This window comes from Lissotriton vulgaris, chromosome 3_2 (genome assembly GCF_964263255.1).
Source record: "Lissotriton vulgaris chromosome 3_2, aLisVul1.2, whole genome shotgun sequence".
NCBI classification, from domain to species: domain Eukaryota; kingdom Metazoa; phylum Chordata; class Amphibia; order Caudata; family Salamandridae; genus Lissotriton; species Lissotriton vulgaris.
Window position 1 is genome coordinate 234,804,267 of NC_141690.1, and position 144,179 is coordinate 234,948,445.

At 47.7% G+C, this 144,179-nt stretch overlaps 1 protein-coding gene across 1 annotated transcript; it reads right to left on the reverse strand.

The window, feature by feature from the left end:
* Window positions 1–12,057: 12,057 nt before the first annotated feature.
* LOC147725583 (pantothenate kinase 3-like) lies at window positions 12,058–115,721 on the reverse strand. The gene is made up of 7 exons (XM_086964280.1): window positions 115,467–115,721; window positions 93,532–93,884; window positions 92,227–92,480; window positions 91,922–92,098; window positions 17,380–17,503; window positions 14,587–14,712; window positions 12,058–12,955 (listed from the first exon to the last, which is right to left on the reverse strand). The coding sequence occupies exons 1-7, from the start codon at window positions 115,609–115,611 to the stop codon at window positions 12,908–12,910; spliced, it is 1,227 nt and encodes a 408-aa protein (XP_086820406.1). The 5' UTR covers window positions 115,612–115,721; the 3' UTR covers window positions 12,058–12,907.
* Between the last annotated feature and the right edge of the window lie 28,458 nt (window positions 115,722–144,179).

Sequence of the window (144,179 nt, forward strand, 5' to 3'; positions counted from 1 at the left end):
CCCTGTAAGTCTCCAAGTCCTAGGGGGAGTTTAGAAGAGTACTCCTGTGGTGGATTGGGACTTCAGGAACGCCAGAAGGTAAAATCCTTGACTAGGACAAACCTGTTTGGTGTATCCAACCTGTGCTCCATCAAAGTTGTAAAATTGCACGCAGTTCCCAGTCTACTACAACCATTGACTCTCATTGGCATTTTGTGCTTCTAGGTGGTTTTCATACTTAAAGCCTTAAAAGTTCCAACTCGCTGGTTCCATTTATTGGATCTATCTCATTGTGTTTATTAAACTGCATTCTATTTTTCTAAATTGGTTTCATATTTTCATTATTTTCCATTTTGACTTTATTACTGTTAGGGTACCATACATATACTTTACATATTCCACTAAGTTAAGCCAGCCTTTGCTGCACCATAGATAACGGGGTTCCACTCAGGTTAATTTAGTGACTTTGAGGGATCACTCTGACGAGGGTTGTAATTATTTCTTGGGGTAGTCACCAATCCTAAATAATCACATTTCTTAAAATAATAAACAGGAGGATGTCACACCCCATCTTTAATTTACATAACATATACAAAGATCAAACTGTATCCAGTTGTGACATTCATAATGGTAATGGTGAGGTGTAGGAAAATTGGTTATTAGCTAGGGAGGATGTGAATTCAAATGCAGCAATAAGTCCCAAAATCCTGTCAGGTCAAACAGTTTCAATAAAGTAAACCTGGGCTAAGCTCCCACCCGGACGGTAGCTACGGCACAGTGCCAAAAGGCTTAACTTGGGAAAATGCACAAAGTTTATAACACTAAAACACTGAAAAATTCGAAACAATGCAATCAAATTCCACAACTAAATTTCTAAAAATTAAGACAAATGTAATAAAGGAAATTACACCAAGATATGAATTTTAGGTTTCAGATAAAAAGCCCTGAGAAAAACAGAAGAGCCAATCAGATATCACTCTTTGCAGTGGACCGGGAAATAGGCACAATATCAGACTAACCATATTGGAGCCGAGGCCAGACACATCAAGCAGGTTATCCGGACCAAAGTTTTTACCTTAGGCTATTTTCATGGAAATTGAAATTCTCTAGCCAGGCACTGTTGAAGGCGGTGTCTCTTGCTGATTTTGGGAGGGGGAGGTTAAAGTGGAGGGGGGGGGGGGCAGGGGGAAGCCTCTGGTCAGGCAGATACTTTTCAAACCGTTCCCGTAGTCAAGATGTCTACCTTCAGACTAGGTCCTGAATTTGAGTTCGGAATACGAATTGTACTCATTCAGGGAAGCAGAGAGCCAGTATGCAGAATTTAGAAAGGTCTGCCTGTCCAGCAGACCTCTCTGGTTACTGGCAGGCACCACCCTCATGTCGGTTCCTCTCAATGAGTTAAAAGTTTGATTGACAGACCCAACAAACATGACAACCACCAGTCAACCTTTGACCAGCTTTTTCTCACAAAATCTCAAAGGAATTTGTTTTTTGAGAAAACAAAAACAAATGCCCAGTTAATGCCCCTCCCGCCAAACTCCTTTAGTGTAGGGGTCATTTAAAAGTTTTTACCGACCCATACTACCATGTTTTTCATGGCGGTAAGGGATGGTTAAAACAGTCCCATTCAACCACCCAATGTAAGCCAGGCAGTCAAATTGCCAAACTTCAGATGATTCTCCATTGGGCAGTCAGAAGAGAACGTCAGCGACTGAGTCAGAGTAGGCTTTGTCGCTGGCATACTTAAGGACTACTCAATTGTAAAACAGCTACATGGACCTTCAGCTTGGTGAGGAGGGCATTCCGACGCCTTTACGACAATCTTCTACGCCAAAATCTTTATCAGCCTTTTGGTCTTTCTTGGAGCTGAAAATCTTCCCGCAGGGCAAGCCTGAAACTGTATTCAATTTAGTCCTTCAGAAATCAAACACCTTCGCCATGAGGGCCCACTGAAGCTCTGGAGGTCTTGGAAGTCCAAAAATATTCAGAACTTTGTGGCAGTTCCTCTTTGCTGCAACAGCCGATAGGGGCAAGCATGTTGACAGACGCCACAAGCTGACTGAGTTGCATCTAGTATCTTCAACAAAATGGCCTCATTCAGCTTTTTATGTTGATGTAGCTAAAAAGGTCAGCCAATTGAACCTTGGAGTCCACTCTTTAGTCCTGTTAGGCCAGCTGAAGGTAAGCCAATGCGAATAAGCCTGCAGGGACTTTAGCCAGGGAAAATGTAAAGTTCATTTTGCCGTATTTTTATCACATATCCAACTTCACCAATGAATTGCATTTTAATACATATTAAAATAGTGGTTGAACAAGCTCTGTAACTTATTCTTAAGTCAACATCTAGACATATAGAATTAAAACTTTAACTTAAGCTTTTTCATTGTGGAGCCAGCTACAGGCCTAACAGTGACAATATATTGTGGGTGCTAGTTACTGTAGGAACATGCACATGTTAAATTCTTACATGCTCCATTTTAAATACCAGGCACCCTACCCTGTGGGCTTCTCCCCAGCCCACATCCATCACCACTCCCCGTGTCACTGTCACTAGGTTATTAAGTCAAATTCTGAATCACAAAACCTTCACCGGAAGGGTCATTTATTTGTGCTTACTTCACTGGCAGAGGTCACCTAGAACATGTCAATTAGTAGCCTAAAGGAAGAATTACTTTCATAAATGCTGTGGGCAGAACAGAAGCACTTATTGAAAGGAGATGTGCAGCTCTATGTCCATGTCTGAAAGATTATCACTGAAACTCCACAGGTAGGAGCTGACTGGTTGAAAGATTCTCTGAAATGGATGCATTGACCAAGGTAATATGGTCCCTCAATGAAACTGAAAGTAAGTTTAAGAAAGATGCCCTTAAACTTCGATGGATACCAAAAGCCAAGAGCTGTACTCTTCCGAGTGGCTTTTTGGGTCCCCAACTGCCACCCGGAGGGTCTAGGCTGGCCCTTTGAGCCAGGACTTGTGTTCACCTTAATTTCAATGGGATCTCTGTGCCCAGCTAAGAAGGACTAGTGAAGTAGGTTGTCTCAGCTAGGGATCAAGTCAATATTTGTAAGCCAGCAGGTCCTTGTCATCACCAGTTTATTTTAACCATCACTGGACACTATAAGCATGTATATTATTCATGTGGAATCATGCTGCATGCTTGTAGACATGAACAATCAATGGCCACGTTTTATAATGTGTCTCAATGACTTCTAACCTACTCCCCAGAAGTTTACACATTTTGAGCCTTATATCATTTTTGGGTTTTCTCAGGATAAATGGCAAGATTCACCTATAATTTAACCATAGTGGCCTTCACAATAAAAAGTGTAAATTATATACATTTAGGACATTAATATACTTAGCTGCATATTAAACACTAGATAATTAATGTACTTAAATTCATTAAGCACAGTCCTTTAAATGGGCAAATGGTAACGTAACAATGGTTTTGATTAGAACCTATTTAATGTCAAATATGAGTTGGTCAACTATGTCAATAATGATTCAATAGTCAGTAAAGTCAACAAAGTGTGGGGAAAAAAGAAGGGGAAGTGGAGGACTATCATAGCACTGTTTATAACTGACCTGTGGTATCATGGTCCAATAAATGACTGAAAATTCCTAAAAGCTAATCTCAAGCACAGATCCATAAAATCAAGAATATCAAGAGCAATTATTGACTAAAAAAGTGAGTAATGAGATGGACATGTGATATTAGGTTTTTTGTAGTGGAACTGTTGTGCCTAAACAGAGATTTTCTGCAACAGAGACAGGAATAATGACTGTCCTCCCAAGAGTATGGTGAGACATATACTGTGGAGAAGCATTCATTTCTGAATGACTGTAGGAGAGAAGGCAGGAGACAGCCTATTGTGCTGACAAATTGCCTTACTAGACTCAAACACCCGAGGACAGCTTCATGGAATGACTGCCCAAAGCATGGACTGGTGCAGGCTGGTCATACGTGCCAGTGCAAAGCCGGACCGAAGACCAGCTCTGAGAGCAGGCACTCATCTAGAGCTGATGTCTGGAAAGAGGGCAGATCTCAGAACTGACAAGATACCCTTTCTCTCTCCTCAGGTTACTCCTTGCTAACCAAGATGGAGGGTGGAGGGATACCTCCCATGGGGTACCTGAAGGCCCTTTCCCAACAGTGATGGTCACACCACACCAAATACCTTGAAACTATCTTGCTCAAGAACAGAGCAACATCCACAGAATACTCCTCGAAGGAGAAGAACCATGGAGTTCAGAACCAGAGCGAGCACTAACCCTCGAATTGTGATTTCTCGGATTACTGCTTGCCCGTAATCAAGCCCACTGACCACAAGCGTCATGAGCTTAATGTGCTTCTAAGGGGTACATCTGAAGCACAGGTGGCTACCAAACACTTGAGTGCACTGCAGCGAGTCCGCCACCTAAACAGTAAAACCTAAAATTATGAATTGTACATTTTTCTAGTTCTACCTGAAGTGTCAGCTTGTATATATGTATAGCTTGTGGCTGAGAAGGAACTTTAGTAGTCAAAAAGCAATTTAGCAATTGTTCTGAGACATTGGATATTCCTCAGGGCTGATGTGATTGACAGTTACCATTATGCTTCTAGATTCTTTCCACTGCCATTAGAATACAGGAGGGTTAATGCAAATGCTACTTACCAGTATGCATCTGTTCTTGGCATGTAGGGCTGCTGACATTCATATCTGTGCATAGATCGCCGCCTAGTGTTGGGTCCGGATGATTGCACATTGTTGTCCTGGAAGAGTCTTCGAAGTATCACGAGATAGGTGGCTCCTCCCCTGGACTACAGTGCGCATGGGCATCGCCTCCATCCCCAGATTGTTTTTAGCCATTGGCAGAGATGGAGTGAAGTACGTGAGTGATGCCTATGCTATGAGCATATGTATACATATATATGTATGAATACTGCAGCTGCTACAGGCGCCGGGGAGGAGGGTGGGCGATATGAATGTCAGCAGCCCTACATGCCAAGAACGGATGCATACTGGTAAGTAGCATTTGCAGTTCGAGGCATGTGGGCTGCTGAATTCATATCTGTGCATAGAATACATAGCAGTCCTCCCGTTATTGGCGGCCGCCCGTGCCAGCTGCAGCAGTCTGAAAAAGTGTCTTGAGAACAGCCTGACCAACAGCAGCCTGCTGTTTGGAGTGCACGTCTACACAGTAGTGTTTAGTGAAAGTATGTGTGGTAGACCATGTGGCTGCTCTACAAATATCTTCTAAGGGAATGTTACCTAGGAAAGCCATAGAGGCCCCCAACTTTCTGGTGGAGTGGGCTCTGGGCGGAATTGTGAGAGTGCGTTTAGCTTTAGCGTAACAGATCTGAATGCATTTCACAATCCACCTAGCGATCCCAGCTTTGGAGATAGCGTTTCCCTTGTGGTGTGAGGCAAATGCAACAAAAAATTGCTTGGTCTTACGAAAATCTTTTGTCCTGTCAACGTAGTACATTAAGGCCCTTTTAACATCAAGGGTGTGGAGCATCCGCTCCGCCAGCGATTCTGGGTTTTGAAAAAACACTGGCAACTCAATTGTCTGGTTCATATGGAATTGAGATACAACCTTGGGTAAGAATTTAGGGTTAGTGCGGAGCACCACCCTGTTAGCATGTACTTGGAAGAAAGGTTCTTGGATGGTGAGCGCCTGCAACTCGCTAACCCTCCGTAGCGATGTAATTGCTACTAAGAAAGCCACCTTCCAAGTCAGAAACTGAAGCTCACAAGAGTGCAGTGGCTCAAAGGGAGGACCCATCAGCCTTGTAAGAACCACATTGAGGTTCCATTCCGGAGCTGGTGGTGTCCGTGGTGGAATGACCCTTTTGAGTCCTTCCAGAAAAGCCTTGATAGCAGGGACCTTAAAGAGTGATAGGTGTTGCCTATTCTGGCGGTATGCTGCCATCGCAGACAAATGAATGCGGATGGAAGAATACGCCAAATTGCATTGGTACAGGTGGAACAGGTAGCAAATGATGTTTTGAATGGAAGCATCTAGCGGGTCAATGTCGTGGTTTACACAGTAAATGACAAAACGCTTCCATTTAGCCGCATAACAAGCTCTAGTAGTGGGCTTCCTTGCCTCCCGAATGATGTCCATGCAATCGGGGGGAAGGTTGAGGTAGCCAAACTCTAGGACTTCAGGAGCCAGATCGCCAGGTTGAGCTGTTGCGGATCTGGGTGCTGAATGTCGCCATGGCTCTGCGTCAGAAGGCTGGGGGTGAAATGAAGCCTTTGATGCGGTACCACGGAGAGTTCCAGAAACGTGGTGTACCATGGTTGGCAAGCCCACGTTGGAGCAACCAGGATGAGAGTCATCGAGTGCTCCCTGAGTTTGCGTGCCACCAGCGGTATCAGAGGTGCTGGGGGAAAAGCGTACGCAAATCTGCCTGACCAGTTCATCCACATCGCATTGCCCTGTGATTGCGGGTGTGGGAACCTGGCGGCGAAGCTTTGGCATTTTGCGTTCTCCTTTGTGGCGAACAGGTCTATCTCTGGATGACCCCTCCTTTGGAAGTACGGTTGGAGTACTGATGGATGTATCTCCCACTCGTGCATTTGATGGCTGTGCCTGCTGAGCAGGTCCGCCATCTGGTTGTCCTTGCCCGGGAGATGCTCTGCCATGAGGAAGATGCTCCTCTGAATGGCCCACTTCCACATGCTCTGAGCCAGATGAGACAGCTGCGGAGAGTGTGTGCCTCCCTGCTTCTGAATGTAGTACATGGCTGTCATGTTGTCCGTCCGGATCAACACGACCTTGTTGCACAGATGTACTTTGAACGCCTTCAAGGCCATGAAGATTGCCATCAGTTCCAACACATTGATGTGCATCTTCCTTTGCTGTAGTGTCCATAGTCCCTGCACCGTGTAGTGGAGTACATGAGCTCCCCATCCCTGGAGAGAAGCGTCCGTTGTCAGGATAATCTGTGGCACAGGCTCTTGGAATGGTCGGCCCTTGCAAAGGTTTTGTGGATTCCACCAATGCAGAGTTGTATGCCCGACCGCTCACCAACACTAGGTCTGTCAGTTGCCCATGAGCCTGAGTCCACTGACGTGCTAGGCACTCCTGAAGCGGACGCATATGTAGTCTCGCGTGCGGGACAATGGAGATGCAGGAGGCCATCATGCCTATCAACTGCATGAACACTTTCGCTGAAAGCGAGTGTTGAGGCCTGAATCGTTGGATCAGCGTTTGGATACTGGCGATTCTCACTGAATTTGGCTGCGCAGTGGCTGCCAGAGTGGTTATCGTCGCGCCCAGATACTGTCGTACATGGGCGGGCTGGAGATGGGATTTCGGGTAGTTCAGAGAGAATCCCAGATCGTGCAGGAGATGAATGGTGCGGGACACGTGGTCGGCGCACTGCTGTTCTGTTCTTGCCTGAATGAGCCAGTCGTCCAGATAAGGGTAGACGTGGACGTTCTGGCGTCGTAGATGCGCCGCCACAGTCGCCAGGCACTTTGTAAAGACCCTAGGCGCTGTGGTGACCCCGAACGGCAGAACCCTGAACTGGTAGTGCTGGTCTTGAATCGTGAATCTGAGATACTTCCTGTGGGAAGGATGCAGGGGGATATGAAAGTATGCATCTTTTAGATCCAGCGTAGCCAGGAAGTCCCCCTGCTGAAGCAGAGGGAGTACCTGCTGTAACGTGAGCATATGGAAGTGCTCCGAGAGAATGTACCAGTTGAGGGGCCTGAGGTCCAGGATGGGCCTGAGAGATCCGTCCTTTTTGGGGATTAGAAAATACAGAGAGTAAACCCCTGTTCCCCTTTCTTGTAGTGGAACGAGCTCTATTGCCCCTTTTTGCAGCATGACCTGAACTTCCTGCTGCAACAAGTGCAAGTGCTCGCCGGACATAGGACGGCTTCTTGGAGGTATGTTTGGTGAAGTGGAAGTAAGTTCCAGACAGTAACCATACTGGACAAGAGATTTGACCCACCTGTCCGTGGTGATGGATCTCCACACGGGGAGGAACTGCTGGAGTCTCCCCCCGACCGGTGTTGTGTGGTCGGGGGGCAGTGACAAGACGTCACTGCTTGTTGGCGGCGGTGGACCTGGAGCTGTTGTTTCCACGTCCCCTACCCTTGACGTTGTTGCCTCTGTATCCACCTCTACCCCTGTTGGTGTATGAGGTTTGGGTATTGCTCTTGTAGTACTGGGTGGATTGCGATGCCTGACCCCTTGAGGTCCCTCTGGTATTGGAGCGGCGAAAGGAACCACCCCGAAACTGCTGAGACTGGAGGGCCCCCATAGACTTAGCAGTGTCTGTGTCTTTTTTCATTTTTTCAAGCGTCACATCAACCTCGGGGCCAAACAAATGGTCAGGATTTACCGTTTGGTTCAGGATGGTTGTTTGTATATCAGGTTTAAAACCTGAAATCCTAAGCCATGCATGCCTTCTGAGCAACACACTAGTGTTGATCGCCCTGGAGGCTGTATCAGCCACATCTAGCGCACATTTGATGGAAGCGTTTGTGATGAGCTTTCCCTCTTGAATTAACATTTCCCCTGCCTCCTTGTACTGGTCAGGCAAGTGCTGCAGCAGTGCTTCTAGGGTGTCGTAATGAGCCCTATCGTAGCGTGCAAGTAGGGCCTGCGTGTTTGAGATGCGCCAAATGTTAGCTGCCTGTGCAGCAATCCGCTTCCCTGAGGCCTCAAATATCTTTGACTCTTTGTCTGGGGGAGGAGCGTCACCAGTTGTCTGTGAGTTCGCCCTCTTGCGAGCGTTGGATACAACCAAAGAGTCCAGTGGCAAGTGTCCCTTGATTTATGTTGGATCCGAGGGCGCTGCCTTATATTTCTTGTCAATGCGCGGATTGATGACACGTGCACGAGTGGGCTCCTTGAAGACCTCCTGCGCGTGCTTTAGCACCCCCTTGAGCATTGGCAATGTCTTGACTGACTTTTCAGCCACTGAGAAAGTGTCAAATAAAAAGTCCACATCCACAGGATCGGAGTGCAGCTCGACATCGTGGTTAGCTGCAGCTCTCTCGATCAAAGCGTTGAAGGCCGCAGAGTCCTCCGTCGGCGAAGTTTTCGCCGCAAAGAGCTGCGGTTCTTGACCCGACTGCGGGTCCTCAGGGTCGCCTCCGGCAGACCAAGGTTCATGCTCCTCCTCCGGATCCGAGTACGCCGGATAGTTGTACTCGACCTCCTCTTCGTCACCATCCCCCGCGTTGGAATGAGTTGGTGAACGCGCCAGGTCTCTTGGAGACGCCGGCGCCACAGGTGCTGAAGTACCCGCAGAGTCCTTTTTGTTTTTGAGAGGAATGCGAAAATGTTCCAACACCGGCTCCGTGGTGATTTTCCTCTTGAGGAGGGGCAGTTTCCCGGTATTGGCGTCGATGATGACCTCTTGACGCTCTTCCTCTGCAAGTGGCTGGAGCCGAGGCTTTGACACCGTCGATGACGCTTTGGGCGTCAGCACCTCCTTCGAGGGCACGCCTGCCCCATGCCTCGGAGCGAAAGCCTTTGGCGTCGACTTCGGTGGCAGGGTGAAGCGGATAGGCGTTTGCGCCTTCGTCGGCTTCAGCGTGTGCTTCGACACCCCCTCTTCCGGTTCGGGAAGCACAGCATCCTTCCGAATCCGTTGCAGGGATTCCTCGACCTTCTTCGTTAAGGCTGGAGAGGGCTTGACCGGCTCGAGCGATTTCCCCGACTTGGGAGTCGGGTCGGCGAGAGGCACCGTCTTCGGAGCCGACACAACGCCATCCTTGGCCCCGACGGCCGGAGCCGGCGTAGCCAGAGCTGTGGGATCGCCCTGACGCTTTTTCGAAGCTCTCTTCGGGTCATCGACCGCGACCACCTTCGGCGCCGACGCAGCCGCGTCGGACGACTTCGCCTTCGGCGCCGACCCAGAGGTCCTCGGGTCGGCCATCTTGGCGCGGCTCTCCAAGTCAGCCATTTTGAATTTTTTTAGACTTTGACGCCTCTAGAGCCTTCTGTGCAGCTTTCACTTTCGGTTTTGAAACCGGAGGTGTGGATCCCGATGGCTTCACTTTCGTTTTGGTAAACGTGAGTGGCGCATCCAAAATGTCCGTGGCCGGGCCTGGAGGCGGGGCTGCTGGACTAGTAACGAGGTCTTGGGTAAGGCCCGAAGGCGATCCCTCGACCTGGGCCGCAGGAAAGGGGTCAACCCCTGAGTCAGTTTGGGGATGCTCTTCCTCCGAGCTATCCCCCACGGTGGCAATGGCCCCATCGTCGTCCCCTACCTCGTCGCCGGCTTCGTCAAACTCCTCGTCTCCTGCGTCGTAGGCATCCCCCTCGGACGCAGGGCTAGAGTCCGAAACTTGTAGGACATTGTCGTCTCCAACTTCTTCTTCGAAGATGTTGTCCGGCGGGGGCACTGACATCTGGGCCTGGAGTCTCGCAGCCCGACGAATCTTGAGGGTCTTTTTACACCGAAACTTTGAGCAGGCCATACACCTGGCCTCGTCATGGTCCGGCGACAGACAAGTGTTGCACACTGGGTGCACGTCGAGGTGCGAATATTTCGAGTTGCACACCGGGCACCGTTTAAACGGAGTCCGTTCCATGTCTGGAGCGTCGTGTAGGCCCGTCCGCGCCGACAGCACGCGGAAGGGCAACAAGAGTTCGGAGCTGAAGAAACAGTAAACCCGAACGAAAACGATACCGGCGCCAAGCCTAAAGACCTTTTGGTCTCGAGTTAGGAAAGTTAAACAACTATCGGTTCCGACAGAGGGAACCGAAACACATCCGAACCCAATGGCGGAAAAAAACAATCTGGGGATGGAGGCGATGCCCATGCGCACTGTAGTCCAGGGGAGGAGCCACCTATCTCGTGATACTTCGAAGACTCTTCCAGGACAACAATGTGCAATCATCCGGACCCAACACTAGGCGGCGATCTATGCACAGATATGAATTCAGCAGCCCACATGCCTCGAACATTACATTTATAAAGTGCATCAAACTTATGTCCACATTCAATTATTTATTACATTCATTAATTCTATAAAGATTTTTTTTTAATGCTTTAGTACGTGTCAAGTGTGAACCTTGCATTAGGGCGGCCGGCCCAGAAACTGGTTTATTTTGGCTCTCCATTAACAACTCTTGCAAGTGCATCCACAGAGTACTCCACACTGCTACTGGGGCAATGCTTGAATGGAGGGTGCACCCAGCGGTGCCTCCACTAGGCAACTGAGGGATGCTGCTCACAAAGAATTTCCAGCTGCTCCACTCTAATGTCGAAGTCTACAGTTCCCTTCCATGCCCAGCAGTTCCTATACACGGTTGCCTGGTCACTACTCTGATGGTGCTGGTACCACCTCATTACCATAGTCTGCTGATCAGGACACTCTTATGTCTGACAGCCAAGCAGGAAAACAAATGAAGTAACTTGGAGAACTTCAGGTCATAGCTTAAAACCTTTAACAGAACTAGTATCTCTCAAAGTGATTTATTTAAAACAAGTAAGGTTTAAAATGTTAATATCTGTTTATATTCACAATGTTTCACTGTAAACTAAAACTCAAATTCACATATTAACATACCAGAGCTCTTGGCTTTGTCTAGGCTTCTTTGACTGCAACTATCATTTTACCTTTGGATAACGTATTTTTGTAAAGTGACTGGCAGAAAAAAATATTTACACCCATCAAGTGTAAACTTTCCTCAACTATCACCAAAAAAAGTCAAAGCCTAAGAAAGAGATTTTGGTAGTCGGAGTTGCCAGTAATATCTGTCTGAAGTTCTAGTGACAAGAGGCTATGCGTGTTACAAAGACTGCCCAGACGCCCCACAACTACTTAGTTCGTAAAGAACTGGTCTGATAATACTATGCCAAATTCTATCAAAAATTTAACAGTTGTGTGATACTCCGATGCAGCCATTTCTTAACTTTATACATAATGCAGTTAAAGGTAACTGTACAAATACACACATTCATATTCTCATTTGGTTACAAATTCTGCAATAATTTCAGTCACAACTGATATTTTACATAAAACTGGCCTGTACAATTAAACACAATGTGTTGAACAAGCAGTTCATGTCCACAGTGTACAATGTTAGTCAAGACCAGAAGAAATGAGAGATTGTTTAGATCTTTCTTCCAATTCTTTATTATTTCTTTGGAATAGCAAATATGAAAAACTATTTCATCCGTTATATAAAATATTTAAAAATCGAATTAGGGCAACGTAAATACCAATTTACAAAACTGACAAATTAAGTAACAGATTTTAAAATACTGAATGAATAAAAAAAGACACCACCTTAAACCAAAGTTCTCAAAAGCCAAGCATGCTAAGTACTGTTGAAATTACAGGTTTTTTTTTTACACCTGCAATTTTAACATGTTGCCTATGATAACATGCTAAAGCAATACACTGAAAAGTAGCTTTAGTAACAAATATGAAAATATAGCTAAAATTGTATGCATTCCCCTTTTCAACATGTTCTGATACAACAAATCACATTGCAACACATTCACACTAAAATTAAACTTAAAATGAAAATCAAAAAGCTGAAACTACAAACATAAATCATTGATGGGTACAAATCGTTATTTTCCAAGCTTTTTTGAGCTGTGGATAGAGGTTCGCTTAAATGGCATGGAAAAATAAGAAACTAACAGTGATGCAATGCTAGGTAACTGAAAGGAACATCATACTGTAACAGGACCATTAATTACAGCATGCCTTTCCCAATATAAAACTGGATAAAAAAAATTGCTGCTAAGTGTACATCATCACTTTGGAAGATAAAGAAATATACATTTAGGTACATGATGCTATATACAAAAAAAGGCCTCAGTGACTTTCAAGAATTCCTGAATATTTGTGTGCCATCTGTCTAAAGCCGTTTTGATATTTCTTGAAAATCCCAAATCGTGCTCTTTCACTTTATGTACTTCTTTGGCATCGAAACGATTTTGATCACTAGCCATCATGTATTCAACAGCTCCAGGAGAGCACCTACAGCTCCAAAGTAGCCCTAGGACAGAAGAAGCAATGCATTACATTAGATACACAAATTACACTGCTGAAAAAGAGCACTAAAGTTTTAAACATGAAACACAGTTAAATTATCGTCAAGGGCTTAAAGGAGAACCTAAAACATGCACGGTGTGGTATTTAAACCTGGTGCCCATCCACCACAACTAACATTTTGGATCTACAAATAGAAAACAAATGCAATATAATGCAGATTAGAGCTTCCAGACAAAAATGGATATTTTGAACAAAAAGTTTACGCACAATTCTGTGGGTATTTTATTTCAATGGTCTCCGGATGAAGCACTGCAGGTGCGCCAAAAGGTGAGCAGGTTATAGTTATCCTGACAAAGACCACAGACATGTCTGTACTGTGTGAGCCGCATCTTGTAAATGGCACTATGAACTTCATATAAGGATTTACCACGGTCTACATCTGTGGCCACTACAGCTTCTTAAGGGCGGGAAGAGTTGAAAATTAGGAAAAATACCTAAGTGGACAACTTTAAAGTAACAATCAGCCGCGAATAGGGTTGTTCTGAGACAAATCAGGTGGTCAGATATGGTCACACCAAGGGACAAAGCGGGGAATCGTGATCATACATAATGATCATACATATTGCTGTAAAAGGAGGATGCAGATGGTGTTTGCTCCTCACGTTAGCAAGGAGGTGAACTCTGTCCATCAGTCTCCAATTAGTTATCTCAGGCTTACACTTGGTAAATACAACAATCATGCTCATCCAGTGAAAATTCTCCCTTACCACAAAATAAGGAACAAATGTCAAACAGAGCTATTCTGGTGTGGAAAAGAGGTAAAAGTTTTGAAAAACTCCACCAGCCTGTCCTAGGACACCGAGTGAATTGATAAACATAATTCATGAAAGTGGATAGTCAAGTTAAGTGTTGCCTCTGGAGAAGATGCTCATTTGAGGATCGTAGCTCAATGTGCGAAACAAACAACCCAGCTCTGCAGGACGAATGGGGCAGGGCAGGAGCTGGAATTATTAAGTGTAAGCAACACTTCACTTTCACACTTATTATTATAGGAGTAGATTTGCCCTCTATTTGTCATTTTTTTGTCAAATGGTTTAAACTGCAAGAAAAAAAACTGCTTCGTATGGGCATGTTTTGATTAAATATTTTCTAATTTGAAAATCACTTAATGTATTTTGGAATCTCAGACTAAATTCCTCTATATAAATATCACATAGGATTCCATGATGGACATGTTTTTTAGATTATTGTTCAATTGCAGTCTTCTACCCTATTCCACTATGTGGAGGCATGCGATCAGGCTGGACAAGGGGCTTTTAGAACCAGAAGCACTAGACTTCTTGGGCCAATAAGTTGTACAAACCAAAGCAGTTACGCGTTGTAGCTTTAGACATCAATAACAATATTCAATAGTGTTTACAAAGGTGTCACAGTCCTTCAAACATTCACAGTACACTCTGACGCATAAACTGTACAAAGTAAATCTTAAGAGTGTGGTAAACTGGAAATCATTGGTTACATGAAAGCATAAATAAAGGTTAATTGTGGAGTACATCTGACTTAAGAAGTCCAATATCTAAAAGAACCCTTACTGCACACAGGTGCACACATAGGTAAACGCACAGAAAAACGTACCTCATGTTCCAGAAAAAGGGCTTTTAACTGTCCCTTCGACCAATAGTCCAAAGCATACGCCAGAAGCTTCATCGAGATGGTATTGATACGCAAGAAGTTACCAACAAACACCACCCGGCTTATGTTCTACATATTAGAAGAAAACGCAAGTCACAGTATTTTACCAAACTCTTTAAATAATGATAAAGTAGTAAGTCTTGCATTTCATCAGGGTTATTAATCGTGCATCAAGATATACGCCTGACAACAACTAAAATTATGATAAACACATGAACTATTCATATAAAAAACATTAAGGTAGAGTTTTCTGGTTCCGACGAGTAGTTGCTGCAATGATTTTATGAAAGAAAAAAGAAAAAAAACAAAAAGATCAGGCATCATTTCTAAGCTGTTGGTTGATTACGTAGGACGTACAACAGATAACACTTAAGAGTGGCGTTCACTATTCTACTTCTCGTACAATGCACACCGAAGGACTTGCACCGTTCTGTGTACCGGAATTTATTTTGCTCAACTCAAGGGTCTGAATGCACACTGCTATTAAACAGAGGCCATAAATAGTGTTACTTCAAAGTAGTATGAACTGCCCCAACTTTGGACAAACTTCTGGAAGAGTTCTAGGTTTCTTGTGAAGCACAAAAACATCATCCAGTCTGGATCAGATTAAAAGAGCAAGTGCACAAGGCTAAATCAGAAACCTCATACATACACCTAAGGATTGCAGATTTAAGCCGATCCTTTTTCACAGCCATTGATCTGCGCTCGTTACCGCCATTAACACAGCTTTGCTTGTACTAATGAAAAATTACTTTTAGAGAAAAAGACAGATGTAAGGCTAAACGTTCATGCAATTCTTCCATCTAATGACCTCTTGTTCTCAAAATCCTAGATGACCTGAGCATAATACTAATACTGATATAACTGTCAAACATTGCCATGCATCTGAATACTTGATATTTTGCCAATCAGGCATCTACTAAACCAGGATGGACCACCATAAGACAAAAGTGATACTAAAATGAATACATTATGTTGCAATATTAACTGGTCTACCTAGGCACTGTGCGCATTCAAAGTTAAAAGACAGACGTGCTTTTAACTCACGATTGATTAACAAAGCTCTTTAGCCACTATCACTTAGTTACTATCGACTCGAAAGGGTACCCGAGTCTGGTGAAGAGAAGCACAAACTAGCAATCTTTAACTATCTAACAGAGGGACAAGTTGACATGGTGTCCTTTTCATAGCATAATACCTTGTACTAGTTGGCAACCAACAGCTTGCAACAGTACCACCAATATGTGTCAAAAAGATTGGGGGATCAGCACATCTCAAAGGGAAAATAAAATACATGTGACTGAGTCGCATACAGCATAGAACACAACACTGTGTGCGTGTACCACAAGGTCAAATTAATATCAAAGCAAGGTGAGAATTGTATTCAGAATTGAAATCTTTCAGAGATTAATAATGTGTCATTTGCACATGGTCTAAAGAAAGTAACTTAAGGGAAAAACAATCAACACACATTATTAACATTCCACTTCTAAAATAAGTCCTGTGGGAGTCTTTCATCCTGAAAATGGAAAATAGTAACCGAATACACAAGTGCATATTCTTACAGTGAAATAAAAATTAGCATGAGCAACTGTGGTAGAACAGCATGTTGCATTATCCTATGCAAAACCAGCCAAAATAACCTAGTAACCTAAACGTGAAATATTAACATAAAACGCTCAAACAAAGTTAAAGTAGACAACCTTCTAACTAAGACCATAGCCGTAGCAGTAAGGGTTCTTGGTAAGAGCCAGCATTTAGTGCTGGAGGCTTTAGAAGCACACCACCAGCTCTTATTAATGAAGGTCAGCTCCGACTCTCTGCGGGGTGGACATAGCCTGAAGACTAAATGACGTGGAGGTGTCAGAAATTACTTCTAATTATCATCATTTTTAAATGTCGGAAATCTCCCCTCCACTTCTCACCAAGAACAGCAGTTGTTGCACCTCTATAACCAATGCATGGGTCTATTTTTAATCAATTTGTAATCTATGATGCTTACTGGGACAAGCAAATGGCTTAAGATTTGGAAAGGTGCTGGTCGCAGTCTAGTAAGCAACCCTAATGTTGGACAGTTTGGCATGCAATGTGCTACAGTCTGGTATGCAATGTTCTATGCCCTATGAAAGGAGCAGACGAGTGAGCAACCCTTCTTTCATAGCCCTGTACAATGCTGCTTGACATGAAACCTACAAGGCAGCACTGTAAAGAAGCTGAAAGCAAGGAGCGTGGATAGACCATCCCAGCCACAAGCATGGGGATGCACCAGAGTAGTAAAGAGTCCATTTAGAAAAAGATACTGTTAGCCAGACCAGCAATGTAGACCGTCAACACCCTAACTGTGGGCCTTTTTAGAGACTTGTCAGATTATTGTAATAATCCCAAAACATACAGAAATACAACCATGCTGGAAAGATTTAACGTGAACTAAACGCCACATCACTTTCCAACCCTCCCAGGAAGCTCCAAGACTGAAAAACGTCCAGCAAGGAACAATTTTCACATTTATTTAACAAGATTAAAAAACACAAGGCTCAGAGGGAGTGGGAAAACTTTGGTACATGCAATGCTGTTTCACCAAATCAAGTCTCTACTACACACTGCTTTTACTAACTTGAACTCACTGCAGATTAAAATTACATGCACATCTTGAAAGATAAGCGAATAAACATTTAGGGACTAGTACCAGAGCTGAAAAATAAATGAAGTTGTTAGGGTCATAAGGGTGATCCTCACCTCGTTGAGCGCACACATCCTTGCGATGGAGCCAATGTTGTTGGTGATGGTGATCAGAGTGGCTCTGGCGAGGTCCTCCTTACTCGCAGCATCTCTTTTCTCCTTGCTCATCATGTTTCCAAAGCTGAAGAAAAGAAACATGATCAGAATTAGAAATGAGTTTGTTTCAGAAAAAAGACTCCAAATGTTAGAAGCATACATGCTATTAAATAGATCAACAGACCGCTGCATTGGAAACCCACAGTTCAACCAAACTCTTGGTTTAGAAGAATTGGCAGGTATGAGTGGTAATAAGAAAGGAGGAGGTCCGTGTTGAAATCATCATAATAATATCTCGGGTTTTTCTTACAGATCTCATATAGTTTCGAATTAACTTGGCTCCTTCCCCTTTTTTATCCCATTAGATCTATTACCAGTTGTTCCTTTCCCTGTTAATACACCAGTGTTCTGTCCGGTCAGGAAGTTGGCGATCTCTCTAAGCGGAACTGAGGCATTGATGTTGTCAAGACTAAACCTCTCCTCACAACCCTTAATTGTGACTCGGCATTGTTACTTTATAATAGTCTTCAATTAAAGAGTCGAAAGACTGCAAAAGTGTTCCATTCTAGGGGGGCTGTGGAGAGGATCGACTGCTCCGAAAGAGAGAAAGATTTTAAGACAGACTAGGTGTTAAGACACAGAATGGTGGTCTTCGGATCAATCTGACAAAAGGAGAGTAGGATTGTCCCATCATTGTACCATGCTATTGATACTTAACCCAAATACACCTCTAACGCACAGTGGGCAAACACCAGCAGATAACATTGAGACAGTGGTGAAATACCAACCCAAAAATGCAGATGCCCACAATATTTGATCTATGCGATTAAAACTGGGGCAACCCGGAACAAGCTTAGAGATGCTGTGATGCCAACTGTGTCCCCCCACTCTGACAACTTGATGAAACCACAAACCGTGGCAGCAGAGATGACCAGCTAAACAGCAGGCTAGCTAAGGGGGCATTTCAAACGTTTCCCACTATAATTACCAAATATGAGTGATCTAGCCGAGAATAAAGTGAAGCAAGCCGAGGGGCTTACTTGATACAAGACATCTGTACATGTAGCTCCTGCATCTCTGGCCTTATGAAACGCTCTACTTTCAGACAAACCCAGCATCACACTTTCCAATGCCTTCACAACACTGATCTGTTGAGGCTGGGAAGTACTGAAAATCTATACAAATTCACAAACTTTTACTCCACCACAATGCAAGCTCAAGGAACAAGCAGAACTAGGTGTCAACGGGACAGAAAGACCTTGTCCGAGAGCACTCTAAGTGTACTAACTCATCTTCAACAACCCAAATGAAAACCAAACGGTATTGGAAAGTAAATGAAAAGTTCTACATGAAACAATTCCAAAGTAATTTAAAAAACAGATAAAAGCTATCGCAAGTACACGATCACCGGGTCAGAATGCAAACAGACAAACTTATGACAGGAATTTATAGAAAACCATTACATTAGTTCCTATTACAATGCAGCACTACATTAGAAAATCAAGCAGTTTTCTGGAGCAAAGGCACGGTGTATTTGCAGCCCAGTAAAAGCTTAGATCGAATTAATTCTGTGAAGTAGTTTTATGTGTTTATAAATGTCAACATATGCGATCGAGGAGTCCTCAAAGCGCACTAGGGATGGGTCTGGGTAAGGGAGGAGTCCGCGTAAATACTAATGACTGCGGATTTCCTGACAACCTGTACAGGCCACTAGGCTTCTGTAATAAAATACTTTACCTGTATTCATGCAGTCACCACTTTAAAATTTTCCAGAGCAGATGCCAGGCATGTGACCCATGCGAACGAGAACACGAACACACACACAACCCAACCCAATAAAGACTGCCAGCATTAATTCCACACTAGCACAGCCCACAAACTCATACCAGAAAGAATGCTTCAAACGTCGCCCAGCGCTCAGACAACACTGCTCCTTTTTAGGTTAAGCCTCGCCGAAGGCTGCGTTCTGCGCAGTTTTTTGGCGCAGGCGAAATCTAATGTTAGACCAGCGTGGGCTTGGGAATACGCCCTCTGTTCCATTGGCTAGCTCCATAAATGGAGGCTAGCCATTGGAACAGAGATCTGTCCGTCATGGCCGGACCCGATTCGTGGGCGTTCTCGCGATTTCTTTCCTCCTCAACGTCATCGTGGGCGGGGTTTATTTTTTTTGGGCGTCCAGGTTTGTTTTCGTCATTCCGCAACAGACTGCCGCCGGACGTCCAGGTGAGTGCCTTCCTTGCCGTTCCCTCCCCCCTCCCGCTGTCCGTTCCTTTCCCGCCCCCCCTCCCGCTGTCCGTTCCTTTCCCTCCCCCCTCCCGCTGTCCGTTCCTTTCCTGCCCCCCTCCCGCTGTCCGTGTGCTCGTAGGTGCTTGTGCTTGTTTTTAGAGGCTTGTTTCTTACTGGTGCTGTCCACAGTCCATGAGGGCCTCCCAGGATTTATCAGGGAGAGAAGTTTAAATGTACTTCCCATACACATCCTCTCAGCCTCTTTCTGAAACTGAAATCCTCTTCTATGTTAGTTTGGGTAGAGTCGGCTTTACATTGTTTGTGCTTTGCCTGACCTCTCCTTCGTCCTCTCTGCTGGAGTCCACCACTGACTGGGCAAAGTATGCTCCATAAGTAACCCTTTCAGCGACCAGCAAACACCACCAAAGGCTGCGTTGTTCCGGTAATCTGAGAGGGCACACAGAGGGCCTCGCTGCCAGTGTCCCATGCACTCCCACAAGAGTGTACGAATTATCTGCGCTCCTACCAGTACCAGAAAGCAACGCAGGGCCAGGGGACGGGTGAGAGTATTTGACGGGAACACTAAAATAAACACGGCTCTTTGCTTCTGCCTGACAGATCTGCCAGGAAAGCCCGGTGCCAAGTAGGCTGCAGGCAGCAGAAGGTGCGTGTTTCTGTTCCCGTCTGCGGGGGAGGGCTCGGTAGTAAACATTGCGGTGCTCTGGGTGGCACTGCCGTGGGAGCCACGGATGATAAATTCACAGGGGGCTGGCGCTGCCGGGCATTGGAGGGCGAGCAAGGAGGCCGTGCCCGCGTCTCGCCACGAGACAGTAGCGACATGGAAGGTTGTTTGCGTTTGTGCATGTTCCCAAGTAGCAAAACTACATCTCGCAGTTACGCTGTATTTTGAAGGTGTGCTCCAATTGTATTACGTCTGTCTTATTTATAAACCTGTCCGTCAGCATACAGCCAAGATGCCGCATGACACCAATCTACAAATTGTAATACTTCAAGAACATTATAGAATTAAAAATGTAAAAACACATCAAACATTTGTATAAACCTGTCCGTCAGCATACAGCCAAGATGCCGCATGACACCAATCTACAAATTGTAATACTTCAAGAACATTATAGAATTAAAAATGTAAAAACACATCAAACATTTGTATATATCATAGCGTTGTTTTCAAGAATGCGGTGCACAGTTCTAGAAGCAAATAGTTTGCATATTTCTAATAACTTTCAGAGGAAAGCAGATCCTCAGTCACACCACATTGCTGCTTGGCATTTTTTCAGTCGGGCCTGGCCTTGCATCTAGTGCATATGTATTCAAGACTCCAGAAGAATGACCTTTTTGGTGGAGTCCACTTCCACCTTACTTCTTCTTTGTCGCAGTCCTTACTTTATTGAAGTGTGTCCACCGCTTCCCAGGCGGACCCCAGTCCTGTTTTTTTTTTTAGTCTGGATTCCAGCAGACTACGTTGTGCTTCTGGCTGAATTTCCTCCTTCTCTAGCCCTTATCCTCATCATTATGCATGAGAGTGAGCGGAACTTGCTGGCAGAAGAAATGAGGGGTGAATTTTCCGCAAATTGCTTAACTGTGTTCCTGCTATATGCAACATGTTGTTTTCCAGCTCTTTGGACTCACTGTAAACCTCTCCCCTGTGCTTCCGAGATAGTTGCCATGGCAGGCTTTCTATTGTCCAGGTTTTCTTGTCTTACACTCCTGTATTTGGTCTTGGTATTGGGAATCGTTTGGGAGCAGCCCATTTTTTTTGTCCTACATTGGATGGTTCTGCCTGCTTTGTCGTGACAGGCAGGTGGCTTGGTGCTTATAGGCATGACCCGGATGAGGACTTGCGTTCGAGTGCAGCACATTACCCGTGCATTCCTTCACCTATTGTAAGGTAAGAGACCACATCCGCATACTCTGTTCGTACGATGGATACTTCCCTACATCACTCGTGGGATTCCTCTTTTTACTACACCGTCCGTGAGCTGGTTCTCTGGTCCGGTAGCTGCTTTAACTCTTCCTCTCCATTTTTGCAGCTCCACCTTTTGGACCTACACGTCCTGCCACGACCGGCTATTTCACCCAGAGCTTTATTATAATTTTAAAGATATCCTTCTCGGACCGTCTCTAGCTGTTACAGTTTGTCAAGGTACTCGACACCAGACTCACCAGTATTACATTCTTTAACCACCCGTCATTACATGTATGTGCATTTTAACAGTGCCGTTACGGTTTCCACACAATCTCTATTCCTTGCTCCGCTACTGTCTCCGTCATTCACGCTCCCTCTACCCTGGGTCATTCGTCATACTACACCGCTGCATGTTTCCCTATCCGCATTCCTACCATGTACTGTCTCTTTGCCATTTTCCAGATCGCACCCTACAGCCATGTGCCTTTTCTACGTGCCATTCGTTATACTGTACATGCATGATTATGTTTGTGCACACAGGAGTTTCCCCCTACCAGCGACTTTGTAGGAGTGAACGTACCCAGTGAGTGCCCAAGCCCTACGGCTCCGCATTATCTCCACAGTTGATAGGCGCCCATGAGCTCTTCAGCGCGCCATTTGCTATCACCTATACTAATTGTAGTGCACATTTGTACATGTGTTCACACACAACCTTTTCCTAATAAGCACCTTTGTTTTAGTTTGTGTGCACCCCATTCTGCCTAGTCCTCTCTACACCGCATCTTAACCATTGAAATTTCACTACACACTGTGTTTTTCGACTATACACGTTCATAGTAAAACAGTGATTTGTCTGCCTTCTGTTACTTTTGACCCTCGAATTTGGGTTTGTTACCACTTGAGTACCAGTGATGTTATAGACTTCTCTGGCATGTTTTGGTCTTCTCTTAGGAACGTACGGGGGGGGGGGGCGGGCTGTGTGTGTGTGTGTGTGTGGCTCTGTGTGCGTGTGGCTGTGTGTGTGGGTGGGTGCAAATGCAATAGGTCTCGCATTTGCGAAAGATTAAGCTATTGACATTGTAAATGACAATGCCATTTATTTACCGGTTTTCAAAACCAACACATAAATAAATAATTTGTCATTTACAATGCCAATAGCTCTAACTTTGTCAAAGGCGAAACCGTTGCATTGTGTGTGTGCTGCGAGAGCTGTGTGGGCTGCGAGAGCTGTGTGGGCTGCGAGAGCTGTGTGGGCTGAGAGAGCTGTGTGGCAATGTAAATAACAATGCCATTTATTTATAAGTTAAAAAAAAAAGAAATGTCATGAGCAATGCCAATAGCTCTAACTTTTCCAAAGGCGAAACCATTGCATTGTAAATGCTTGTTCATTCTTTTCTACACACAATTCCATGGAGCTCTGCTTCTTTATGTGAAGTCATCGCATCTCTACCCAAGCGGTCACTTCCCTCTCCAACACTCCAAATATTCCGACTCTCATCCCTTGCTTGACAAGACGCTGACAATCCCCCTCCCCACTCACACACCAGCAGTGGCTTGCATCACACAAATTACCAGGACACTTTTCTTCAGTTCCAAAGGAACATTGTTTACTCTACCAGAAGTGTGTACAGGCTACATGTCGACGCCAAGCACTACCACCTTGATCAATCCCCCTCAACACATTCACGGATGTAAAAGCCTCATGTCAAACTTCCTGTAGCTCTTAACATGCCCCTCACCCTTTTCAAAACATCACCCGCATCATCATGTCCTACTATTGTTCATTTGATACCCACGATAACTAGTACACGCCCAGCCTTGACACGCTTCCTTCGCTTCAAAAGCTCAATTGGACCAGCTCTGGTAACACTCTGTTGGCGATTTTTGGGACAAGTATGTCCTCTGTATAGTATACAGTTGTGAGCCCATGCCCCAAGTGATACTAGTACACAGACTTTAAGGCACAACTAACAAACTTTGTGTACAGGGAGGCCTCGGCTTGTCCATGGTAAAGCCAACCTCCAGGACTGGAGGGGACCACCAAGCATGTTCTTTCAACGACACAGGGCTAAGACCAGCTTTGCGGCTAGTGATGAACAGATTTTTTTAATTTCCTGTATCGGGCGGGAGGGGGAGAGATTGAAGAGGAGTGTGGCCTCAGTAGTCCAAGTGAGTCTAAGTAGGAGTGCTGGGACCAGTGGGATCAATTTTGGATTTCCCCATGGTTTAGCATGACACGATGCAGGGTGGATACAGTTTCACCAGACAGTGGAACAGTGGAAGTGTATTGCTTGGGCGCAAACCCAATGCTGAACCAAGTTGTGTGAGCCAAAATAAAAGAGTGCCATCCAGGACCTTCGCTGAATGCCTGAGAAACTGGGGTTGCCACTTCCTGATGTGTAGCTTATCCTGCAAGAGTAATCTTTGCTGCTGTAGAGGTGGACCTGCCTTGATTGATAAACACTATCATCCATCGACCAGTCCTGCTGCAATGCTCCTCCCAGCAGCCAATGCAATGCTGATGCACGCAGTACTATGATGCCAAAGATGATGCTGCAATCTGAACAAGTTCACCTCCAGCACCACACCAAACCACGTCTCTGTTGCGCAGATAAGGCCCAGAAATCAAAAGATAGACTTGTCTTGAATGCAAAGAGAAACCTTCTCGGAGGAGATGACATTTGCCAATGTGAAGTCTTTGGTTCAAGAACGGATTCAATTGTACTACGAATAACCTAATGTGGTAATATCTTAGCGATCTGGCATCCGTACGTATATATTGTGGAAGCAGCGTAGAATTGGCACAGGGTACTGTAGGTGGTATGGCGACTAGATGAACCAATACTGAACTGAGTAGTAATAGGTTTTGCTGTGTCATCAAAAAACTTTGTTAGGAACATTAACAGCGGAATAAAAAGTGATTAACCCCTACGATGCTTCTGTCGGCCAACGGCCATCGCAAGCACTGCCTCCGTAGTGCTGTGCACATCCGTTGGCTGACGCGGACCCACCCACTTTGCTAAACCGCCGCACCATGGCGGAATTGCCGCTGCGGTTAAGTTCTCAGACTCTGCGCTCAGTCTATCTTCTTAAGAAGCCTTTCACTGCTTGCCCCTGCTACTCAGTCACTTGCGGAAGGGGTGTACCTGTCAGTTAGCAAAGCAATAGTAGGATGGATCCCCAATCACCATGGCTGGGACCCTATGGCCCCTGTGATCTCTGCATTCTGAACAGAATCAGACTGCAAAACATTCTACCTCCAAATCATACTACGCCCTGCTTAGCATAACTACTTTTTTAGCACATATTTATTTATATGTTTATATCGCGCTAGAAATCGACCCCCGAAGGGGTATCTCTGCGCTTGGAGCAGACCGTGAAGGTGTGCAGTAAATCCAGCAGGATCAGCAAGCGCAGAACAGGGAGGTCTTAAGCAGCTTCCTGAATTGAAGATGCTCGACACGGTCTCAAAACTAAGGGGAGATCGTTCCAGAAGCTAGGGCCTAGATGGGAGAGAGCTCTTCCTCCTAATCTTGCCTTTCTTACTCGAGGTACCACCAAAAGGTGGTTAGCACTCGAGCGAAGGGATCTTGATGGTACATAGGGCAAGAATTTCTCAGAGCAGTAGGATGGGCCCAGGTTAAGCACTGTCTTGTGGATAGTGCAGCTCATTTTAAATTTAACCCGTTGGATGATAGGAAGCCAGTGAAGCTTTACAAGGAGAGGGCGGGATGGGATCCCGGTGGGTGGGGGAGGGACCAGCCGTGCCCCCGTGTTCTAAACTACCTGCAATCTGCTAAGTGATGTATCATTAGCCAAGACCAACAACTCGTTACAGTAGTCCAGGTGGCTTAATGCCAGTGCCTGGACTAAAGTTTTGCAGGTGGATTCAGTCAGCAAAGGGAAGACTCGGCGGAGCAGGCCTATTACATGAAAACATGAACCAGCTGTCTGGGCAACCTGCTCCTTCAGACTAAGGGCTTGATCTAGGCGGATACCCAGATTTTTGACTGTAAGCTTGGGAGCAGGATGGGGGGCCAGGTCAGTCGCCCACCAGTCTGACGTACAAAAGAGGGGGGCCTCTCCAAAAGAGCATTATCTCGGTCTTTCCCACATTACACTGGAGGAAGTTATTCTTCATCCAGTGTGATATGGCCCTCATCCAATTAGAGAAGGCCAGTCGCACTGCTGAGGTGAATCTATTGAATGGAAAGAGTAGCTGGGTATCGTACAATATGAGGATGAACCCAAGGGAGCGATATAAATGCTAAATAATGAGGGGCTCAAACATGAGCCCTGGAGTACTCCCTTGGTCAATTCCAAAAGGGGCGAACGATACTGGCCTAGGTTGAAAATCTGGGAGTGATAAGACAGGAAGCTCCTCATCCATTGTAAAGCTGATTTCCTTAACCCAGCCTCTTCCAATCTTTTGATCAAGATACTATGAGAAATTGTGTTAAACGCTGTGGATAGGTCCAACAGCACCAGAATCATAGAATGGCCCTTGTCTAGGGTCATCCTGATGTTATCTGTGACTACTAGTAGTGAGGATTTGATGCTGTATTTGGACCTAAAACCGGACTGGGAATAATCTAAACATCCAGTCAGTTCGACATAGTTGGAGAAGTGGGTATTAAAATGTTTTTCCATAAGCTTGGGACGTAGATTAGAAAGATCCGTCCACAGAGTATTAGTATTCTAACGAATTGGTCTGACCTGAGCAACTTTCCACTCCTGCGGTACATGGCCCTCTTAGGGAGAGGTTGATAAGGGATTGCACCAAAGGAGCCAGATGTGTAGCCAAAGATGGAATGACTTTAGCTGGGATATAGTCAGAGGGGGACCTAGACTTTATCCTGTGGATTAGTGATTTAAGCTCCACTAAAGTGATAGCGGGGAAATTCTCTAGCAACTGAGAGTTAGTCATGTTCTGTTGGTCCAAGGCCATAGGGGTCTGTTGCAGGTTGCCTGCTGCAGTCATTTTTCCATGGTAAGCTCTATCTTTTGAGCAAAGAATAGAGCAATATCATCACACAGCTGTTGGGAGGGAGCCTCGGAGCTTTCACATGCCTTTGGATTAATAAAAGACTGCAGGATTTGGTGCAGAGCTTTTGATGAATTACAGGTCTAGCCTAATTGAGATGTTATGTAGGTTTTCCGTGCTATTTTTATATATTTATGGTAGCTGGATAGGGTGGAATGAAACTGATCTCTGTCTGCCTCATTATGGGAGGCAAACCAAATTCTCTCCAACTTGCTACAGAGTTGTTTTTGAACTCTAAGGTGAGTTAAGAACCAGACTGCCTGAGGGCGGTTGGGATGACAAAGAAGATTTCAAAAGTGCTATGTGATCAATGGCAATTAAAACCGCTGAGTTATATTGAGACAGTGCTTCCTCGCTATTGTCTGACAGTGATACAGAGTATTGGGGTCCCAGTAAAACAGTTTGAAAATTTTACACAGAGACTTTCTGCCACTGCCTACGTGAATAGACTGTAGCTTGTTTAGAGACTTTAGGATCTGTGAGGTCCTGAATAAGAAATTCAACAACTGAGTGATCTAACCAGGTAAGTTGTTGTGGAGGTTTGCACTTAATCATGGGGGAATTCGAGAATATAATATCCAAAGTATGGCCAGCTATGTTAGTCGGACCTTCATTAAGCTGGGATAGGCCTAAAAGGGATAGGTCGGTCAAAAGAGTCTGCGCATTAGAGTTGGAAAGACATTCACTTGATAACTTTTGTTCATCATTACCGCAAATACGTGCACCTAGAAACTGCTAGAACTGGATCAACATTTCGAGGAACTTTATCATCTTACCAAGCGTAGCTGCTGGGGACTTTGAGAAATAAAACCAACAAATGCACTTATTTATCTGCCTTAACAACTTGAAGGGGTTGAGAGAGCGCAATTTGAATGAAAAATATGTCCGTACCATATTTACAAGCCTGTCACGTAAAGTTAGCACTTCTAGCGTAAAGTTAGCATATGTAACTTAAGTAATAAAATGTATCTGTATTTACTCTAGAATGTGCATTAGAATTAGAAAGGCCCGTATATAGGTTGGGCTAAATATAGAAATGTGTGAAAATGCTTAAGAACAGTAGAACGTGCTAAATAGAATTCATGTATGCAATAATTAAACGGAGAAAGAAGATGAAATGTAAATTGAAGAAATGTGCAGACTACATAGCACTGTGTAAGGACGAGAGTATAACGTTGCATTTTATGTAACATGGATTCGATTATAATCAATGATTTGCTAATTCGATTATATATATAGGTGTGTTAAAAGTCATACCGTCTAGAAGAGTTTGTAGGAATTTTAGAATGGTGTGTTCATATGTGATTTTAACCTAACGGACCAAGGGTTCGCAAGAGTGTAGTCTACTGCGTATAATTTAGTGGGCTCACAGGGATAGGGGAATAGCTTTGATCTGTACGTGCGAGCCAAGAGTCAAAGGCCTCGTTAAATTAAAGTGACAATGCTGGACGAAGTTTATGGCCTAAGTGAGATAAGGAACGCTTGGAATTTGGGGTCTTGTTTCGAAGTGACTGCTCTCAGGACCAAAAGGGGTTACAATCACAACTGTAATGAATAGAGCTCGGTTTGAGGTGATAGACTTTGGTCTGAAAGTGTCAACTGGAATGTCATGGGGGTTACCAGCACGATGACGAAGACGGCGCCTGAGAAGCAAGGTCAACTTAACAGACGACTCGAAGAGACGAACTATGGAAAAAAAACAGAAGCGGGACTACGTGAAATGTGTACGTGGTGGGCGTCTCAAAGGGGCGTTCCACCCATACTGTGATTTTGTATTTAGGGACAGCACCCCGGGGAGAAGGAGAGCAGATGACCTGAGCAAGGAGAGAGAGAGCAGTAGGCCGAGGACCCTTAGAGAGCGGATGGGTAGGCAGATAGGGTACTGCTTCTCGACATAGGTTTCCATCAGAGACTAAGAGAGTTTGAACTTCTTTGGAAGTCAAACTGCTGACACCTTTTTAGGTAAAGAACTTGCTGAGTAGGGATGTCATCTAGTATAGAGTAGGGAGAGTTTTAACTTGTTTATTCTTTTTCTGTAAATGACGCATCAGATTCATTTTGTGTCTATGCTATTCAATTTGTTGATTTTGGAATTGGTTTTGATCGTTTTCTTTTGTAGACTGAGATTCTTTAGGGAATTTATGTTTCTTTTAGTACCTGTATACTTATTGAACCTTATCTTGAGAGGATTGTATTTGCAATTAACGCTGGTTTTATATTAAACTTTTTAAACTTTACCAGTCGTAAGTGGTTCTTCAGAGTTGCGTCAGTCTATGGGGTTGATTTAACTTATGATGGGTTTGCCTTTTACTCAATGACAGTCAATAATCGATCCAAAAAGGATGAATGAGATAGGTATCTAAGTGATCAGATAAGATATCAAAATCTCATTCCCCGCAGTTGGTAGCAGAGAAAGATGGTTGGCTTCTTGAGGAAGGCAACCTAGGTTAGGTCTAGATAACCCCAAGGTCCCTAGTCATCGACGACCAGAAGAAGAGTCCCTGCCGAAGAAGGTGCTGACGGTGCGAGAAAGAAAAGCAGCAGAGTCGGTCGAGAGTGAATATAAGGGTCATGCGTTGCCAGATTGCGGTGTTTTGTGTTGTACCTGTGTTGTAATGTCAAGCGGAGTTGAATGCCTGTAGTGAGATTGTGAGAAGGTTGTGAGCGTGCGCAACCTGGTGAAAATCTTAAGTTCAGGGAAGAGCTTAAGTGGTTCGGGTGTATCGAACATCCAGAGTAATTGTCTACCGTTGAAAAGGGGGTCATGAGGTACCATTGATCGCCCGTAGGACCGAGATAGGGGGAACGTAAGAGTGAGTGTATGAGTAACGGACGCTGGTCGGACGTTTACTGTGTGTAAGTAACCTATCAGTTAAGGCGGGCGTCTGAAGTGAGAGGAAGACGTCTCGCCAGTTGAGGTGACAATTACAGTTAGACTGTGGACGTACAGTCAAGAAAAGTGATAGCTTGGTCGGAAGTAGTCATTTTTCGGTGTATGAATGAGACGCGTGCAAGACCGCGAGACGAGCTGAGAAAGGAGGGGAACTGCTGCAGAGGGGACGAGTGACGTCAGCATAGAGCAGCGCTGGGATTGGCCGGTTGGTGGAGAACCGCGCAGGGATTGGTGGTTCGCCATCGGGAAGTAAATAAGGAAGAGAATTAAGGGAAATCGTAGATCCTTGACAATGAAGTGTTTTAAACGTTTAAGGGCGATCTTTAAGAGAGATAGAGGGAACTCGTATGCAGGGGAAGAGGCCCCACCGGAGGGCACACCAGCTTATTATATGGCTGTGAATGTAGGGTTACACTCAATACTATGGATCTCCGAGTGGAGTAAGCTAACAGAAGGAAATGAGGAACGGACGTTCCCGAGATACGGGACGTTTAGATTAGAAGCATTGAATCAATTGAAAGCGGTAATGCTTGCAACGAGACCTCTACCGAGGCCAACACAGTTCGAAGCCCTCAAGGAATGGTTCAGGGCGGCACACGACAGGAGCTTGAATAGGCGCCAAGAAAGAGTGAGACGATCGGTAAGAGCAGTGCAGGATGCTAAATGGGATGACGAAGCTAAAAAGTGGAGGGTGCAAAGAATAGAAGCAGACAAACTGTATCCAATGCTAGAGGCTACGGGAGAAAAGAAACCTCTAGAAGAGGATGAGGACAGCGAGACGGATGATGGTCTGATAGATAGGCTATTATTAGACAGACCACCTCCGTACAACAGTGAAGCCGAAAGTCCCGAACTACAGCAGGGGGACGGGGCTAGGCAGGGAGAATATAAACCGCTCCCCATAACAGAGTGGGAACCCAAGAAAGGTGAGGAAGTACCTCAATCTAGTCCCATACAGAGAGTAGTAGGAAGATTTGTGGTACAGAAGGTGCCAGAAACGGAGTGTGCAAAGTCGTATCAACTGCCGGATGCTCTACAAGTACCTGTTACCATAGGTCCTATAGTGTCAATCTACAACCCGGAGAGAGCCCAGGAGGAGGAACAGGCACGGTGGGACAGGGAAAGTGCTGAGATGGAAAGTAGGAACAATACGATCAATTCCCAAAGGCAGTTGCTAGGACCAAGGAGTCGGAGTACCCCATTGGATCCAGTAACGGATCCCTGGACAGAACAGGGGGGGTCAGAGAGGACAGATGGATCTGAGGGGACCGAAACCGAAATCCTTTAAGGAGTTAAGAGAGTACTTGAAAGAATGGGATGCTGCCGTAGAGACTCAGAATAAAAGAATAGAAACAGAAACAGAATGGAGAGATCAAGAAAACAGGATCCTCTCTCACTGCGGAGCTGGCGAAAGCAGTCCGGAGTGGGAGGGAGGGAGTCAAGGAAGCAAAGGAGATACTTGCCATACCATCGGTGGCAATAGACAATTGTGTGAAGACAAGAGCACAGGATGTGGGGGGGTGCCTCGCCTCACCCTTAGTGAGGGAGAACGAAGGACACAGGAGTACCGAGATAGTTACAGGTGCACTCACCATACCCCGGACGAAAATGTGCGACATTGGAGTCACAAGAGTATGGGGAGTCGCGAAGGGTCTCGCCATGCATCCGGTGATCACGGACGGGATCGCGGGAACATGGAGGGCCGTGAGGGACCTTATCGTTTATTGAGCGACACCAGACAGCAAGGGAGTTGCAGTGATTTAGAACAGAACGGAGGATCCTATCTTGCATCTAGAGAGACCGAGCCGAAAAGACAGAAGGCAGTGATGGGAAATAGAACATTGTTCCACCATACTCCTAGGGAAGATGGAAAAGCTTGGGACCTAGAGAGGTGGGAACAAGGAGAAGCAAGGAGGACTCCTCATAACTCACCTGTGCCTAGACGTAGGACTCGTAGTGGGGGTGAGAGGGATGTAAACGGACCACCTAGAAGTGAGGTACTGAGAGCTGCGATAAAAGCAAAACGGCTCGATGTAACCAGTTTAAAATCAGATTTGGATGAAATAATAGATGGCACATTGCCAATGGAAAGGATCGATCTGTATGAACAGGACGAAATACTGTTTATGGCTAAGGATGTTACTCGGAAAGCGAGGTCAGTTCATGAAAAATTATCTGAGTTGGCAAACAGGTATATGATAGACTTATCACGAACTAAAGCTTTACAGGGTAACCATAGGCTAAATTGCACGGATCATGATCTAGATGAGCGTAGGACGATTGGGCTGAAAATACACATAAAGGAACTGATCCTGAGTATCAGATTGTGGAGGGATTTGGATAAATGGGAGGAAAGATGGTCCAAGAGGGGAACCGTCAGAAGGAGCACACTTGCGAGGTCCCCGGGAGAGTTAATGCGGATGGAAGCTTTTCCTTTGTGAGAAATCGCGAACGGAAACTACGTGCATGTGCCCTGGAGTAGGGGGGATCTAGCGGCATTTACCAATTCCTTTCCAAAGCTAAGGGAGAATCCCGTAGAATGGTACAAACAGGTAGAGAGGTTCGTGAAGATCTCTAAGGTGCTGTGGGTCGACTTGAACACCCTGTTTGACATTGTAGTACCCGGAGATTTGTGGACCGCATGTAAGCTTAGTGTTGAATGGCCCATTTGTGAACCAGAGAGATGCCCAGACGAATGGACCATCAGAGAAAGTCATGGAAAAGTACGAGAGGGTAATGGCATGGTTGAAAGAGAAGGTGCCGTTGCAGGACATAGACTGGGTTAAGATAGATCGAACCACTCAGGAACCTAAAGAGACCGTTCACGAGTACAATGAGAGATTGCTGAAAGCATTCAAACAGTACAGTGGATTGGACGTGATGGATCCTAAAGACATAGGACAGTTTGTGTCGAAGTTCGTCCTGGGATTGAGATCAGACATAAGCTTAATGATTCAACAGCATTTGATCTGTTGGCAAAACAAACCTTTAGATGAGATCCTGAGGTATGCAAGGTATTGCAGCGATGAAATAGATTCGAAAGCAAAGAAACTTAAGGAGAAGCTGATGTTGGTGCAGATGCAATCAGCTGGAAAGGGTGGACAGCGGCAACAGGGAACAGGAACCCTAGGGAAGAAACAGAATAATCAAAGCAGAGATGAGGAGGAAAAACCGCGACCTAGGGTAGATATCGCGACACTGAAAAAGACAACGAGGTGCCATCAGTGTAACGAAGTGGGACACTGGAGACGCGAGTGTCCCTATAATGTCGAGACGGGGGAATTAGAACAGGAGGAGGATGAGGTTCAGAACAGTTTGGTAAAAGGAACAGCGGTCTCGAAGGGAAAGTTTACCAAAGGGGGGACTCAGACTCCTCGAGCTCAGTTCCCTCAACCTCCTCGCATTGCAAATGGAGGGAAAACCTATAGACAACTGCCACTGTTCGTAGGAGGAGAGGAATGCTACTACGTTGATCCCCTTACGGGGCAACGAGTGAATAGGGAAGAAGACTGTACCCTAGGAGCAGCCCTGGAGGTAGATCAGAGGGGACCATACGTGGAGGCTGAGGTAGCTGGATGTCCACCAAAAAGGTCGTAGGATACGGGGGCCACTCGATCCACTTTGAGATCGGCGGTAGTCCCAGGTCTGCCAATGTCGGGAGAGACGATCCAGGTGGTAGGAGTCGCAAATAGGAGAATGACGAATCCTCTAACAGAACCAGTATCAGTGAAGATAGGGAAATACAGTGATGAACATCAGTTTGTGATTTGTGATTCCAGCCCTGTGTGTCTGCTAGGAAGAGATCTGTTGTGTAAACTAAACTGCACCATATATTGCACACCGGAAGGAGTAGAAGTGCAGACTAACGATGATGATGCCGACTTTAAGGTTGTAAACTCGCAGGGATGCGTGGAACTATACCCTACCCTAACGGTGGAGGAGCTTCCACAGGATTTGAAGGAGATGGTGTCAGCTGAGGTGTGGGATTTTACTGGACAAGAAATAGGACTGATCAAAGGGGTAGAACCGGTAAAGATCATGGTAAAACCCAATGCCGAGTATCCAAGAACACCACAATATAAGTTGCCACCAGAGACGATTGCAGGAATAAAGCCTGTGATCGAATCCATGATTAAACAGGGAATACTGAAGGAGATCGTGGGAAGTCCATGTAACTCCCCGATTATGGGTTTGCAGAAGCCTAGTGGGAAATACAGAATAGTGCAGGACCTTCTAAAGATTAATAATATCGTTGTTTCATGTTGTCCAGTGGTACCGAATCCATCAGTGATATTGTTTCAGATACCGTTCCAAGCTGAATGGTTCACGGTGATAGACCTGTGCCAGGCTTTCTTTTCAATCCCCTTAGATGAGGAAAGCCAATATCTTTTCGCTTTTAAGCTGGAAAATCGCGTTTTAACATGGTGTCGTATTCCCCAGGGGTATACAGAAAGCCCATCGATTTTTAACCAGCTGCTGAAGAAAAATCTTGAAAGTCTAGTACTGCCCATGAACTCGGTTCTGGTCCAGTACATAGACGACCTACTTGTAGCGTCAGAAACTGAGGAAGCTTGCAAGGTAGACACCATCACCTTACTAAATCACTTGGCCGAGAACGGACACAAGGTGTCTCCAAGTAAATTGCAGTATTGTCTGACAGAAGTGCAATACTTGGGCCACAGGATTGAAAAGGGAAAACGGAAGGTGTCTCTGGACAGAATAGAGGCGATCATGAAAATGAGCGCGCCCAAAACACAAAGAGAAGTCAGGATGTTTCTAGGCATGGTTGGTTATTGTCGGCAGTGGATAGCCAACTTTTCACTGAAGGCAAAACCGTTACAAAAACTGACGCACAAGGGGGTGAGTGATCCGGTACCATGGGACAAGGATTGTTTGATGGCGTTTTTGCAGCTGAGGGAGGACTTGTGTCGTGCCCCGGCTTTGGGAATGCCTGATTACGAGAAACCATTCTTGCTTTATTGCTGTGAGAGGGAAGGTTGTGCTTTGTCAGTTTTGGCCCAGATACACGGAAATGCTTGTAGACCAGTTGCATACTTTTCGGCTACCTTAGATCCAGTAGCCGCAGCGCTGCCCGGATGTCTCAAATCCGTTGCTGCAACGGGTGTCAGCATTGAAAGGTGTGAAAATGTGGTTATGGGACATCAGTTAGTGGTGTACGTACCGCATTCTGTGGAATTGTTAATGACTAGGACCAAGACTCAGCATCTGACGAATAGCAGGCTCACGCGCTATGAGCAAGTCATATTGGCTGCTGAGAATGTGACCCTAAAAAGATGCTCTGTCTTGAATCCTGCTACTTTGATGCCACTTCCTAATGATATTGATGATGAAGTTTGTACAGATCATGACTGCCTTGATGTGACTGAACTATGCACCAAACCAAGACCAGATATCGTAGATGAGCCATTGACCGACCCCGATGAAATTTTCTTTGTTGATGGTTCATGCGTAAGAGACGATATCGGTCAGCTGAGAGCAGCATATGCAGTTTGCACCATTACCGGAGTTGTGGAAGCCGCCTGCCTGGAAGGAGTACACTCCGCTCAGGTAGCTGAAATCATTGCTTTGACCCGTGCCTGTTTGGCAGGCAATAAAATTCGAGTCACCATATACACGGATAGCCAGTATGGTTTTGGGGTAGTTCATGACTATGGGCAGTTGTGGTCTCAAAGAGGTTACATGACCTCCTCGGGTTCTCCCATTAGGAATGGAGAATTCGTGAGATTATTGTTAGAAGCATTACAAGGTCCAGCAGCTATAGCGGTTGTTAAATGTGCCGCGCACACAAAAAATACAGATTTTGTGTCGCAAGGTAATCGGTATGCAGATGAAGTCGCACGTTATTGTGCGGAACAGGGGTATTCTCTCACCAAGCTAGAAGTGGGGGGAATACAGGAAAGGACTGATTTGACTATGTTGTTAGAAACTGTAGACACGTGGGATGAACTGAAATGTGTCCAGGAGAATGCACCTGATTTTGAGAAAAAGGCATGGGAAACAGCTGGTTGTACCAAAAGTGAGATGGATTTTTGGATCTCTGCAGATGGGAGAGCAGTTTTACCAAACAAACTTGTTAGTCCAATGGCAAGGAGATTGCATGGACCAGCACACATAGGCAGAGATGCCATGGTGAGAGTATTCAGACAAACGTGGTACAATCCGAAGTTTAGAGTAGCGGCAGAAGCAGTATGTCAGCGTTGTGTGATCTGTCAGCAACTAAACGTAGGAAAGAGAACACCAGTCACATTGAGTCACATAGGGAGGTCTGGGGGGCCTTTCAATAGAATGCAGCTGGATTTTATTGAAATGCCCAAGTGTAATCGCCTCAGATACGTCTTAGTGATTGTCTGTATATTTTCCAGATGGGTTGAGGCTTACCCTACACGTAGGTGCGACACTTACAGTAGCAAAATTGTTGCTTAGAGAGCTGATACCGAGGTTTGGGGTGCCAGCCTCTTTGGAATCGGACAGAGGAACTCATTTCAACAGCGAAATAGTGAAGATGCTATGTTCAGCTTTAAGTATAGACCAGAAGCTCCACTGTAGTTATCGACCAGAAGCTTCGGGGATTGTAGAGCAAATCAACAGCACCATTAAATCCAGACTCGCCAAAGTTTGTTCATCGACATCCCTGAGTTGGCCTGATGCACTTCCATTGGTCCTTATGAGCATACGTAGCACACCAGATAGAAGAACAGGTCTCTCTCCACACGAGGTGCTAATGGGGAGAGCTATGAGACTGCCATCGGTTCCGACTGCAGCCCTGTTGAACATCACAGACGATTTGATCTTGGACTACTGCAAGGGACTATCTGATGCCATTCATTCTGTGTCCCTCCAGGTCCAGGCTGCAGAGGTTCCATCAGCACAAGACCTGTGCCATGACCTGTGTCCGGGAGACTGGGTCCTGGTGAAGAAACATGTCAGGAAGAACTGTCTAGACGTGCGCTGGCGTGGACCATTCCAAGTCATACTAGTTACGAACACTGCAGTAAAGTGTGGAGGCTTGCCCAACTGGATACATGCCTCACACACCCGAAGAGTTCCAGCACCTCTGGAAGAAACAGCTCCTCTCTCGGATGAAAATCCAGCAGAAAGCGGAGAAGCCACAGAGAGGGAAAGCCAAGCTGTAGAGGTGATTGAAGAGGCTGAGCCTGTGTCGGAACAGGCCGATGATTATCAGTACACCAGTGAGACCGAAGCTCCCTCAGAAGAGGAAAGTAGCTGGGAGTTCGAGTCAGACACCGAACAAGCTGTAAGTGGTCAAGAGACGAGCCCAAGAACAAGGAGCAGGAGGACAAGGAATGGAGAAGCTAGTTGGCCAGAAAGAAGGAGAAGGTCAAGCTTGAGAGCAAATCCAGAGAGAACCCTTGTCCCGATCTCTGAAGATTCAGATCTAGACGAAGGAGCTACGGACTCATGCTCTGAGAGTCCGAGAAGATCAAGGAGGGTACGTGTGCCCTGCCGAAGATACGCCACCCCAGAATGGACTTATCTAGCAGATGTCCTGGAGACAGAGATCTGGGAGAGTGAGGGAAGTACAGGTAACCAATCTCGATCCAATTGTGACGGTGGAAGTATGGATGTTGACGCCTGGAATCGAGTCTGAGGGGTTACTGACCTTCACTAAATCATTGTAGATGCATAAAGACTTTTGTGATTAAGCTATAAAGAAGAAGATAACCTAGCGCCGAGTGGAAAGAAGAATAAAATTAGGGATTACATTTAGAGGACGGAGGAGGGTTAGGGTTGTCTGTCGTTGAAAGTAAAAAGACATTGTTGAGAAAGAGACTTTTTTGTTGCTTAAGAGCGCTTCACAGACTGAGAAATCAAATAAAGCAAATAAAGACCTGAAAAAGAAAACTTTCGTCGAAAAAGAAAGAGCCACGTTGTTTGATAACATGGAGACTGGCAACCCAAACCGAAAGGCCAGATGCATAACAGGTACACTAATAGCAGTAGTGATTTTTCTCATCATCACAGTAGTTACCATATCATACATAGTAGGACATGCAAGAGTAAAGGAGACAACAGATGTAAAGCCTGTAACGACTTTGAAACCTGCTCTTGTTGGGAAGAAAGAGGAGAGCAATGTGATCCGTGAAAAGGCGTTACTGGCAGATGAAGCTCGTAGGTTACACGTAGACGAGTCACAGGGAAATTTTAGATCAAACGCATATGCCAAGTTATTGTGCGAGTATATTGATGCCATGGAGGCCAAGGATTGTTATGTTTGCATGCAATTGCCGGCTTCCGTAGATGAAGGTATCAGATATCATCACCTCCCACTGACATATGGGATAACATGTAGTTTATTGCTCAGTATATTTTATGGTAGAGAAGGGTTTGAGTACTACTTTTCAAATTATGATTCGGTACTGCCTGAAGTCCCGAATTATAAACAAATGAATAAGTGGGACTATCACAAAAAGGAAGATAGATTAGCAAAATTCTTTCTTCCTTGGGATACACTAGATACTTCATATGCACGCCGAAATAATCTGACTTGCAAAGTGTCAGAGGTTGAGAAAAGATTCATTGGACAAGTAGATGACCGGTACAGGAGGCAGAAGATTCTAAAAATGTCAGGACAATGGAAAACAGATTGGACCGAAGAGGAAAAGGCACACAAAAGGAAGGGTAGTAATGGTCCAATAGCTTTGGATAGAACGCAGAAAGGAAAGTTACGTTTAACTCGAAGCAAGACATATTATGAGAGTGTATTTGTAGGTGAAGTTAGTTGCGAACATGCTTTTCGGTTAGAGTACTATACGAAAGATTTCATGAAAGGGATGCAAGCGATTCCCAATGTATATTTTGTATGTGGAAGAAATGCCTATGTAAAATTGCCTGACAATTGGTACGGTTCATGTTATTTGGCAATTGTCTTCCCCAAAATATATCATGCAAAGGATTTAGAGATCATAGAGGGAAAGGCTTCGACAAGAGGGAAAAGGGAAGTAGGAGATGCTGAGGTAGTTGGAGACATATTTGGAGCTATGTTTCCTCTTTTAGGTTTGATACTTAATGATGTTAAGATCAGGAGACTAGCTACAGTTGTGGATAGATTGTCTGCTAGTACTGCAAGGTCATTGATGCTAGTTGAAGGAGAGATGCAGTTGATTAGGGCAATGGTTCTTCAGAACCGTCTTGCTTTAGATGTTCCGCTAGCAAAAGAGGGCGGAGTCTGCAAGGCTTTGAAGGTCCAGGAATGTTGTACTTGTATTCCAGACAATTCAAAACCACTTGAGAAGGTTATACAGAACATTACTGAGATACATCAAGAAATCGAAGATTTAACAAAAGTAAATGTTTAGGAAAAAGTAGGTAATGGAATGGGAAAGGTTGGAGGTTGGTTTGCCAATCTCGGTAAAAGTGTTGTTTGGTACATCTTGAAACCTGTCTTAATAATATTGATTTGCATAATCATATTGTTGGGTTTAGTGAGACTGTACAAATGGTATAGGTCAAACCAGTTACAAAGGTCCATGAGAGAGCAAGAAAGGAGATTAGCTGCTTTACAAGATCAACAGTATAGAAGTTTGAGAGCTCTTGAAACGATAAAAAGAGGGAGCCTTGTAACTAGTTCTGTGTAAAGTGACATTCAAATTGAGGTGTTAGTGATGACCCCTAGAGGTCATCAAAGGGGGGAACTGAGAGAGCGCAATTTGAATGAAAAATATGTCCGTACCATATTTACAAGCCTGTCACGTAAAGTTAGCACTTGTAGCGTAAAGTTAGCATATGTAACTTAAGTAATAAGAAAATGTATCTGTATTTACTCTAGAATGTGCATTAGAATTAGAAAGGCCCGTATATAGGTTGGGCTAAATATAGAAATGTGTGAAAATGCTTAAGAACAGGAGAACGTGCTAAACAGAATTCATGTATGCAATAATTAAACGGAGAAAGAAGATGAAATGTAAATTGAAGAAATGTGCAGACTACATAGCACTGTGTAAGGACGAGAGTATAACGTTGCATTTTATGTAACATGGATTCGATTATAATCAATGATTTGCTAATTCGATTATATATATAGGTGTGTTAAGTCATACCGTCTAGAAGAGTTTGTAGGAATTTTAGAATGGTGTGTTCATATGTGATTTTAACCTAACGGACCAAGGGTTCGCAAGAGTGTAGTCTACTGCGTATAATTTAGTGGGCTCACAGGGATAGGGGAATAGCTTTGATCTGTACGTGCGAGCCAAGAGTCAAAGGCCTCGTTAAATTAAAGTGACAATGCTGGACGAAGTTTGTGGCCTAAGTGAGATAAGGGACGCTTGGAATTTGGGGTCTTGTTTCGAAGTGACTGTTCTCAGGACCAAAAGGGGTTACAATCACAACTGTAACGAATAGAGCTCTGTTTGAGGTGATAGACTTTGGTCTGAAAGTGTCAACTGGAATGTCATGGGGGTTACCAGCACGATGACGAAGACGGCGCCTGAGAAGCAAGGTCAACTTAACAGACGACTCGAAGAGACGAACTATGGAAAAAAAACAGAAGCGGGACTACGTGAAATGTGTACGTGGTGGGCGTCTCAAAGGGGCGTTCCACCCATACTGTGATTTTGTATTTAGGGACAGCACCCCGGGGAGAAGGAGAGCAGATGACCTGAGCAAGGAGAGAGAGAGCAGTAGGCCGAGGACCCTTAGAGAGCGGATGGGTAGGCAGATAGGGTACTGCTTCTCGACATAGGTTTCCATCAGAGACTAAGAGAGTTTGAACTTCTTTGGAAGTCAAACTGCTGACACCTTTTTAGGTAAAGAACTTGCTGAGTAGGGATGTCATCTAGTATAGAGTAGGGAGAGTTTTAACTTGTTTATTCTTTTTCTGTAAATGGCGCATCAGATTCATTTTGTGTCTATGCTATTCAATTTGTTGATTTTGGAATTGGTTTTGATCGTTTTCTTTTGTAGACTGAGATTCTTTAGGGAATTTATGTTTCTTTTAGTACCTGTATACTTATTGAACCTTATCTTGAGAGGATTGTATTTGCAATTAACGCTGGTTTTATATTAAACTTTTTAAACTTTACCAGTCGTAAGTGGTTCTTCAGAGTTGCGTCAGTCTATGGGGTTGATTTAACTTATGATGGGTTTGCCTTTTACTCAATGACAGTCAATAATCGATCCAAAAAGGATGAATGAGATAGGTATCTCAGTGATCAGATAAGATATCAAAATCTCATTCCCCGCAGGGTCAACCTGATCAAACCATTTGTTGTTGCACCCTCGGCCAAAGCTGCTCAACAGCTCCATTATTGTACCATATCCTCTTCTCAATTCCCCAAGCTTTCTTCTATGGAAGACATGACTACCACAGTCTTCCTTCTTGGGTATAGATGGAACTCTCAATTTGTAATCCTTTCAGGAGTAAAATACTTGCTATTAAATCAAAATATAAATAGGAATATAGTAGTTTGGCTCTTACTTCCAACACCAAGAAATGGTCAGGCAACTTTCTCCTCCTATACATTGGTGAACTGTTTCTCCTTCTGCAAAACTCAGGCCAGACTAATTAACCTCCCAGTTTTGGATTACTAGCACTGTATCTACAGGAAGCAGTAGAACATTAATCAGTATTCCTCTTAAACCCAAATTCTTCACCTAGTGGTCGCCAATGTAAGGGATTTCAGAAAAGACCGTCTTTATTTACAGCACAATCACTCAATGCCATTATTTCAACTGCTACCTTAAAAGTCTTTATAATGCCTGCTCATTCATAATTTAACAATCTGTAACCAGTTTCAAAAGAACATACAAGACCCCAAACCACAGCAAATCACCTGCTTACTCCCTTTCAAGCATGGAACATACTACTATAGACAGATCTTTGCTGAATGTCTAAAGGCTGCCAACAATCACAAGAGCCTACTAATCATGTTCCAAACCCATGTATCTCTAGGCGCTTCAGGCATCTAGTGCGTTTGTTTCTGTGCAGAATCGAATGGTTTGTGAAGAGTGGAAAGCTCTGTTGGGTGAGCCTCCCAACAACAAATGGGCAATCTCTACTTATAAATATCTACGATGCTATGTTTTGACCTAGTTGAGGAGTAATAAGCTATCGGATTAGAATCCGGTTTAATTTTTTCTTGATCTTTCCTGAACAGCTGTGTTTCTCGAAGGAGATCATATCAGAAGGTGAGGTCTTTAGGTTTCCGAGCTGATCCTTTTTACACTGGGACGTTAAGCACTCTAGTGTTAAATTGGATAATTCATTTTGATTGGATGTTGAGGTTCGAGTGGGTTCATTGAATCCTGAGAATGTGTAGAACATTCCAGTATGCCTTTTTGGGACCAGCTTTAGTCAGGGACCCTAACATGTCTTTCGCCTCCTCCAACGCCTGCAAAGTTAAGATCAGAAACACCAATGTACCACTTTCACAAACACCCCTTTGCAATTAAAAACTTAAAATGCTTTAACAAACAATTTCCATGAAAATCCAAGTTATCCCTCACATCCATAGTTAGCTCTGCCTGGAAGGGGATTCTGATTTAAAGGGACTGTAGGAGGCAGTATCTTTATATGATATATCAAAATGAGATATATCGTGGCAAAGGTCCATGCGTTCCCTTACCAGTGGAGAGGGGGGTTGCTATGGCAATACCAAGGTGCTAAGTTATGGGGGAGTGTGGTCAAGCAGCCTTCGACTTAACACAGAGGAGTGCAAGACACCTGAAAATATACACAACAGTCAATAAATATGAGACTACTCAAGGAGATCCACACTAATTTATAATAGCAAGTATCTTTATATAGGTTTAGGCATCAGAAGAAAATCGTTCAGGTAAGTAGGTTTTTAAATATGAATATTAATTAGTTTAAAAAGTCACAACATTAACCTGTGGGAGGATAAATCATATGCAGTTATCAGTTCTCATCAGCGACTTAAAGGTCCTTTAACCAGGAGTTAAAGGGGAGTGGTGGGCAAGGTCCAAGGCAGCACCAGAAGAACACCACCAGCAGGACAAGGGTGACCAGGTACAGAGGTGCAGAACTGTGCCTGGTGCCCAATGTTATCCAAAGGAGAATGGTACTGGTAGAAAGAAACTGCAAGAGGGGACCAGTCCAGTGAACCTAACTAGTGGTATTGGTTTTTGAGCTTTTGGGGACCTCTTTTCTCCACTGGATGGGGCATCCAGGCACAGAGGGCCTTTGGGGAGTCTGGTTTCTCCACCCGTCAACACTCACGGTTAAGGGAGCCTGCAAACAGAGGCTGCAGGAGACGTCGAGGGGTTCACAAGGAGTCACGCCACAGTGGGTTCGGTACATTGAGGGCTTAGTGACCACGCGGACACCGTTGGCTCCGAAGCATTAATTTATGTCACTCTCCCCTTCCATCTCTGGATCTCGCTGAAGGGACCATATAATTACCCCCTGGCAGGGTAGTTCTCTCTTTCTATTACACCGTTGGCCCACTTCGACACAGGCTGGGTGGTTTGGGTTCAGTGGTGCTTGGAGGTGGCGGGGTTTGGCGAGACCGGAGTCCTCTTCACCTTCTGCTGTCTGCAACAGTCCCTCATGCGGTCTTGGTTCCTGGGTGGAGGATGACAGGTCTCCTGGCCTTTGGGAACTCAGCAGCTGCGGGACAAGCTGCAGGACAAGTAGCTTTTGGTGCAATAGGCAAAGTCAACAGGCAGGCTGGCGTCAAGCCAGTTGCTGGGGCTTCTGTTCTTGCTGTGCGACTCTTCTTGTTAGTCTTCTTCCTTCAGGTCATCAGGATCTGCTCTTATGGTGCCTGGGTCTAGGGAAGTGTAGGGTAGTAGCCAATGGGCTTCTGACCCTTGGGTTCACTATTCTCCCTATATGACAACTTTCTGTGGGAAGTGTACATACCCCTGTCCCAGAATTCCTAGGTATTCCCTCACCAAGATGACTACTTCTGAAAAATCGTATCCACCTCAATTTAGCCCACTTTAGGGGTGGTACACGCCCGAGGGTGGCACGCCTACCTGACTAGCTAATTTTCCTGCCTGTCCAGGTACCAAAGGGGTTCTGGACAAAGGGGGTTGACTTCCTCTCCTGTGAGAGGGGCAATATTCGCAATTCAAAGGTGGCAGCTCTTTGAAGCTTGCCAGCCTAGGAAGGCTAATCAGCAGGTCATCCTTTGGGGATGGGACACACCGTTCCCAGACAGGCTTTTGTTCTGGGTCTCCCGACAGCAAAAGGCTCTCTCTCTTAGAGGTCAGAATAGTGTCTGGGCCAGCAATCAGGGAGCACACCAGAGGCTTGTAGGTTTTCAGAGGGCACCTCTAAGGTGCCCTCTGGGTGCATGTATTGGTAAATCTATCACTGGAATCCGTGTGGGTTTACCAATACGAAATGATTGATACAAAACATCTCTATATTCAATTAAGCCATCATGTAGCTGGGGAACTCGTTTTCACCAGTGTCCAGAACATGTTTTAAAATGGCTTCCCTGGTCACTTGCACTGGCAGTTCTAGGGTTTGTAAATTGAGACAGCTCATGCAGGTATGCCCTCGCATGTAGTCTTTAGCACCCAGCCTTAGGGCTGTCAGGGATACGGTAGGCGTGCTTACAAATATTACATGTAGTGGTAGGAGACTTGGCACACAGGGATTTGTGACATGTCGCGTTTTTCATGTTTGTCCGCACAAAGACAAGCAGCCTGCAACTGCAGCCTTTCATGTGCTTGGTGAGGGGTCCCTTACGGTGGCACAATTCGTGCTGCTGCCCTAGATGGTTATTTCCAAGGAACAGTCAGAGAGATTGGGGTGGGGGGAATCTGCACTGACTACGACCCTACAAAGGGTCCGAGCTATTTCTAGGGGTACAAAAGCCACAGGCCTAATAGTAAACTGCCCTGGGATAGTCCTCACTCTCCTAGTCTCACCTGAGATATACCGTTTTGACAGTACCAACTTGTCATACACAACAGTGTGACTGGGACACATATCTCTCCGGGCAGTGGCTGGGATTCCATTCAATAGTAGGTGGTGAAGTGCTTGTTTTCCATTAGAATCTCCAACTCACCTTTTGGTCCCACGTTCCAGTTAAAGGCTAGGAGGACCTCCTCATCTGAGGAATCATCCTCAAAAGCAACTCTAGCAACCCCTGGAGGTACACTAGTGGATTTGTTTTTGGGACAAGAACGGTGCTTGGCTAAGTGTCCTGTCTGATTACAGTTAAGGCACCAAGCATTCTAGATGTCCCAGTTCTTACCCTGGTACCAACCTTCGTGTTGTGAGGGGTCCCAGGCCCACTCTACTTGACAGGTGTTTGGGGGACTACAGAGGACTACTTTTCCTGGTAAAGAGACCCACCTTTTTCTATGAGGGTTCGGGGGTTAACAACCGCTTTCTTTTGGTCACCCCCTCTACGACTAGTTTTTGACTTTTTAACCCAATGATCAGACTTCTTCCCCAACTCTTGAGGCGAGACTGGCCCCAGGTCCACCAGGTATTGATGCAACTTTTCAGAAGTAGTTACTTAAGAGATGTTCTTTCATAATCAAATTGTAAAGCCCATCATATTCTTCCACCAGACTTCCCTTCAACCAACCACCTAGTGTTTCCACTGAAAAATCTACGAAATCAACCCAGGATTCCCTCTGGATTTTCTGAGTCTCCCGGTTCCTGTATTCCTCAGTGGTGATTCCAGAGCCCTCAATCAGGGTATCCTTCATGAGGTCATAGAACTCAGAATCAGCCTCATTCAGTGCCAGGAGCCTATCCCAACACCTTTCTGAGAACAGCTCCCATAGAAGATTACCCCAATACTTCTTACTGAGCTATCTCAATTCTCCGCTTCTACCTGCTGGGGGAACTGGATATGGAGTATTTTTAAAATATACAAAAAAATTAGGCAATTACATTTTGTATAAAGAAGCTTTCCCCAGCAGTGATGGGGGTAAAGTCCGCCAGTGCTGCACATCCTCTCAAAGGCAATGTAAGGGGGGCTCCAAGTTGCGCTCATGAAATGTCACCGGATTGGCAGTAATGTAGATACCCAAATATCGGAAGCCCTCTGTCACCACTCTTGCCATGCAGGACCTCGGAAGTCGTGTTTCCAGGCAGCAGAGAACCTATATTAACAACTTATAACAATTTCTCAGGATATACAATAAATTTGGATACAGGTGAAAATGTGAAATACCCTATGCAGGAAGGAATAGGGATTTGCCACATCGAGGAGGACACGGTCAGCATATAGGGAGATCTTATCCTCCCAGTTCTGGTCCATCTAAGTCCACTGATTAATGGGTCACCCCGTAACCACAAGGACAATAGCTCCAAAGCTAAGGCGAAGATCAGCGGGGAAAGGGGACATCCCTGCCTCGTGCCGCTCTGCAATTCAAACATCGTTGAGAGACATCAGTCTACTGTTTCTTGTGCGGAGGGGTCTGTATTTAACAGGTGTATCCACGTCATAAATTTAGGTCCGAACCCCATTCTCTCAAGGACTGCAAACAGGAACAAGCATTTGCAATGCAATAGGTCTCGCATTATTTAAGTTTGAGCTATTAGCATTGTAAATGGCAATTGTTTTTTGCTTTATGCTATAGTTTTTTTTTTACATAAAAAGCTTCATATAAAATATGTTTTATTAAAGTTATTTATGCAGTATCTAAATTTTGTTTGCATAAAACAGTATAATAATATCTTAGTAAAAAAGTCAATTTTAATGGAAATTCACCAAATGTTCATTTATGTGTTGGTTTTGAAAATAGCTAAATTAATAGCTTTGTCATTTACAATGCCAATAGTTATAACTTTCGCAAATGTGACACCTATAGCATTTGTAATGCAACATTTGTTTTTTACGTGACTTAGATGTATTGATATTACAAATAACAATGGCTTTTAATTTTTTTTAATACTTAATAAAAGTGATTGTAATTTATAATGGCAATAGCTTAAACTTTTGTAAATAACTTTTGTGAAGATTATGTTCAGTGTATTTTATTGTAACAAAATCCAAGAACAGAAGTGAAATATTAACATCTTTTTGTGACATTTGTAATAAAGCTTGAAACATTGAGAGAACATATTTGTGCTGTGGTGGTGCTGAGTGATGCTGTGGTGGTGCTGAATGGGGCTGTGGTGGTGCTGAGTGATGCTGTGGTGGTGCTGAATGGGGCTGTGGTGGTGCTGAGTGGTGCTATGGTGGTGCTGTGGTGGTGCTGAGTGATGCTGTGGTGGTTCTGAGTGATGCTGTGGTGGTTCTGACTGATAATGTGGTGGTGCTGAGTGACTGCACTCACTGTCACTCTGCACTCACTGTCACTCTGCACTCACTGTCACTCTGCACTCACTGTCACTCTGCACTCACTGTCACTCTGCACTCACTGTCACTCTGCACTCACTGTCACTCTGCACTCACTGTCACTCTGCACTCACTGTCACTCTGCACTCACTGTCACTCTGCACTCACTGTCACTCTGCACTCACTGTCACTCTGCACTCACTGTCACTCTGCACTCACTGTCACTCTGCACTCACAGTCACTCTGCACTCACAGTCACTCTGCACGCACAGTCACTCTGCACGCACAGTCACTCTGCACTCACAGTCACTCTGCACTCACAGTCACTCTGCACTCACAGTCACTCTGCACTCACAGTCACTCTGCACTCACAGTCACTCTGCACTCACAGTCACTCTGCACTCACAGTCACTCTGCACTCACAGTCACTCTGCACTCACAGTCACTCTGCACTCACAGTCACTCTGCACTCACAGTCACTCTGCACTCACAGTCACTCTGCACTCACAGTCACTCTGCACTCACAGTCACTCTGCACTCACAGTCACTCTGCACTCACAGTCACTCTGCACTCACAGTCACTCTGCACTCACAGTCACTCTGCACTCACAGTCACTCTGCACTCACAGTCACTCTGCACTCACAGTCACTCTGCACTCACAGTCACTCTGCACTCACAGTCACTCTGCACTCACAGTCACTCTGCACTCACAGTCACTCTGCACTCACTGTCACTCTGCACTCACAGTCACTCTGCACTCACTGTCACTCTGCACTCACTGTCACTCTGCACTCACTGTCACTCTGCACTCACTGTCACTCTGCACTCACTGTCACTCTGCACTCACTGTCACTCTGCACTCACTGTCACTCTGCACTCACTGTCACTCTGCACTCACTGTCACTCTGCACTCACTGTCACTCTGCACTCACTGTCACTCTGCACTCACTGTCACTCTGCACTCACTGTCACTCTGCACTCACTGTCACTCTGCACTCACTGTCACTCTGCACTCACTGTCACTCTGCACTCACTGTCACTCTGCACTCACTGTCACTCTGCACTCACTGTCACTCTGCACTCACTGTCACTCTGCACTCACTGTCACTCTGCACTCACTGTCACTCTGCACTCACTGTCACTCTGCACTCACTGTCACTCTGCACTCACTGTCACTCTGCACTCACTGTCACTCTGCACTCACTGTCACTCTGCACTCACTGTCACTCTGCACTCACTGTCACTCTGCACTCACTGTCACTCTGCACTCACTGTCACTCTGCACTCACTGTCACTCTGCACTCACTGTCACTCTGCACTCACTGTCACTCTGCACTCACTGTCACTCTGCACTCACTGTCACTCTGCACTCACTGTCACTCTGCACTCACTGTCACTCTGCACTCACTGTCACTCTGCACTCACTGTCACTCTGCACTCACTGTCACTCTGCACTCACTGTCACTCTGCACTCACTGTCACTCTGCACTCACTGTCACTCTGCACTCACTGTCACTCTGCACTCACTGTCACTCTGCACTCACTGTCACTCTGCACTCACTGTCACTCTGCACTCACTGTCACTCTGCACTCACTGTCACTCTGCACTCACTGTCACTCTGCACTCACTGTCACTCTGCACTCACTGTCACTCTGCACTCACTGTCACTCTGCACTCACTGTCACTCTGCACTCACTGTCACTCTGCACTCACTGTCACTCTGCACTCACTGTCACTCTGCACTCACTGTCACTCTGCACTCACTGTCACTCTGCACTCACTGTCACTCTGCACTCACTGTCACTCTGCACTCACTGTCACTCTGCACTCACTGTCACTCTGCACTCACTGTCACTCTGCACTCACTGTCACTCTGCACTCACTGTCACTCTGCACTCACTGTCACTCTGCACTCACTGTCACTCTGCACTCACTGTCACTCTGCACTCACTGTCACTCTGCACTCACTGTCACTCTGCACTCACTGTCACTCTGCACTCACTGTCACTCTGCACTCACTGTCACTCTGCACTCACTGTCACTCTGCACTCACTGTCACTCTGCACTCACTGTCACTCTGCACTCACTGTCACTCTGCACTCACTGTCACTCTGCACTCACTGTCACTCTGCACTCACTGTCACTCTGCACTCACTGTCACTCTGCACTCACTGTCACTCTGCACTCACTGTCACTCTGCACTCACTGTCACTCTGCACTCACTGTCACTCTGCACTCACTGTCACTCTGCACTCACTGTCACTCTGCACTCACTGTCACTCTGCACTCACTGTCACTCTGCACTCACTGTCACTCTGCACTCACTGTCACTCTGCACTCACTGTCACTCTGCACTCACTGTCACTCTGCACTCACTGTCACTCTGCACTCACTGTCACTCTGCACTCACTGTCACTCTGCACTCACTGTCACTCTGCACTCACTGTCACTCTGCACTCACTGTCACTCTGCACTCACTGTCACTCTGCACTCACTGTCACTCTGCACTCACTGTCACTCTGCACTCACTGTCACTCTGCACTCACTGTCACTCTGCACTCACTGTCACTCTGCACTCACTGTCACTCTGCACTCACTGTCACTCTGCACTCACTGTCACTCTGCACTCACTGTCACTCTGCACTCACTGTCACTCTGCACTCACTGTCACTCTGCACTCACTGTCACTCTGCACTCACTGTCACTCTGCACTCACTGTCACTCTGCACTCACTGTCACTCTGCACTCACTGTCACTCTGCACTCACTGTCACTCTGCACTCACTGTCACTCTGCACTCACTGTCACTCTGCACTCACTGTCACTCTGCACTCACTGTCACTCTGCACTCACTGTCACTCTGCACTCACTGTCACTCTGCACTCACTGTCACTCTGCACTCACTGTCACTCTGCACTCACTGTCACTCTGCACTCACTGTCACTCTGCACTCACTGTCACTCTGCACTCACTGTCACTCTGCACTCACTGTCACTCTGCACTCACTGTCACTCTGCACTCACTGTCACTCTGCACTCACTGTCACTCTGCACTCACTGTCACTCTGCACTCACTGTCACTCTGCACTCACTGTCACTCTGCACTCACTGTCACTCTGCACTCACTGTCACTCTGCACTCACTGTCACTCTGCACTCACTGTCACTCTGCACTCACTGTCACTCTGCACTCACTGTCACTCTGCACTCACTGTCACTCTGCACTCACTGTCACTCTGCACTCACTGTCACTCTGCACTCACTGTCACTCTGCACTCACTGTCACTCTGCACTCACTGTCACTCTGCACTCACTGTCACTCTGCACTCACTGTCACTCTGCACTCACTGTCACTCTGCACTCACTGTCACTCTGCACTCACTGTCACTCTGCACTCACTGTCACTCTGCACTCACTGTCACTCTGCACTCACTGTCACTCTGCACTCACTGTCACTCTGCACTCACTGTCACTCTGCACTCACTGTCACTCTGCACTCACTGTCACTCTGCACTCACTGTCACTCTGCACTCACTGTCACTCTGCACTCACTGTCACTCTGCACTCACTGTCACTCTGCACTCACTGTCACTCTGCACTCACTGTCACTCTGCACTCACTGTCACTCTGCACTCACTGTCACTCTGCACTCACTGTCACTCTGCACTCACTGTCACTCTGCACTCACTGTCACTCTGCACTCACTGTCACTCTGCACTCACTGTCACTCTGCACTCACTGTCACTCTGCACTCACTGTCACTCTGCACTCACTGTCACTCTGCACTCACTGTCACTCTGCACTCACTGTCACTCTGCACTCACTGTCACTCTGCACTCACTGTCACTCTGCACTCACTGTCACTCTGCACTCACTGTCACTCTGCACTCACTGTCACTCTGCACTCACTGTCACTCTGCACTCACTGTCACTCTGCACTCACTGTCACTCTGCACTCACTGTCACTCTGCACTCACTGTCACTCTGCACTCACTGTCACTCTGCACTCACTGTCACTCTGCACTCACTGTCACTCTGCACTCACTGTCACTCTGCACTCACTGTCACTCTGCACTCACTGTCACTCTGCACTCACTGTCACTCTGCACTCACTGTCACTCTGCACTCACTGTCACTCTGCACTCACTGTCACTCTGCACTCACTGTCACTCTGCACTCACTGTCACTCTGCACTCACTGTCACTCTGCACTCACTGTCACTCTGCACTCACTGTCACTCTGCACTCACTGTCACTCTGCACTCACTGTCACTCTGCACTCACTGTCACTCTGCACTCACTGTCACTCTGCACTCACTGTCACTCTGCACTCACTGTCACTCTGCACTCACTGTCACTCTGCACTCACTGTCACTCTGCACTCACTGTCACTCTGCACTCACTGTCACTCTGCACTCACTGTCACTCTGCACTCACTGTCACTCTGCACTCACTGTCACTCTGCACTCACTGTCACTCTGCACTCACTGTCACTCTGCACTCACTGTCACTCTGCACTCACTGTCACTCTGCACTCACTGTCACTCTGCACTCACTGTCACTCTGCACTCACTGTCACTCTGCACTCACTGTCACTCTGCACTCACTGTCACTCTGCACTCACTGTCACTCTGCACTCACTGTCACTCTGCACTCACTGTCACTCTGCACTCACTGTCACTCTGCACTCACTGTCACTCTGCACTCACTGTCACTCTGCACTCACTGTCACTCTGCACTCACTGTCACTCTGCACTCACTGTCACTCTGCACTCACTGTCACTCTGCACTCACTGTCACTCTGCACTCACTGTCACTCTGCACTCACTGTCACTCTGCACTCACTGTCACTCTGCACTCACTGTCACTCTGCACTCACTGTCACTCTGCACTCACTGTCACTCTGCACTCACTGTCACTCTGCACTCACTGTCACTCTGCACTCACTGTCACTCTGCACTCACTGTCACTCTGCACTCACTGTCACTCTGCACTCACTGTCACTCTGCACTCACTGTCACTCTGCACTCACTGTCACTCTGCACTCACTGTCACTCTGCACTCACTGTCACTCTGCACTCACTGTCACTCTGCACTCACTGTCACTCTGCACTCACTGTCACTCTGCACTCACTGTCACTCTGCACTCACTGTCACTCTGCACTCACTGTCACTCTGCACTCACTGTCACTCTGCACTCACTGTCACTCTGCACTCACTGTCACTCTGCACTCACTGTCACTCTGCACTCACTGTCACTCTGCACTCACTGTCACTCTGCACTCACTGTCACTCTGCACTCACTGTCACTCTGCACTCACTGTCACTCTGCACTCACTGTCACTCTGCACTCACTGTCACTCTGCACTCACTGTCACTCTGCACTCACTGTCACTCTGCACTCACTGTCACTCTGCACTCACTGTCACTCTGCACTCACTGTCACTCTGCACTCACTGTCACTCTGCACTCACTGTCACTCTGCACTCACTGTCACTCTGCACTCACTGTCACTCTGCACTCACTGTCACTCTGCACTCACTGTCACTCTGCACTCACTGTCACTCTGCACTCACTGTCACTCTGCACTCACTGTCACTCTGCACTCACTGTCACTCTGCACTCACTGTCACTCTGCACTCACTGTCACTCTGCACTCACTGTCACTCTGCACTCACTGTCACTCTGCACTCACTGTCACTCTGCACTCACTGTCACTCTGCACTCACTGTCACTCTGCACTCACTGTCACTCTGCACTCACTGTCACTCTGCACTCACTGTCACTCTGCACTCACTGTCACTCTGCACTCACTGTCACTCTGCACTCACTGTCACTCTGCACTCACTGTCACTCTGCACTCACTGTCACTCTGCACTCACTGTCACTCTGCACTCACTGTCACTCTGCACTCACTGTCACTCTGCACTCACTGTCACTCTGCACTCACTGTCACTCTGCACTCACTGTCACTCTGCACTCACTGTCACTCTGCACTCACTGTCACTCTGCACTCACTGTCACTCTGCACTCACTGTCACTCTGCACTCACTGTCACTCTGCACTCACTGTCACTCTGCACTCACTGTCACTCTGCACTCACTGTCACTCTGCACTCACTGTCACTCTGCACTCACTGTCACTCTGCACTCACTGTCACTCTGCACTCACTGTCACTCTGCACTCACTGTCACTCTGCACTCACTGTCACTCTGCACTCACTGTCACTCTGCACTCACTGTCACTCTGCACTCACTGTCACTCTGCACTCACTGTCACTCTGCACTCACTGTCACTCTGCACTCACTGTCACTCTGCACTCACTGTCACTCTGCACTCACTGTCACTCTGCACTCACTGTCACTCTGCACTCACTGTCACTCTGCACTCACTGTCACTCTGCACTCACTGTCACTCTGCACTCACTGTCACTCTGCACTCACTGTCACTCTGCACTCACTGTCACTCTGCACTCACTGTCACTCTGCACTCACTGTCACTCTGCACTCACTGTCACTCTGCACTCACTGTCACTCTGCACTCACTGTCACTCTGCACTCACTGTCACTCTGCACTCACTGTCACTCTGCACTCACTGTCACTCTGCACTCACTGTCACTCTGCACTCACTGTCACTCTGCACTCACTGTCACTCTGCACTCACTGTCACTCTCACTGCACTCACTGTCACTCTGCACTCACTGTCACTCTGCACTCACTGTCACTCTGCACTCACTGTCACTCTGCACTCACTGTCACTCTGCACTCACTGTCACTCTGCACTCACTGTCACTCTGCACTCACTGTCACTCTGCACTCACTGTCACTCTGCACTCACTGTCACTCTGCACTCACTGTCACTCTGCACTCACTGTCACTCTGCACTCACTGTCACTCTGCACTCACTGTCACTCTGCACTCACTGTCACTCTGCACTCACTGTCACTCTGCACTCACTGTCACTCTGCACTCACTGTCACTCTGCACTCACTGTCACTCTGCACTCACTGTCACTCTGCACTCACTGTCACTCTGCACTCACTGTCACTCTGCACTCACTGTCACTCTGCACTCACTGTCACTCTGCACTCACTCTGCACTCTGCACTCACTTGCACTCTGCACTCACTTGCACTCTGCACTCACTTGCACTCTGCACTCACTCTGCACTCTGCACTCACTCTGCACTCTGCACTCACTCTGCACTCTACAGTCACTCTGCACTCTACAGTCACTCTGCACTCTACAGTCACTCTGCACTCTACTGTCACTCTGCACTCTACTGTCACTCTGCACTCACTGTCACTCTGCACTCACTGTCACTCTGCACTCACTGTCACTCTGCACTCACTGTCACTCTGCACTCACTGTCACTCTGCACTCACTGTCACTCTGCACTCACTGTCACTCTGCACTCACTGTCACTCTGCACTCACTGTCACTCTGCACTCACTGTCACTCTGCACTCACTGTCACTCTGCACTCACTGTCACTCTGCACTCACTGTCACTCTGCACTCACTGTCACTCTGCACTCACTGTCACTCTGCACTCACTGTCACTCTGCACTCACTGTCACTCTGCACTCACTGTCACTCTGCACTCACTGTCACTCTGCACTCACTGTCACTCTGCACTCACTGTCACTCTGCACTCACTGTCACTCTGCACTCACTGTCACTCTGCACTCACTGTCACTCTGCACTCACTGTCACTCTGCACTCACTGTCACTCTGCACTCACTGTCACTCTGCACTCACTGTCACTCTGCACTCACTGTCACTCTGCACTCACTGTCACTCTGCACTCACTGTCACTCTGCACTCACTGTCACTCTGCACTCACTGTCACTCTGCACTCACTGTCACTCTGCACTCACTGTCACTCTGCACTCACTGTCACTCTGCACTCACTGTCACTCTGCACTCACTGTCACTCTGCACTCACTGTCACTCTGCACTCACTGTCACTCTGCACTCACTGTCACTCTGCACTCACTGTCACTCTGCACTCACTGTCACTCTGCACTCACTGTCACTCTGCACTCACTGTCACTCTGCACTCACTGTCACTCTGCACTCACTGTCACTCTGCACTCACTGTCACTCTGCACTCACTGTCACTCTGCACTCACTGTCACTCTGCACTCACTGTCACTCTGCACTCACTGTCACTCTGCACTCACTGTCACTCTGCACTCACTGTCACTCTGCACTCACTGTCACTCTGCACTCACTGTCACTCTGCACTCACTGTCACTCTGCACTCACTGTCACTCTGCACTCACTGTCACTCTGCACTCACTGTCACTCTGCACTCACTGTCACTCTGCACTCACTGTCACTCTGCACTCACTGTCACTCTGCACTCACTGTCACTCTGCACTCACTGTCACTCTGCACTCACTGTCACTCTGCACTCACTGTCACTCTGCACTCACTGTCACTCTGCACTCACTGTCACTCTGCACTCACTGTCACTCTGCACTCACTGTCACTCTGCACTCACTGTCACTCTGCACTCACTGTCACTCTGCACTCACTGTCACTCTGCACTCACTGTCACTCTGCACTCACTGTCACTCTGCACTCACTGTCACTCTGCACTCACTGTCACTCTGCACTCACTGTCACTCTGCACTCACTGTCACTCTGCACTCACTGTCACTCTGCACTCACTGTCACTCTGCACTCACTGTCACTCTGCACTCACTGTCACTCTGCACTCACTGTCACTCTGCACTCACTGTCACTCTGCACTCACTGTCACTCTGCACTCACTGTCACTCTGCACTCACTGTCACTCTGCACTCACTGTCACTCTGCACTCACTGTCACTCTGCACTCACTGTCACTCTGCACTCACTGTCACTCTGCACTCACTGTCACTCTGCACTCACTGTCACTCTGCACTCACTGTCACTCTGCACTCACTGTCACTCTGCACTCACTGTCACTCTGCACTCACTGTCACTCTGCACTCACTGTCACTCTGCACTCACTGTCACTCTGCACTCACTGTCACTCTGCACTCACTGTCACTCTGCACTCACTGTCACTCTGCACTCACTGTCACTCTGCACTCACTGTCACTCTGCACTCACTGTCACTCTGCACTCACTGTCACTCTGCACTCACTGTCACTCTGCACTCACTGTCACTCTGCACTCACTGTCACTCTGCACTCACTGTCACTCTGCACTCACTGTCACTCTGCACTCACTGTCACTCTGCACTCACTGTCACTCTGCACTCACTGTCACTCTGCACTCACTGTCACTCTGCACTCACTGTCACTCTGCACTCACTGTCACTCTGCACTCACTGTCACTCTGCACTCACTGTCACTCTGCACTCACTGTCACTCTGCACTCACTGTCACTCTGCACTCACTGTCACTCTGCACTCACTGTCACTCTGCACTCACTGTCACTCTGCACTCACTGTCACTCTGCACTCACTCTGCACTCACTCTCACTCTGCACTCACTCTCACTCTGCACGCACTCTGCACTCACTCTCACTCTGCACGCACTCTGCACTCACTCTCACTCTGCACGCACTCTGCACTCACTCTCACTCTGCACGCACTCTGCACTCACTCTCACTCTGCACGCACTCTGCACTCACTCTCACTCTGCACGCACTCTGCACTCACTCTCACTCTGCACGCACTCTGCACTCACTCTCACTCTGCACGCACTCTGCACTCACTCTCACTCTGCACGCACTCTGCACTCACTCTCACTCTGCACGCACTCTGCACTCACTCTCACTCTGCACGCACAGTCACTCTGCACTCACAGTCACTCTGCACTCACAGTCACTCTGCACTCACAGTCACTCTGCACTCACAGTCACTCTGCACTCACAGTCACTCTGCACTCACTGTCACTCTGCACTCACTGTCACTCTGCACTCACTGTCACTCTGCACTCACTGTCACTCTGCACTCACTGTCACTCTGCACTCACTGTCACTCTGCACTCACTGTCACTCTGCACTCACTGTCACTCTGCACTCACTGTCACTCTGCACTCACTGTCACTCTGCACTCACTGTCACTCTGCACTCACTCTCACTCTGCACTCACTCTCACTCTGCACTCACTCTCACTCTGCACTCACTGTCACTCTGCACTCACTGTCACTCTGCACTCACTCTCACTCTGCACTCACTCTCACTCTGCACTCACTCTCACTCTGCACTCACTCTCACTCTGCACTCACTCTCACTCTGCACTCACTCTCACTCTGCACGCACTCTGCACTCACTCTCACTCTGCACGCACTCTGCACTCACTCTCACTCTGCACGCACTCTGCACTCACTCTCACTCTGCACGCACTCTGCACTCACTCTCACTCTGCACGCACTCTGCACTCACTCTCACTCTGCACGCACTCTGCACTCACTCTCACTCTGCACGCACTCTGCACTCACTCTCACTCTGCACGCACTCTGCACTCACTCTCACTCTGCACGCACTCTGCACTCACTCTCACTCTGCACGCACTCTGCACTCACTCCCACTCTGCACGCACTCTGCACTCACTCTCACTCTGCACTCACAGTCACTCTGCACTCACAGTCACTCTGCACTCACAGTCACTCTGCACTCACAGTCACTCTGCACTCACAGTCACTCTGCACTCACTCTGCACTCACTCTGCACGCACAGTCACTCTGCACTTCTGCACTCACAGTCACTCTGCACTCACAGTCACTCTGCACTCACAGTCACTCTGCACTCACAGTCACTCTGCACTCACTCTGCACTCACTCTGCACGCACAGTCACTCTGCACTCACTGTCACTGTGCACTCACTGTCACTCTGCACTCACTGTCACTCTGCACTCACTGTCACTCTGCACTCACTCTGCACTCACTCTGCACGCACAGTCACTCTGCACTCACTGTCACTGTGCACTCACTGTCACTCTGCACTCACTGTCACTCTGCACTCACTGTCACTCTGCACTCACTCTCACTCTGCACGCACTCTGCACGCACTCTGCACGCACAGTCACTCTGCACGCACTGTCACTCTGCACGCACTGTCACTCTGCACTCACTGTCACTCTGCACTCACTGTCACTCTGCACTCACTGTCACTCTGCACTCACTGTCACTCTGCACTCACTGTCACTCTGCACTCACTGTGCACTCACTGTCACTCACTGTCACTCTGCACTCACTGTGCACTCACTGTCACTCACTGTCACTCTGCACTCACTGTCACTCTGCACTCACTGTCACTCTGCACTCACTGTCACTCTGCACTCACTGTCACTCTGCACTCACTCTGCACTCACTGTCACTCTGCACGCACTCTGCACGCACTCTCACTCTGCACGCACTCTGCACGCACTCTGCACGCACTCTGCACGCACTCTGCACGCACTCTGCACGCACTCTCACTCTGCACTCACTCTCACTCTGCACGCACTCTGCACGCACTCTGCACGCACTCTGCACGCACTCTGCACGCACTCTCACTCTGCACTCACTCTCACTCTGCACGCACTCTGCACGCACTCTGCACGCACAGTCACTCTGCACGCACTGTCACTCTGCACGCACTGTCACTCTGCACTCACTGTCACTCTGCACTCACTGTCACTCTGCACTCACTGTCACTCTGCACTCACTGTCACTCTGCACTCACTGTCACTCTGCACTCACTGTCACTCTGCACTCACTGTCACTCTGCACTCACTGTCACTCTGCACTCACTGTCACTCTGCACTCACTGTCACTCTGCACTCACTGTCACTCTGCACTCACTGTGCACTCACTGTCACTCACTGTCACTCTGCACTCACTGTCACTCTGCACTCACTGTCACTCTGCACTCACTGTCACTCTGCACTCACTGTCACTCTGCACTCACTCTGCACTCACTGTCACTCTGCACGCACTCTGCACGCACTCTCACTCTGCACGCACTCTGCACGCACTCTCACTCTGCACGCACTCTGCACGCACTCTCACTCTGCACGCACTCTGCACGCACTCTCACTCTGCACGCACTCTGCACGCACTCTGCACGCACTCTGCACGCACTCTGCACGCACTCTCACTCTGCACTCACTCTCACTCTGCACGCACTCTGCACGCACTCTGCACGCACTCTGCACGCACTCTCACTCTGCACTCACTCTCACTCTGCACTCACTCTCACTCTGCACTCACTCTCACTCTGCACTCACTCTCACTCTCACTCTGCACTCACTCTCACTCTCACTCTGCACTCACTCTCACTCTCACTCTGCACTCACTCTCACTCTCACTCTGCACTCACTCTCACTCTCACTCTCACTCTGCACGCACTCTCACTCTGCACGCACTCTCACTCTGCACGCACTCTCACTCTGCACGCACTCTCACTCTGCACGCACTCTCACTCTGCACGCACTCTCACTCTGCACGCACTCTCACTCTGCACGCACTCTCACTCTGCACGCACTCTCACTCTGCACGCACTCTCACTCTGCACGCACTCTCACTCTGCACGCACTCTCACTCTGCACGCACTCTCACTCTGCACGCACTCTCACTCTGCACGCACTCTCACTCTGCACGCACTCTCACTCTGCACGCACTCTCACTCTGCACGCACTCTCACTCTGCACGCACTCTCACTCTGCACGCACTCTCACTCTGCACGCACTCTCACTCTGCACGCACTCTCACTCTGCACGCACTCTGCACGCACTCTGCACGCACTCTGCACGCACTCTGCACGCACTCTGCACGCACTCTGCACGCACTCTGCACGCACTCTGCGCGCACTCTGCGCGCACTCTGCACGCACTCTGCACGCACTCTGCGCGCACTCTGCGCGCACTCTGCGCGCACTCTGCACGCACTCTGCGCGCACTCTGCACGCACTCTGCACGCACTCTGCACGCACTCTGCACGCACTCTGCACGCACTCTGCACGCACTCTCACTCTGCACGCACTCTCACTCTGCACGCACTCACTGTCACTCTGCACTCACTGTCACTCTGCACTCACTGTCACTCTGCACTCACTGTCACTCTGCACTCACTGTCACTCTGCACTCACTGTCACTCTGCACTCACTGTCACTCTGCACTCACTGTCACTCTGCACTCACTGTCACTCTGCACTCACTGTCACTCTGCACTCACTGTCACTCTGCACTCACTGTCACTCTGCACTCACTGTCACTCTGCACTCACTGTCACTCTGCACTCACTGTCACTCTGCACTCACTGTCACTCTGCACTCACTGTCACTCTGCACTCACTGTCACTCTGCACTCACTGTCACTCTGCACGCACTCTGCACTCACTCTCACTCTGCACGCACTCTGCACTCACTCTCACTCTGCACGCACTCTGCACTCACTCTCACTCTGCACGCACTCTGCACTCACTCTCACTCTGCACGCACTCTGCACTCACTCTCACTCTGCACGCACTCTGCACTCACTCGCACTCTGCACGCACTCTGCACTCACTCGCACTCTGCACGCACTCTGCACTCACTCGCACTCTGCACGCACTCTGCACTCACTCGCACTCTGCACGCACTCTGCACTCACTCGCACTCTGCACGCACTCTCACTCTGCACTCACTCTCACTCTGCACTCACTCTCACTCTGCACTCACTCTCACTCTGCACGCACTCTCACTCTGCACGCACTCTCACTCTGCACGCACTCTCACTCTGCACGCACTCTCACTCTGCACGCACTCTCACTCTGCACGCACTCTCACTCTGCACGCACTCTCACTCTGCACGCACAGTCACTCTGCACGCACAGTCACTCTGCACGCACTCTGCACGCACTCTGCACGCACTCTGCACGCACTCTGCACGCACTCTGCACGCACTCTGCACGCACTCTGCACGCACTCTGCACGCACTCTGCACGCACTCTGCACGCACTCTCACTCTGCACGCACTCTGCACGCACTCTCACTCTGCACGCACTCTGCACGCACTCTCACTCTGCACGCACTCTGCACGCACTCTCACTCTGCACGCACTCTCACTCTGCACGCACTCTCACTCTGCACGCACTCTCACTCTGCACGCACTCTCACTCTGCACGCACTCTCACTCTGCACGCACTCTCACTCTGCACGCACTCTCACTCTGCACGCACTCTCACTCTGCACGCACTCTCACTCTGCACGCACTCTGCACTCACTCTCACTCTGCACGCACTCTGCACTCACTCTCACTCTGCACGCACTCTGCACACTCTCACTCTGCACGCACTCTGCACTCACTCTGCACGCACTCTGCACGCACTCTGCACTCAGTCACTCTGCACGCACTCTGCACGCACAGTCACTCTGCACTCACAGTCACTCTGCACTCACAGTCACTCTGCACTCACTGTCACTCTGCACTCACTGTGCACTCACTGTCACTCTGCACGCACTCTGCACTCACTGTCACTCTGCACGCACTCTGCACTCACTGTCACTCTGCACTCACTGTCACTCTGCACGCACTCTGCACTCACTCTCACTCTGCACGCACTCTGCACGCACTCTCACTCTGCACGCACTCTGCACGCACTCTCACTCTGCACGCACTCTGCACGCACTCTCACTCTGCACGCACTCTCACTCTGCACGCACTCTCACTCTGCACGCACTCTCACTCTGCACGCACTCTCACTCTGCACGCACTCTCACTCTGCACGCACTCTCACTCTGCACGCACTCTCACTCTGCACGCACTCTCACTCTGCACGCACTCTCACTCTGCACGCACTCTGCACTCACTCTCACTCTGCACGCACTCTGCACTCACTCTCACTCTGCACGCACTCTGCACACTCTCACTCTGCACGCACTCTGCACTCACTCTGCACGCACTCTGCACGCACTCTGCACTCAGTCACTCTGCACGCACTCTGCACGCACAGTCACTCTGCACTCACTGTCACTCTGCACTCACTGTCACTCTGCACTCACTGTCACTCTGCACTCACTCTCACTCTGCACTCACTCTCACTCTGCACTCACTCTCACTCTGCACTCACTCTCACTCTGCACTCACTCTCACTCTGCACGCACTCTCACTCTGCACGCACTCTCACTCTGCACGCACTCTCACTCTGCACGCACTCTCACTCTGCACGCACTCTCACTCTGCACGCACTCTCACTCTGCACTCACTCTCACTCTGCACTCACTCTCACTCTGCACTCACTCTCACTCTGCACTCACTCTCACTCTGCACGCACTCTCACTCTGCACGCACTCTCACTCTGCACGCACTCTCACTCTGCACGCACTCTCACTCTGCACGCACTCTCACTCTGCACGCACTCTCACTCTGCACGCACTCTCACTCTGCACGCACTCTCACTCTGCACTCACTCTCACTCTGCACTCACTCTCACTCTGCACTCACTCTCACTCTGCACGCACTCTCACTCTGCACTCACAGTCACTCTGCACTCACAGTCACTCTGCACGCACTCTGCACGCACTCTGCACGCACTCTGCACGCACTCTGCACGCACTCTGCACGCACTCTGCACGCACTCTGCACGCACTCTGCACGCACTCTGCACGCACTCTGCACGCACTCTGCACGCACTCTGCACGCACTCTGCACGCACTCTCACTCTGCACGCACTCTGCACGCACTCTGCACGCACTCTCACTCTGCACGCACTCTCACTCTGCACGCACTCTCACTCTGCACGCACTCTCACTCTGCACGCACTCTCACTCTGCACGCACTCTCACTCTGCACGCACTCTCACTCTGCACGCACTCTCACTCTGCACGCACTCTCACTCTGCACGCACTCTCACTCTGCACGCACTCTCACTCTGCACGCACTCTCACTCTGCACGCACTCTCACTCTGCACGCACTCTCACTCTGCACGCACTCTCACTCTGCACGCACTCTGCACTCACTCTCACTCTGCACGCACTCTGCACTCACTCTCACTCTGCACGCACTCTGCACACTCTCACTCTGCACGCACTCTGCACACTCTCACTCTGCACGCACTCTGCACTCACTCTCACTCTGCACGCACTCTGCACGCACTCTGCACTCAGTCACTCTGCACTCACTGTCACTCTGCACTCACTGTCACTCTGCACTCACTGTCACTCTGCACTCACTGTCACTCTGCACTCACTGTCACTCTGCACTCACTGTCACTCTGCACTCACTGTCACTCTGCACTCACTGTCACTCTGCACTCACTGTCACTCTGCACTCACTGTCACTCTGCACTCACTGTCACTCTGCACTCACTGTCACTCTGCACTCACTGTCACTCTGCACTCACTGTCACTCTGCACTCACTGGCACTCTGCACTCACTGTCACTCTGCACTCACTGGCACTCTGCACTCACTGGCACTCTGCACTCACTGGCACTCTGCACTCACTGGCACTCTGCACTCACTGTCACTCTGCACTCACTGTCACTCTGCACTCACTGTCACTCTGCACTCACTGTCACTGTGCACTCACTGTCACTGTGCACTCACTGTCACTCTGCACTCACTGTCACTCTGCACTCACTCTCACTCTGCACGCACTCTCACTCTGCACGCACTCTCACTCTGCACGCACTCTCACTCTGCACGCACTCTCACTCTGCACGCACTCTCACTCTGCACGCACTCTCACTCTGCACGCACTCTCACTCTGCACGCACTCTCACTCTGCACGCACTCTCACTCTGCACGCACTCTCACTCTGCACGCACTCTCACTCTGCACGCACTCTCACTCTGCACGCACTCTCACTCTGCACGCACTCTCACTCTGCACGCACTCTCACTCTGCACGCACTCTCACTCTGCACGCACTCTCACTCTGCACGCACTCTCACTCTGCACGCACTCTCACTCTGCACGCACTCTCACTCTGCACGCACTCTCACTCTGCACGCACTCTCACTCTGCACGCACTCTCACTCTGCACGCACTCTCACTCTGCACGCACTCTCACTCTGCACGCACTCTCACTCTGCACGCACTCTCACTCTGCACGCACTCTCACTCTGCACGCACTCTCACTCTGCACGCACTCTCACTCTGCACGCACTCTCACTCTGCACGCACTCTCACTCTGCACGCACTCTCACTCTGCACGCACTCTCACTCTGCACGCACTCTCACTCTGCACGCACTCTCACTCTGCACGCACTCTCACTCTGCACGCACTCTCACTCTGCACGCACTCTCACTCTGCACGCACTCTCACTCTGCACGCACTCTCACTCTGCACGCACTCTCACTCTGCACGCACTCTCACTCTGCACGCACTCTCACTCTGCACGCACTCTCACTCTGCACGCACTCTCACTCTGCACGCACTCTCACTCTGCACGCACTCTCACTCTGCACTCACAGTCACTCTGCACTCACAGTCACTCTGCACTCACAGTCACTCTGCACTCACAGTCACTCTGCACTCACAGTCACTCTGCACTCACAGTCACTCTGCACTCACAGTCACTCTGCACTCACTGTCACTCTGCACTCACTGTGCACTCACTGTCACTCTGCACGCACTCTGCACTCACTGTCACTCTGCACGCACTCTGCACTCACTGTCACTCTGCACGCACTCTGCACTCACTCTCACTCTGCACGCACTCTGCACTCACTCTCACTCTGCACGCACTCTGCACTCACTGTCACTCTGCACGCACTCTGCACTCACTGTCACTCTGCACTCACTGTCACTCTGCACGCACTCTGCACTCACTCTCACTCTGCACGCACTCTGCACTCACTCTCACTCTGCACGCACTCTGCACTCACTCTCACTCTGCACGCACTCTGCACTCACACTCACTCTGCACTCACTGTCACTCTGCACTCACTCTGCACTCACTGTCACTCTGCACTCACTGTCACTCTGCACTCACTCTGCACTCACTGTCACTCTGCACTCACTGTCACTCTGCACTCACTCTGCACTCACTGTCACTCTGCACTCACTGTCACTCTGCACTCACTCTGACTCTGCACGCACTCTGCACTCACTGTTTCTGCACGCACTCTGCACTCACTGTCACTCTGCACTCACTGGCACTCTGCACTCACTGGCACTCTGCACTCACTGGCACTCTGCACTCACTGGCACTCTGCACTCACTGGCACTCTGCACTCACTGGCACTCTGCACTCACTGGCACTCTGCACTCACTGGCACTCTGCACTCACTGTCACTCTGCACTCACTGTCACTCTGCACTCACTGTCACTCTGCACTCACTGGCACTCTGCACTCACTGGCACTCTGCACTCACTGGCACTCTGCACTCACTGGCACTCTGCACTCACTGGCACTCTGCACTCACTGGCACTCTGCACTCACTGTCACTCTGCACTCACTGTCACTGTGCACTCACTGTCACTCTGCACTCACAGTCACTCTGCACTCACAGTCACTCTGCACTCACTGTCACTCTGCACTCACAGTCACTCTGCACTCACTGTCACTCTGCACTCACTGTGCACTCACTGTCACTCTGCACGCACTCTGCACTCACTGTCACTCTGCACGCACTCTGCACTCACTGTCACTCTGCACGCACTCTGCACTCACTGTCACTCTGCACTCACTGTCACTCTGCACTCACTGTCACTCTGCACTCACTGTCACTCTGCACTCACTGTCACTCTGCACTCACTGTCACTCTGCACTCACTGTCACTCTGCACTCACTGTCACTCTGCACTCACTGTCACTCTGCACTCACTGTCACTCTGCACTCACTGTCACTCTGCACTCACTCTGCACGCACTCTGCACTCACTCTCACTCTGCACGCACTCTGCACTCACTCTCACTCTGCACGCACTCTGCACTCACTCTCACTCTGCACGCACTCTGCACTCACTCTCACTCTGCACGCACTCTGCACTCACTCTCACTCTGCACTCACAGTCACTCTGCACTCACTGTCACTCTGCACTCACTGTGCACTCACTGTCACTCTGCACTCACTCTGCACTCACTGTCACTCTGCACGCACTCTGCACTCACTGTCACTCTGCACGCACTCTGCACTCACTGTCACTCTGCACGCACTCTGCACTCACTGTCACTCTGCACGCACTCTGCACTCACTGTCACTCTGCACTCACTGTCACTCTGCACTCACTGTCACTCTGCACTCACTGTCACTCTGCACTCACTCTGCACGCACTCTGCACTCACTCTCACTCTGCACGCACTCTGCACTCACTCTCACTCTGCACGCACTCTGCACTCACTGTCACTCTGCACTCACTCTGCACTCACTGTCACTCTGCACTCACTGTCACTCTGCACTCACTGTCACTCTGCACTCACTGTCACTCTGCACTCACTGTCACTCTGCACTCACTGTCACTCTGCACTCACTGTCACTCTGCACTCACTGTCACTCTGCACTCACTGTCACTCTGCACTCACTGTCACTCTGCACTCACTGTCACTCTGCACTCACTGTCACTCTGCACTCACTGTCACTCTGCACTCACTGTCACTCTGCACTCACTGTCACTCTGCACTCACTGTCACTCTGCACTCACTGTCACTCTGCACTCACTGTCACTCTACTCTCACTCTGCACGCACTCTCACTCTGCACGCACTCTCACTCTGCACGCACTCTCACTCTGCACGCACTCTCACTCTGCACGCACTCTCACTCTGCACGCACTCTCACTCTGCACGCACTCTCACTCTGCACGCACTCTCACTCTGCACGCACTCTCACTCTGCACGCACTCTCACTCTGCACGCACTCTCACTCTGCACGCACTCTCACTCTGCACGCACTCTCACTCTGCACGCACTCTCACTCTGCACGCACTCTCACTCTGCACGCACTCTCACTCTGCACGCACTCTCACTCTGCACGCACTCTCACTCTGCACGCACTCTCACTCTGCACGCACTCTCACTCTGCACGCACTCTCACTCTGCACGCACTCTCACTCTGCACGCACTCTCACTCTGCACGCACTCTCACTCTGCACGCACTCTGCACTCACTCTCACTCTGCACGCACTCTGCACTCACTCTGCACGCACTCTGCACGCACTCTGCACGCACTCTGCACGCACAGTCACTCTGCACTCTCACTCTGCACGCACTCTCACTCTGCACTCACTCTCACTCTGCACTCACTCTCACTCTGCACGCACTCTGCACTCACTCTCACTCTGCACGCACTCTGCACGCACTCTCACTCTGCACGCACTCTCACTCTGCACGCACTCTGCACTCACTCTCACTCTGCACGCACTCTGCACGCACTCTCACTCTGCACGCACTCTCACTCTGCACGCACTCTCACTCTGCACGCACTCTGCACGCACTCTCACTCTGCACGCACTCTGCACGCACTCTCACTCTGCACTCACTCTCACTCTGCACGCACTCTGCACGCACTCTGCACGCACTCTGCACGCACTCTGCACGCACTCTGCACGCACTCTGCACGCACAGTCACTCTGCACTCTCACTCTGCACTCACAGTCACTCTGCACTCACTGTCACTCTGCACTCACTGTGCACTCACTGTCACTCTGCACTCACTCTGCACTCACTGTCACTCTGCACGCACTCTGCACTCACTGTCACTCTGCACGCACTCTGCACTCACTGTCACTCTGCACGCACTCTGCACTCACTGTCACTCTGCACGCACTCTGCACTCACTGTCACTCTGCACTCACTGTCACTCTGCACTCACTGTCACTCTGCACTCACTGTCACTCTGCACTCACTCTGCACGCACTCTGCACTCACTCTCACTCTGCACGCACTCGCACTCTGCACGCACTCGCACTCTGCACTCACTCTCACTCTGCACGCACTGTCACTCTGCACGCACTCTGCACTCACTGTCACTCTGCACGCACTCTGCACTCACTGTCACTCTGCACGCACTCTGCACTCACTGTCACTCTGCACGCACTCTGCACTCACTGTCACTCTGCACGCACTCTGCACTCACTGTCACTCTGCACGCACTCTGCACTCACTGTCACTCTGCACGCACTCTGCACTCACTCTCACTCTGCACGCACTCTGCACTCACTCTCACTCTGCACTCACTCTCACTCTGCACGCACTCTGCACTCACTCTCACTCTGCACTCACTGTCACTCTGCACGCACTGTCACTCTGCACGCACTCTGCACTCACACTCACTCTGCACTCACTGTCACTGCACTCACTCTGCACTCACACTCACTCTGCACTCACACTCACTCTGCACTCACTGTCACTGCACTCACTCTGCACTCACACTCACTCTGCACTCACTGTCACTGCACTCACTCTGCACTCACTGTCACTCTGCACTCACTGTCACTCTGCACTCACTCTGACTCTGCACGCACTCTGCACTCACTCTGACTCTGCACGCACTCTGCACGCACTCTGCACGCACTCTGCACGCACTCTGCACGCACTGTCACTCTGCACTCACTGTCACTCTGCACTCACTGTCACTCTGCACTCACTGTCACTCTGCACTCACTGTGCACTCACTGTCACTCTGCACTCACTGTGCACTCACTGTCACTCTGCACTCACTGTGCACTCACTGTCACTCTGCACTCACTGTCACTCTGCACTCACTCTGCACTCACTGTCACTCTGCACTCACTGTCACTCTGCACTCACTGTCACTCTGCACGCAATGTCACTCTGCACGCAATGTCACTCTGCACGCAATGTCACTCTGCACGCAATGTCACTCTGCACGCACTGTCACTCTGCACGCACTGTCACTCTGCACTCACTGTCACTCTGCACTCACTGTCACTCTGCACTCACTGTCACTCTGCACGCAATGTCACTCTGCACGCACTGTCACTCTGCACGCAATGTCACTCTGCACGCACTGTCACTCTGCACGCACTGTCACTCTGCACGCACTGTCACTCTGCACGCACTGTCACTCTGCACGCACTGTCACTCTGCACGCACTGTCACTCTGCACGCACTGTCACTCTGCACGCACTGTCACTCTGCACGCACTGTCACTCTGCACGCACTGTCACTCTGCACGCACTGTCACTCTGCACGCACTCTGCACTCACAGTCACTCTGCACTCACTGTCACTGCACTCACTCTGCACTCACTGTCACTCTGCACTCACTGTTTCTGCACGCACTCTGCACTCACTGTCACTCTGCACTCACTGTTTCTGCACGCACTCTGCACTCACTGTCACTCTGCACTCACTGTCACTCTGCACTCACTGTCACTCTGCACTCACTGTCACTCTGCACTCACTGTCACTCTGCACTCACTGTCACTCTGCACTCACTGTCACTCTGCACTCACTGTCACTCTGCACTCACTGTCACTCTGCACTCACTGTCACTCTGCACTCACTGTCACTCTGCACTCACTGTCACTCTGCACTCACTGTCACTCTGCACTCACTGTCACTCTGCACTCACTGTCACTCTGCACTCACTGTCACTCTGCACTCACTGTCACTCTGCACTCACTGTCACTCTGCACTCACTGTCACTCTGCACTCACTGTCACTCTGCACTCACTGTCACTCTGCACTCACTCTGCACGCACTCTCCACGGCCCATTGCTTCACTTCACTTTTCCTTAGCCATCCCGTTTGAGAACACATTGAATTAATTCAATAGTGGATCTGTGCCTTACAAAAACTTCAGTTATAGAAGGTTAGCATAAATAAACGAATCTTGATTCATGTATAATAAGAATAATACAGGCTGCGTAAACAGAGAACATGGCAAACTGACACATTTTGAGCAACATGCGGCAATGTCACCAGGGCATGGGGTGATACTTGAATGCTTGAAGTTATAAATATTACTTTCAATAAATGCTGCTTAACTCAGTTATATAATAGTATGCACTTAATTGACACTGAAAAATGTTGAAAATATAAGGCTCGCAATTAAAAAAGAAAAAACACAAGACGCCGGTAACCGGAGCGCGGTCGCGGAAACTGAGAAGCAGCCTTTGTTATATCATGCGAAAGTCAAAAACAGTGATCTGCAACAGGCTGAGGACAGATAGATTGTCTCTGTTACTCATAGTGTGTGTGATTGTGTCAGGACAGTCATGCAGTCCATATTCTGATGGGCACTGCCCACTGTTAATTGCCCTTTGACCACATTAAACATCCTTGCTTTTTGTTCAGCTCAATTTTGAATTGAGTGATTAACAGCAGTCAACACCTTATTAAGAGGGTTAAACAATGATGCCCTCAATAGAGTGACCATAGATCCATTTTTTTTGCATGTGGGCCCTGAGCTCATGTCTCAAGTGTTGTGCTGTGCTGTACTGTATTGGCATTTACAGAACACTGTGGTTCTACTTGTGCTGGCTTGACACGATGTGTGCCCTTGTCCATTCTGATGCAAGCCGGGGCTTGCTTGCCTGTTATGGTGTCATGTGCATGAGCACCAAAGGGTAGCTCCAGTGGTGTCTTGGCAAACCGGGCATTGCTTGCAATTATTTATATCACAATGGAATGCAATTTCTTACTAATTTGTTTGTAAACAAGGGTGAGCATGAGAAACCAGTTTCAAATTCGAAAGATGTCACTGAGAGTTTAGATAGTTTACTTTTTGCAATTGGTTTGGAACTTGTCTGGGGGCATCAGTGCCCTATACATGAAAACACACATTATACATTTTTTGAGGTAGCCGAAGATTAAATGATTTGCCCAGTATCACAGGATTTTGTGCAGAGGCTGAGTTTCAAATCTGGTTAAACAGTTACAAAGTCAGCAGCTCTAACCATTAGGCCACATCCTCTCCCCAAGCTGGAGAAGTCTGAGTAAGGCATCTGGTGTCCAGCAATTTTCAAATGCAGTCCCTTAAGTAATCATTTCACCTCCACTCAGCAATGGCTCCTCCTTACTTAAGACCTGAAAGCAAAAACAAATGGATGACCCATAATTCCCTTCAACCTACAACAATCCCTGCCTGGAGACAATGGTATTTGCTGTTGAATAGAGGACACAGACCCAGTTTCAGTTTTAGCGAATTGTAGCCAATGCCTGGCACATATGGACATTGCCTTTAACACAGAGGTTTGTTGACTCTCAGAAGGTTAGCGTTTAAAATCGACTAATATTCCATTTTCTAGAGAACAAATTCACCAAATAATTTGCAGACAAGTTTACTCTAGGTTTTTTTTGTGTTTCGGTTTATTTTTTACTTGCTAAAACATGGACATACAGCCCCTTAGGAAACCTTTTTAGTATCCGTTTTTTATTATTACCAGTTCAGAGTACTGTCAGTACTCATCCAACTTAATTCCTGGGTGATTGACCGTTGGGGACTAGGGCTAAAGATTGTGTTTTAGCAGCATTCTTCAAACCTGTCTTGCCTCTTGTTGGCGGAGTGGCTTTCTGTATGGACTGCTTCATTATTTTTGGAATAATGGCCTGAATTTAAGATAGGATTGTCTTTATTGCCAAGGGGGAATACATCATTTTTACTTTTAGTACATTTAATAACTCAAGGGCTGTTGCTAATCTCATGAATTGTTACTTATAAATTACACTTTTTAAGTGGTCTAGAAGGGTTAAGTGTTGTAAATTCGTTTGCGAGATCACAAAAAATCAAGTCTTGTGCCCCACTATGTATAAAATCTTCTCTCTACATGCATGTAGAAGAGTGGACTATCGGGGAACTAAGACCAGGCTGGTATTTTGAGCAGTTGCTGGCTTGAACAGTTCTGAACCAGTTTTAATAATTCACATGGAGCAATCCGAGTTATTTGTTCCAATGTGATGACAGCTGCTGTCTGCTGGAGGGGACGCGCGCATTTTTTATGCAGTGTTTTGCGCCGGCCTGCGACCAGGAAGTCAGGCAGGCCGGGCGGGACAACCGGAAGTAGGAGGGCGGGAGCCTACCCCGCCTCCCACGGAAGAGCCACGATTGTTTGGCGCACCGGAGCAGGCAGGAGCCTACCCTGCGCCCCGGTGCCGAAGAAGGGAAGAAGAGTCTTGCTGCCGGTGGGAGCCGCTGCACTGAGGATGCCGGTGAGTGGGGCTTCGCCTTGTTGGGGGGGGGGGGGGGGGGGGGGGGGGGGGGGGGATCTGTGCGCGCGCGCGGCGGACTGTGTACGTGTGTGAGCGTGCATGTGTGTGTGTTAGACGGACCGGGAGGGTCGGCCGAGATTACGGGGAGAGGTCTCCAGGGAGAGCCGTCTCCAACGACTGTACAGGTAAGTAACTTCCCCCCCACAGACGGACACCACACAAGATTGAAGGTTAACGAGACTTTATATGCAATTCTTAGGTTACGTCGTTATGATACAAGGAGGTCTGGACTCAGGGGTCCCCTCGGTTCTGATCTCTGGTTGAGGAGAAAGGGTAGCGGGACAGTCTTAGTTACCAAGGAGTTAAATAGCTCTCAATCCTCGAGCTCGGCGTGGTTGCTGATCGGGCCGTGGAGGAGCCAAGCAGGTCCCGAGATGGATGAAGGATGGTCGACGGGCCGTGGAGAAGCCAAGCAGGTCCCGATGAAGATGATGGTTACAACGGTCCGCGGCCTCGCCAGCAGATCCGGACGACGGTGAAGAATGAAGGTTACGACGGCTGTGGCAGCGCCAACAGGCAGGACGATGGTGCACAGGACAGAGCTACGGCAGCGCCAGTAGTCCGTCCAGGATGAGTTCCTCTTACGTCTCTCGACTCCAAGATACAACTGACTTCCTGCTCTGGAGCTGCCCCAGTTATAGGGCTGGCGTGCTTTGATGTCCGGACCCTCGCACTTGGAGGTCGGGAGGTCCGGGATGAGGGAGTCCAGACACCCAGCAGGGGGGTGGAGCCAGCGCCCGGGGGGGCGATGGGCGAGCGGCACTGGGCGGGGGGAGAGCCATCGGCACCTCTTTCTCCCATTGACTTGCCAAGTAGCCCGCTCACCTCCTGGGTGGAGGGTGGTGCCGGATTGTCTGAGGCTGGGCTAGGCCCAGGGTTGAGGTCGATCGGGGGCCAGGCGGCCTCGTGGCGAGGTGTCCAAGATGGCGGCCCGGGCTGGGTGCATGGGCCGGCAGTGGATCGGACCCACGAGGTTATCATGTTCGAGGGCAGGGGTCCCTGAGGGGACGCAGGGCGTGCAATGGTGGTGTGTGGTGCTTGCGTGACTGGGCTCGGGCCTGGTCGAGCCGGGGGAGAGCGGCCCGTCATGTGGCCTGTCCAACATGCGTCCCCCCCAGCTGAAGGCGGGGAGAGTTACCCATCCTCTTGGGGACTCTCTTCGTCGAGGCGGAAAAACCGGGACAGGCCATCGGCGTTGGCGTGGTCGGACCCAGGCCGGTGTTCGACTGTGAAGTCCATACCTTGTAAGGAGATGGACCAGCGTAGCAATTTTGGGTTTTCCCCCCGCATATGCATCAACCACTGCAGGGGTCGGTGGTCAGTCTGCACCCGAAAGTGGGTGCCAAAAAGGTAGGGCCGGAGCTTCTTGAGGGCCCATACCACAGCGAAGGCTTCCCTCTCTATGGTGCTCCAGCGTTGTTCCCGGGGTAGGAGTCTCCGGCTGATGAAGGCCACCGGTTGATCGAGGCCTTCGGTGTTCACTTGGGACAGGACCGCCCCAATGCCCTGGTCGGAGGCGTCCGTCTGGACGACGAACTCCCGGCTGTAGTCTGGGGCCTGGAGCACAGGAGCGGAACACATGGCGGCCTTTAACTGTTCGAACGCCGCTTGACACTCTGGGGTCCAGTTCACCTTCTTGGGCTGATTTTTTGACGTGAGTTCGGTGAGAGGCCCCACGATGGTACCATAGTCTTTCACGAACCTTCGGTAGTAGCCCGTGAGGCCCAGGAAGGCTCGCACCTCAGTTTGAGTGATAGGGGGTTGCCAGTTCTGGATGGCGGCAATTTTCAGCTGTAGGGGGGCCACTAGGCCGCTTCCCACCTGGTGTCCGAGGTAGGTCACCGACCCTTGTCCAATTTGGCATTTGCTGGCCTTGATCGTGAGGCCAGCTCGCTGAAGGGCTTGCAGCACTGCTTGGAGGTGGTGGAGGTGCTCGGTCCAATGGTGGCTGTACACAGCGATGTCGTCCAGGTAGGCGGCGCTGAACTCTTCGAGCCCCGCCAGGACCTGATTGACGAGCCGTTGGAACGTCGCTGGGGCATTCTTCATGCCGAAGGGCATGACCGTAAAGTGATAGTGGCCATCGGGGGTGGAGAAGGCAGAGCGTTCTTGTGCTCGGGGTGTGAGGCCGATCTGCCAATAACCTGCCGTCAGGTCGAAGATGCTGAGGTAGCGGGCAGCGCCCATTCGGTCGACCAGTTCATCTGCCCGGGGGATGGGGTGTGCGTCCGTTCTGGTGACTTCATTCAGGCCCCGGTAGTCGACACAGAACCGGAGTTCTGGTGTGGTCCCGGGGGCGGCTGCTTTGGGGACCAGTACGACCGGGCTGGCCCATGGACTGTCTGAGGGCTCGATGACCCCGAGCGTGAGCATCTTAGCTACTTCCGCCTGGATGCAGGCCCGTACCCGATCAGGTACGCGGTAGGCCCGGTGGCGGATAGGAGGGCTGTCTCCGGTGTCCACATCGTGCACACACCAGGAAGTGACACCCGGGGTGAGGGAGAACAGACTGGCGAACCGTGATAGGAGGGCTTGGCACTCTTGCCGTTGTTCTCTGGTGAGGGTCTCCGAGAGTCGGACCCCATCCACGGAGCCGTCTTGCTCCTGGGTCCGCAAGAGGTCAGGGAGAGGCTCGGAGTCGTCTTCAACCCCATTGTCTGTGGCCATCAAGAGGCTGAGTTCTGTTCGTGCAAAGTGGGGTTTCAGTCTGTTGGTGTGGAGGACTCGGAGCGGATTCCGGGCGGACTCCATATCGATCAGATAGGTGGCAGGACCCTTGCGCTCGATTACCTTGAAGGGTCCCGTCCATTTGTCTTGGAGAGCGCACGGTTCTGTGGGGGACATTACCCAGACCTGTTGCCCCGGCTCGAATTCAATGGATGAGGCGTTCTGGTCATACCATTTCTTCATGTCCTCTTGACTGGCCTCTAGGTTGGCTTTTGCTAGGTCTCTGAACCGCCGGGACTGGTTGCGGAGGGTGAGGAGGTACCGGAAGACATCTGGAGGACTCTTGGCCGGAGGCATCTCCCAGCCTTCTTTGATCAGGCTGAGTGGCCCCCGTACTGGGTGCCCATAGAGCAGCTCGAAGGGGCTGAAGCCTAGGGACTTCTGTGGGACCTCCCGGTAGGCGAAGAGGAGGCACGGCAGCAGCACGTCCCACTGGCGACGGAGGGGCTCTTCCAATCCCCCGATCATCCCTTTTAGCGTGCGATTGAACCGCTCAACAAGTCCGTTTCCTTGGGGGTGATAGGGGGTCGTGAAGCGGTAGGTGACCCCACACTGTTGCCAGAGGGACTTCATATATTTAGAAATAAAGTTCGTGCCTCTGTCACTGACGACTTCCCGGGGGAACCCCACACGGGAGAAGATCCCCATCAGGGCCCGGCCGACCACTGGGGCTGTCACGGTCCGGAGAGGAATAGCCTCAGGGTAGCGGGTGGCGTGGTCCACTAGTACCAGGATGAAGCGATGGCCTTGTCTTGTACGCGGGTCCAGGGGTCCCACAATGTCTATCCCGACCCTCTCAAATGGGGTTGTGACTACTGGAAAGGGTTGCAGGGGAGCCTTTAATTTGCGGCCGCTCTTCCCACTGGCTTGGCACGTGGGGCAAGATCGGCAATGCTGGTGCACATCGTTTCTCATTTTGGGCCAGAAGAAGTGGGTCACTAGGCGGCTGTAGGTTTTATCCTGTCCCAGGTGCCCTGCCAGGGGGGCATCGTGGGCCAGGTTTAGCAGGAAGTCTCTAAAGCGGAGGGGCACCACTAGTACTCGGTTGGCCCCCAGCTCGGCGATTCGTTGCTCGCTGTACAATAGATCATTGTCCCAGTAGACCCAATGAGTTCCGGAGGTATCCCCGGCGCTTTGGGCGAGCGCTTGTTGTCGGAGTCCCTCAAGGGAGGGGCAGGTCTTCTGTTCCTGACGAAATTGTTCTTGTGTGGGTCCCCCTTCTTGAGCCCACTGATCAAGATTAGCGAGGTCGGAAGGTTGAGCAAGTTCGAGGGGGATGCCATGGTCGGGGGTCTCGGCGGGGGCGACCGGAGGCGGTGGCGCCGGCCATTCGGGTTCTTCCGGGTGATGGTTGGCACGGGCGGCCATGGACCGGGTGGTGACGCACGCCCAGTCTGGGACGCCCAACATCCCCAAGTGTTCTTTTCGCTCCACGGCTGCCCACGGGGAGCTTTCCAGGTCATTTCCGAGGAGGCATTCCACGGGGGCGTCGTCTCGGACCGTTACCTTCAACATGCCGGAGACCCCTCCCCACTCAAAGGGGACGCAGGCCATCCGACACAGACTTTCCGAGTTGTCGGCTGATCGCACAGGGCAGAGAACGTTCGGTAGATATTGTTCTGGGGTCACCAGATGACAGCGGACGGCTGTCACACTGGCCCCGGTGTCTCGAAGGGCTTCGGCCCGTTGTCCATTGATGCTCACCCATTGGCTGTACTTCTGGGTGTTAGCGGGTAGGGGGACCCGCGGGACCATGTCTCTTCCCCCTAAGCACGCGAGAGTCATGGCGGCTGGCTCCCACTCTTGATACTCTTGCTCGCCTGTTTCTTGTTCCTCGGAGATCTGTTCTTCCCCTAGTGCCGCGGCGGCCACCTGGCGGGGTCTTGGACTCTGATACTGCGGGCAGCTTGGGTCGTTTGCATAGTGGCCGACTCGTTGGCATCGGTGACATGTAACATTGGCTCTGTATCCCGGTCGCGCCGGGGTGCTGCCCCGGTTGGCCGGGGGGGTGGTGCTGGTAGCGGGGGCGGCCGGAGTATTGTCTCTTCCTCGTCCTTGGCCCCCTCCTCCTCCTCTGGGTCGGTAGTGACCATTGTTGTTCCTGTTCTGCTCGTAGGACCCATTCCGGCCCACTCTGGTGATCTCCCACCGGTCAGCTTCGGCTGCGAGCTGCCGGGGATCGGTTAACTTGCTGTCGAGGAGGTGTTGGCGTAGTTCAATGAAGCAATTGTTGGACAGATGCTCCCATACCATCAGATTGAACAGCTGCTCGTAGGTCGTGACGTTGTTCCCTCTGATCCAGCCTTCGAAGGCTCGGCTAAAGTACGTTACATAGTCCACCCAAGTTGTACCTGGAATGCGTGTGCAGTCTCGGAACCTCTGACGGTACATCTCGGGCGTGAGGCCATAGCGGGTGAGGAGGGCCGCTTTCATATGGTCGTAGGAGGTCATCTGGTGGTCTGGGAGCTGTAACAGAGTATCGCGGCCCTCATTGAGGAATTTGCCCCATAGGCCGGCTCCCCAGTCGGCTCTATCGATCCGGTGCGCAGTCATCGCGATTTCATAGGCCTTAAACCATTGCTGGATGTCGTCTTCTCGAAAATATTCTCGGACCACATCCTTGGGGATGTGCACTTTTTTCTCCGCGGTCCCTGGGGTGGACGGTCTGTCGGGCACCCCTAACTCTTTATTTTGTTTGCGCAGGTTGATCTCGGCTAGGTTCCGTTCGTGCTCGTACGTTAGTCTTTTTTCCTCGAGCTCCCTTTGCCTCTGTTTCTCCTCTCTTTCTTCTCGGAGGCGAAGGTGCTCTAAGTTTATTTTTTGCTCGGCCAATTTGAGTTCTATGTCCATCTTGAGTCGGGCCATTTCGAGTTCGTGTAGTCGGGCTTTTTCTCTTTCTTGGATCTCGTCTTGCGAGAGACTGGTTCTTTGCCCCTCAGGGGCCGTGTTGGTATTTTTCGCGGTGCTTTGCTCAGGGGCTTCGACATCCCCGGTCTCTGCCCAAGATTCTAGGGCATGCTTAAAATCGTCCTTGGTACTTAGTCCGGTGGTAGCGATACCTAGTTCGATGCAGAACTGCTTTAGTTCACGATGGCTGTATTCCTCTAGTTTTTCCATTTGGAACTTCTCAGTTGATCCGCTCTCTTTAGTCGACATTGTTGTTCGTTGTGGGGTGAGCTACTCTCTGTACGTTATGCGGTGATTCGGATCGCGCCGCTGGCCACCAATGTTAGACGGACCGGGAGGGTCGGCCGAGATTACGGGGAGAGGTCTCCAGGGAGAGCCGTCTCCAACGACTGTACAGGTAAGTAACTTCCCCCCCACAGACGGACACCACACAAGATTGAAGGTTAACGAGACTTTATATGCAATTCTTAGGTTACGTCGTTATGATACAAGGAGGTCTGGACTCAGGGGTCCCCTCGGTTCTGATCTCTGGTTGAGGAGAAAGGGTAGCGGGACAGTCTTAGTTACCAAGGAGTTAAATAGCTCTCAATCCTCGAGCTCGGCGTGGTTGCTGATCGGGCCGTGGAGGAGCCAAGCAGGTCCCGAGATGGATGAAGGATGGTCGACGGGCCGTGGAGAAGCCAAGCAGGTCCCGATGAAGATGATGGTTACAACGGTCCGCGGCCTCGCCAGCAGATCCGGACGACGGTGAAGAATGAAGGTTACGACGGCTGTGGCAGCGCCAACAGGCAGGACGATGGTGCACAGGACAGAGCTACGGCAGCGCCAGTAGTCCGTCCAGGATGAGTTCCTCTTACGTCTCTCGACTCCAAGATACAACTGACTTCCTGCTCTGGAGCTGCCCCAGTTATAGGGCTGGCGTGCTTTGATGTCCGGACCCTCGCACTTGGAGGTCGGGAGGTCCGGGATGAGGGAGTCCAGACACCCAGCAGGGGGGTGGAGCCAGCGCCCGGGGGGGCGATGGGCGAGCGGCACTGGGCGGGGGGAGAGCCATCGGCACCTCTTTCTCCCATTGACTTGCCAAGTAGCCCGCTCACCTCCTGGGTGGAGGGTGGTGCCGGATTGTCTGAGGCTGGGCTAGGCCCAGGGTTGAGGTCGATCGGGGGCCAGGCGGCCTCGTGGCGAGGTGTCCAAGATGGCGGCCCGGGCTGGGTGCATGGGCCGGCAGTGGATCGGACCCACGAGGTTATCATGTTCGAGGGCAGGGGTCCCTGAGGGGACGCAGGGCGTGCAATGGTGGTGTGTGGTGCTTGCGTGACTGGGCTCGGGCCTGGTCGAGCCGGGGGAGAGCGGCCCGTCATGTGGCCTGTCCAACAGTGTGTGTATGTGTCCTGGAGTCTGTGTGTATGCGTGTGTGTGACGGGGGGGGGGGTTGCCTGTCTGGGTGCCTGCGTGTCTGTGTAAGTGTAAATGCGTGTGCGTGGAGCCGAGAGGAGAGGGGCTGGTGTGTGTGGAGGGGTCTCTGTGTATGCGTGTAGGTGACGGGGGTGTGCCTGTGTATGCGTGTGTATGTGCGCATGCGTGAGTGCTGTGTATGCGTGTGGCTGTGATGTGCGCATGCGTGAATGTTGGTGCGCGTGCACGGAGCTGAATCCAGCCAAGGATAAGCTCGTCACAGTTTCTTGTCCCTCATTCCCCCGTGTCAGACAGCTTTAAGTCTCCAGCCTGGACGCATCCTTCGGATGCGATGTCCAGGCGAGACCTAAAAACCACTCGGATCATATCGAAGGCCATCTTAGCATCTAACACCACAACAGCCTTCTCCTAAATATATTTTGCCCTTCCAAACACTCCACGCAGACGTCTCAGGCGAAGCGCAGTATTTCTTCCAGGCATGAATCCTGATTAATCAGCATGAAATAATGCATGGAGCACTGAAGCCAATCTGGTTGCTAGCATCTTTGCAAGAATCTTGACCTCAGCATTTAACAAGGAAATTGGTCTAAGAGACGCACCTTTCCAGCGGTTTCCCAGTTTTATGTATTACAACAATGTTGGACAGTCTGACTATCTGGTAATATCAAAAAAATTAGCCCAAAATCTGGGTTCGGAGACCTGTCTTGTATAGTGGCTAAACACAAAATAATATTAAGTGTAGCCAAAAGCAGAAAGAAAAAATGTCTGAGTCGCCTCACTCACCGGAGTTTCCTCACGGTGACATGCTTCATCATTGGGGCCATCCCAGTTCTCTACGAAAAGGGGCGTACTACGACTTGCGAACTACGTAGGAGCACTTTAGTTGTTAAGGACTACGTGTGGTGCAAAAAAGTGTAGTGAGGTGGAGTGGGTGAGTAAGTGAATTTAAAAATACCCTGCCAGTGGGCCTCAATAATTTATTCTGCTCCTAGGTTGGTATATTAAAAAATGGGGTTTATACTGTGGACCGACCAACTATGGAGGTAGGTTCAGTATATGGTCAACATGTTTCACGCTACCACTAGCGTTTCTGCAGGACCATACAGGGACCAGCCCTGTGTATGCCACTCCTATAAACCTAAATCAAGGTTAAATTATCGATTAATGTAAAGAAATTATTTACAATGGTGAACGCTGCTCAATTTAAACACATGCGTGGTTCAAAGTACATACGCGGTAACTTACTGACGTATGTATTGCTCATTGAAGAACCTGTAAGGAAATTCATAAACAAAGTTTAAAAACACCTTACCCCTTTCTCTAGGAGATCGGGGACATGCAAGTCCTTCATGATGCACGTTTTCGATATATATATATATATATATATATATATTCACTGAAAAAACCATAGGTTTCACACCAGTTATAGTTAGGAATTCGCATTTAAAAAACCTATTAAATTCACTGACAAAACCATAGATTTCACACCATTTATAGTTAGCTGGAAATTTTACTGACATAAAACCATTGAAATTCCCACGTTATAGTTAGTTGGACTCACTATAACTTGCGCGCCTGTAATACACTGCTGATGACGTCACATATTACATCACTCATGACATGGTCAGTGACATCACTCATGACATCACTGATGACACCATCCAGTGAATGTGTGTCTTTCTGAAAAATAAATTTGTTTTATATATGTATTTGTAAAGGTCGATGGAAGAATAAATGTTTCAATAAGTGTGTAAATGGATGTTTTTTAAAAAAAAAATTGGTTGGGTAACTGGCTTATTACGTGTATCTTAGTGAATACATATATTAGCGAGTATTGTTTAAATATTTAAATGTTTGTATCAGTGTTTCTCTTTGTGTATAAGTGGCTGCAGGGGTTGGTGACTGACTCACTGTTTGTATGTGTTTTGAAGACAGCATATGTGCAGGACTGTATGGGTGGATGAGTGTGTATATGTGTGTGTTAGTGAGTGAATGACTGTCTCACTAGTGTCTTCATTAGTAACGACATATATTTTAATCTAGTATATGTGAGTATTGATGTATATAAGTGAGTATAGTATATATAGTGAGAGATTGTAGAAGTTCCTGTTTAAATAAGTATGTGTTTCTATAAGTGATTGTTTAAGAGAGTAAGTATGGGTAAGTTTCCTTAGAAGTAAGGTGGTAGTGTGTGTATAAATGTATATGCAAATAAATGGATGTTCAATAGTTTATTTGCATGTGTGAGTATGTGTGTGAGTAACTTTTGGATGACTGCTGATGTGTAACAGGATGTATAGGTGTATCACTACATATGATGAGTGAGTATATATATGAGTGACTATATAGAACTGTTGGTGAATGAGTGGATGTGTATATAGATGGTGGAATTACTGAATTGGTTGTTGTTACTGGTTTGGGTATCTCCGTTTTTTTGAAAATGTTTGTTTCTATTTTTGAATATGTGTTTCAAGCGTTACATTACACTGAAATTAGGTCTGTCACTCTGTCACAAGGATGGTGTCATCAGTGATGTCATGAGTGATGTCACTGACCATGTCATGAGTGATGTAATATGTGACGTCATCAGCAGTGCATTACAGGCGCGCAAGTTATAGTGAGTCCAACTAACTATAACGTGGGAATTTCAATGGTTTTATGTCAGTAAAATTTCCAGCTAACTATAAATGGTGTGAAATCTATGGTTTTGTCAGTGAATTTAATAGGTTTTTTAAATGCTAATTCCTAACTATAACTGGTGTGAAACCTATGTTTTTTTCAGTGAATTTCAAAGGTTTTTTAAATGCTAATTCCTAACTATAACTGGTGTGAAACCTATGGTTTTTTCAGTGAATTTCAAAGGTTTTTTTAATGCTAATTCCTAACTATATAAGACCTGAAAGCCCACCAGGAATCTCCAGTATGCGCCAGGGGACTGCATTGCAGAGAGGTGTAATGAAGCCACAACCCTTTTTACACCTCTCTGCAACGCAGCCCCCGTGCATGTTTGAAGAGGGGGAACTAATTCCCCTAGCATACTGGGGGCCCCTGGGGGCCAATTAGCCCACCTGGAACCTCCAGTATGCGCCAGGGGCTGCATTGCAGAGGTGTAATGAGACTATGCCCCTTGTTACACCTCTCTGCAACGCAGCCCACTGCCGCGTTTGCAGAGGGGGAACTAATTCCCCTAGCATACTGGGGGTCCCTGGGGTCAACTGGTCCACCAGGAGCCTCCAGTATGCGCGAGGGAGCTGCATTGCAGAGAAGTGTAATGAGGCCACACCCTTGTTACACCTCTGCAATGCAGGCCACTGGCGCGTTTGTAGAGGGGGGACTAATTCCCCTTGCATACTGGGGGTCCCTGGATCATATCTGCCCAAACACCGATATTCCGAACGATTGTAAATTACTTTTACTACTCTCTACTACTCACTCTCTGCTACTCTCTCTACTGCTCTCTACTACTCACTCTCTACTCTCTATTACTCACTCTCTACTCTCTACCTCTCTACCTCTCTCTTCTTCTCTCTCTACTAATCTCTACCTCTCTACCGCTACCTCTCTACCTCTCTACCTCTACACCTCTACCTCTCTACCTCTCTCTACACGCACACATATACACATATATGCATATATATATATATGCATATGCATTTATATATATGTATGTGTATGTATAAAAAAAACAACAAAACATTTTTTTGTTTAAACAGCTACTTTTAAAACTGTCATTCTTTTTCCCCATGGTACGCTCCCCGGTACGCTTACCGGTGCGCGTACCGGTGCGCGTACCGGGCGCTCACCCCGCGAAAATCAAAAAAATGTTTTATTTTTTTTTTGCTCCGCGGGGCCCTTTTATGGCCCCCACATCAAACCTAGGGGGTCAAGGGGGGTCTACTCTGCCCCCTTATGGTCATTTCCCTCTTTGTTTTGGCCACCTCTCGTGTCTCGATCCTACCGAGACACAAGATGGCGGCCGCTCCGGACTGTTTAGAATGTTTACAGACACCCCAGAGCCAATCAGCTTTCTGCGCGCAAGTCGCGGTAAGCGCCCGGTGCGCGTACCGGTGCGCGTACCGGAGCGCGGCTATAGATATATATATTTTTTTGAACCTTAATTACTCAAAATCCACTGGAGCACATATCTTGAGACATAGCAAAGGCACATCGGGCTACCAGTCCCTACAATTTTGCCAAGTTTGGTGGAAATCCATTCAGCCGTTCGGGCTAAAAGTGAAATCGACCGCCCTATGGAAATTAACATGGGGAAAACGCGTTTTGGGACCCCCCTTTTATCTCGGCCCCCGCTTGACGAATCCCCCCCAAACTTTCAGGGAAGGACCGGAACGCCGCGAGGCCATTTTGAGGAAATTTTGAGGCAGATTCGTCAACCGGCGCCAAAGTTATTCCAAATAGAATTTTGAGATTTAACATTGAAAAAAATCCTAACTATAACTACCTACTGGCGACCGCCAGTAGGTAATATATATATATATATATATATATATATATATATATATATATATATATATATATACATACATACTCTATATGGTGCAATTTGCCCCATATTGGTAAGTGCAACCTCTCGGGTCCAGCGTGTGCTGAATAAAAACACGCAAAGTGATTGTGACGTGAAATACCTGTACAAACACTAAGAAGTGACTAACCGTGACAAAGACGGTGAACAAACACTACATTTAACACATAAATAAAAGTAGAATCTCAATATTTACATTTGTGGGTGCTTAATAGCACTTCATGGTCTCTGAGAGGGGCGGTGTCGCCTCGGTGGAAGCAATGCTGCAATTACGGGATTGATAAAGCGCGGTTAGTTTTTCAGAAAAAACTAACTGAAGTTTATGCGAGCGGGCACCCACTAGCACGGTATTTTTAAATTCACTTCCTCACCCACTCCACCTCACTACACTTTTTTGCACCACACATAGTCCTTCACAACTAAAGTGCTCCTACGTAGTTCTCAAGTCGTAGCACGCCCCTTTTCGTAGAGAACTGGGATGGCCCCAATGATGAAGCATGTCACCGTGAGGAAACTCCGGTGAGTGGGGGGGACTCAAGAAAGAAATTTTTTCTTTCTGCTTTTGGCTACACTTAATATTATTTTGTGTTTAGCCACTATACAAGACAGGTCTCCGAACCCAGATTTTGGGCTCACTTTTTTCATATGACACTTTAGGAGGGCGACCTCTTCTTAAGTACCTCCATTTCCCTCTGGTTATACATATCTGGTGATTGCCCCCATTTATTGAGAAAGTCTAAAAATGGGGAGACTTAGAGGCAGTAAGCTTATACAATTCGATCGGGAGACCGTTTGGACCCATAGCTTTCTAATGGCCTGTATCACTTCATTCTCTGTATGGTCTGTCTCTAAACACGCTCTGTCTGCATCCCCTAAGGAAGGCATCGCCAATGTGGACAATAGCTCCCTTGCATCATCCGCTCTGGTACACGGCAACCGTGTGTATAGCTGGTTATAGTATGCTACAAAAGCATCTGCTATCCCTTCTCTCTCACTAACCGTAGCCCCCCAAGTCCATGATGATCTCAAATGTCCATCTAAAGGCCGCCTTTCGCCTATCTAACCACACCAGTAGCTGTCCCGCTCTATCACCCACTTCATAGATGTGATGTTGGGTCGCCAAATGTTTAGCTCTAGCAGCCTCTTCGGCAATTACTTTATATTCTTTCAGTTTACACTGCAGTCTATGTCAGGTTACCATGTGATCGGATAAAAGCAGCTCCGACTAATTTCTGGACCTCTTTTACAAATGCCTCCAGCTGCTTTGATTTCTCCTTTCTATGACATGCTATGAATGAAACCCCTTGGCCTCTTACCACTAGTTTATATGCCTTCCATTGGATCTGGGTTGATTCTACTGAGCCCTCGTTTTCCTCAAAATAATAAAATGTGGCTTTTTGCAGGCCAGCACGAATATTTGGCACTTTAAAGTACCAAGGATTGAGTGGCATCACACTGTTCCCAGGCAGAGGTTTTTTTTTACCATAAAATGCATATAGCAGGGAATTATCCAAGATCACTATCGAGACGAGTCCAACCACTCCAAAAGTCAGAAGCTGGCCAGCCAGTCCGAACAAATAGTCTATATGAGATAGACTGCCATGCACGCTTGAGTGAAAGGTAGACTGCTGGAGTAATGGATAGCGCACCCGCCATACGTCTATCTGGTCCATCGCGGATAGTGCTAGTGTCTTCGCAGTGGGGTCTCTCTTCCTTGCCGGCCAACGGTCTAGGTCACCACTAAGTGCTGCATTACAATCGCCCTCAATGAGCATCTCTCCCAGTGGACCAGTGGTAAACTAACAATAAGTGAACCTAGGTCTGAGAGTGTAGAGTCTGGATGGCGGGGGGGGGGGGGGGCGGCGGGGGGGGGGGGCGGGTGCTACCAGTATGTAACCCCATCTATTGAGCGCACCGTAGGTAGTTTCCTGCAGGTACGTTTCTTGCAGCAGGGCTATATCTGGTGAATGGAGTTTTGTAAAACGACCCCTCTTTTAATTTCGTCCTCCAGACAATTTACATTGCAAGGATTTTAAAGATGTAGGGAGTTTCAATCTTATACACGGTATGTTGCACAGATTGTGTTTAAATTCTACGGTCAGGACTATGACCGCTCTAGAAGAGTTCCTCTGTCTCAGCACAGAATGCTCAAGAATAGCTGGGGTGCCCTTTTCACATGCCCACATAATTACCCAGGAGAGGTTTTGAATTGTTTTGGCCAATAGATTAAAGCACGTCCCAAAGATTGTCGTCGCGGTCATCAAGCTACACTGTCTATAAAACAAATAGAAACAAGTAACGATCCCCTTAAACACCCTCCCACTCCCTGCAATGTGGACTTAAACGGCCAACCTCACCAACTTTGTAGAGTGCCTACGTACCCTATACCTCATGTCCTGATGTATGGGATCGTGTCCCGGCCAACCATCCACCCTATACAACCCCTTCGTATAACATAGAAAGTGTTGCCCACACTGCTACAGTTCAGTCAGGGTGCTGCAAGGCCCAGGGGTCTCTTCGTCCTCTTTTCGGATTCAGCAGATCAGTGCGGCAGACAAGGGTAGGCCCACTACTCGGCACCCCAACCCCCCACAGTTCTGCTTTGCAAAAGCCCACAGGTGGCTCAGTTTTATAATTAGCAATTCCGATTATAACACTTTGTGTCTCTTTTAAGCTTAGAGGGCCACAAAACATCTCAAAGTCTCAAAAGATCGGAGTAAAGACACACTACGACCGTGCAGTCTCAGAAGGTTTGTCCTCCGCCACATCTTTCTCTTGATTCAGTTGTGGGCTAGTTGCCGCTTCTCCTTCTTGCTACTTTGACGATAAACGCTCCAGTGTCTATCCCCAAGATTCCGCCAGCCAACCAGCCAGTTACAGGCCTCCTCAAGAAAGTCGAAAAACCAAGTTTTGCTCTGCGCCACTACTCTAAGTTTGGCCTGGAACAACATTGCGTATTTAAATTCTTTTCCCCCCTAGTACTCTTAACTTCCAGGAAGGAAAGCTGCGTTCTTTGAACTTTAGTCGTGAAGTCCGGGTAAAATGTGACCGTTGTGTTTTCATACTTGGTTGGGGAGAGTGAGCCGTCGGCAGTATCACATCTCTGTCCCTGTAGTTAAATTTTAAATATCCTTGCCACAATAGGATGATGAAGCGCTCCTGGTCTCAGGAGCCTGCAGGAACTCTCAGGGCCCGCTCCTTGGAGAAGTAGTTTGATAAACCACGTGGCTGCAGTTGCTTTACTGCAAGATCTTCAACAAAAAGAAGGTCAGTGTCTGGGCCCTCCGCTTGCTCAGGTACCCTCAGGACTCTGACATTGTTTCTACGTGCGCCTCCTTCAAAGTCTTAAAGTTTTGCCTCTAGAGTGATAGTGGTAGCCTGCCGCTTTTACTTGGTCTTCAAGAGTTTTAGTGGTAGTCTGAAGTGTAGCGATAGAGCTCTCTGAGGTCTTGACTCGGATGCCAAGATTGCGAAGGTCTGCTTGCATCAGAGGTCACGGTGTCAATTTCATTTTGCATTGCGGATCGGACCCCCTGATTTGCCGCCATTATATCTTGCAATGTAAGGGCCTCCCCCTCTGCGGCCGGTACGCATTGTTGCCCATCCTCCCCGGCCAGTGAGGCGTCCGACTTGGGTTGCGCAAATTTGTCAAGCTTCGTTGAGGACCACTTGTGTCCCGATATCTTGCTTACCTGAGCCTGCGTATCATTACTGTCGTCTCTGACGATAGTGTACTTCCGTCCTTCAGGGTCAATGAGCGGCTGGGACATATATATCGGACATTATTTGTGGGAAGCAGTCGGTGTGCTTAGGTGTCTGGCCACCTTTGAAAAAGTTCTAGGTAGAACGAAACGCGTCAGGAATGCCATGCTGAAAACACCACGAATAAAATGAAAATGAACAACAAGTAATGCTACGAGTGAGGCTCACCTTTCTTTTGGAGTGTGTGGAAAATGTTGTTTCGGTTGGACCCGCCAACGAGCGACTCACCACCACAAGAGCGCCACCATTGCCTGCCTCGGACCACTGTTTGCAGCTCGTGAAAACGTTCATAGGGCAAGTCGGTGCCGCTGGAGACTTCCCACCCCCCGGTATTGGATCCCCTGCAACCTCTGAAAATGGGACTGCTGGGGGAGTAGCGACTTACTGTTTGGAACAATATTGATACTGTGCCCACTGGAGGGAAACTCACGCACCGAGAAGCGGAACCACATGTCCCACAATGCATCTACAAAAGCATCCACTGGAGGATTTAAATTTAAGCGGACAATATCTGTGGGAAGCAGTCGGTGTGCTTAGGTGTCTGGCCACCTTTGAAAAAGTTCTAGGTAGAAGAAAACGAGTCAGGAATGCCATGCTGAAAACACCACGAATAAAATGAAAAACTGAACAACAAGTAAGGCTCACCTTTTTTCTTGTGGAATATATATATATATATATATATATATATATATATATATATATATATATATATATATATATATATTCCACAAGAAAAAAGGTGAGCCTTACTTGTTGTTCAGTTTTTCATTTTATTCGTGGTGTTTATATATATATATATATATATATATATATATATATATATATATATATATATATATATAGTCATGCAGTTCACTGGGACCAATCAAGGGTTCTTAACTTTTAGGCTGGAGGAATCTCTACATGCTACTCATCTGTTAACCTTCTAATGGTTACATTTTATAACAAATTAACAGGTTCAACTGAGCCGATTTGTGTGTGTTGTGCCCTGGGAGGGGCTCCTCTGACCTGTGCTGTGAGTTTTCCTGACCGCCACTAACCCCACTCAAGGTAGCTTCTGGACTCTGGCCTCGTCCCCCTCACTGTGTTCGGGATGGAACCTGGCATGGATCGTTCTATATGTGTACAGGGAAGAGGGGAGAGGACCCCCCCCCCCAAATGTCGCCAGACGTCAGCTTCCTAGCGGCGAGGAGGGGTCACCGTACCTATTAGCTCTCTCTCCCTAGCTACCTTTAGTCCATCTTGTTGGGTGAGCCTCAGAACGTCCAAGGCCCACGACAAATTGGAACTCGGCGATACCCTGTTCCCTGCAGCAATCCCCTGCCTCACTGCACCACTACAGTTGCCTCCAACTAAAGGATGGTCTTGTTCCGCCATTACAGACCCTCCGTAAGCATTCATCTCCGGCAGCCGGCAAGACGACTCCTCTCACTGGCCTCGGTCTGCCGGCACTTCAATGGAAACAGGTCGCCGTCCACCATGTCTTCAACTTGTTTTCCGCCCCAGGGGACTGTGGACGCAACGTCTTCACCCACAGCCCTAACAGTTCAGGGCCTTACTTTCGCCGCCTCTGATCGAGCAGCGCCTCCAGTGCTCTTCTCGGGTGTGTACTCCGGATATGGATCAATTTCCCTTACGTAGGCTGCACCATGCAGCAGCACTCATGTCCGAAGACTCTCTCTCACGGACCGGCCCTGGAGTCGAGGGCCTGATCAACCATCTCAGGGGGGCCACCGGACAACACCGTTCTCCACGCAATGTGGTAAACTGATATTTGTTCAGATATTTTGGGGTTTTACGTGGCTGGCCTCAGGAGCTGGCTTACAGTGCGGCCATCTCGGTTGGAACTAGCCACGGCCCCCATCAGACATAGTTTAAAGTAGTTGGTAACTTTTTAAAGATCTTTAAAAAAATTACGTTATTTTCTAAATTACTTTACATTTTTGTGTTCAAAGTATTTTATTGAGTGTATAGACATAGTAATATGACATGCAATACAAGTATAAGGTTTGCTATAATACAAACATTACAAGTAGATGTATCCAATGCCATATACATGTTACAAAGAATTCTTCTCACATACACTAAAGTATATAGGGAAAAAGGACTTAAAAGTAGGCTGAACCAGAATACGAAAACGTAGGTAGGAGTAGATAAACCAAGGGCTATGTATAACAAAGGGTCTCCACATTCTAGGATGTTCGTTATGGAGTACACAACACACCTAAAGTATCATGAATATCAGAAAAAAACACTTGCAGGAAGGAATTATAAACCATTAAGGGGAAGAGGAGAGTGTGATGGAGGAGGGGAGCTATTCAAGAGCAGATGAGAGGGTTTGGGTAGACCCTAGGTCAGTAGTGTGTGAAAGTTATCCAACTTGAAGCTTTCTAGAGAGCACCTAATAGCGCTAGATTGTGAATGGAGATGCAGAGAGCGTGCCCCTCTAAGGTATGAGACACACGCCCACCAAGTGTGGTGAGAAAGATGATTGAATGATTTCCACTCAGAAAGAATAACTTTCACTGCAATAGTAAGGAGGAGATAGAAAAAAGCCACATCGTTAGCATGGGGTCCTATAGCGTTCTCTGAGGCCCAGGGACATAAAGCTATCACATTAAAGCATAAAGTTATGGGGAAGTGAAATATCTCTGAAAGTCTGTCGTGGATTGCACACCAATATGGGACCAAAAGTGGACTATCAATGAACATGTGTTTGTGTGTGCCAGAATGCTGGTTGCAGTTCCAACATTTATCAGAATCTCGTAAGTACAGTTTATTTAGTCAGGCAGGGGTGCACTGGAGTAGGTGCATTGTGAAGAGTTTGGATTGTATGAGAGATGGAGCGATTTTATTATGTAAAAGCAAGACTACCAATATTTCGCCATTGCTCATCAGAAATGTGCTTGAAGACATCAGGATGGAAGTGATGAGCCCATTTGGTGTAGAGAATGGAAGGTTATGATGCGGGCTGGTCTGATAAGAATTTATAGATTCTACAGGCAATATGCATCGAGTGCTGCCAACTTGCCAGGGTTAAAAGTAGTAATGGGTTTTTGGTGGGAGTGAGTTTGAGAGTTTCACATTTATTTTAAGGAAACTATGTTGAAACTCCATGTTGAAGAGGCTAAAGGTCGAGAAGGGAATCGGGTCATCATTGGTGACATATAGATGTCTGGTCAATGTAATGCCGTTGGAAGCCTATGTTTCTGCAACTTGACTGTCTAGCTGTTTTAATTTTAGGGTTAGCTAGAATTATGAAGAGGTTCCGACAGTCTTTTGTCCACCAATTTCAAAGCATTGACAGTCTATAAAGATTTGCCGGGAGTGAGACATAGGAAGTTTTGATATTGTAACAATAGAGCAGGGACTAAATGGCGAGCATATATTGCGCTCAATCTCCAACCATAATGGGGGCCGTGGTATATCCGATGTTAGGCAAAAAACTCCCTGGGAAGCCAAGAACGCAGATTGTTAAAGTTTCATATCCAGGAGGAGGCACCCTCTGAGAGGTGGAGTTTTACAAAGAGATTTGTAGGACATCCTCGCCCTTTTATCGCCCCAGAGGAACTTAGAAGTAATTTTATCCATTTACTTGAAAAAAGAATTGAGAGTTTTAGCGGGACCATAGCAGATACAAAATTAACTATTGAATTGACCATCATCTTGAGGTCAAGAGATGAACGTCGGGGACCAGGAGGATTAAAGATGTCTAACTTTGGTAATCGTTTGTGATTCATTATATTGCACTGTCTCCATTAGGTCTCCACAAAACCAGATACCTTAGTATTTAAGACATTTAGGCTGCCATTTGAGACCAGAGGTGCCCAAGTGTGTAGGAAAACATATTTAATTTAAGGAGAAAACCTCAGTCTAGTCTCGATTTAATGTGTACCCAGAAACATCAGAGAAAGAATGAATGATACTGGTAATGCTTGGAATTGTAGATTCGATATATTTAGTGAAGATCAGTATATCATCGGTGTAGGCTGCAACTTTTTTAGCCGAAGTAAGGGATCGATAGCAAGCAAGAAAAGTAGAGGAGAAAGAGGGCAACCCTATTGTGTGACTTGGTGTAGGTCAAAGTACGAGGATGTAGAGGCATTTATTCTTGGGTTTGATTTGCTGTTGGCATTTAAGGCCATGAACATAGTAATGAGAGTCTCCAAGCCTATGAGATTCCAAAACAGCATGCATAAAAGGCCTTGAGACTTTATTAAAAGCCTTATCGGCATCAAGAGCGATCGCCGCTGTGGGGAGTGAGAACATACAGGACTTTGAGTATGTGGCAAAAAGCCTACTACTTTTCTTTGAATAGAACAACAGAGCAAGAGAAAATGACAGCTGTTCATGCTGCTTTTACAGCCCTACATCTAGTCATTTTGCAGTCACTAAGAAGCAAAATTATTTCAGACAGGATGTACCATGCTCATCAGGTAAACGTCATCTGTCAAACGTCTGTTGGGTTTCATATGCTAATTTAAGTATATTATTATACATTCTATTTAAAAGAAGAAAAAGAAATATTCCAAACAAGCAAAATTTAAAAAAAACAGCACAATGTGTAAAGATGCAAAGCCCCTTCCTCCCCAAAGGATAAAATGGCTGCAAAAAAAGCCTTCACAAAGCAGCAGATTAAGAATTAAGAAAAATAAGTTGTCATCAAAATAAGTAGTGTAAAATTGGAGTTGCAATTACATTAAAAGATATCTATAGATAAAAACAGGGTGCGTACCTTGATGCAACAGCATAGCCTGGCAATCCAAACCGTTCATAGTCCCCTCCGTAAATGTCGCGTACAAGCTTATCCACTTTGGTGCTATCCCCATTTGAGGCCATTTCAAGAGCTTCTTCAAATGTTGAACAGCCAGTCAGCAGACAGCACAGACCGAAGAATGTGCCTCCACCGAGACTGGAACACAGAATAATAGAATATTAGCACATCCAAGCAGTAAAACCACTATTTCTATACCAACAGAACCACCTACATTTGACCTAGAGCTACAAGAGGTTAACACATTTATAAGATTGTGCCCTTACCTAGTCCCTGTTACCCGCTTATAATTGTCTTTGGAATACACAGCCAAGATGCTAACCCCTGAGCCAATATTCACCAGAAGGAGAGGGAATGGATTCTCCAGGTTGTAAGCTATCTTCTGACACTTAACAGGGTCTCTTGGATTTTCGAGGTAGTAGCACTGAGACTGTCCATTGAAGCCAATAGAGTCAATGTACAGAACTCCTTTGATCAAGCAATCTAATTCATCTAGTTTGTGCAGTTGGAGGTCACTGACCTGTCAAAGAGAAAAGATACAGGTTACTGTGCAGGAACACTTCACATAAAGTGACAATACTATGGATTGGACAGATGCGCATTATAATCTACAGGAATCTTAGTAATTTTCTGCTGAGGGACTAAGTTTAATGTGATGGATTTTCAACTACAGGACTATTGAGCATGTAATGCTACCCTCGCAAACATTTCTAATACAGTGCATCTTTCACTGAGATGACCATGACTTGTTTCTGAGCTCCAGTAAAGTTTTACATGTTCTGTTCTAGCCCTTTGGTGCACCTAATAAACTGTGAATAGTTAACCAGGAGCACTGGTAACCAGAGGATTACTCCACCGCAGTTAACATCGGCTCAAGAGGTGGTCCTTGCCAGCTCGAGGAGTCGTGGGGATGTTTTGTTGATGTAAGAGGCTCCGGCTCCACAAGGACGGAACCAGGAGTCTGAGACGAGACTTTGTGCTACAGTCATCTTTGGTAACAATTCCATTTTTATCTATCTCCGTGTAGAGCTGAAACTCTAGCACTAAAAACTGCACTACGACCAGACTGTGCCGACAATTTGGAAATTTATCATTTTTAAATGAAAAAATATGATATCCTACAAAAACGTTAACTATCAGATGTACCCATTCTGGCAAGATACTGTTTTTAACTCTGTTCTAGTTACGCATAGCTATCTTTATTTAGTAGGAATTTTTATGAAGTTCTGTGGGACAAGACAAGTGCGCTACAATCGTTCAATCACAAATGCTAGTTAACTTTCAAGTAACACATCCCGATCCATTATCAGAACCCACCCGTTATTCGCCTCCACCCAGTATGTTGCCTTACTCCATACACTGCGGCTCTCTGCGAAACTCAGGTGCTCCATCCACCATGCCACAAGTACACCGATTCATTCACTATTACACAGGGTGGTGTCTGTAAAGTAGGTGTCCAATGTAATGATTTAATATAGTAAAGAAGCTACAGCATTAAAAAAAGATGCATCTGAAACTGCATGGCTATGACGTATTGCAGTAAGGGTAGTATACAAGCAGAAAACTCATACTGTGAGGAAATCTTCTTCGAATTTGTATGCTCCGCCTCCAGTCGCGCACAAGTACGTGTGCAGGCTGGAGAAGTGCTTGTCTCTGGCCATCAGCAGAAACGTCGGCATGTCATAGGTGGGGAAGCGGATGAAGTGGAGGTTGCCTTTCCGTCCGCACAGGGTGAGGTCCTTCAGCTCATGGTGCACGTCCCGAATTCCCGTGATTCCATAGGCCACATTGGAGGTCAGATACTTCCGGATGCTCTTCAGGTTTTCCACTTCTTCTTGCTCCTCCTCTGCGGTGATATCTTTCGGCTCAAAATAGACCAGCTTGACCAGTGTTCCTCCAATATCCAAGCCGAACCAGGGGAAAACTGGAAACAAAAGGAGATTATTTCCTTTAGATGACTAAAGCAATCATTTGACTTGCCTACATTTCAATTAAGGTTGGCAGATGTCACAAGATGCTGCTCAGTAACCCCATCTTAAGACAGTCTGCAAAAGATGGAAAATGTGGCGAGAACAGGGAGCAGATTACTTGCCCAGGTGGACATTTCACATCCAAAAATTTAACGAAACTCTGCATTTGCACATTTAACTTTTTGGGATACTCCTTGGCTGGATAAAGTTTTCTTTTAAATAAAATATACAACACCACACTTACATTTGCAAAGGAAACCCAACAGACGTTCGACAGCTCACCAGAAAAGCAGGTTAGTTCTAGACTTCTGCTAAGAAGATATTTTTTTTCCAGAAACATCAATTAAATATGCGATGTTCCCTCCGCAGGGCTATGAACTCCTGTTTTTGATATGAATACATATGCTAGCATTTCCTGCGTGGACATTCCCCTCAATTTGGGGATTAACACCCACAAACTTAAAGCTGGGAAATTCACCTTTCACATGAGTGCCCATCGCGGAACACTGAACAATTTCTAAATCCAAACATTCCACAGTACTAGCTAAATAGTGGGAAATCCTTTGTGAATTGGGCACGAACTAGTCATGAAAATATAGCATGTCAGTTGCCAGTATATCAATTAATTTGGAAAAGGCTTTTGAAACAGTCCTTTGTGCCTTCATGCACCAAATATTGCACAGGCAAGAATTTGACCCTTGCTTTTTTAACTATCCGGCCCTACTCTACACTGATCCATGGGGTAAGGTGTAGTTTAATGGGGTGTTGTCCAATCCCTTCCCAGTGTCGTGAGGAAGGAGTGCAAATTAACAGCACCCATTTGCTTTAGTGATCAAACTCCCTGCCAACTTATTCCGCAATTGTCTGGGATCGGTTGAATTGGGAGGGGGGAGTGCATGGAGAACAGAGTATCCCTGTATGCTGATGGTCTCTAGATATATGTGCAGCACCCCACCCACTCACTACCAGTTTGATGAACATGCTGGCGGTGTACGCAGACGCCTGCAGACCTCACGCGAACTTTTACCAAGTGATTCCTGAGATGGTGGCTATCACTGGCCTCTAAGTGGCTACTGGCCACTTCCACTACTTCTGTGTGAGGTTTTACATATGGAAAGGGAGAGCAGGGAACCTAATGCTTGGCTGGGTCTCCTGGTCTCTGTCTATTATGAGTCGCGAAGCATTGTTTGAAATGTCATGTTTGTGTTTCCTGCACCGAACTGCGCCCTCAGGGCAGGAGTGGCAGACACTGGAAGGACAAAGTTACAATTCTAACTCCAACCCTGGAATACTTGAGGAAAGCGCAACCTCCTCCTCCGTCCTCCTTAGCCCCTCTCTCCAAAATATTCCGGGAGGATTATTCCAGTATTGGAATATTTTGGGAAAAGTTATAAATTCCCAAGGATTTTTAGAAAGGGTTTAAATGAGGTAATTTTGAATTGCAGAAAGTGCTGCCCTGAGGGCGCACCTCAGGGCAAAAAACTAGGACTACCTTTAAGAGGATTACAATCACCCATTTTCTTTGCACTTTACATTACCCCTATTTAATGCCATAAACGTTTTTCAATACAGTGCAAACAACGTTAACTCTATTTCTTAGGACAGGGGTTGCATCTGATAAATGCACTTAACCCACATTTGGCAGCGGCTTGGCATACCCGACATCAGGCTAGATTATTGGGCCACGCAACGGATCTACATTAGTGACTAGGTCTTTTGCGTTGAAGTGAAATCCACAGTGCGACTGAAATTAGACCTGGAGTCAACATGGACTGCATAGCATGCTCTATGGAGTGCCAGTGTCAAAGACCCTTACACCTCATACAAGGGCTACACTGCTGTGTTTGAATCCCGCCCATAAAAGAATTCAGTGCCCCAAAAAAGCGCACTTGGGAGACGCATTTGTGGTATGGTGCACAGATTCGCAAGCCACCGCCCTTCAGGGTTTCAAAGCATTTGACCCGATTGGCATTTCAATGCCAAGAAATGTCTGGGCTGGTCAACAAATTAAATTGTTTGATCAACTGAACAACGACTTAAAACATAATTCTACACATACTTACAACTCAAGACACAATCTAGACCCCTACAAGGACCAGATAAAGGTGTTGCCTACTTCACCCTACTCGAGACCAAAGTCCAAATGGAACATATAGGGATGGAGAATCTCCAGAATATACTGGTCTCTCCTGCTCGACATACCAGACCGCCTTCGGATGCTCTGCAAGCGTTGGGAGCAGAACTTGGGCCCCGGATAGGACAAGGAGTGGGCTAAGGCAAAGATGGTCCCCATGCTTTGGTCATCTGCGAACAACCGATACTTATACAATACAAATACCCACATAGAATATACTACCATCCTCACCAACTATGGAATATGACTAGAGCACCTGCGTGCATGCCCCCGTGCTTCGAAGATCCAGAGGGACCGTTACGCCACATCATCTGGGACGGCACATGTAGAAGGACTTACTGGAAGAGCCGACTACAATAGTAGGCTTTCAACAAAATTGGGCAACCCAATAACGCATGGACCTGGGCTGAACAATATTTATCAAAACAAGTGTTCTCCAAGAAAGGGGGGGGTGTAATCCTGGACTTCGATGGCAACAGTGATGCACTCAAGATTTTAAACAGTTCTGCCTTTGATTCTGCGATAAGTATATTAATGTATTCATATAATTTGGCCAGCGACAGTATAGTGTACTAACTTTACTTTTCAATCTTTTTCATTCAGAAGGTTTAAAAAAATATTTTCAACAGACAGAAAAAAGGTGATCCATTAATTTGTCAGCGCAGTGAAAGTGAATATGTTGACTAATTTCTGTGCTTGTGTTACATACAGAATATATACATGTGCTGTCCGTGTCCGGCCGTCACTGATGAAATGCCATGACCACCTGGACAATAAGAGGCATGAAACATGTTGACCCCCCTCACAGAACACAAGCAAGCTGGAGCTCGAGAGGGTGTAAACCCACCTCTTTAGCAACGACTCTACAGACTTTTGCTTTTATTATAGCATAGGAACCGAGTCAATAAAGATATCATGTGGGACCCTATAGCTATTTTTACCTCACACTCACCCTTTCCAATTTCTACTCTTTACACTTATGCCCCACTACCTCTTAGACTTCACATCTGCAAAAAGAAAAGACCTCCGGCAAAAAGCCCCCTGGCGGGCCTGTGGGCATTGCAGCGCCGGCCCAACGAGGAGCTGCCCGATGATGAAGCATGACACCTCCTGTGGTGTGTGAGGGCCCTTGCTCCAAAAAGGAGCTACTCCACTACCATCTCATCCCCTTGTGGACACCTGGCACCCTGGACTCCCTTATCTCTTGTTTCTGCCACTTTGGAGTTACAAGGGCAGTACTCAAATATAGGTTGAATAAAGGCAGCGCTGGGTCAGATCCTTGAGTCATCGCTTTATTTGTAAATATTTTCACAGAAGAGGCCAAAGTTGGAGATAGCCTTACTTCTACCGAGGTGTCAGATCATTATAGCTGCTGTCAGTAAAGGTTGTGGCATTCCGCAACATTTCAACTTTTCATATAGTCTACCTCTATCAAAAATAGTCAAAAGCCGTAGCCAAAACAAATGTGGTATAAAACAGAATGTCTCTTGTATGACTGCTGAGTGCGAGGCATAAAAGTGCTAATAAGTTGCCCTTAAACTGCATCCTTCTTGGAATAGTTTGGGGGGGGAAAGGTACTAGTTTAGTATAATATTTGCCTTCTATGTCCAATAAAGCTATAAACCCTTTTGACGGAACAAAAGCGGACCCTTTCTGAGAACTGGAACTAACAGTGAGCCTCTCAAGCTATCAGGCACCAAATCAGTGTCTATACCATTTGTGTACAAAAGAAGAAGGATCACCTACCCTGGAGGAATATTTTCTTTGAAAACTCTGTTGGTATTCCACTTACACCGGTGCTCCATTACTGATTTTAGTATTGTTTGCACCTCTATTTCAGACAACTATTGTGAATTCATTTAAGACGTTTACTCGTTCTACCAGCTCACATCCTAAGGGTTTGTCAGTTACACAAAGGTTTTTTTAAAATGCAAGGTGGCATTTCTGCAGGATGCATACAATTAATCGCACCACTGTTGCCTTCACCTATGTTTTATTTATTAACTTCCAAAGCATTTCTTTGTCTCTGGATTTATTTGCTTCTACCATTAACCCAGCTTTGTTCCTCTTTTTTGTTACTAAAGTTACTTAAATGTACAAATTAAGAGTTCTTTGCTAGCGTTCTTCCACGATCTTTTACAGTCTTACTCCAACCCCAATCCTTAAACGGATTCATAAAGGTCAAGATTACAGAGAGGCATGACTGTACACAGCATATAGTTTGAAGATTTCCACTGCTCTTTCCCGCTCCCATCCTGGAATTCAGATGGTTAGATAATGCACTTGTTTCCTCAGCTTCCCATTTTACCCTTTGGACCAGTTACGTATTCGCTAGGGCTCCTACAAGTATCAGCGATTCATTTGTCATAATTGTAATTGACAATCATGTGATCACAGCCTTTTATCGAGGCAATTTTGTATTCCATTATTGGGGTGAAGACGCTGATCAGACTTCTCTTGACTATTTAGCAATGTTTTAATTTTTTTGATTTATATCAAGCCCTTGTAGTACTTTCAGTAGGGAACATCCAATGGTATATTTTCTCTGTACTGAGGCTACAATGGAGGAGATGTCAGTAATTCTACGTAAGGACCGGCGGCTCAGATTATGCTTTTATCTTTCAGCTATGCAGCCATTTATTTAACAAGTACTTAAAGAAAACAAAGGACAACAAAGCCCATTGGTATGTATAAACTTTTCAGACAGCCAATCACAGCAGTCTGTCTCACCATATAATAACATCCCCAAGGAACAGCAGATCCTCCTTCACTGCTCAGCAACCAAATACGCTGTCTTCCTTGTAAATTTTAACATGCGCATAATATACGGTTCTTAATAGTGACTACTGTAGGGCATTTTTTTATTCGCCAAAACAAATGTTATTGTGTGGCAAGTTTTTCTATGCTTCTAGACAGTCACGTTTGGCATGGGATTATTTTGCTAGCAGGCCTTCCCGCATAAGGGACCTCTGCTCTGGGCTCACGTCACCTAGGCCGCCTCGGCACCAACGCGCTGCCTGTGTTCTCGAAGACACTTCAAGGTTTCCATGTGGGTTTTCTACCACCCCGGGTCAGTGCGGCCGTCAATCTGCTCCCCTAGGAACGCTGTGTCCGTGGACAGGTGTGCGCTGCCAACATCTTGCTAATCTGAGAGGAGCGCAAGCAGGCACATAGTTTCCCTCACAGGGCCCATTCAGTTATTTTCAGATTATTTCGGTAACACTGGCTGTGAAACAATGTGTAAGGGGTGTTTTTCTTGCGCTCAATATGCAGAGTATGCGCCCCCACCAGACACCTCAACATCGGGTGCATTTGCCGACCCTACGGCCTTGGGAGCTCTGGGGCCTGTTGTATCTGTGTCACAAGGGTTAACTCAGCAATTTTGCAGAGCCCAAGCCTCCATTGCGCAACTTGCAAGTATAATTTAACTCTGTTTCGGAGCACAATGGCAGAAACTTGGAGGGAGGACTCTCTGAGACTGTAGAAGACCCAATACCATTTTCTCAAGATGAGGAATTTGTTGTTGCGGTAGATGCATCTCTGCAGCTGGCTATGTCCGCAGTTCTAGAACCCGTAGCAGACAACAGCTCATTATTGCGGTCCAGCGCAGTGTGAACCCCCTCCCATCATGGAACACCTAGGCCCTTGGCGGACATTAGAACCTCACCAAAGGCTTCTGCTATAGGCTTATCCTCTACTCCTTCAGACGCATAGGAGCTCCTTAACCCAGCAGTGATTAATTGCAGAGGAAGCCGCATGGATGACCCAATGTGGCCTGGAACTACCCGATCAATTACCGTAATGCACCTGGCACTACTGATGACGGGGAAGACCTCCGGACACTGATCTTGATGATCACGAGGACCAACGAGCCAGGGCCCAGTAGAACTTGGAGGTTGGAATGGGCCCTAAAAGTCCCAGGCTATATTGGTCTCCTCCTCATACAGAAACCGTGGCAGCGGTTCATGGGAAACAGAAGGCATGCGGGACCAGGAGAACATCTACCATCCCTGGTCAGCAGAGTGGGTTCCAGCAGACAGAGTCGCTCAATAAATGGCTAGTCACATATGTAAACCAATGGGAAAAGAAGTGAGGTGCCTCCTAAGGGCTGGATGACCCAGACCATCTTTGGACAGTAAAGTTGCCGTAATGCCTGAAATTGATGGCTAGATGGCCACATTCATTGGAAAGTATGTCAAGTTTCCCCAGAAATCGCTCCTGGACAAACTGCTGACACAAGCTGTTGGACAACCCAAGACCTAAGATTTTGTACATGCGGAGGAGGCGAAAGACAGTGGCAACCTCAGTTCTCCCAAGATTCTTTCTGGATGAGCACGTTTCTTAGAAAACACCAATTACGCTCTCTCAACGGAGAGGCGCCATTCCTTGGTAATAAAAATGTATCCCAAGCTGACTGAACTGGACCCCTCAGAAGATGTGGCAGTTGTGGAGGGCGGACTCCTCAAAGAGCCTTTTGTCATGAAACTTGGAAAATTCCTTACTACCTTTCCTGGTTGGGAGAAGGACTGTCCTGGCGTACGTCATAATCACACTGTGCTGAGGAGAGTGCTTGTAAAGATCAGAAGACCACCTGGGGAGCTGAAACCCCAGGAGCTCGAGGAGTGCTCGGGACGTATGTCGAATTAGAGGGACCCGTGCTCTCAACTGAAAACCTGGGCTAACTCACTCCAGAGAGTGGTGTCCGAGGGGTGATGGGGAAAGTTTGGGGAGTCCGAGGGACCAGAGCTGCAGCTTATATGGTCTCAGACCTCTAGATCAGGAAGATCCCAAAAATCTAATCAGAGTCGCCAGCTGGTGCAACGTGTATCAGTGGCTGGTGTAGTTTGAATGGCCGAGGGCCTGGGTCACAACTCATAGCCAAAACCTGTGAATTCTTCACCATTACAACTGTACGGAGTATGTTATATTTGGAATGTTGTGCTCTATGCTAATGTGCAAGTGGGAAAGTAAAATACCTCTCAACAGCCTGCATATAGGTTTCTGTTGCTTTCGGTGTGGGAGGGATTGCTTGGCTCGTGAACAGCTTGGGGAAGTAAGCACATGTGTCGCTTACGATGCTGAGGAAATAATGGGGCAAGTAAATACCTATGAGTAGCACATATATGTTCATGCCATTCTGCTGATAATGGGAGAGTTTGACAATTGCATACAACTATAAAGCATATATCAAAAGTGTATGTCATTTTGATTTCAATCTGTGTGTAATACAAAGACCAGTGTTCAACACATATAGTGTGAAGTCTTTTTATAGTGTACTCCGTGTGTTGCCAGGGTAGGGTTGTGTCACTAATTTACACTTTGCCCTTGAGGATAAGCTTGACTGCTCTGTGCTAAGCTATCCAAGGGTAAGCACCGGTTATCGACAAGTGTATAGTACGCATTCTATCGAGGACGGTGGATTCTGTCTGGCTTTGATGAGTCCCAGTACACCAGAAACCGGTGGGTCAAACAACGAGTATTGGACGTCTAGCCTTTGTACGCCTATGAATTTTACTCCTGAGGGAGTCACTTTCACAGCTTTGCGTAATACCAAGTCCAACATTAGGTTGGTTCGTTATCCAGCCATCCCGGATTATCCAAAACTGTGAGTGGTCCATTGCACTTAAGCATATGAAGACTTTACAGAAGATATTAGGCAAGCAAGTACGAGAATTATTGATCTCATTAAAGCAACTTTATAAGGCAGTGTCTTTTCCCACTATTGCAAGATGGGTTCAATGGGTATTGTCCGAAGAAGGCACGGTTATATCTGTGTTCTGTGCTCACTTGATAAGTAGAGCCGTGGTATCCAAGGCTCTCGTTTGATGGCTTGTTGGAGAACAGCCTACTGGCGGCCAACTGGTCCTCAGACTCAACTTTTAGAAGTTCCATATCAAATCAGTGGTGGGAGCTGCATCATTGGCAATTAGTAAGGTTTGAACAAACATAATCTGAGCCTTGGGTGTAACACCGAATGTCAAATTTCCTAACTATTGTGAAGGAAAGTTTCAATCCTGTTAAAGACTCGGAGAGGATTATCCTACCCTAGGAGAGTAACATTTTCCCTGCTCCCAAAGTCTTATCTGATACTTTTTCGTCTATTGGGAGGAGTATGCCTGACTCTTCTTCCCAATCTGGTCAATACATATTGTGTTGCAATGTGTACTATGTTAAGATTTGTTATTTATGAACAGTTCGATTACTCAAGATCTGCAATTGCATTTTATCAAATCATGGGTTAGTATGGCTGACTATTTTCTTCCCAATCTGGTCAATACATATTGTGTTGTAGTGTGTACTTTGTTATGATTTGTTATTTATGAACAGTTCGATTGCTCAAGATCTGCAATTGCATTTTATCAAATCATGGGTTACTTGTCCTGGTATCTGGCTCTTACTGGAGTATTTTTACGTTTTAAGTGATGATCAGAAAAAAAGGACACCGGACATAGAATGGTCATGGCTGCGGCCATCGCACAAAGAAAGAGAAGTGCTGTTTTTTGGGGATGTTATTATAAGGCAACCAACTGATGTGATTGGCTGTCTGAAAAGTTTATACTTGAACTCATCGGAGCAGTAGTCCTTTGTTTTTTAGGTCTCGCCTGGCGTTGTAGCGCAAAGCGCTGCTTGCTGGGCGAGAGATATTGTGAGAGTAGACTTGAGAAGGGGACTTTAAGCCCCGCCCCTCATTTTCATTGGCTGGCGTCACTGTTTATGCTCAACAGTGGCCTGCCATTGGAAATGAGGTTTTTAGGCAATGCCCTTTCTACCGTTAGTCCAGCCGATCCGGACAGGGTCGTCTGCTTTGCTGCTGTCACAAAGCAATTCCTTTTCTTTATGGGAGTCATCTATTTTTACTCAGCCCAGTGTTTATTTTTGCATGGCGCTTTCACTTAAAGTGAAAGTGCGATGTAAATATAAATACGCAGCTGAGTGAAAACAGATGGCGAGTGCTTGTTTTTATAGAGGATCAGCGCAATGTGTGAGTGATTTTGACAAGAAGGGCTAGCCGAGCCTGCACGACATGTCACACCCACAAAGAGCATTACTTTTCTGAGCGCAGCGCCAGTTAGGGACACTGCGCTCACTTTATTTACTATCATGTTTCCACAGCTTGTTTTCATTACTTTACTGAGCGCTGCTCCTGCTAGGGACAAAGCGCTCCCTTTATTTACGATCATGTTTCCCAGAGCGCACGGCCCGCTCTCACCTGTCCATAGCGTGTGCTCCTCAGCAGAGGCTTGCTTCGAGCTGCGGCTCCTGGCGTGCGTGCTCCCCATCCTGGGGGCTGCAGCAGGAGCAGCTCCTCTTCGTCATCGCCATAGGCTGACTGCCACGGGGAGACGTGCAGGCAGCTCACCACCCACTCAGCCCCCAGGCAGTGCACGTATGCGATGAGTGCGAGGAAGATCCATCACAGACCCCAGGGGCTGGTGCGCAAAGAGGGGAGAGGCCCAGAAGTTCCTGGACCGAGGTTGAAGACCGCGTTACTCCATGGAGCCCGTCCCATCCTGCACTCCTCACCCCGGCCTCTCACCACCCAGGGGGACCTCCAATGCACAGTATGTCCTAGGTCTGGGAACTTTATTTCTGTACACAAGGGAGGGGGAGTAATGGGGATTCGTTGATTGACGTGACGGGGAACGGGGGCGGCTGGGAGGAATAACATGGAATTTGGGGGAAGGTAATTGGCTCGGAGGATTAGGTGGCCACAAGGCACAGTGTGGGGGCTAGAGGAGGTATAAGACTTGGCATAAAGGTGAGAAAGAGCTCTAGGTTAAGAGCATGGGGTAGGGGAAATGGGTGGAGGTGGAGGTGGAAGGCTTGGCATTGAGGTGGGAGATTTAGGTATAAGGTGGTTGTAGGGCATTAAATGGGGGCTTGGGTGAGCCGGAGTGCTTGGGGACAGCTCAAAAACTTAAGGGGCTGTGGTGAGAACGATGAAAGGGGGTGGCTTTGGGGTGAGGTAGAGCACGGTGTGCGGAGATGAGTCTTTTGGTGAGGGGCTCTTGTACAGAGGATGTAGTGCGTCACGAACAGTGCTTGACCTGGAAATATAAAAAAGTGTACATACTCACTACACCCATTTACAACCAGGAAGTGCAGATACTCTCCTAATAAAGCATTGCAGCCCAGCTAAGAAGTGTTGGGGTCCTCCCTCACAAATGTAACAAGTGCTGTGTATCTGCGCACTCTAAGCCATGTCGATGAACGCTGCTCTTCGCAGCCGGTTGTGCCCAGGCACCAGTGGACGGGGAGTCACAAACTTGCAGACTGTCATTATATATCACAAAGTGGCTGCCTGCTTGAGGTTAGCTGTGGCTGCCTGTAGGCCTTTGAAAGCCCCCCACTATTTAATGATTTCAGACTCCAACGTGAAGCGCATTTCGTAACAAGTGTGCGTGTGCTGAACATGAGACCACACATCTTACTTAAACACGCGGAACGACAAATAAAATACATATGTTGTACTACGATTTATTCTCTCTAAAATTAAAGGACAGGTGACAACCTCCACATGTCAGATGGCACCTGCTGTCCCTCCGAGGCCGGGGGTTACATGCACGTGGGACCGAGCTCGAACATTATCTCGGTTTCTTATATAGCGCGCTTGAAACACGCAATCGTTGTCAACTCACGCCTTCGTAAACAGCAGCTAAATGTTTACCCACCAAAGCACCAAATCTCTGCCAAGTCTGGTGCGCTCTTGTTGGTTGATGCGCGGCTCACTGCGCCAACTGACCGATGCCACCTGCGCCTCTTTGTGCAGCTGCCAGAAGGTCTGTGAGGAACCTGCAGGTCACAGACTGCATCCCTTGCAGGTCAGCCCGGGCTGTTCAGAGGTCAATAACTGAGTACAGCAGGCCTGGGATACTAGTGACAAACAGGACTCTAGAACCGTAACATTATGTTAAATTATGTGACATTATCTACATTTATACTATGTCGTTATTAGTGCAGGTAACATTATTATTATTATTAGGTTATGTTGTTAATCTTGATAAAGCGCTGGCATGCCCAGAGGCGTCTTGGCGCTGCTGCTGTATGAAGGTTTCACCAGGGAAGTTCCAAGGTTTCTTGGCAGAATAGCCCTGTTTAAATTCTTTTCTGAAGGAAGGAAGGCTGGAGGTGTCCTTCAGACAGGTGGTAGGGGTCTTCCAGAATCTGGCGGTGCGGAATATGAAGCTTCTGCCGCCGCAGGCAGACTGTGGTATCTTTAGTATGTGAGGTTCTTGGCTGCAGAGGAGCGCAGAGTCCTGGAGGCTGTGCACCCGGTGAACTTGCGTTTTAGGTAGTCCGGACCAGAATCATGCAGCGCTTTAAAGGTAATGTACAGAGCGCTTTAAACTCGACACATATCCCTATAGGCAGAAAACTGCGGAGTGGCTTGCCTTCGCATACAACGGTGGTACTGCAGTGCTGGAGAGAGGCCAATAAATTTCTGGGATAGACAAATACTATAACCGGCAGGACACCGCTCTGGTTCGGGGACCAGTTGAAGGAGGTAAAGAGGCTCACTGGCTTCAAGGGGTGGAAGTTGATTGGAATTGAATACCTTGGGGATATTTGGAAGGGGGGGCCCTCAGTTCCTTGAAAATGGAATACCAAATGCATGACTCACAACACTACAACTACCTGCGTCTTTCCCACGCTCTGCGCACCCATATCCCATTAGAGACTTAAAATCCGGAGTACTCGCCGATGGAGGACAGGCTCCTGCTAGACCCCATCTTGGAGAAGCCCACAGCAATGATTTACCGAAAATTGATTGATAACATGCCTGACCGCCTGCTGTCTCTGCGGGCAAAATGGGAAGTTGATATTGGTAGCCTACAAGACGATGACTTGCAAGACGCCCTGCTGAGCCCACATGAAATAGCAGTGCAGGTCCGGTTTCGGCTGGTCCAGTTTAAAATCTTGCACCGGGTGTACGACCCGCGCACACACCTGTTCTCATGGGGCAGAGCCAGACTTCTCTGTGTGCAAGGCGTTGTCATTCTTTCAAATCCTTTGGGACTGTCCAAACGTGGTTCCTTTCTGGACCAAGGTGGCACGCACTATGGAGATAGTCGTGGGTTTGTCAGTCCCGGTGGAACCAAGATGGTTTTTAATAATGATCAAAGGCCCGACGGAATGGTCCAGGTATAACGAGATCTGGTTGGCCTTAAAGGCCGGGGTGGCAAAAAAGGAACGTAGCCAGGAGCTGGGAGGCGCAGGAGGCACCACAATGGGACCAGTGGCAACGAGATTTAGACTGGTGTCAGAGGGCGGAGGAAACAGTCTAGAAGGCCAGGGTGTGTGTGAAGAAATGGAGGAAGATCTGGGGTCCCTGCCGGAAGTATCGGGGAACGGGGGGTGGGGAAGCAAGAAAGGGGGTGACGTGGGTGAGGACTCCTTGATAATGTATGATTTGCCCTTGATTGTATAATGTATTGCTAAAGATTTCAAGACTATTGAACATTGTGATGTATTTTGCAAGTGAGTAATGTTAATAAAAAGATTTTTCTTTTTTAAAGAATCCCCAATTTTTTTACTTTTATAACCGTAGTTGGCAAGGTGTCTAATTCTTGAGGGCACCAGCAGGGGGACACCAAATGCACACTTTCTCTAATGGTAACTAGATGGTTTCTTCTTTGGTGATTTACATGCATTTCCCTGCCTGTCCCAGAAGGCAGTCACTCTTGGGGACACATGTCGCTCCACAGGTCTCCATCACCATGTTGTGCTTTCTGAGGCCAGTCTGTCAGCAAGTCACATAAGGGCCACGCTTCCAGACGCCAACACACGCCGATCAGCAACACTATATTCATACTCGGGAAAGATAACTAATCAGCAACAGGAGGACGTGCAGTGAACTGAACCGTCCAGAACTAGGTAAGAGCCAGTGACCGGAAAGTAAGTTAGAGGAGCCGGTTGGATGGGGGAAGAACGTACTGTATGAATTTGAAGCGAGATTACTTTGGTCTAAAGTTATGGGGCGGCTAATGCAGCTGTAAGTAGAACGAGGATCTGTAAAGAAGAACTCCTCAAATTAGTATCAATCTTCTTTATTGGCAACTCTGCTCTCAGAAACATTACAGCTTCATATCGCTTCAATCCCCTTCAAACTGTCCCTACAGAATCCCCCCTACATTCTTTGTTCTACGAATGATGTTGTTGCATTCCAAACAAGGAATGCTCCAACATGACACATCTTCCTCCTTCCAAAATTTAAACAAAAGAAACAAAGAAAAAATAAATAAATAAACAAAATTCAAAATAAGATGCAAGGAAATAATTTACTCTAACATGTAATCTCTGAATTTGTGAGGAGTATTAATAACTCTACCAAATCTTCCCAGTCTCTTTGTACCTTCTCAAATTCGTGGTTCGCACAATTCATTATTGTCAATATCATCACCCTGTTCACTTCCTGGACTACTCTCCTCTTCTGTTTCCATTCCTTCCTCCACTTCATCCTCCCACAGCCATTCATCAAACATATCCGCAGCTCCACCCACAGCTGCAGCTCCACCAACATCCACCTTCTGTATTTTTTTAATAGGTTTTGCATTTCGCTGTATGCCTCAAATGCCAAACTCGACCATCACTAACGGCCACATGCATTAAGGTATTTAGGAATCGCAAACGATGCGATTCGGTAAAATCGGCCGTTTGCGATTCCTAAGTACCTTTTTAGTATGCATCAATCATTTTTGGAAAAATCACTATTTTTAGCGATTTCCAAAAATGCGATTGCTTCTAAGGAATCGCAAATTTGCGATTCCTTAAAAGCAATGCAGGATTGTTTTTAAAATTGCAAATTCGCAATTAGGGGGGACAAATTACCACGAGGGTGAACCTCATGGTAATTTGCGAAAAAGGTTTAAAATGCTCAAATTAGCATTTTAAACACTGTCATGTTACAGACACATGTCCTTAGGACATGTGTGTGTGAAACATCCATTTTTAAATACATTTCAGGGGTGCAGGGGGGGGTCCTTTGGACCCCCCCCCCCCTGCACCCATGGAATGCATTAACATTTTGCGAATTCCAATTTGCGAAATCGCAATTCTCATTGATTCCTATGGGCCTTTTGGCCATATGGGAATTGCGAAATCGCAAATTGGAATTCGCATAATATTTGCAATTTGGTAAAAATTGCGATTTTTACTGAATCGCAAATTTTATGCAATTTTAATCATGCATCCCGTTTTGCGATTCCTTATTTGCTATTCCCTAAAAATCGCAAATAAGGAATCGCAAAAACGGACTTTGATGCATGTGGCCGATAGTCTGGCCGAATTCCTCAGAAACTCTACTATTCTACATGGTTTTGAAAATGCACTTTCTCCTTTTGCTACTTTTCCCACCTTCTTAGTTTTAACCCAAGCACCCACAACAAGTTCATCCATCCTTGTGACATGCCTTTTGTCAAAATTCCTTTTGTACACTTGTTGTGCATTAATGATGTTTTCCTTGACATTCTTTGGTGACCATTTGAATGTATTTTGTACTCTCCATCCATCCAATATTCTCCTTAGTGAAAGGCTCTCTACCTCATCATCACAAATGGACTCAAACCCGTGAGAGAAGGCGTGAGACGATAACCCCACAACATTTTTCTAAGTTCTACTTCCCAGTTCTTCTTATTCTCACACGCAATCTGGATTGTCCCCTTTAGAACACGATTAAATCGTTCAACAGCACCATTTCTTGCTGGATGGTAAACAGATGTCAAAACATGTGTTATTCCATTTCTTTTTAAAAATTCCTCAACTTTCACAGCCGTAAAATGTGTTCCATTGTCACTGATCACCCTTTTAGACAAACCTTCCCTTAGAAATACTCCATTAAGAAAGATCACAACAGTTTCCGCATCAGCTTTCTCTACAACTTCCAAATCAACCCACTTGCTAAAATAGTCTATCAAGACTAATATGAACCTACTTTCACCACTTTTATTCCGTATTGGACTAACAAAATCAATAGCAATCAAATCCCAAACCATTTCTGGGCACTGTACAGGTGGCAATTGTAGTCTCATTGTCGTTACACTTTTGTCTGAATCAGCACATTCTTCACACTCCCTCACAACTCTCTGGACTTCTATGTCTACACCTGGCCACCAATACGAACCTTTAACCCTCTTCTTTGTCCTCACAATACCAAAATGCCCTTCATGACACAGATCTATTATTCTTTTCCTCAAACTCTTACGTGGTATCATTTTCCTCCCCTTAACACAAAATCTGAATCTACACTCCACTCACTTCTCAAATTTCTCCTTCCACATGTCTAAATTAACAATTGTATATGGTGATCCAGAATCGGCTACTAATATCACCTTTACACCTGAAACATCAATCTCACATTTCGGTTTACTCCTTCCTTTACACTTAACATCTAAAATGAAGTCTCTTATCATAAAATCATCATCATCTTCCTCTGAATCTTCTTTTTCTCTTCTAATTCCCTCTCTGCTGTCTTCCGTTACTTATTTTATCCTTGTGGTTCTTTCTTTCCTGTAACATACTCTTGCATAATGTCCAATCAATCCACATACCGTGCACTTCTGATCTCTCGCCCTACAAGCCTTACTGTCAGCTAAATGTGTGTAGCTGCCACATCTGTAACATGCCAAATTAGCCTGACATCCTCTCTTGTAATCACTTCTAATTGGCTGGTAATTCTTCTTCTCCATCCTCTTTTCATTACTCTTGTCTTTTTTTTCTGCACCAACACTACTTGCCCTTATGGTCTTCCTTACAACGCATACTTCTTTACTTTTCCTGTTTTCATCGTCCAACGCTTCCTTCGCGCACCTGACAGATACTTCTGCTTTTCTTACTACTGCCAGTACTTTATTCAACGTTCCATCTCCCATAGTCCATAATCTTTCTTGCACTCTTTTCTTCGTTCACAATGCGTTTATTTAGTCTTCTTTCCCATTGAAATACATGTATAACTTCCCAATCTCTTAAAATGGCCGCCAAGCGTGATGACGTCACACTACACCTCTTGCGTTGTCCTCTTCTCAACGCGACTTCTTATTATGCTGATCTCGCACTTGCGCACGACAATTGCTCATGCATTCTATCTGTACAGACGGCGCACAAGACAACTTCCAATGGCGCACGAGACAGACAGCTTCGAGTGGCACGCGAGACAGCTTTTGAATTACGCTCCACGCGCCAGCTTGCTTCTTCCAGGTAGCGGTTTCCTCCTTTTTGCCACTCAAATCCGCTTCCATATGTTAAGCGCTGTATGCGCTCAGTCACTTGCAATTATCCAGTCCTCCTCCCCTCATTATTTCTTCAATTGCCCACTTCCGTTATTTCATCGTGAAACTCCTCTACTTTTCCTCAGTGGGTCCGCGCAGAGTTGCCTTTCCTCAGTCGCCAATTTGTAAAGAAGAAGAACTCCTCAAATTAGTATCAATCTTCTTTATTGGCAACTCTGCTCTCAGAAACATTACAGCTTCATATTGGTTCAATCCCCTTCAAACTGTCCCTACAGAATCCCCCCTACATTCTTTGTTCTACGAATGATGTTGCATTCCAAACAAGGAATGCTCCAACGTGACAGGATCATGCCTCCAATCAGTGCGGTGACCTCAGAAGAGGTGTCCCAGCGCTAGGTACAGGTGTCCACTGGCCTCAGTGCAGTTATCAAACCGGACGATTCTAAGCTATTCGCATTGGAAATAACAATGCCTTGTATTTAGGTTTAAAAACACAAAACATAAATAGAAGGCATTGTCATTTAAAATGCCAATAGCTCAAAATGAAGCTTACACAGACAAGACTAAGTGCTAATCTCGGAAACACCTTACCATAAGACACCAGGTGGCCCACCGCGCAACGGCCAACTCCTACCCCAACAGACCACACCTGCAACCTCGGAATCATCGTCGACAGCCAACTCACACAAGCGACAAATCAAGGTAGTGTCCTCTTTCTTTTTTAACATAATCGGCATGCTACGAAAGATTTTCAGATGGATTCCCATCAATACCAGAAGAACGGTAACCTAAGCACTCATCTCCAGCCGACTCGACTACAGAAGAGCACTCTAAGCCAGAACCACCTCACAATTCCTTAAGCGCCTCCAAACTATACAGAACGGGCATTTGATTGAGTGAGTGAGCTATCGTGCCCTGCTGCTCCGGCATCAGTCTCTACATGCAGCTCTTGCGGTTATCAGAACTGCTTTAACTGTTAGGTTTATTGTGACGCCATGTTACTACAGCTACTGCCTATGCCTGTATTGATTTAAAAAAAAGGGTCAGTTTCTGTTGTTCCAGCTGCCGTTCCTAATTCTGTCACCCCTTCAGGCTTTACTGGACTTGGCAAAAGCCAAAGGGTGTAACTGAGGGTAGTTTACCAAGAGTTCAAGAGGACAGCACAAGTTCAAGGCTACGTTAACAGGCATGTTCTGTAACACATCTGATTACTCATATGGCACATTAATTATACATGGGCCTGGCAGTAAATCTTCACTCTGGGTGCCCCCGGCCGTGACAGGCTCGGTACGTCTAGACTGATGGTGGTTTACTACATCTCGAAAACAGCGTGGAGTTTCTCCGGCTGTGCGAAGAAGTAATGCACGCAGGATTGGGAAGAATAAATTCCGCACCACCTGAGCCGTACAGCAAAGAGGTGAGGGAACTGCAAGTGAAAACGGGAGGCAGTACGTGCTCTGCAGCAAAGCAATGGAAACGTATCTCAGTGTCACTAAGTCTGAAGCCCAATCTGTTAAAATTTAGGAAAGCCCTCAAAGCCCGTCTTTATCCTTTCTAAATACCAGACGCCACTGCGAGTAGCAAAAGCTAGTAACTGACATGCAGGTTTGTTCTGTGATATGTTTCGAAAGTGCTAAAATGCATTGCCTTCAGGTGTAGGTCTGCATATTATAAAACCTCAAAGGCAATACAAGAGTTTGTTCTAGGATATTAATTCAGAGTGCAGATTAAGCATGTAAATGTCTAAATACTGAGATAGGAGCACATGTTAAAAATAGAATATAGTTATGATGACTAAAGTGTGCCATTATTCTGTGACTCAAGTACCAAATTTTAGTTTTGTAAATTTTACCTCAACCCAGTCCTAGAATGACACCATACCCCATCCTTATTTTCCCACCTACTCCTCTCTTATTTCCCTCTCCTTTACCACCTTCTTGTATCTCTCAACTACCTCTACTTACTTCCTCATATTCCTTACTTTCATCTCCCTCTCAATGCCTTATGACAAATGCAAGGATTTTTGCCTGCCTAGGTGAAGATATATTATTCTGTACTACAACCTAGTAATGGAGCAATATACACTGCTGTTGGTGATATAGTAAATACAAGATGATGGACGGAGTGTGAAACTTTTCAAACACTCATCCCCAGTCAAGAGATCTGGGTTAAATCCATTGTTCTCTTGCTCACCATGCCACCCCAGTTTGGACCTAGCCATATGCAAATCAGTCTTGACCCTGCTCTCCATGGGAACAGTCCAGCCTGCACTGCCCGCCACGTCCTCCCTGGACCAGAAACAAGCATCCTAAGAAACAGTTTTGGGGTAGCAGCCCTCCTCAGTCAAGCTAGTTGAATCCAATGACACAGCGAGCATGGGACCCATGTCTAAGCATACCCTTGTCAACTTAGGGCAACTACAGCAAACATAAGATGAGGAACAGGGTGCTGAAACTTTTCCAGTCAAGAGATCTGGGTCAAATCCATCGTTCTCTTGTGGACCATGGCATCCCAGTTTTGCTGGTAATATAACATTCCCTACCAGATGGTCCAAAAGCATTTGCTTATTTTTCCGTTCTTTAAAAATCAACCTTTTACATCTCCTCTGACTTACACATAATCCTCATTCCCACAGTCCCTCCATAATTATCCTCTTGTAACAGACTGCCCATATCCTACCCTTTCACCATTTCTGCCCCCTTTCTCTATCTCTCTTACCCTCAGCCCACTCTATGAGCGTTTTCTCCAAATACCCACTCTTTGTCCATGTTCTGATAGCCTGCTCTAGCTCTCCTTTACGTTTTTCTCATCCAGGTCACCTCACACACAACTCCTGTTTGCTTCCTCACTCATCACTGCCCTCATACATTTCTCAAAGCTTTATTTCCCATTCTCCGTTAAACATGGACACAACCATACCTTTTCTAAAATCCACTCCTTCCTTGTAAACTCCTTATCATATGCACTCGTCCTCCCTCATAGGCCTTCGCCTCAGTCGAACTGCCTTCCTTCTTTTATGCCCCTTTGTCTCATATCCTGTTTCTCACATTCACTTTTATTCTTTCACTGTATCACATTTCAAGGCCGCTGTTTCTCTTACGCAGCATATAACTAGGGCACGTGTTGATTTTTTTTTTTTAAATGTACATGCACTGGTGAAAACAAATCTGCGCTTCACAACCAGTCAGTAATGACCTAGAGGACTTGCTGAATACCAGTGGACCAAATCCTATCCAGGTATTTCCATTTAAATCAACGTCATGAGGATATCAAGATTAAACGTAGCTGCTTAATTGTAAAAGCAAAACACGGGATTGGGGCATTTAGAAACTGTTGGGAATCTGGGAAAAAACGCACCCGTCAACTTCTCTGTAAAGAGGTTGAATACACATGCACCATATGTTACCAGCTTTGGTGTTGCACCTGTAGAAACGGTCAAACAGTTGAGTGACTTCTAATATTGCGGGTTTCACCTTTATACTTGGGTACCTGTCACGTGAGGAAGATGTGGAACGCAAGGAAAGGAAAATAGCCCATTTTCTTTAAAGGTAATGATTCTTAAGGCTGATACACCACTACTGCTGACGTCACTGCGTGTGGTGACATAGCGATGCTTGTGCATTTTATTAAGAATGTTTGCCCTGGCTAGAAGTAATGTCCAGACAGTGTGCATAAGGATTACAGGTTCCATGTGGATGAAAGATAAATTGCAAGCTAAACAGCATCTTTTTATTAATCCTTAAATGATATTCCTGCCAAGGCAGTGCCGTCCTATCTGGGCATACAGAACACACAAGCTATGCGTGTATAAGCCATAAAAACCGAAGAGTCCTGGCACCCGTGCTCCTTGGTCACCAACTCAAACCACTCCGACCCGGAGTTCATAGAACCTCGTTGCTGTGTTCGATTAATAAATTGGAGACTTGAATGCACAAAAACAAATAGAATGCGAAAGTAAATTACCCTTCTACCCCCATATACTATGGCGCGACATGGTTTTAAAATAAATGCAAAATGTTATCTTGGGCAGTGAAGCACAAACCTGCTGTCATGTAGAGACTGCCTGAGGCAACATTTTTTCTTCTCTATTTAAAACAGTAATCAATCAATCATAAGACAGCTTAACCGCTCGGCCTGCTAAACCCTCGCTGCTGCGAGAAAGCGGTGTGTCAGCTTTATGGGGTTTAATTCGAACAAGGACGCAGACACGGTGTTGCGCGCTTGCTCGCATAAGGCACTAAATCGAAGTAACATCTTATACAATGTTGAAGCATGAGGAGGGAAAGGAAGACAGAAACGGGAGGTTGGAGGCAAGGGCAATACATTCCACTCTCTCTATATACTGCATCTAATATTATATATAGTCCGTTTAAAAATGCTGATAACATGAGCACTTCCAACAGGTAGCGCTACACCCAGGCCTAAAAAGGGCGTTCCACAGAAGCTAGACGTGACAGACCGTGCACTTGTAGGCACACCAGGACTGTGATATTACATTGGAACATAAGGATTTAAAACCGCTCTAGCGGGGGTGGCGGTAAACAGCTCCCTGAAGCTCGCATGCACTACACTTGAGACTCCACCCGTACATCAAGGAGCCAGAGGGGACGTGTGTCCTCTTACAACAAGCAAACACAACATTATACATCCACTGTGCAAATGCAGGGCTGTCACTGTCCGCAGCAAGCGAGGAGGCAGGCTGAGCTCCAGGAAAGCCACACGCCACACCCCTTCCTTCCCTGTCACTTGTCAGTGCCGCCCACCCTCGCCAGTGACATTAGCGCCTAACTGGACACTGATGGCGCTACATTCGTTCAACGTGCAATCTTGTGACATTGCATGATAGATAGATAGAGATATATATATAATATATTTATCAATGACAGTTTCACTGATATTTTCCCACGGTGAGTGGGTAAGCGCGTGATAATATGATCATTGATAGGTATGATAGAAAACTAGTATTTTGTGGGGTACTGACGTAGGTGTTTTTAATACGATCTGTTGTCGAGATAATGGTGGGGTTTAAAAGGGGTAAAAAAAAGGGGGGGTGATGGTGTGAAGAGGGAGGGTGATGGTGTGAAGAGGGGGCGGGTGGTGATGGTGTGAGGAGAGGCGGGTGTCAGAGCAGTGGTGTGGAACTGCGCTGCATAGTGGCCACAGTGACCGCTACTCACGCGGGCGGTTCTTCCTCAGCGAGTCCAGCCGCTGCTGCCGGGCCCGCATTGTAGCTGAAGGAGAAATCCGCCCCCCGTGCTCCATTGGGGGGCTGTCGGGGCACCGTGGCTGCTTCGGCCGTTGCTCATCCTCCTCAGGCGCCATGGAGCTCTACCACCCCCTCCCTCCTTCCCTGATGCGCGCTCCCGCCCATCCGCTGTCTGGATCCCTCTGCAGTTCCCTGCCTCCGCCCCCGTCCTTCCACAGCGCTCTGCGCAGGCGCAGCCGAGGGGCGGGACCATAAAGAACCTCCTCTGCATCTTTCTTACCCAATCCATGTGCGGGATGCGGAAGATTGATCCCTGCTGTAGGCCAATAAACTATTCCTATGTGATTTACGTATGAGGACTAAAGATAAAAGAAGGAAAGTTAGCGGATGCTCAGGCGCCAATCTTTACATTACAAAGATATAAGCTGCCCATTGTGAAAAGAGCATGCCCAGTCTTGATATTAGTTGTAAGAGAGAAGAAAAGGGAGTTATTTGCTAAATATGACAAACCTTTTTCAAAATGAATTAATTGTTTGCTTTTTTTAAGATCACACTTTCACATATTGAAATTTTAAGACGTTTCTTATGACATGAACGTTTTCCACACGTTTTGTTTTTTACGTAGTCTGTGTATGTAGTTTTAAAAATTATAAGACGTTTTGACATTTTATTAAAGTTGTGTTCTAGATTCATATAACTCACCTAAAGAAACCTTTTTTGTAAACTGTGCCGTTCGTTTGACAAATATTATTTGTGGAAGGGCTGGATTAACTACGTGTCCCTTTTTTGTGTCCATGCTGAAATCTTAATGTGCTGGACCTGCTAGTCTCCTAGGCAACAGCGGAGGGGCGGATAGAGAATGGAAGAGAAAGGCCTCTTTGTGGTTGGAAGGAGGAAGGAGGGGGTTCTATTTTGGTTCCAGTGATGAGGCAGTCACGGAGTTACAAGAGGCAAAAAAATAATAATGATCAAGACCAGCAGCACAGCGCTGAACACGTTGTTTTACGAATAGTCCAATCTTTATGCTCCACTGCGCAATAAACAGGGCCCCACAAACAGCAAGGACATCACCCATTACATTAACATCTTTCAATCACGTACCTGTTGCAGGTGTTGCCTTCCTGTCAATTAAATATACCTCTCTATAGATGCCCATTATGGCACCCTCTATTCAAATCTGCACCTACCTCCCAAATTGTTTTTTCTTTCTCTTTACTTTAACAGGATGTTTTTATTTATTTTATTTATTTATGCGATTTTATATAGCGCAAACTTTACCCGAAGGTGTCAGAGCGCTTTACATAAGAACCAGTTGAAAAACATAAGGATTTAGGATTACATGCGTTACATAAAGGATACAAACAGAAAAAATTGCAAATGTACAAGATGTAAAGTCACACAAGGAGATACAAATGGATACTCTAAGAGTCACATAGGAATGGTAGATAGTACAAAGGTCTACTGCATATACCAGTGATTAGAGTTATCTCTATATACATAGGGAAGGGATACAAATGGATATACTCTAAGAGTCACATAGGAATGGTAGAGAGCACAGCGGACTACTGCATATACTAGTAATTAGAGTTATCTCAATATATATAGGGGAGGGATACAAATGGATATACTCTAAGAGTCACGTAGGAATGGTAGATATATAAAGGTCTACTGCATATACTAGTGATTAGAGTTATCTCAATATATATAGGGGAGGGATACAAATGGATATACTCTAAGAGTCACATAGGAATGGTAGAGAGCACAGCGGACTACTGCATATACTAGTAATTAGAGTTATCTCAATATATATAGGGGAGGGATACAAATGGATATACTCTAAGAGTCACGTAGGAATGGTAGATATATAAAGGTCTACTGCATATACTAGTGATTAGAGTTATCTCTATATACATAGGGAAGGGATATGACTGGATATACTCTAAGAGTCACATAGGAATGGTAGAGAGTACAAAGGTCTACTGTATATACTAGTGATTAGAGTTATCTCTATATACATGGGGAAGGGATATGACTGGATATACTCTAAGAGTCACGTAGGAATGGTAGATATACAAAGGTCTACTGCATATACTAGTGATTAGAGTTATCTCTATATACATGGGGAAGGGATATGACTGGATATACTCTAAGAGTCACGTAGGAATGGTAGATATACAAAGGTCTATTGCATATACTAGTGATTAGAGTTATCTCTATATACAGAAAAGCACAGTTCCATGAAGTGGGGTCGGAGGGGGATGCAGTCACAGCACCGGGGTGGGGGGGGCATGGGGGGGAACAGAGAAAGGCAGGAAAGGGAGAGAAACGAGAGAGGGCAGCAGATAGTAATGAGTGAGACAGTGAGGAGTGTGTCAGAGGCAACAGGAGAGACAATAGAAAGGTCGCTAGGACAGGGGGGGGAGGTCAGAGATCACTAAAATTGCGGAGGAGAAAGGTAGAAGAAGAAGCGAGTCATAAAAGAAAATGGCGAGGAGCACAAAGGTCCAAGTCCGAAAGTCCAGGAAGAGGGCTGCCATAGCCAGCAAGTCCGGGGGTGGGGGAGAAAGGCAGTCCGCAGTAAAGTCACAGCCTCATCATCCATGAGGAGCTGGGGCAGAGGAGATCAATCCGGAGACCAGGGGTCAGGGAAGAAAGACCTGAGCTCCGATGTCTGGGAGAGCTGGGGGGGTCATGCCTCAGGCCTCCGATCCTGAGCTCCGATGTCTGGGAGGGCTGGGGGTCATGGGCTAGGGCAAGGCACAGGGGAGCATGATGTGCAAGATGTCTGTCCCCTCCAGGATTAGCCCGCAGCACAAGACCCCCCAGTCGAAGCAACAGTCGTAACAGCACACTTGATAAGCAGGCAGGGACAGCGGTAGCTGTGTATTGTAGGAGCCATCTTAGAATCAGGCATGGGTTCCGTGAGACAGAGCCATATGACGAGCTCACAGCAGCAAGCAGGGGCGCGTGGTGGAAGTCGCGCTGCCACCCCCAGGGCCCTCCACACAACACCAGGTCCCAGGAGTCCACACATTGAGCAGCGAGAATGATCAGCGCTGCTGGGTCACAGGCTCCACCATTGCAGAGTCAGGGAACCACATGGCACCCCCGTCGGACGAGCCCCTCGCAGCAAAACAGGTAGCGCCTCTCGATGTCCTCTCTGGAGATCGGCTCACCTCGGGTGCGGGAGTCGATGATGGGGAACCCAGGGCCTGGAAGCGTCGCCCTCCACGGAGCCGATGTTAAAAGGCGATCATCAGCCGCCATTTTCAATCGCGGGCTGGGAGCGTCGGACGAGGTAGTTCCCGCAAGTGCCAGGGCAGGTAAGTACTCCCAAGTTACACCCTACATACTGAGCTGTGCCTTGCGACCAATTTCAGCCCCCGTGCTCCGGCTCCACCAATAATTTCGTGAACCTGGTTCCCACGCACACTACACGTCTTTGTAACACAGACATAAAGTCCCCACACATGGCAGCTTCTTCGGCGACTGCATGGTTATGTCTAAACGGAAGCATCTCGAAAGCCCACGTCACGCATTCAAACCGTTCTACTTCTGCACAAGAGGACTTTAATGAGGCGCAAGTAACACAGCTGGAAACAGCCCTGACTGGGACCCCAGACGTTCAGCGAGACAGGCAACTCGCAGCCATTCACGAGGAGATCAAACAGATCTCCCTGGAGTCGGCCAAGATGCTGTGGCGCTTCTCCGTGGCCCGAATGTACGGATGGGGTGGTAAGAATGGGAGTCTGCTACACAGTCTGGTCTCTTATCCCCTGGCCTACAGAATAATTCCCGAAGTCCAAGATGCCTCAGGGACCACCCAACACTCATCACCCGCAATTGCACAGGCGTTTGCTGACTACTGCACCCAGTTGTACTCTGCTCGTGAGCCGGAAGCTACCCTCCCGGATATGCTGAGCCAATCGACGATCCAACTTCCTCACCTCACCAGGGATGAGGTGGCAGGCTTAGACTACCCCTTTACCCCAGAAGAGATACACAACACAATCTCCTTGCTGAAGGCCGGGAAAACGCCACGGCTCAATGGCTTCCCGCAGCAATACTATGCCGTTTGCCGAGACTTACTAGTCCCCCACCTCACAGACCTCTACCAGCATGTTGCAGTGGTTGGCTTCCCCCCCCCCGAGACTGACGTGGTGACTACTGTTGTTATTCCCAAGACCCAACCGCCCACCCCAGCTTGCGTGGACTACCGCTCAATTTCATTAAGTAATACCAAGATAAAAATATATGCCACGATCCTAGCCCAGCGGCTTCGTCCCCTTCTTCACAAATTGATTCACCCAGACTAGCGCGGCTTTATGCCAGCACGCAGCACTAGACACTGCCTAGGACGCCTCTACCTGGCCCTTGCTCACCGCTAGCTCCTTACACCCTACCTAGCACACCTCCTTATTGATTTTGAAAAAGCTTTCGACACAGGAGACTGGGGCTACCTGGAGGACGTCTTGAAGATGATGGGCATAGGTCAACAATTCCGACGCTTTGTCCAAGTCCAGTACTCTAACCCCAGAGCCAGGGTACTTACCAATGGAGCCCTTTCAGAGGCGTTCCCGATTCGAAGAGGCACAAGGCAGGGGTGTACCCTCTTGCCCTTCCTATTTGCGTTGGCAATGGAGCCCTTGGCATGCCTTATTTGGTCAGATAACCTGATCCAAGGCTGGGCTTGGGGAAGCCACCACACTGATGAAATCTACAATAATCTAAATCTTGCTACAGGTGTGGTAGTCCCTTCCACAATGCTGACTATCGCAAGTGTGTAGCTATTGACAAAAATTGTAAGAAGTGTGTGCGCAAAGGTCACTTTGCAAATGTGTGTAGACAACCATTCAGATAATTGCCACAATAGATGAGAATGTTAAAGTCACATCTCATGGTACTGACACCTTTTATGAAGAATGTAAAGCTTTTCTAAAAAAATATAAGATTTTAAGATTTGACGATCCCACTGATGACAAGGGCAGAAGAAATAGATCTAGGGCAGATTTTGTGATTAAAAGAAAATCTGTACAACTTATGGTGGACTCTGGGTCCATGTATACTGTTGTTCCCAAAACAGTGTTTGACATGTTGTGGTCAGGTATAGTGTTATGTTTATGTTTATGTTTTAATGTATGTGGCCTGGTATCGCTAGATAAACAGGACTCTAGCGCGCACAACAGTTAGACAGAATCTTTCAAATGAAACGTTTGTTGAATTCACTTTTTATCCTTAATTCATCATAAATTCATCCAATAAAGTACATATTCAATTTAAACAATCATAAACAATGATTACAATCACAGTACATATATCATATATGTTTTTCGCACCAAACAATACAAAACAAGGTAATCTGAACAACCCAATGCATTTCGGGGTAGGTACCCCTTCATCAGGGGTCTGTAGGAAAGAAAGAAAGAAAAGAGAGGAAACTCTATTACTCAAGATGCCTTAGAGGGTTTCAGTTTCCTAATCTAGAGAGATGTATGAATTCCTTACCAAAATTGTTGATTCATCCGGTATGATTATACCGTGTGAAATATATCGTAATGTGCAATCAATCTAAGGGATCAGTAGAAAGAAAAAATGTTAAGTGTATGGTTCATGCATGAATGCAGTTACCTAAAGGAGTCTGAGAGCAATTTACCTGTATCTTGGTTCAAAGTACTCTGTTAAAAAATAGAGAATAGTGGAATATTTGTAAAAAATACGTTGAACATATATCGCCTATCTGTGTGATATACTTCAAAGTTTAAACAAATAGCTCACTTGCAGGTCTTGCTTATAGCCACTGTTTTGTGGGGTCTGAGAAACAATAAATAAACGAGGGCGTGTAAGTTATGTTGCACTCGACCTAATTTATGCGCAGTGAATTCGACCAAATGTTAAGTAAATGATATTTACCTGCGAGCCTCGAGGTTAATGCGGAGGGTTTCGCTCGTGTTAATATTTCTTTCCGCGCTGGGGGAAACAAAAGTGCATCGCATTAAGTAAGCGATTTGCTTGGCCGGTGACCTATTTGTATATGAACGACTGAGAGCCGACTTACCGGATAAATATTAAATCAACTGTGTAACGGCGTCCCTGCCCGATCTGCGGTGTCAGTTTCAACATCCATTGTTGAAGTCCCTTTTCAATGTGTACTAAACAGTGTCAGGTATAGAAAAAGAAAAAGGACTACCGAACCTGTGGTCGGCGGCCATTACTAAGCGGGAAATATAGCGTGTAACTGAATGCACGTTTGTGTGTTATTAGACTAGGTTGCCATCATCAACGTCATTTTTTAGAGCATGGGATCTATTCTAAATAGTCTAAAGAGACGTAAATCAAAAGAAAAGACAAAGAGGAGTAGGAAGCATTACATATTGAGTATCCAGTAATTAAATGTAAAGAGTACACATTACTATGATAAACGAATTCATAGATCTACTAAATGAGAATTTTTAAATTATTCATAGTACAATCTTTCAAGAATTTTTTTCCACATCTACCTCATTACAATATTATGTTCTCTGCATTCCCTTAAGCGCTTGCGTTACTGTGTGTGTGTATCATAGTGGGAGGTACCCCTGTGTTGTGGAAGCCCTCAAGGGTCAGGCAAATTATAGTTGTTTTTTGCAATTTCTAGAGGAAACAAACCATTTCCAGTTTATCATTTAACCCATTTGGGGCCAGTGTCTGTAGCTTGCGTATCCAAAAGGTTTCCCTTTGGAGAAGGATGTTGGCATTGTCTAATCCTAGACGTTGAGGGACCTGCTCAATAATCTGAAAGCGTACTTGGGCTATTGTGTGTCCCATTTCGATCCAGTGTTTCGCAAGAGGCGATGTAAGATTTTTGTTGCGAATTCGAATTTTGTGTTCAGAGAGTCGTATTTCTAATTTCCAATCAGTCTTGCCAATATACAGTAGCCCACAGGGGCACTTTATTGAATAGACTATATGTTCTGCATTGCAATTTGCGGAGTGTCTCAGGTGGATTTTTTCTCCTGTTCGCGGATGGGACAACGTGTCTCCTGTGATGACATTATTGCAGTTCTTGCAATTGAAGCACCTCGTGGTTCCTTTGTGGGTTACTGCGTGTTGTTCTGTGTCATCTGGTTTGTTGAGAAGCTCTTTTAAGTTCCCTGGTCTTTTGTAAGCAAATAATGGCTTTTGGCTGAACAGTTCTCCAAAATCCTTTTCCACTTGTAAAATTTCCCACCTTTTGGTTATAGTTCTTTTTATGTCTCTTGATGCAGTGGAGTACTTGGATACAAAAACCATTCTTTTATTCGAAGTCTTAACTTTTTTCTCAAGCAGTTCAGTTCGAGGTATTGTCTTTATTTTCTCCATTTGCATTTCCAAAAGTTTCTCAGGATATCCTCGGTCGAGGTAGCGCTGCTTCTGATATTCTAAGCTTCTCTTACATTGTGTTTTGTCAGATGATATTCTTTTAATTCTCATGAATTGAGATATTGGGAGGTTGTTTATCAGATTGATCGGGTGAAAACTTCCATATTGTAATGCTGTGTTCTTATCAGTGGATTTTTTGTACAATTTAGTATGTATTGTGTTGCCATTTATTCCAACCAGAACATCTAAGAATGGTATGGATGTGGTACTGAACTGGCTTGTGAACTGTATTCTGGGATTTACAAGATTTAAGCTTTCGATGTTTTTCTTTAGATCTGTGACTGGTTTCTTCCATATTATAAAGATATCATCAATATAACATTTGTAATATATGATGCCTTCTTGCCAAGTGCTGTCTTCCAGTATGTAGTCCGATTCAAACTTTGCCATGAATATATTTGCGTATATACATGCCCCTGGAAAGCCCATGGCAGTTCCGCTGAGTTGGGTGTAATATTCATGTTGCCATATAAAGTAGCTGTTGTTTAAACAAAATTCCAGAAGTTGCATAATCAGATATTTTGTCTCCAAAGGTTTATCTGTCGCCAACAAGGCCCATTCCATGGCTTCAAGCCCCAATTTATGGGGAATTGATGTGTATAACGACACCACGTCGATCGTACAAAGTCTTAAATTCACACCTTCCTCAAGATTTACTGATGTGAGACTTCTCAAAAAATGTGATGTATCCTCCAAATATGTAGACCAGTTGTCAATAAACGCTTGCATGTGTGTATCTATAAAAATGCCTATGTTCTCAAAAATTGACGAGCAACCAGACACAATAGGCCTGATAGGAGGATTATGCAATTGTTTGTGCACTTTAGGCAAAAAATAGATTTTAGGTCTTCTTGGATATATTTGTCGTAAGTATCTCTTAGTTGTGTGGTTTATCCAGTCTAGTTCCTCAGCTTTATCAAGAATTCGATCAAGGTTATGTTATACGCAAGACCTGCAGGTGATCCATTTGTTTAAACTTTGAAGTATATCACACAGATAGGCGATATATGTTCAACGCATTTTTTACAAATATTCCACTATTCTCTATTTTTTAACAGAGTACTTTGAACCAAGATACAGGTAAATTTCTCTCAGACTCCTTTAGGTAACTGCATTCATGCATGAACCACACACTTAAGATTTTTTCTTTCTACTGATCCCTTAGATTGATTGCACATTACGATATATTTCACACGGTATAATCATACCGGATGAATCGACAATTTTGGTAAGGAACTCATACATCTCTCTAGATTACGAAACTGAAACCCTCTAAGGCATCTTGAGTAATAGAGTTTCCTCTCTTTTCTTTCTTTCTTTCCTACAGACCCCTGATGAAGGGGTACCTACCCCGAAATGCATTGGGTTGTTCAGATTACCTTGTTTTGTATTGTTTGGTGCGAAAAACATGTATGATATATGTACTGTGATTGTAATCATTGTTTATGATTGTTTAAATTGAATATGTACTTTATTGGATGAATTTATGATGAATTAAGGATAAAAAGTGATTTCAACAAACGTTTCATTTGAAAGATTCTGTCTAACTGTTGTGCGCGCTAGAGTCCTGGTTATCTAGCGATACCAGGCCACATACATTTACACATACAGTTCAGCAGGCACTGATCTAGCGCTGCACACATATCAAATAAACAATCAAGCTACAAGTAAACTGAGTGCAATACCCCAATCTATTTATTCATTGACTCTCTACTGCACAAACGAGGTATGTTAAAACTTAGGCTGCAACGTCAACATTATCGGCGCCATCTTGCCCCCTTTCGAGCCCATTTGTGCGCGTAAGCGGCAGCCATTTTGAGTGCCATGGCCTCTCTGCCCCTCGCTGATAGCCAGCGCGTCTCTCTCTCTCCCTCCTAACCTCGCAAGCATCCCCCGCACGCTGACAACCCCCACTCTCGCATGCCTTGGGTCATAAACCCCTCTTCAGTGCAGCTCTGCCTCGGAACCCCATCCTGTTCCCAGCGCGACACCTCCCTTCATCCCTTTCATTGTCCCGGGTCCTTTGATAAAACCCCCTTTTCCTGTGTGCCCGTTTGTCTTCCTCGTTCCCAGGCCGCCACCTGGCCCTGCGGATACTGTTTATTGCCCCCCTGTACAGTAGGAAGCTTCCCCCATCAAAGGACCCTCGAGTTGATCAAAGCCCCCACCCTATGAGATCCGATCAACCCCACACATTCCGTGAATCGGCGGAATATCCAGCTGCGCGATAATCATCACCTGTTGTGACCGGGGTGGGGACTCCAACTGTAAATGTGTGTGGGAACGGGCCTGAAGGGGGGATTCTGAGGATGTCTTTCCGTACATCAAAGTATTGACAGAGATGTGTTTCATACAATAAAGCAATAAACTCGTGTATAAGAGGATAGGCCTCAGAGATGCGGTTAGAGCACCTCGAGAAGATACCCTGTTGTCTGATTTGATGTGTTCTGCTCCGTCGGAATAAAACTTCTGTTTCCTGCCTTCCAGTCTCCAGCGCCTGCCTCTTTGTTTGGTAATTTGAGTGGGTAAAGAGGCGGTTAACACCGGGCAACTTAGAAAAAGGTCATCGGCCCTACCTTTTTCCACAATTGGCGTCCCAAACGTGGGGCCCATCAGCGACTCGTGGATCCAGTGGGAGAGGTCCTGACGACAGAGTGAACGACTGCAACGATCGGGAGAGCTCCTGTCCGATAGACCCTCGTCTGACAGCCGATCATCCGAACTTCACTGGTTCTGAACAGACCTCTCTCGAGTGATCTACGGTCCTGACTGGGAACCATCAGGAGTGCCGCGAGGATCACGAAGAATAGAGGACGATCGGGCGCTGGATTCTAAAGACAAGAAACTGTCCATGCGGTCCGGGTAAGGTCGTGTAAACACGACGAATTGCGAAATGATTATTTGATTGTTTGGAAAATACTAGTATTACTCTTTTGTTGATTTGTTTGGAGATTCACTGTCTGCAAACGGAGAAACAACAGGCTCTCTCTTTGCAAGCAGTGAAGGATAGGTAACGCAGACTTTTGTCCCCATTGTAATCCGTCGTGCCTATCTTCCTCCCCCACTGATTGATTGTTTGGCCCGAACTGCTTTTCGTGGATTGTTCTCTGGAGATTCTCTGTCTGCAAACAGGGAAGAACAGGTTCTCTCTTTGCAGGTAGTGAAAGGGTAGGTAACGCAGACCTTTGTCCCCGTTGTAACCCGTCGTGCCTACTTATTCTCCCCATTGATTGTTTGATTGACCGAACATTGACTGTTCGATATTGGTTCTTTTTGAGGTATTCACCGCCTGCAAACAACGAAGAATAGAAATATTCTGTCTAGTCTTTGCACGCAGTGATAAGATAGGTAGTGCAGACTTTTGTCCCCGTTGTAATCCGTCATGCCTGTCTTCTCCCCACTGATTGGTAGCCTGTTTAGCCCGGACCGCTTATTAGAGATGAACCATCCGGCTCCTCTGGAAGGCACCCCTAATAAGGACATGTTCATGAAGCATGGATTGATCGCTATAGCTTATAGCAAGCTGTGGCATAAATATACGAAAAAGGATCGAGAAAGTCAGTGGCCACTGATAGGATCCTTCGATGAGGATAAAATAAGCGCGCTAGAAACAGCCCTTGGTAAACACAAGACAACGCCCACTATGCTTGATAGTCTCGGCATGTGGCGCAAAGAAACCGAACAACGTAAAAAGAGAACGGAGAGTAGGTTGGGAAAAGAGCTGCGAAAGGCAGCCCACCTAGCTGCTCAGAAACTAGAAGAAGAGATTAAGGAAAGAGAGGAAGCCAAACAGAAACTAGAGGTGGAAACATCAAGCCAGTGTCCGGTTAGAACGCCCTCTACGCTCTATCCTGAATTGCCCTTGAAACAGCGAGCCAACGATGATCTGTTGTTAGGTCCTCCGATCATCTACATGCCCCCTCCATATGCCCCTTCCCAACCCTTAGCACAGCACCCACCACCCCCAAGCACAGACGAGAGTAGTACCAGAGCTTCGGCCCCCGTGGCCTCTGTGCCGGCCGAACCCCTTGTATTAGGTACAGCACAAGCGACAGTGTTAAATGACCCAGAGACCCGGAAGGCTGATTCTGCAAGAACGAACAGATTAAGCAAGGATGAGTGAGCAGGGATTGACAAGGTAGTGAGGACATTGGTAGAAAGAAAGGAAAGTGAAGAGCACGTCACGGACATGTTCAACACGTATACAGGGAGCCACTGACGACATTTTACCGTACGACTGTGTTACCACATCTTGAATGCGTACGAGGACCGATATTGAGAAAAAGGTCCCGAGAGCCTAACGACTCTGTACAGGAAGGTCGATATCGGGGATGAGGGTGAGTGTGATGTGACGGACCTCCTTACGCGTACGCTTGAGGTTTTCCGCCACCTCACTGAACAGGAATCGGAAGCTAAACCCCCGACACCTGTAGCAACCGAACCCCAAACTGAGCGAGCTAGCACCATGATGCCAATAAGAGAGGCTGCCCCCTACTGGGTTCCTCCACGAGGTCTAGGAACTCACGATGACGTCAACCACAAAGATGCAAGAGGGAGGGTAGTGTACAACTGGGTCTACCAGCCATGGGATCGGCAGGATATTCTGACGTTCCGGAAATCTCTGCCTGATTTACGTAAAAACCCCACTGCCTTCTATACTGAATTAGGTACAGCCCTAGGTTCAACAATTATGACCCTGGCTGACATCGATTTGTTTTTCGGGTTATGTCTACCAGCTGATGTGTGGAAGCAAATCCGGAAAGTCGACCACCTTGAGCTGTTCGGACATACCTGGTCACAACTCGATGACATAGATAGGCAACGAGAACCTGGACAGAAACCTTTGAAATCCATTTTAGACCTCCCAGATAAAATCGTACAGAAATTGAAAACCCTGATTCCAGAAAAGAAAGTGGACTGGTCGATAGTAACGGCTTGTCGTCAGAAACCCCAGGAGGATGTATCGGAATACTTCTCCCGTTTTGAAACGGTGTTCTCCGATTACAGCGGCCAGGACATGACCACTGCAACCGGACACCATCTGTTTGTCCAAAATTATGTTAAAGGTTTGTCACCGGAGGTCTCCCAGAAACTGCAGGCCAGCGAGAGTAGTTGGGCAGCCTCCAAACCTGCGGCTATCCTTCAGATGGCCCAATATTACGAACACCAGAAAAACGAAAACGATAGAGCGACAGAGAAAAAGAAGAAAGACTTAAAAGAGAGGGTGATGATTGTCGCAATTGCAAGGGGTGACTATAGGACGAGAGCAATACAAAGGAAACTATCAGACGAATGTCCCTAAGAACGCACCTCCTAAAGACCGCACCTCGACACCCCACATTGGACGTACAGACATTAGAGAGGACCAGTGCGTCTTCTGTAAAGGATTCGGCCATTGGAAATCCCAGTGCCCGGTTCTTTCAGAGATGAACAGAAATAGGGACCCCAAGGACGTAGAGGGTGGACCACGAAATAGAGGACAGCAACGGGGGCCCACAAATGACATGACTAACGATAGATCAAACAGACCAAATACATTTGACCGACCCAGACAGAATCAGTACCAACAGTCTGACTGCGACGATGCCCACGACTTTGCATAGGACTGCCAAGGGCAAGGGAGGGATCCAGTCGAGCTCTATGTTGACCAGCAAGGTCCTTATGTCACTGCTAAGGTCCTGGGTACAAAGTCTCCATTTCTGGTAGACACTGGCGCAACACGTAGTGCGTTATCTAAACGACTGATTCCAAGGGCACCCTTGTCTGGCTCACTTGTGACATCGATAGGTTTCGATGGAACGCCCTCCACTAACCCTTTGTCCGCTCCGATCCCCTTCGACTTAGAAAACAATACCACTGACACGACGTTTTTGCTTTCCTCCAATACTCCTGACGCCATTATGGGACTTGATTTACTGAAACATTTCCGAGCGACCATTAGATGTTCCCAAGACGGAGTTCGAGTTTTCCTGTACGACAACCCCATTCTGCTTAGACATTGCCCTTCCCGACGCATGTTTTCTATCAATGACGCTGACACATCCCTGCTTGACACTCTGCCTCCGCATCTGTGGGCCAAGACGGATTCGGACGTAGGGCGCATGATGATTGACCCAGTGCACATTACTGTCCGACCAGACGCAATACTCCCAAAACTTCCACAATATCGGATATCGCCCGAGGGCGAGAAGGCATTGGTAAAGATTATTCAGTCACTGATAGACGCAGGAGTGGTAGAGGAAGTGGTTAGCAACGTTTGCAACAGTCCTATCTTGCCCATCATCAAGAAACAAGGAGAGGGGGATGAGAAAGCATACCGCTTCATCATCGACCTTCGAGAGATCAACAAAGTGGTTGTACCCCAGTACCCCGTGGTCTCAGACATCACCACTATCCTGACCTTGATTCCTTCCACTGCCACCACCTTCACTGTCATTGACCTCAAAAACGCATTTTTCTCTATCCCCATCCACCCAGACAGCCGATATCTCTTCGGCTTCACCCTAAAAGCCCGCTCATATAGGTTCTGCCGAGCACCCCAAGGCTACACTGAAAGCCCCAGTATCTACAGTCAGGCCCTCAAGAGACAACTGGATCAGGTCCAGTTACCCGATGGAGTGGTGTTAGTACAATACGTCGATGACATCCTTTTGGCGGCCGACACCACTCCACTGGCAGTCACAGCCACCATTCAACTCCTGCACTTCCTTGCGGAAAATGGCCACAAGGTCTCCAAAAAGAAGTTGCAATTCTGCCAACCCCAGGTCACTTACCTAGGCCACCTCCTGTCCAAAGACGGAAGGAAACTTACTCCCGACCGGATCCAAACCATTCTTGAAACCCCTGTCCCTAAGACTCAGAAACAGGTCCACTCCCTACTAGGCCTCACCTCCTTCTGCCGACAGTGGTTACCAAACTTCAGCCTCATTGTGAAACCGCTGCTTTCTCTGCTAGCTAAAGATGTCCCCTTCCCACTCCCTTGGACCCCTGAGTGCCAAACCTCCTTCACGGAACTACGAGATGCCCTTTGTTCGGCCCCTGTCCTAGGTACCCCCGATTACACAAAGCCCTTCTCCCTCTACACTCACGAAAGGGAGGGGTGCGCTTTATCTGTCCTAACCCAGTCCATTGGCCCAAAGCAACGACCGTGCGCTTACTTCTCTGCCACTCTTGACCCTGTAGCCAGAGCCATACCTGCCTGCCTTCGAGCTGTAGCTGCCGCTGCTATCTCTATCCGACAGAGTGAGGGGATCGTGCTCTCGAATTCCCTCACGGTACTAGTACCCCATGCAGTTGACACCCTCCTGAACCAAACCAAGACGCAACACCTGACGAGTGCACGACTGACTGGATACGAGCTGACTTTGCTTGCACCCCATATCACCCTGAAAAGATGCACCACACTGAACCCGGCAACTTTGCTTCCCCTACCAGAGAACGATCCCAATGTGCCCCCTGTACACGACTGTGTGACTCTCACGGACGAACAGACTAGAAGTAGGGTTGATCTCAGAGGCACGGCTTTTCCTGACCCTGACGGAGAGCTGTGGGTGGACGGCTCTTGCATCAAACTCCCTGATGGCACCACTTCAGCTGCCTACGCAGTCACCACGGCTCGAACTGTAGTCGAGACAGCCCGCATCACACAACGATCTGCCCAGGCAGCGGAACTGATTGCCCTGACACGAGCATGCATCCTAGCAGCAGGAACCACAGCGAACATTTACACCGACAGCCAGTATGCCTTCGGGGTGGTTCACCATTTTGGGCTCCTTTGGAAGGAAAGGGGATTCTTGACCTCACACGGCACCCCTATCTTGCATGGAGATTTAGTCTCCGCCTTGATCGAAGCTGTCCTTCTCCCCAAAAGACTTGCGGTCATCAAATGCCAGGCACACAAGAAAGTGACAGACATTATTGGACAGGGAAATGCACTAGCGGACCTCACTGCTCGAACGACAGCTGAAAACAGGACGACAACACGCATGTACGTGACCAGGTCACAAGCAGAAAAATGGACCGACGCTAGGGACACTGTTAGGGACATTCAAATGGCTAGCACACAACGCGAATTGACTGAATGGGCACGGGTGGGATTAAAGGATGATGAAGGCTGCTGGCGGACAAAAGACGCAAACAAATGGTTGTTCCCTGACTCATACCTGATTCCCATACTGACTATGGCACACTCCCCTGCTCACATAGGATCAGCCCCCATGATTGAACTTGTCTCCAGAGTTTGGCACAACAATAAAATCACGGAATCCGCCAAACGTCTGGTCCAACAATGCCTGATATGCCTGCAACATAACCCTGGGAAAGGAACTGTGGTCCCCCGGGGAGGGTTTGGGGTTCCCAATCACCCATTCGAAGTCCTACAGATGGACTACATCCAACTAGACGGATGCCAAGGCCTGAAATATGTGCTTGTAGTGGTGTGTGCATTTAGCAAGTGGGTGGAGGCATACCCAACCCGTGATAACACTGCTATGGCCACTGCAAAAGTACTGCTAAAAGAATTCTTCCCTCGCTACGGCCTTTGTCGAATTTTATGGAGCGACAATGGCCCCCACTTCATAGCCGAAGTCATCCAGCTCATCTTAAAGGGGCTGGGTATCACACAAAAGTTCCACGCAGTCTTCCACCCCCAGTCTGCTGGACTAGTCGAGCGACACAATGCCACACTGAAGTTAAAATTAGCCAAGATAGTGGCTACCACAGGACTGAAATGGCCAGACGCTCTCCCACTGGCATTGCTATCAATGCGTTCCACCCCCACCAAACACCACCTGACACCATACGAAGTCGTTTTCGGCCGGCCCATGAGCGTCTGGTCTGCGCCAAAACCAACCTCCATTCATGACGTCCCGGACGTCCTAATGTCTGATTATTTGTACAAGTTAACTGAAACTCTGTCTGTCATTCATCAGCAGGTGCAGCAGGCCGTCCCCGATGCTTCCAGGGGTCCGGGCCACGACATCCAACCGGGGGACTATGTACTAGTCCGGAATTTGCAGCGGGCGACGAGTTTGGAACCCCGGTGGACGGGCCCCTGGCAAGTACTGATCACCACCCGGACGGCGCTTCGAGTGGAGGGGAAACGGCACTGGCTGCACGCACACCACTGCAAGAAGGTCTCCTCAACCCTGGCCACGACAGAAAACATCGACAACCAAGAAGAGCTCCTGAGCAAGGATCGACCATCACTGAACTGCTATCCTGACACCGAGGCACTTGAACTTGCCAAATTCTCTGATCCCACTGTGCCAACCAGAGAAGGGTATTTCCTGCGTCGAAAGGAGGGAGCTTCGGCTAAGTAGACCACGGACTGAGTTAAATCTCAGAATGGTGACCTAAACACTACCAAGGGTTACCCGGAGAGAAGCTAAACAAGGTCTGTGGTTCTGCCCGCTACCGAGCACCTTGAAGATGATGGAAGCGCCAGATAAGAAGATGATGGAAGCAACAGGAAATACCCACTACAGGAACCCAAAGACTGACAATATGCACAAATCAAAGACAATCGCCTTCTTCATTCTCTTCCTCTTTTGCCTCCTCCTCATGACTTCCTTCTGGATCTTGGAGGAAAGCACACCTGCTCATCAGATACTGCTAACCACTGCACAGCCTACCACCATGAAAGAACATTATTTGATCTCACTCTCTCCTCAACTCAGAGAAAGGCGAAAGGAGTTCTGGAACAACTCTTTTGTGCAGCTACTCCACCAGCACAATCTCGCCACCAATGCCACCAACTGCTGGATCTGTGGGTGCTACCCCACGCCACTGGACATTCGATACCTTTCATCCCTTCACCCTTCTCAATTCACGGCTCCTGCCTTGCTTGGCTGATCCTCCTGCAAGAAAGCTATAAGGACAATGCCACCTCCAGCAAAACCATGACGCACTTCTTTCATGAGGTCTGGCGAAACAAAACAAAGACACATTTCTGCCCGCAGACCTCCAACGACTCTATCCACATGGACATCCCTGCTAAAGAACGAATTGAAATGCAGGTGTTCAACAATCCAACCAGACCCACCTTCTCCTACTTGCGGAAACGAACGGCTGCCACTCTGACTGTGGCCCTGTCTGTCATCAACGTCACAGGCCACATGTGCATAGAAGGGCTTGGGACACAGCTGGTAGGCCGCAGTGCTTGCCGTTTCACCAGAACTTTGGACTCTACCGATCCACCTTCCTTTGTATCCTCTCCAAATATGTACTTCGTTTGTGGCACAAAGGCTTACACCTGGCTCCCCAAAGGCTGGGGGGGCACTTGTCTCATCTCCTTCATCCTTCCTCCGACCTATGTGGCCCCAGCAAATCACCATAGACAAAAGCGAGCCAAGGACATTGAACAAGCCGACTCAACAGGAGCACAGTTCCTCGATGCTATGAAGGGCCTTGTTCCACTCTGGGGCCCGATGGCAAACAGCCGTGCCATCCGACATCTGACTCAGGCAGTCGAGACAACAATGAACATCACAGCTGGTATCCTTGCTAACAACACAGCCGAGCTTCAAGCGGTCCGCCTGGTGGCTCTCCAGAACCGCCTGGTTCTAGATGTGGTTCTTGCGGACCGTGGTGGAGCATGCCGCATTATTGGGTCCAGCTGTTATACATATATACCGGACAATTCACCCTCAGTATACAAGGCCATCGAACACCTCCACAGACTCTCTTCAGAAGTCCACCAGGAACAGGAAGAATGGTCGCTTGGTGGTTGGTTCTGGAACACCGTTAAGAACTGGGGCTGGAGACTGTTTACCATTATCCTGATTCCTGTAGTTGTTATATGTGGGTTGTGCTTAGGAATTCAATGCCTGCCGCCTTTGTGTTCCTTATGTATGAATTGTATTTGCCCTAAGACTGTGGACTTTGGAAATGAACGCATGGGAGCATTATATGATGCCGAGATTAGGAATTTGATGAAGATCGACATCGAGTAGGCAAGCTGGCTAGATATGTTGAAAAGGGAGGACTGTTAAAACTTAGGCTGCAACGTCAACATTATCGGCGCCATCTTGCCCCCTTTCGAGCCCATTCGTGCGCGTAAGCGGCAGCCATTTTGAGTACCATGGCCTCTCTGCCCCTCGCTGATAGCCAGCGCGTCTCTCTCTCTCCCTCCTAACCTCGCAAGCATCCCCCGCACGCTGACAACCCCCACTCTCGCATGCCTTGGGTCATAAACCCCTCTTCAGTGCAGCTCTGCCTCGGAACCCCATCCTGTTCCCAGCGCGACACCTCCCTTCATCCCTTTCATGGTCCCGGGTCCTTTGATAAAACCCCCTTTTCCTGTGTGCCCGTTTGTCTTCCTCGTTCCCAGGCCACCACCTGGCCCTGCGGATACTGTTTATTGCCCCCCTGTACAGTAGGAAGCTTCCCCCATCAAAGGACCCTCGAGTTGATCAAAGCCCCCACCCTATGAGATCCGATCAACCCCACACATTCCGTGAATCGGCGGAATATCCAGCTGCGCGATAATCATCACCTGTTGTGACCGGGGTGGGGACTCCAACTGTAAATGTGTGTGGGAACAGCCTGAAGGTGGGATTCCGAGGATGTCTTTCCGTACATCAAAGTATTGACAGAGATGTGTTTCATACAATAAAGCAATAAACTTGTGTATAAGAGGCCAGGCCTCAGAGATGCGGTTAGAGCACCTCGAGAAGATACCCTGTTGTCTGATTTAATGTGTTCTGCTCCGTCGGAATAAAACTTCTGTTTCCTGCCTTCCAGTCTCCAGCGTCTGCCTCTTTGTTTGGTAATTTGAGTGGGTAAAGAGGCGGTTAACGCCGGGCAACTTAGAAAAAGGTCATCGGCCCTATCTTTTTCCACAGGTATTGGCACCACCGACAAAATGTAATTTGATTCAATTGCTGCAATAACAGATAACCGAGCAAACACTAAAGTATATACATCAGATGAAGCAACGCAGATTTACAAATTAATCAAGGAAACCAAAACTTTTGATGCACAAGGAGGCTCTGTAGTACAACAACTTAAACAACTCGAATATCTATCGAAACGTGAATTAAACCAACGTCTGCATGCGTCAACGCTCATTCAGTACCACCGCGTTAAAAGAATCCCGAGAGGACTCAGGCTAGCTATACGACCCATGCTTTATAGCAGTGGCGTAACGAAACATGAGGGGGCCCCCCTGCAAACTACATAGAGGGGGCCCCCCCTCCCATCCTCCGTGCCAGTTTAGAGGTCTCAGGCCAGCGACCCGCCATACTGCAGCGGAAGCGGGCGATTGTTACGCCACTGTCACTAATCCAGCTGTTATAAGTAACACTGGATGGTGGAGTTAAAGGTTGGGCTAAGTCTGCCCGCAGGCTATCATAGGTGGTGGTCCATCCCTTACAGGGCCCCTGCCATCAGTAGGCCGGGGAAGTTTGCCCTATGTTAGGTGGGTTTAAAAGATGCAGACTCCTGTCATGATATACAACACCGGGCCCACTTATCGTTCAGTTTTGACAAAAGTGCATCCACTGCTCCTTCTCGTTTCCATTTAAAAACATTAGACAATGCGACAATGCAGTATTTCAAAAGCAGATGTAACTACAAAGAGCACATTTTGATAATACATTTTTATTTTTATTAGACAATAGCAATCTTGAGAGGCATTGCATAGGTTCATACACACTTTGACCCCAATTCCATCACAGTCTCTCTCTCTCTCTGTCAGTCAGTATCTCTCTTTCAGTCAGTCAGTCTATCTCTCTGTCATTCAGTCTCTCTTAGTCAGTCACTCTCAGTCAGTCAGTCTCTCTCTCTCTCTGTCTCTCTCTGTCAGTCAGTCAGTCCCTCTCTGTCAGTCAGTCTCTCTCTGTGTCAGTCAGTCTATTACTCTCTGTCATTCAGTCTCTCTCAGTCAGTCTCTCTCAGTCAGTCAGTCAGTCTCTCGCTCTCTCTCTGTCTGTCAGTCAGTCTCTCTCAGTCAGTCTCTCTCAGTCAGTCTCTCTCAGTCAGTCTCTCTCAGTCAGTCTCTCTCTCTGTCAGTCAGTCTCTCTCTCTCTGTCAGTCTCAGTCTCTCTCTCTGTCAGTCAGTCTCTCTCTCAGTCAGTCTCTCTCAATCAGTCTCTCTCAGTCTGTCAGTTTTTCTCTTAGTCAGTCTCTCTCTCTGTCAGTCAGTCTCTCTGTCAGTCAGTCAGTCTCTCTCTGTCAGTCAGTCTCTCTCTGTGAGTCTCTCTCTCTCAGTCAGTCTCTGTCAGTCAGTCTCTCTCTCTCTGTTAGTCAGTCTCTCTTTCTCTGTCAGTCTCTCAGTCTCTTTCTCTCTCTGTCAGTCTTTGTCAGTCAGTCTATCTCTCTCAGTCAGTCAATCTCTCTCTGTCAGCCAGTCTCTCTCTCCCAGTCAGCCTCTCTCTCTCCCAGTCAGTCAGCCAGTCTCTCTCAGTCAGTCATTCTCTCTTTACCCCAGTCAGTCAGTCTCTCTCTCTCTCTCAGTCAGTCTCTCTCTCAGTCAGTCTCTCTCCAAGTCAGTCTCTCTCCAAGTCAGTCTCTCTCCAAGTCAGTCTCTCTCTGTCAGTCTCTCTCAGTCAGTCTCTCTCTGTCAGTCTCTCTCAGTCAGTCAGTCTCTCTCACAGTCAATCAGTCTATCTCTCTGTCAGTCAGTCTCTGCCTCTCTCTCTCAGTCTCTCTTTCTCAGTCAGTTTCTCTCTACCTTAGTCAGTCTCTGTCAGTCAGTCAGTCTCACTCTCAACCAGTCTCTCTCTCTCTGTCAGTCAGTCACTCTCTCTCTCAGTCAGTTTTTGAGTCAGTCAGTCTCTCGGTCAGTCAGTATTCAGTCTGAGTCAGTCAGTCTCTACTCTCTCTCCATTCTCTCTCTCAACTCTGTCCACTCTATCTCTGCTGTCTCTCTCTCCACTGTCTCCCTCCACTGTCTCCCTCCACTGTCTCCCTCCACTGTCTCCCTCCACTGTCTCCTTCCACTGTCTCCTTCCACTGTCTCCCTCCACTCTCTCTCTCCACCCTTTCCCCCTTCTCTCTCTACTTTCTCTCCACTCTCTCCACTCTCTCTCTCTCCACTCTCTTTCCACTCTCTCTCTCCCCACTCTCTCTCCACTCTCTCTCTCTCCACTCTCTCTCTCTCCACTCTCTCTCTCTCCACTCACTCTCTCTCCACTCACTCTCTCTCCACTCACTCTCTCTCCACTCACTCTCTCTCCACTCACTCTCTCTCTGCTGTCTCCCTCCACTGTCTCTCTCTCCACTGTCTCTCTCTCCACTGTCTCTCTCTCCACTGTCTCTCTACTCTCCACTCTCTCTCCACTCTCCACTCTCTCTCCTCTCTCCACTCTCCACTCTCTCTCCACTCTCTCTCTCTCTCCACTCTCTCTCTCTCTCGACTCTCTCTCTCTCTCGACTCTCTCTCTCTCTCCACCCACTCTCTCTCTCTCCACTCTCTCTCTCTCTCTCCACTCTCTCTCACTCTCTCTCTCTCCACACTCTCTCTCTCTCCACACACTCTCTCTCTCCACTCTCTCTCTCTCTCCACTCTCCACTCTCTCTCTCTCCACTCGGTCTCTCCACTCGCTCTCTCCACTCGCTCTCTCCACTCGCTCTCTCCACTCGCTCTCTCCACTCGCTCTCTCCACTGTCTCTCTCTTCACTGTCTCTCTCTTCACTGTCTCTCTCTTCACTGTCTCTCTCTTCACTGTCTCTCTCTTCACTGTCTCTCTCTCTCTCCACTCTCTCTCTCCACTCTCTCCAGTGTCTCTCCATGCTCTCTCCACTCTCTCTCCACTCTCTTTCTCTCCACTGTCTATCTCCACTCTCTCTCCACTGTCTACTCTCTCTCCACTGTCTCTCTCCACTCTCTCTCTCTCTAGCTACTCTCTCTCTCCACTGTTTCTCTCCACTGTTTCTCTCCACTCTCTCTCTCTCCACTCTCTCCCACTCTCCCTTACAAAGTAGTGTGCGTTCCATGGTTGTCTGCAGAAATGTTTCCAGGGGGGGCACATTTTTAACTTCATCACCATCCCCCTTGCACCCTTCTCTCCTCTGCCTTGCACCCTTCTTGCCCTCCTTCTTGCACCTTTCCCGCCCTCCTTCTTGCACCTTTTCCCCCCTCCCCCTTGCATCCTTCTCCTCCTCCCCTTGTACCCTAGTCCACCTCCACCTTGCACCCTTTTCTACCTTGCACCATTCTCCCTCTGGCTTGCACCCTTCTCCCCTCTGCCTTGCACCCTTCTCCCCTCTGCCTTGCACCCTTCTCCCCTCTGCCTTGCACCCTTCTCCCCTCTGCCTTGCACCCTACTCCCCTCTGCCTTTCACCCTTCTCCTCTCTGTCTTACACCCTATTCCACCCCCGCCTTGCACCCTTCTCTACCTTTGACCCTTCTCCTCTCTGCCTTGCACCCCTTCCCCCCTCCGCCTTGCACCCTTCTCTACCTTGCACCCTTCTCCTCTCTTCTTTCCACCAATCTCCTCTCTGCCTTGCACCCTTCTCCCCTCTGCCTTGCACCCTTCTCCCCTCTGCCTTGCACCCTTCTCCCCCTCCACCTTGCACCCTTCTCCCCCTCCGCCTTGCACCCTTCTCTACCTTGCATCCTTTTCCTCTCTGCCTTGCACCCTTCTCCCCCTCTGCCTTGCACCCTTCTCCCCTCTGCCTTGCACCCTTCTCCCCTTTGCCTTTCACCCTTCTCCTCTCTGCCTTGCACCCTTCTCCTCTCTGCCTTGCACCCTTCTCCCCTCTGCCTTGCACCCTTCTCCCCCTCCGCCTTGCACCCTTCTCTACCTTGCACCCTTCTCCTCTCTTCCTTGCACCCTTCTCCCCTCTGCCTTGCACCCTTCTCCCCTCTGCCTTGCACCCTTCTCCCCCTCCACCTTGCACCCTTCTCCCCCTCCGCCTTGCACCCTTCTCTACCTTGCACCCTTATCCTCCCTTCCTTGCACCCTTATCCCCTCTGCCTTGCACCCTTCTCCCCTCTGCCTTGCACCCTTCTCCCCCTCTGCCTTGCACCCTTCTCCCCTCTGCCTTGCACCCTTCTCCCCTTTGCCTTTCACCCTTCTCCTCTCTGCCTTGCACCCTTCTCCTCTCTGCCTTGCACCCTTCTCCCCTCTGCCTTGCACCCTTCTCCCCCTCCGCCTTGCACCCTTCTCTACCTTGCACCCTTCTCCTCTCTTCCTTGCACCCTTCTCCCCTCTGCCTTGCACCCTTCTCCCCTCTGCCTTGCACCCTTCTCCCCCTCCACCTTGCACCCTTCTCCCCCTCCGCCTTGCACCCTTCTCTACCTTGCACCCTTATCCTCCCTTCCTTGCACCCTTATCCCCTCTGCCTTGCACCCTTCTCCCCTCTGCCTTGCACCCTTCTCCCCTCCGCCTTGCACCCTTCTCCCCTCCGCCTTGCACCCTTCTCCCCTCCGCCTTGCACCCTTCTCCCCTCTGTCTTGCACCCTTCTCCTCTCTGCCTTGCACCCTTCTCCCCTCTACCCTGCACCCTTCTCCCCCTCCGCCTTGCACCCTTCTCTACCTTGCACCCTTCTCCTCTCTTCCTTGCACCCTTCTCCTCTTTGCCTTGCACCCTTCTCTTCTCTGCCTTGCACCCTTCTCCCCTCCACCTTGCACCCTTCTCCCCTCTGCCTTGCACCCTTCTCCCCTCTGCCTTGCACCCTTCTCCCCTCTGCCTTACACCCTTCTCCCCTCCGCCTTGCACCCTTCTCTACCTTGCATCCTTCTCCCCCTCTGCCTTGCACCCTTTTCCCCTCTGCCTTGCACCCTTCTCGCCCCCCCTCCTTCCCTCCTGCGGATGCCCATGGTGTGTTCTAACAAGAGGGCTTACCTGAGGGCACCATTTTGCTGCCTCATCCCTTCTCATGTGAGCTTTGCCCTGGAGAATGCTCTCTCTAGGGGCCCCCACTCCCACCCTTGTCAGGGTCCAGAGCATTGCTCTGTGCTGTCTCCTGCTCTTGCTCTCTGAGGCCCCCCCCCCCCATCCTTGTCCCACCCTGTCTCTTCTCTTCTCTTGTGGGGTGGGATTTGCTTATGGAGAGGAGAGAGTGGGGGCCGGGCTCTGAGCTGCCTCAGAGGAGCAGTGGAGAGCGCTGTCTCTGGGGCCCCCACCCCACCCCATCCTTGTCCCTGTCTCTTCTCTTGTGGGATGGGGCCCCCAGCCCATCCTTGTCACTGTCTCTTCTCGGGGGGGGGGCGGGGGGGGGCCTGTCCCTGTCTCTTCTCTTGTGGGATGGGGCCCCCACCGCATCCTTGTCCCTGTCTCTTCTCTTCTCTTGTGGGGTGGGTCCCCCACCCCATCCTTTTCCCTGTCTCTTCTCTTTTCTTGTCCTTGTCCCTGTCTCTTCTCTTCTCTTGTGGGGTGGGGCCCCCACCCCATCCTTGTCCCTGTCTCTTCTCTTCTCTTGTGGGGTGGGGCCCCCACCCAATCCTTGTCCATGTCTCTTCTCTTCTCTTGTGGGGTGGGGCCCCCACCCCATCCTTGTCCCTGTCTCTTCTCGGGTGGGGGACTGTCACTGTCTCTTCTCTTGTGGGGTGGGGCCCCCACCCCATCCTTGTCCCTGTCTCTTCTCGGGTGGGGGCCTGTCACTGTCTCTTCTCTTGTGGGATGGGGCACCCACCCCATCTTTGTCCCTGTCTCTTCTCTTCTCTTGTGGGGTGGGGCCCCCACCCCATCCTTGTCCCAGTCTCTTCTCGGGTGGGGGCCTGTCACTGTCTCTTCTCTTGTGGGATGGGGCACCCACCCCATCCTTGTCCCTGTCTCTTCTCTTCTCTTGTGGGGTGGAGCCCCCACCCCTTGTGGGGTGGCCCCCACCCCATCCTTGTCCCTGTCTCTTCTCTTGTGGGGTGGGCTTTGCTTATCGAGAGGAGAGAGTGGGGGCCGGGCTCTGTGCTGCCTCAGAGGAGCAGTGGAGACTGCTGTCTCTGGTGCCCCCATCCTCTTTCCGGGACTGCCTCTGGCTCTGACTGAAGTGAAACAATGTATATTGATACTTTGTTTCTCTTCAGTCAGAGGGAGGGGGCGAGGGGCTCCGAGCAGGCTGCACCTGCTTCAGATGCAGAGGGAGAGAGGCTTGCTTCAGTCTCTCACAGCCCTCCGAAGAGCTGAGGGGGCCGGGGTCCCCTGGGGGCCCCCTTCATTAACTGTAGAGAGTGAGGCCCCCCGCACTGCAGGGGCTGCGGGGGCGTTTGTTACGCCCCTGCTTTATAGATTGAATAACAACCTGCAATTCATGGAGAAATGGTTCGAAATATTGAACAAGTGTTCCTTGGATTTAATATTGTTGCTTATAGAAGAACTGGCAAAAACAATAAGAGACCTAGAAGAGGAAATATTCAATGTAAAAAAGGAACTATCAGAAAGAATAGAGGAAGAGCCATGGAGTAAATATTTAGAGGACATAGACATCAAATTGGAAAAGTAGGGAAAGGAACTGCAGGAGACAAAATTGCGTAAGTTTAAACGCGATACAATTGATTATAAATTGAATGAGGCCTACACTTGGGCTGAAGTATACGCCAAAAGACGATTTTCTGGAAAAAAGCAACAAACAACTTTGTCTCAAGAGAGTGTGGTCTCAGATAGCGATACGAATACTTCAAGACAACCTTTAGTACAGGAACAATCTCGCAAAAAAGATTCCCAAAAGACCACAACAATAGACTTGGCATCCACGTCATCAACTGATCCTTTTTTAGAGAAGGGCCCGCACCTCAACAAACCTCCGGACCAAGAAACACCGCAAACCAGCAAAGAAAAACGCGAAGAGGAAAAGGCAAAGGAAAAGGAAAAGAAACAAGCCAAGAAAACGGGGTTACGGAGTACCCGCTATCTAAATTTGAAATTCAATTGCTAAATAAAGGACCAACTTTCGTCAGCACTTACCGTACAAATGAACTTGAGACAGAGGTGGCATTTTTCAAATTCATGAGGATACTTCCTTTGAAATATTTTTTCACCATCCTAAATCCCATTGAGTCATCTGATAATACCACAGAGCAGTTTAAACCCAAGAGTAATTTCATGGCTCCAGTTTCTCATAAAAGTGTTGATACATTCGAAACCCTGGTAAAGGCGGACATGACCAACATTCAATACAGAAGCAACCTAAAAAACTTGACACGGGCAGAACATAGTGCAATACGCGCCTTGGCCAACAATAAAGAAATCGTTATCCAAAAGGCGGACAAAGGAGGAGGTCTTGTCATTATGGACACTGAGTTTTATATCCAAAAGGGCAATGAACATGTCCAAGATGATAAAGTCTATGCTAAACTCCAACAAGATCCGACAAATGAGATAGCACATAACCTTGATCGAATTCTTGATAAAGCTGAGGAACTAGACTGGATAAACCACACAACTAAGAGATACTTACGACAAATATATCCAAGAAGACCTAAAATCTATTTTTTGCCTAAAGTGCACAAACAATTGCATAATCATCCTATCAGGCCTATTGTGTCTGGTTGCTTGTCAATTTTTGAGAACTTAGGCATTTTTATAGATACACACATGCAAGCGTTTATTCACAACTGGTCTACATATTTGGAGGATACATCACATTTTTTGAGAAGTCTCACATCAGTAAATCTTGAGGAAGGTGTGAATTTAACACTTTGCACGATCGACGTGGTGTCGTTATACACATCAATTCCCCATAAATTGGGGCTTGAAGCCATGGAATGGGCCTTGTTGGTGACAGATAAACCTTTGGAGACAAAATATCTGATTATGCAACTTCTGGAATTTTGTTTAAACAACAGCTACTTTATATGGCAACATGAATATTACACCCAACTCAGCGGAACTGCCATGGGCTTTCCAGGGGCATGTATATACGCAAATATATTCATGGCAAAGTTTGAATCTGACTACATACTGGAAGACAGCATTTGGCAAGAAGTCATCATATATTACAAACGTTATATTGATGATATCTTTATAATATGGAAGAAACCAGTCACAGATCTAAAGAAAAACATCGAAAGCTTAAATCTTGTAAATCCCAGAATACAGTTCACAAGCCAGTTCAGTACCACATCCATACCATTCTTAGATGTTCTGTTTGGAATAAATGGCAACACAATACATACTAAATTGTACAAAAAAATCCACTGATAAGAACACGGCATTACAATATGGAAGTTTTCACCCGATCAATCTGATAAACAACCTCCCAATATCTCAATTCATGAGAGTTAAGAGAATATCATCTGACGAAACACAATGTAAGAGAAGCATAGAATATCAGAAGCAGCGCTACCTCGACCGAGGATATCCTGAGAAACTTTTGGAAATGCAAATGGAGAAAATAAAGACAATACCTCGAACTGAACTGCTTGAGAAAAAAGTTAAGACTTCGAATAAAAGAATGGTTTTTGTATCCAAATACTCCACTGCATCAAGAGACATAAAAAGAACTATAACCAAAAGGTGGGAAATTTTACAAGTGGAAAAGGATTTTGGAGAACTGCTCAGCCAAAAGCCATTATTTGCTTACAAAAGAGCACGGAACTTAAAAGAGCTTCTCAACAAACCAGATGACACAGAACAACACGCAGTAACCCACAAAGGAACCACGAGGTGCTTCAATTGCAAGAACTGCAATAATGTCATCACAGGAGACACGTTGTCCCATCCGCGAACAGGAGAAAAAATCCACCTGAGACACTCGGCAAATTGCAATGCAGAACATATAGTCTATTCAATAAAGTGCCCCTGTGGGCTACTGTATATTGGCAAGACTGATTGGAAATTAAAAATACGACTCTCTGAACACTAAAGTCGAATTCGCAACAAAAATCTTACATCGCCTCTTGCGAAACACTGGATCGAAATGGGACACACAATAGCCCAAGTACGCTTTCAGATTATTGAGCAGGTCCCTCAACGTCTAGGATTAGACAATGCCAAAATCCTTCTCCAAAGGGAAACCTTTTGGATACGCAAGCTACAGACACTGGCCCCAAATGGGTTAAATGATAAACTGGAAATGGTTTGTTTCCTCTAGAAATTGCAAAAACACAACTATAATTTGCCTGACCCTTGAGGGCTTCCACAACACAGCGGTACCTCCCACTATGATACACACACACAGTAACGCAAGCGCTTAAGGGAATGCAGCGAACATAATATTGTAAATAGGTAGATGTGGATATAATTCTTGAAAGATTGTACTATGAATAAGTTAAAAATTCTCATTTAGTAGATCTATGAATTCGTTTATCATAGTAATGTGTACTCTTTACATTTAATTACTGGATACTCAATATGTAATGCTTCCTTCTTCTCTTTGTCTTTTCTTTTGATTTACGTCTCTTT

Bases quoted from the DNA above. Each gene is read 5' to 3' on its own strand.
- LOC147725583 (XM_086964280.1), bottom strand. From the start codon at position 115,611: ATGGCGCCTGAGGAGGATGAGCAACGGCCGAAGCAGCCACGGTGCCCC. The intron at 92,099-92,226 runs GTAAGGGCACAA...TCTGTGTTCCAG, and splicing joins AAGCGGGTAACAGGGACTAG to TCTCGGTGGAGGCACATTCT. The intron at 12,956-14,586 runs GTACGTTTTTCT...CTTCTGTCCTAG, and splicing joins CCCTTTTTCTGGAACATGAG to GGCTACTTTGGAGCTGTAGG.